Source organism: Trichomycterus rosablanca, chromosome 1, assembly GCF_030014385.1.
Source record: "Trichomycterus rosablanca isolate fTriRos1 chromosome 1, fTriRos1.hap1, whole genome shotgun sequence".
Lineage (NCBI taxonomy): Eukaryota > Metazoa > Chordata > Actinopteri > Siluriformes > Trichomycteridae > Trichomycterus > Trichomycterus rosablanca.
The window spans coordinates 60,238,678-60,354,740 of record NC_085988.1 but is presented as its reverse complement, the minus strand read 5'-3'; the positions used below and the strand labels follow the sequence as shown (position 1 = coordinate 60,354,740).

Sequence of the window (116,063 nt, the reverse complement as noted above, 5' to 3'; positions counted from 1 at the left end):
AGGTAAACTGGTATATTGCAATACATGGACCAAAAATTACATTAGTTACAAATAATTGTCATGGTGTACCATGGTTTATCAAAACACTACCTTATCTAAAATGTTTGAGTGTTTGTGAAAATTTGTGCCCATTCAGTTAAAAAAGCATTTGTGAGGTCAATTTGACTGGCCAATTCATTCTAAAGGTTCAACTGGGTTAAGTTCAGAGCTCAAATCATGCCTTTCAGCTTTTTGCTTTGTACATAAGTGTACTTTGTACACAGTCATGCAGAAACAGAAGTGGAACTATTATCACAGTTTAATATTTTAGGATGCAAATGATTTTGTACACCTGTTAGAAATGGGTGTGGATAAAGCACCTGAACTCAATAATTAGGAGGAGTTGCCACATACATTTGGCCCATGCACATTAAATATACACAAAACAAAACACAAATAAATTAACATAAAAGTCCTTCAGGGCAGCTGTAGCCTAGTGGTTAAGGTAATAGATTTGTAATCAGAAGCATGCTGGTTCAAGCTCCTCCACTGCCTGGTTGCCACTGTTGGGCCCTTGAGCAAGGCCCTTAATTACTATACTGTAAGTCGGTTTGGTTTAAAAGGTCTGCTAAATGCCGAAAATGTGTAACTATGTTTTTTTTCCCTTTCAACATGATAAGTTGCTTATATCATGAAAACCAGTAATAATGTGGGTCACACCTCGCAAGTGACGTGCAGCACCTGCAAAAATCAAGTGCAAGATGCTGAATCAAGGTAGAACAACATTGCAGCTAAAAAAAAGCGCTGGGAACTGGTTGTCATAATATAATTGATGCTGTACTGTTCATGTCACTGCTATACTGTTTATTTTATTTTGTATATTTTATTTTTTATTTTATACTGTTTCATTTATTTTATGTTTATATATAATATACCCTTTTCTATTTTTTTACTTAAAGTCTGTCAGTGTACTGTACTGCACATCTTCATTGCACAATGCCTGATGCTGTACTGTTCATGTCACTGCTATATTTTTTATTCTATGTTTATATATAGTGTTTCTTTTCTATTATTTAACTTGATGTATGTACAGTGTATCACAAAAGTGAGTACAACCATTACATTTCTGCAAATATTTTATTATATATTTTCATGGGACAACACTATAGAAATGAAACTTGGATATAACTTAGAGTAGTCAGTGTACAGCTTGTATAGCAGTGTAGATTTACTGTCTTCTGAAAATAACTCAACACACAGCCATTAATGTCTAAATGGCTGGCAACATAAGTGAGTACACCCCACAGTGAACATGTCCAAATTGTGCCCAAAGTGTCAATATTTTGTGTGACCACCATTATTATCCAGCACTGCCTTAACCCTCCTGGGCATGGAATTCACCAGAGCTGCACAGGTTGCTACTGGAATCCTCTTCCACTCCTCCATGATGACATCACGGAGCTGGTGGATGTTAGACACCTTGAACTCCTCCACCTTCCACTTGAGGATGCGCCACAGGTGCTCAATTGGGTTTAGTCCATCACCTTTACCTTCAGCTTCCTCAGCAAGGCAGTTGTCATCTTGGAGGTTGTGTTTGGGGTCGTTATCCTGTTGGAAAACTGCCATGAGGCCCAGTTTTCGAAGGGAGGGGATCATGCTCTGTTTCAGAATGTCACAGTACATGTTGGAATTCATGTTTCCCTCAATGAACTGCAGCTCCCCAGTGCCAGCAACACTCATGCAGCCCAAGACCATGATGCTACCACCACCATGCTTGACTGTAGGCAAGATACAGTTGTCTTGGTACTTCTCACCAGGGCGCCGCCACACATGCTGGACACCATCTGAGCCAAACAAGTTTATCTTGGTCTCGTCAGACCACAGGGCATTCCAGTAATCCCTGTTCTTGGACTGCTTGTCTTCAGCAAACTGTTTGCGGGCTTTCTTGTGCGTCAGCTTCCTTCTGGGATGACGACCATGCAGACCGAGTTGATGCAGTGTGCGGCGTATGGTCTGAGCACTGACAGGCTGACCTCCCACGTCTTCAACCTCTGCAGCAATGCTGGCAGCACTCATGTGTCTATTTTTTAAAGCCAACCTCTGGATATGACGCCGAACACGTGGACTCAACTTCTTTGATCGACCCTGGCGAAGCCTGTTCCGAGTGGAACCTGTCCTGGAAAACCGCTGTATGACCTTGGCCACCATGCTGTAGCTCAGTTTCAGGGTGTTAGCAATCTTCTTATAGCCCAGGCCATCTTTGTGGAGAGCAACAATTCTATTTCTCACATCCTCAGAGAGTTCTTTGCCATGAGGTGCCATGTTGAATATCCAGTGGCCAGTATGAGAGAATTGTACCCAAAACACCAAATTTAACAGCCCTGCTCCCCATTTACACCTGGGACCTTGACACATGACACCAGGGAGGGACAACGACACATTTGGGCACAATTTGGACATGTTCACTGTGGGATGTACTCACTTATGTTGCCAGCTATTTAGACATTAATGGCTGTGTGTTGAGTTATTTTCAGAAGACAGTAAATCTACACTGCTATACAAGCTGTACACTGACTACTCTAAGTTATATCCAAGTTTCATGTCTATAGTGTTGTCCCATGAAAAGATATAATGAAATATTTGCAGAAATGTGAGGGGTGTACTCACTTTTGTGATTCACTGTATGTTGACACCTGCACCACAAGAAATTCCTTGTACATCTGGTACTAGGCAAACAATAAAGATTCTGATTCTGATTCTAATATCCTTTCATTTTTTGCTTGTACCTTCCATTCCTTTTATTTTGTGCTTTCTAAACAGAATAAATCCAATGATACAATTCACAGCATTTGTTTTTGTGGAGCAGTGCAATAGTAAAATGTAAAAATAGTAAAATGTTATTATGTTATAATGATTGCACTCTAATTATGTTTGGTCAGTCGCATTGGTTTAGAACTGTGAAGAATTTCTAATAATTACAGCTGTCTGATTATAAGAAATAAATTCACACCTACCATGGTCATAGTATAATGGTTATAGTACAGGCAGTGTGCAGTCTGATCGAAAAAAGTTGGTTAAAACTGCAATTTGGTCAGACTTTTAAAAGAAGAATATGACATTATAGGGTAAATCTGGCACCTGTTATTGCTTCTTGTCCAACATTTTTAGAATCTACTGCGGAAAATGTGTTTATACACTCTACTAAAGAGAGTTCTGGGGGCTAAAGAGAGTCCTGTTTAATGAATACACTCATCCTTCAAAATCTACAATCTGTATTCAATGCACAATAATAATAATACGTTTTAGAAAATTAAAGAAAAGATTAAAATAAAAACACTATTAGTTACACACTAGCAACAAGCACTGTATCAAAGTAGATATACAGTGTGTCCCTAAAGTGTGGACACATATTTTGAATAACATTTTATTTCATTAGAATATAATCAGTCATCAACATCTTACATTTTCAGCATTTAGCAGATGCCTTTATCCAAAGCGACTTACATTACAGTTACAGTATACAGTCTGTCCCAACAGCAGCAACCTGCCAGTGGTGGGACTTGAACCAGTGACCTTCCGATTGTTGGTCCAGTACCTTATCCACTAGGCTATGGCTTGCCCACATCTTCAATGTGTTTTGCACTATTTATGATGCAATATGTATGTGTGTGTATGTGTGTAATCAAACCCTGCTCTGTACCGTGCAACCTCCGAGCCACCAGTCTCGCTCGACTTGATCCTCCACCCAGGACTAAAGGAAGACAAGCATCAAGGCTCTTCTCTGTACTGGCACCCAAGTGGTGGAATGAACTTCCTCTGTCTGTCCGAACGTCTCTTGCTGTCTTTAAAAGATGATTAAAAACCCACCTTTTTACTAAGCACTTAAGCTGACTTGTACTTATTTACAAAAAAAAATTTTCCATTTCCAAAAAAAACCAACAAAAAAACACTTTGGTTCTAACAGGTTTCAGCAGATTTGTGTTCTTCGACTGTTGTTTACTTAAACTAGAGAAATGAAATGTTTACTATGGAAGCACTTCTGTAAGTCGCTCTGGATAAGAGCGTCTGCTAAATGCAGAAAATGTAAATTTAAATGTAAATGTGTGTGTATTTTAGTAATCATATAGTTAGTTATAGTGATATTTCCTATGTGTCCAGACTTTAGGGACACCCTGTATAAAGGAAGACTTTTTTTTTTTAATGAAATAGAAATAATTTAAACAATATAAGGATTTCTTTCTTTCTCTCATTTTTACTTTACAAACCTGCTGTTTTAATCTTAACAGCTGCACTGATCTTAACAGCCGTGATGTTGATTAAAACACGCTTCATCTGGTGCTCAATTGCTTCATTACCAAACGACGCATGACGCTCTAGTTACGGCGCTTGGGTGCGTATTGACCCTTATGGCTTTCCATAAGCGCTCGCCGTACAGGTCACAGCACAAGACGTTAGATACGAGCCATCGGTGATTTTTGTGTAATTTGTGACGGACAGTGGGCACTTGGAGAACGAATAAGGTAAGTGTGGATTTATAAAATAACGTGAGGGTATTTCAAATCACTGTGGATATTTGGAATACCTGTAAAGATTAATGTTAGCATTCCCAGCTGCTCTAACGGCTTTCAGTTAAGGTTATTACCGTTTTTTTGAACATGTCTTATATTAATGGAGTGGCTTCAGCACCTCTATTATTATTTATTATGTGGTGTAGAAGCTAGCTTACACTGAAATTCATGTAATAAATAAAAACATACATCATAACTGTGTTATGTGGTTGTATTTACAAAACAATGTCAACGGTTAGACGCTTGGCGTGGCTGTTCGTTTCAGCATTGTATATATACAGACCGATATCACCTCACCGTCAGTGTGTAGAATTATTTGTTATATTTCGATTAAATAATTCGTCAGTATTCATTTTATACCACTAATGATAATATCGTTTCTAGACAGCTTAAAGTGCAGAATAATAAATCTACAAATACAATTAAATGTATTTAAATCAATTAGTTCCACCAAATTACAGCGAACTAGCCTACAGAAAACTGGCACTGGGTCCAGGAGAGACCACAAGACTCAGGTTGGACCCCTGATGTTTGTTTGTTTGTTTGTTTATTAGGATTTTAACGTCATGTTTTACACTTTGGTTACATTTATGACAGGAACGGTAGTTACTCATTACACAAGGTTCATCACTTCACAAGGTTGTATCATGGACAATTCAGCATCTCCAACTCACCTCACCATGTCTTTGGACTGTGGGAGGAAACCGGAGAACCCAGAGTAAACCCACACGGACACGGGGAGAACATGCAAACTCCACACACAAAGGACCCGGACCGCCCCACCTGGGGATCGAACCCAGGACCGACCCCTGATGTAAAACACATCTAGTATTATTCACGTTACCTCATTTACAGCAGGCACTGGGACCTGATATTACAAGGGAGAAACGAAAAATACTATTATTGACCCTTACAAACCATTACAAGGACACTGTGAAGCAATGTGAACCAGTAATGTGTTCTTTGTTTTACACAGGATTGTCTTATATAGCCTTGAATAAATGTGCAATAACATCTTTCTTTCTTTGTTTTGTTTGTTGTGTCCAATTCCAGATTGTTGGTGGTCTTCTGCTCCCAGTTCGCCTGGTCCAGTAGAGAAACCTGAGAGGAGGGAGCTGTACGAGTGGACTATGGGCAGCTGAAGAGTTCTGGCTAAAAATAATCCTCTAGAGTTATTTTATCTGCGATTACTCTCCTGCCTTCAAATAACTTCAGCTCCGGGGATGAAAACCTGCTAATACAGGACATTTTCCCTGTAAGTAATGGTTTGTTTGTCTGTTTTATTTGCGTATTTCTGTTCAAAACCTAGTTGGTCTGAATCAGTTTATTACATTACATCAGTTTATTATATATACATAATTATATATACCATTATACTACAGCCAGTATGCAGTCTGGTTGAAAAAAGTTGGTTGAAAAATTTGTAATTGTACTGGTCAGATAAAAAAAAAAAAAAATGTTACAGTAGTAGGGTAAATTCGGAACCTGTTATTGCTTCTTGTCCAACATTTAAGGACAAGACATGAACTCAACCCTCCATCACGCTGTATGTATGTAAACATATATATGTATATATATATACAGTGTATCACAAAAGTGAGTACACCCCTCACATTTCTGCAGATATTTAAGTATATCTTTTCATGGGACAACACTGACAAAATGACACTTTGACACAATGAAAAGTAGTCTGTGTGCAGCTTATATAACAGTGTAAATTTATTCTTCCCTCAAAATAACTCAATATACAGCCATTAATGTCTAAACCACCGGCAACAAAAGTGAGTACACCCCTTAGTGAAAGTTCCTGAAGTGTCAATATTTTGTGTGGCCACCATTATTTCCCAGAACTGCCTTAACTCTCCTGGGCATGGAGTTTACCAGAGCTTCACAGGTTGCCACTTGAATGCTTTTCCACTCCTCCATGACGACATCACGGAGCTGGCGGATATTCGAGACTTTGCGCTCCTCCACCTTCCGCTTGAGGATGCCCCAAAGATGTTCTATTGGGTTTAGGTCTGGAGACATGCTTGGCCAGTCCATCACCTTTACCCTCAGCCTCTTCAATAAAGCAGTGGTCGTCTTAGAGGTGTGTTTGGGGTCATTATCATGCTGGAACACTGCCCTGCGACCCAGTTTCCGGAGGGAGGGGATCATGCTCTGCTTCAGTATTTCACAGTACATATTGGAGTTCATGTGTCCCTCAATGAAATGTAACTCCTTAACACCTGCTGCACTCATGCAGCCCCAGACCATAGCATTCCCACCACCATGCTTGACTGTAGGCATGACACACTTATCTTTGTACTCCTCACCTGATTGCCGCCACACATGCTTGAGACCATCTGAACCAAACAAATTAATCTTGGTCTCATCAGACCATAGGACATGGTTCCAGTAATCCATGTCCTTTGTTGACATGTCTTCAGCAAACTGTTTGCGGGCTTTCTTGTGTAGAGACTTCAGAAGAGGCTTCCTTCTGGGGTGACAGCCATGCAGACCAATTTGATGTAGTGTGCGGCGTATGGTCTGAGCACTGACAGGCTGACCCCCCACCTTTTCAATCTCTGCAGCAATGCTGACAGCACTCCTGCGCCTATCTTTCAAAGACAGCAGTTGGATGTGACGCTGAGCACGTGCACTCAGCTTCTTTGGACGACCAACGCGAGGTCTGTTCTGAGTGGACCCTGCTCTTTTAAAACGCTGGATGATCTTGGCCACTGTGCTGCAGCTCAGTTTCAGGGTGTTGGCAATCTTCTTGTAGCCTTGGCCATCTTCATGTAGCGCAACAATTCGTCTTTTAAGATCCTCAGAGAGTTCTTTGCCATGAGGTGCCATGTTGGAACTTTCAGTGACCAGTATGAGAGAGTGTGAGAGCTGTACTACTAAATTGAACACAACTGCTCCCTATGCACACCTGAGACCTAGTAACACTAACAAATCACATGACATTTTGGAGGGAAAATGACAAGCAGTGCTCAATTTGGACATTTAGGGGTGTAGTCTCTTAGGGGTGTACTCACTTTTGTTGCCGGTGGTTTAGACATTAATGGCTGTATATTGAGTTATTTTGAGGGAAGAATAAATTTACACTGTTATATAAGCTGCACACAGACTACTTTTCATTGTGTCAAAGTGTCATTTTGTCAGTGTTGTCCCATGAAAAGATATACTTAAATATCTGCAGAAATGTGAGGGGTGTACTCACTTTTGTGATACACTGTATATATACTGTATATATATATATATATATATATACAGGGGTTGGACAAAATAACTGAAACACCTGGTTTTAGACCACAATAATTTATTAGTATGGTGTAGGGCCTCCTTTTGTGGCCAATACAGCGTCAATTCGTCTTGGAAATGACATATACAAGTCCTGCACAGTGGTCAGAGGGATTTTAAGCCATTCTTCTTGCAGGATAGTGGCCAGGTCACTACGTGATGCTGGTGGAGGAAAACGTTTCCTGACTCGCTTCTCCAAAACACCCCAAAGTGGCTCAATAATATTTAGATCTGGTGACTGTGCAGGCCATGGGAGATGTTCAACTTCACTTTCATGTTCATCAAACCAATCTTTCACCAGTCTTGCTGTGTGTATTGGTGCATTGTCATCCTGATACATGGCACCGCCATTGGATGCACATGGTCCTCCAGAATGGTTCGGTAGTCCTTGGCAGTGACGCGCCCATCTAGCACAAGTATTGGGCCAAGGGAATGCCATGATATGGCAGCCCAAACCATCACTGATCCACCCCATGCTTCACTCTGGGCATGCAACAGTCTGGGTGGTACGCTTCTTTGGGGCTTCTCCACACCGTAACTCTCCCGGATGTGGGGAAAACAGTAAAGGTGGACTCATCAGAGAACAATACATGTTTCACATTGTCCACAGCCCAAGATTTGCGCTCCTTGCACCATTGAAACCGACGTTTGGCATTGGCACGAGTGACCAAAGGTTTGGCTATAGCAGCCCGGCCGTGTATATCGACCCTGTGGAGCTCCCGACGGACAGTTCTGGTGGAAACAGGAGAGTTGAGGTGCACATTTAATTCTGCCGTGATTTGGGCAGCCGTGGTTTTATGTTTTTTGGATACAATCCGGGTTAGCACCCGAACATCCCTTTCAGACAGCTTCCTCTTGCGTCCACAGTTAATCCTGTTGGATGTGGTTTGTCCTTCTTGGTGGTATGCTGACATTACCCTGGATACCGTGGCTCTTGATACATCACAAAGACTTGCTGTCTTGGTCACAGATGCGCCAGCAAGACGTGCACCAACAATTTGTCCTCTTTTGAACTCTGGTATGTCACCCATAATGTTGTGTGCATTGCAATATTTTGAGCAAAACTGTGCTCTTACCCTGCTAATTGAACCTTCACACTCTGCTCTTACTGGTGCAGTGTGCAATTAATGAAGATTGGCCACCAGACTGGTCCAATTTAGCCATGAAACCTACCACACTAAAATGACAGGTGTTTCAGTTATTTTGTCCAACCCCTGTATATATATATATATATATATATATATATACACACACACGTACATATACAGTGTATCACAAAAGTGAGTACACCCCTCACATCTCTGCAAATATTTTATTATATCTTTTCATGGGACAACACTATAGACATAAAACTTGGATATAACTTAGAGTAGTCAGTGTACAACTTCTATAGCAGTGTAGATTTACTGTCTTCTGAAAATAACTCAACACACAGCCATTAATGTCTAAATGGCTGGCAACATAAGTGAGTACACCCCACAGTGAACATGTCCAAATTGTGCCCAAAGTGTCAATATTTTGTGTGACCACCATAATTATCCAGCACTGCCTTAACCCCCCTGGGCATGGAATTCACCAGAGCTGCACAGGTTGCTACTGGAATCCTCTTCCACTCCTCCATGATGACATCACGGAGCTGGTGGATGTTAGACACCTTGAACTCCTCCACCTTCCACTTGAGGATGCCCCACAGTGCTCAATTGGGTTTAGTCCATCACCTTTACCTTCAGCTTCCTCAGCAAGGCAGTTGTCATCTTGGAGGTTGTGTTTGGGGTCGTTATCCTGTTGGAAAACTGCCATGAGGCCCAGTTTTCGAAGGGAGGGGATCATGCTCTGTTTCAGAATGTCACAGTACATGTTGGAATTCATGTTTCCCTCAATGAACTGCAGCTCCCCAGTGCCAGCAACACTCATGCAGCCCAAGACCATGATGCTACCACCACCATGCTTGACTGTAGGCAAGATACAGTTGTCTTGGTACTTCTCACCAGGGTGCCGCCACACATGCTGGACACCATCTGAGCCAAACAAGTTTATCTTGGTCTCGTCAGACCACAGGGCATTCCAGTAATCCATGTTCTTGGACTGCTTGTCTTCAGCAAACTGTTTGCGGGCTTTCTTGTGCGTCAGCTTCCTTCTGGCATGACTACCATGCAGACCGAGTTGATGCAGTGTGCGGCGTATGGTCTGAGCACTGACAGGCTGACCTCCCACGTCTTCAACCTCTGCAGCAATGCTGGCAGCACTCATGTGTCTATTTTTTAAAGCCAACCTCTGGATATGACGCCGAACACGTGGACTCAACTTCTTTGGTCGAACCTGGCGAAGCCTGTTCCGAGTGGAACCTGTCCTGGAAAACCGCTGTATGACCTTGGCCACCATGCTGTAGCTCAGTTTCAGGGTGTTAGCAATCTTCTTATAGCCCAGGCCATCTTTGTGGAGAGCAACAATTCTATTTCTCACATCCTCAGAGAGTTCTTTGCCATGAGGTGCCATGAGGTGCCATGTTGAATATCCAGTGGCCAGTATGAGAGAATTGTACCCAAAACACCAAATTTAACAGCCCTGCTCCCCATTTACACCTGGGACCTTGACACATGACACCAGGGAGGGACAACGACACATTTTGGCACAATTTGGACATGTTCACTGTGGGGTGTACTCACTTATGTTGCCAGCCATTTAGACATTAATGGCTGTGTGTTGAGTTATTTTCAGAAGACAGTAAATCTACACTGCTATACAAGCTGTACACTGACTACTCTAAGTTATATCCAAGTTTCATGTCTATAGTGTTGTCCCATGAAAAGATATAATGAAAAATTTGCAGAAATGTGAGGGGTGTACTCACTTTTGTGATACACTGTATATATATACATATACAGTATATATTATGTACACACACACACACACACACACACACACACACACACACACACACATATATATATACATAATCGTGTACATAATTTTATGGAATTTTGTGGAATTAAAATTTTTGCAGCTTCTGTGATTATTGGAGAAAGAAACACACATTTTCAACAGTTTATTGAATGTTTATTAATAGGGATGCATCGATACCATTTTTTCCCAACCGAGTACGAGTACAAGTACATGTATTTTTGTACTCGCCGATACCGATACCTATTTAGAATGATGCAATCTGGAGCATTATGGAATAGTGTAGTTTTTAGTGTAAAATAGTGCAGTGGAACAGTTGCTTGGGTTGCCATCACTAATTGTAAAAAAAAAAAAACACCGCACAGACATCATTGAGAAAGCTTCTGACAAGCTAACGTTAACGTTCATTAATAAACGCACGTAATTAACGTTGTGCACATCATACATGCGATGCGATTCTGCTGATTGAAATATTTACTTTAAAAGGATAATACATTCCGATCCCATCTGAGCCGATTCTATCAGCACATACATTCGTGGTTCACTTCGGTAAATCGTAAACGACTCTGAGTCGGCTCCCGCTCTGTGGTAATAACCAGTATAATTAAGCCTGAGCTTTATAATGTAAGCGAGTCACACAGAATGTTCTGTAGTAGTTGGTGTTCATTTACAACTGCATCATTCATTATAACAGTAAACACGGAGAGATAACTGAGAAAAGAAACTTACGCTGCACTTAAAATGAGTCGACTCCTGAATCACTTGTATCGACACTGTGAACAGAGTATTAAAGACACTCACACGTCCTATAACAGCGGTCGCTGCTTTTGTAACCGGTTATCTTCGCTGTTAGCTCTATTTTGAAGTTTTTTTTTTTTTTCAAACGGAACTAAATAACATTAAACGTGCGTGTGAGCGTGGTCAGTGAGAATAATTCAATCTGTCTCCCGTGGGTGAAAAATGAATTGCTTTAGTTTTAGAAGTAAAAAAATCTCGCAATGTCACGCCCGACGGTCAGGCACTCGCGCCCCCCCAGACAAGCACTGCCGCCCCACAGGTTGAAAATCCCTGCGTTAACGCAGCAACGTGCACTAGGCACGCGGTATCGGATGTTTAGTATCGGAGCCTCGTTTGCGAGTACGAGTACGAGTTAATGAGCGTGGTATCGGGCTAATACCCGATACTAGTATCGGTACTCATGCATCTCTATTTATGAAAGTAAGCTGAGTTATGAATGTACATACAGCAACTAAGAGCTATTATTTGGTGGTGTACTCCTTTATAATGTCTGCTTAGTTCTGAGTTTTCTGTGTCTGAATAAACACGGCTAGCATCCATTGAAAATTGGATGGTGGTTTTATTGGGTTGCTCATACAATCCAGGAAGCACCAAAAACCAAATCTGCCATGACCACAGGCAAGAGATGTTGACATCAACATGGGCTTAAATGGTGCTGCTCCACCTGCTTCTGCTTTTTTATGTTCTGCAGCAACTTTAGTTAAGCTTTAAGGTGTGGATTTTTAGATTTGTGACCAATCTGACAAACTAGTTGTCTTTCCAAATCTGACAAGGCCATTGTTGCATACACTGATCAGCAATAACATTAAAACCACCTTTTTGTTACTACACTCACTGTCCATTTTATCAGCTCCACTTACCATACAGGAGCACTTTGTAGTCCCACAATTACTGACTGTAGTCCATCTGTTTCTCTACATACTTTTTTAGCCTGCTTTCACCCTGTTCTTCAATAGTCAGGACCACCACAGAGCAGGTATTATTTGGGTGTTGGATCATTCTCAACCCTGCAGTGACACTGACATGGTGGTGGTGTGTTAGTGTGTGTTGTGCTGGTATGAGTGGATCAGACACAGCAGTGCTGCTGGAGTTTGTAAATACACTGTCCACTCTATTAGACACTCCTACCTAGTTGGTCCACCTTGTAGATGTAAATTCAGAAACGATCACTCATCTGTTGCTGCTGTTTGAGTTGGTTGTCTTTGAGATCTTCATCAGTGGTCACAGGACGCTGCCCACAGGATGCTGTTGGCTGGATATATTTTTAGTTGGTGGACCTTTCTCAGTCACTGCAGTGCTGAGAATGACCCACCACCCAAACAACACTCTGTAGTGGTCCTGGGAGAGTCCTGACCATTGAAGAACAGCATGAAAGGGGGCTAACAAAGCATGCAGAGAAACAGATGGACTACAGTCAGTAATCGTGGGACTACACAGTGCTCCTATATGGTAAGTGGAGATGATAAAAGGGACAGTGAGTGTAGAAACAAGTAGGTGGTTTTAATGTTATGGCTAGTTTGGTGAAGTCAAATTAGCCCTATTTATATGGGCATAGAGAAGTCACCACACTGTAGTCAGTACTCATCACTAACAATAATATAGCAAGCCATGCCACAAAGTTAATTTGTTTTAGTTTCTACCATCAAATAAATCATTTGAAATGATGTATGCATATTTCAACCCAGCATCTTTTCAGTTTATACTCAGTAATCAAGTGGCATCTGGAGAAATAAATATGTGTTCCAATAATTTAATCACAGAAAAAAACACTAGATGGAATGAGTTAAATCCCAATACTGTCATGACATACCTGTGCCCTACCAGTATATGTAAATTTTTGTGATGTCAATAAGAATAGGAACTATAGGAATAGGAACTTTCTCAGGCACTATTATTATTATTTTTTATTATTAATCATTATTATTATTTTCTCCCACTGCTGGGGGATCCCTGATTGCAGGGAACCCTTTTTCACCTATGCACTTTGCACAGGCACCTCTAGGTCATCCCGCCCTAGCAGAACCATGTCTGCTGCAGGCACTGCCAATTATGCCCGCTAGATGGTGCCCAGCCAACCGTTGGCAACGCCAAGTTTCGAACTGAGGAGTTCAGAATTTCGGCGCTGGTATGCTAATGGCATATCCCGCTGCGCCACCTGGCACTATTAATCATTATTAATTAAATAATACTAATAATATTAGGGCCCCACATAGGATGGTGTCCTGTTTAGGGTGCTGCCATGATGTTGATCTCTCTTCTCATTTCTGCCATTGCATTGTTTTCTGCTGCTTCGCGCTTGCTGGCATCACATTTGCTGTACCCCTTAGCCCGCCATGACTGCAGAGACAAGCTGTTGGCTGTAGCATGCTTCAAGCCCACTCCGTGAACCATATCAAACCGGAAGGGCTGCAGCGATGTAAGCTATCTCGCCAGCAGGCCCTTCGGCTATTTAAAGCTTAGTAGCTAGTGGAGCCAGGAGTGGTCAGCCTGGAGGGCCAAACTACTGCCAGCAACTCGCGGTGTGTTACGCCATAGGTGCGTTCTGGCCGGCTCAGCCCCATACTAAATTAGGTGACTACTTTCTTTCCCCTTCTTACATCTGAATAAGCATGCTTTAATACCTTGGTTGCTGCCATCAATGTCTAAAATTAATTTTTAGCCAGATTTAGGAGGGCTAGTACTGGTGCTTTCTTTGTCTTTCTTTGAGCTAATCAAAAACCCCTTGGCAGTCCATTGACCAGCTGAAAGTGTTTCTATTTCTGTGAGAATGTAGAGCGGCCTGGTGACATTGGCAAAGTTTTTGTTGAACTGACAGTAAAACGACACAAGCCCCAGAAAGCTCCATACCTGGTGGCTAGTGGTGGTGGGCCAGTCTGGGTTTTTTTCTGAATCAGTGGTCAGAACATATGGATCAGAAATGCTACCTTCAGAGATTCAAGGAAAATTAGCCCGTTCAATTCTATGAAACACGACCTCAAGTCTCTGGAGGGCTATGGGAAAACTGGAGGCACTGAGCGGTTGGAATGCCATTCAGGATCTATTGCATCAGCCAATAAAAGGTTGCTATACTATTACATAGACTGAATGGGAGGACAGTAAACTCCAACAGTCCTTTTCTTAATAAAAAGTGATTCTGGCGCAACATCAGGGGAACAGTTACAAGGTGAAATACACTGCTTATCAAGAAGTGTGTCAAGTGTGTAGTGATTGCTTTTTTAGGGGTGCAAAAGGTGACCCGAAGTGTTGCAGGTCAATTTCCGTCTTACCTTACACTCCTATTATTATTATAGCTGTAAAGTGCTGTTAATTCTGTCCGTATTCCTGGCTACCATGTGGAAAAATGGCATGATACGAAACCAAATGGACCAAATATATGAGTTATTTGCTTACCTGTTTTGACAATGGCATTTAAAATATTCCACTAGTTCACAATTTTGTAGCACTATACCATAACATCTGTTCATAACTGTACAATACTAATTATAATAATAACAATAAGCCTTATTTATTATTATTATTATTATTATTATTATTATTGCATGGGTAAGTCTTATTCTTTTACAGATACAATGTTTGTGATTAATTGTTTCTGATCATTCTTTCAGATTATCGGCCGGGCCAGTCAGGCATCATGTCCTTGTCATTCTGTGGGAACGATCTTAATAACTCCTACAGCGTTGACAAGGGAGTCCTGAATAATGGTTGCTTTGTGGATGCACTCAATCTCGTTCCACATGTCTTCCTACTCTTCATCACCTTCCCTATCCTCTTCATTGGTAAGAAAACATCATTTGTTTGCTGGCAGTCTACTTAATTGACTTATGCCAAGTTCACACTACACGACTCTCTTAGTCACCAGGTCGCTGTACAGTTCACACTACACAACACACTACACGGATCTCTTGTAATCGGGAGTCTTTCAAGTCGGTGTGGCTTTCACACTACACGACTGATCGGCGATAGGGGGTCACACACTACACGATCTATCACTAACTGGAATCGCAGGCGAGCTTCTCTGGTCTCCCAAACTACGTTTTGTCTTGAAAACAAACGCGAGAAGTGACGAGAGGTTTAATGATACCACGTCAAAAATGCACGTCAACAATAAGAGCGATCAAAGTTTGTGCGCCGATGTGCAGCGTAAAATCATTTGACTATGCGAGAAGCATTGATTGTTCTACAGTGAGTTGGAGGTTAATAAATATTTTTGCAATGCAACGTTGGTGTTATGTTTTGTAGAGAACGATAAGGTCAGAAATACTGTAAAACTTGTGTGTGTGCCGATGTATTGTATTCTGATATAAACTATATTATACCCCTGTCCCACCTTATTACAACTCCTTACCTGCGTTTCCACTCAACCTGTATCTTGCGTTCTCATTGGCTGTTCGACATAGCACTCATTGCCAGTTGTGTGACTCAGATCCAGATATTTGACAAGCTAGATATATTTCTTCAGTCACCGAGCACTGGGCGAGCACTCGCGAGCCGCTCGGATCGAGTTGTTGAGTAGTTCACACATAGCGATTGAGAGCCCAGTTTCGATTAAATCTAGCACGGACCAGTCGGTGAGCAAAAATCAGGACAAAAATCATGTAGTATGAACTAGGCATTAGGTGGATTGTTTTAGATTGTTAGTCATAAATCATGTCCCTTATATATTATAGTAAACACTAAATGTCCTAAAGTATTTGGACACCTGACCATAAGCTTATTGGACTTATTTTAAAAACCAAATGGTATTAAAATAGAGTGACTTCTATGTGATCTTTTCAGATATAACAACAGCCACTCTTTTAAGAAGGCTTCTCACATGGCTTTTAAGTATGTCTATGAGAATTTGTGACCATTCAATCAAAAGAGCATTTGTATGGCTGGGTACTGATGTTGTTCAAGAAAAACTCGACTGATGTTCTAGTTCATTTCAAAGCTGTTTAGCAGAGCTGAGGTCAGGACTCTGTGCAGGCTACTGGAGTTTCTTTAAATAAAGATTCTCTTCATGTCTTTATGGCCCTTGCTTTGTGCACAGGGGCACAGGCATGTTGGGACAGGAAAGGACCTAAACCCTTTTTGCAAAGTAACAAGCATTTCAATTCATAATCCTTTATACTGTTGTTGTAGCTAAAACACATGTACCTGAAAGTTCTAAGAAGTGTTAATGCTCAGCCCGTGACAGATGAGGTCATTACTGGGGCATTGGTAGATATCTTTTTACTAAGGTTTCTCATGACGCACTTTTTAGCAGCTATGAGAGCATTCCCTACATTAAAATCCCATATTGGTTACACGTGGTGATGATAACTTGTTTTTGGCTGCTTGGCTGGAAACCAAATCCATTAATCTCTACTTGCTTCCAGAAGTAATTTGAAACTCTGTACTGGGTGTGAATCAAAATAGAATGGAGATTTTTTAATGCAGTCTGCACACTAAGTTGTTGGAAAGGCGACTTCCGTTGACAGTGCCACACTGAATTGTACTGAGTTCTTTAGCACAGTCCATTCATGTCTGCACGCTTTGTACAGGGAATGGTTGAAATAGTCAAAAGCAGCTAGTTATAGGGAGGGCTATGGGAGAGCTATAAAGGTTGTGTATATTTTTTAAATCTATGAGTTCATGGGTTATCCAAATCAGTGGTTCCCAAACGTTTTGAAGTCAAATGTAGCAGAGTGGATGCTGAATGCATATCCTTATTATATACTTTCTTTGTGATCTGTTTTGGCTTGTCGAGGGAGCATGGCACCACAGTGAACTGCCAATTGTCACTAGACCAGTGGATGCATTGTTGATTGCTTTGCGCCATTTGTCCTTGTAAAACGTTTGTTTAAAAATTATTACAAAGCCCATTTTCAGAAAAATTGGAACATTTTTTAAAATGCAATAAAAACAAGAATCTGTCATTTAATTTAACTGTTAATTTTGTCAAACTTTTATTTAAATGACCAAAGTACATGATTGAAAGAAATTGGTGCCTACAGCACACTCAAAAAATTGGGAAATAAGTGAAAAGTAAAAAGCTCAAATAAAAAAAAAATATCCAGAAAACACACATGTTCCACAATAAGCAGGTAAATTGGTAACAAATGAGAGTATCATTAATGGGGTAAAAAGAAGGATCCACCAAAGGATTCATCTTTGCAAGCAAAGATAGGCCGTAGATCACCACTCTGTGCCAAACTTTGTGAGAGAAATGTCAAATAGTTGAAATTAACATTTCCTGAAGCAAGATTGCGATAATAATTGAGTTTTTTACCATCTACTGTACATAATATTGTGAAAAGATCAAAGGAATCCAGATAATTATCAATCCATGTAGGGCAAGGTATGGAAACTACTGTTGGATGTGCGTCAGCTTAGAGCTCTAAGACAGCATTACATGTGATAAATATAGCCACATGGGCTTGGTAGTACTTCACACTGTGTTTTGCTATGTCAAGAAATGCAACCTGAAACTCTATTACCTCTCTAGTTAAGCAAAGAGAAAGCCATACATGAATTCTTTTAAGCAGCACTACCAAGCTCTTCTCAAATTCATCGAAAGAATGAAATGCCGTATATTGGGATTTTTCAGAGACTTATGCTGCCATCAAGGCGATGTCTTTTCCCTGAAAGTCCATGGTCCATGGCCTCATTCTGTACATGCTACAACAGTGGGGTTTTATGAACACAGTGCTTGGCCTGTTGAGCAGCTGCAGTCTTGATACGGCAAGAATGGGCAAAAATTCTACTTGCAAAACTGTGACAATTAGTATAAAAAAATATATATATATTAAAGATAGTGTAACACAGTAGAAAACATGCCTCTGTTCAAACTTAAGTGTGTAGCAGGCATCAAATTCAAAATTTGTTTGTTTACAAAATATAATTAAATTGGTCATTAAAACTGATTTTTTTTAGCTCCCAGGTGGTGCAGCGGGATATTCCGCTAGCACACCAGCACCGAGATTCTGAACTCCTCGGTTCGAAACTCGGCATTGCCACCGGTCGACTGACCGCCATCTAGCGGGCATAATTGGCGGTGCCTGCAGCAGACACGTCTCTGCTAGGGCGGGATGACCGGACCATGTGGGTGGGGTCTTCAAACGCTGTGTAAGGACCCTGATTGGCAGATAGAGAGGTGCCTGTGCAGAGTGCATGGGGGAAAAAGGATTCCGCTAAGTGCTGCACACGGGTCAGAGAAGGCGTGATCAGCAATATACCCACCCCTGCAGTCAAAGATCTCTCAGCAGCAGAAGACAAATTGACTATGCTAAATTGGGAGAAAATGGGAGAAAATTCATCATGCATTTTGTTTCTTTGTACTTTTGTCAATTCAGTAAAAGCTCAATACTGCTTTTTACAAAATGTCCCAAATTCTCTGGAAATTGGGTTTGAAAATGACAAATAATTAAGGCACCATTAGCGTCATTACCAGCAATGTGAAAAATGTGAGTTTTCCTGTCAATTCAAGGAACATGATTGCAGAACAAAAGGCTCAATATTTGTACACATGCTCACACGTGTCTGTCACATTAATTACTAAGCCTACGTTTAAGTTATTACATGGAAAATTTAAAAGGCAAAATAATATTAGTCAGATTTTAACTAACTGTCTTTTTCTGTGTGCACATTCAGGCTGGGGCAGTCAGAGCTCGAAGGTGCAGATCCACCACAACACCTGGCTGCACTTCCCTGGCCATAATATGCGCTGGATCCTCACCTTTATATTGCTCTTTGTGCACGTGTGTGAAATCGCCGAGGGAATCGTCTCCAACACGTAATCTTTATCACACATACAAAACATACTCTTTTTTTAGACTGTATACAACATTAAATAATTTGCCTAGTTCCAGTGAGCATTCTTATTTTGTGTAATTTGTGTAAATATTTTCTTTTTTTAGAGAGATGAAGTCCAATCACTTACACCTTTTTCTGCCGGCATTTATGGGATTCATAGCAGCCACTACATCAGTGGTCTATTACCACAATATTGAAACTGCAAACTTTCCAAAATTACTTCTTGGTAAGTGGATACATACACCGATCAGCCATAACATTAAAACCACCTCCTTGTTTTTACACTCACTGTCCACTCACAGCTCCACTTACCATATAGAAGCACTTTGTAGTTCTACAATTACTGACTGTAGAGTAGGTATTATTTGGGTGGTGGGTCATTCTCAGCACTGCAGTGACACTGACATGGTGGTGGTGTGTTAGTGTGTGTTGTGATGAGTGGATAAGACACAGCATCGCTGATAGAGTTTTTAAACACCTCAGTGTCACTGCTTGACTAAGAATAGTCCACCAACCAAAAATATCCAGCCATTGGGCAGCGTCCTGTGAGCACTGATGAAGGTCTAGAAGATGACCAACTCAAACAGCAGCAATAGATGAGCGATCGTCTCTGACTTTACATCTACAGTGTATCACAAAAGTGAGTACACCCCTCACATTTCTGCAGATATTTAAGTATATCTTTTCATGGGACAACACTGACAAAATGACACTTTGACACAATGAAAAGTAGTCTGTGTGCAGCTTATATAACAGTGTAAATTTATTCTTCCCTCAAAATAACTCAATATACAGCCATTAATGTCTAAACCACCGGCAACAAAAGTGAGTACACCCCTTAGTGAAAGTTCCTGAAGTGTCAATATTTTGTGTGGCCACCATTATTTCCCAGAACTGCCTTAACTCTCCTGGGCATGGAGTTTACCAGAGCTTCACAGGTTGCCACTGGAATGCTTTTCCACTCCTCCATGACGACATCACGGAGCTGGCGGATATTCGAGACTTTGCGCTCCTCCACCTTCCGCTTGAGGATGCCCCAAAGATGTTCTGTTGGGTTTAGGTCTGGAGACATGCTTGGCCAGTCCATCACCTTTACCCTCAGCCTCTTCAATAAAGCAGTGGTCGTCTTAGAGGTGTGTTTGGGGTCATTATCATGCTGGAACACTGCCCTGCGACCCAGTTTCCGGAGGGAGGGGATCATGCTCTGCTTCAGTATTTCACAGTACATATTGGAGTTCATGTGTCCCTCAATGAAATGTAACTCCCCAACACCTGCTGCACTCATGCAGCCCCAGACCATGGCATTCCCACCACCATGCTTGACTGTAGGCATGACACACTTATCTTTGTACTCCTCACCTGATTGCCGCCACACATGCTTGAGACCATCTGAACCAAACAAATTAATCTTGGTCTCATCAGACCATAGGACATGGTTCCAGTAATCCATGTCCTTTGTTGACATGTCTTCAGCAAACTGTTTGCGGGCTTTCTTGTGTAGAGACTTCAGAAGAGGCTTCCTTCTGGGGTGACAGCCATGCAGACCAATTTGATGTAGTGTGCGGCGTATGGTCTGAGCACTGACAGGCTGACCCCCCACCTTTTCAATCTCTGCAGCAATGCTGACAGCACTCCTGCGCCTATCTTTCAAAGACAGCAGTTGGATGTGACGCTGAGCACGTGCACTCAGCTTCTTTGGACGACCAACGCGAGGTCTGTTCTGAGTGGACCCTGCTCTTTTAAAACACTGGATGATCTTGGCCACTGTGCTGCAGCTCAGTTTCAGGGTGTTGGCAATCTTCTTGTAGCCTTGGCCATCTTCATGTAGCGCAACAATTCGTCTTTTAAGATCCTCGGAGAGTTCTTTGCCATGAGGTGCCATGTTGGAACTTTCAGTGACCAGTATGAGAGAGTGTGAGAGCTGTACTACTAAATTGAACACACCTGCTCCCTATGCACACCTGAGACCTAGTAACACTAACAAATTACATGACATTTTGGAGGGAAAATGACAAGCAGTGCTCAATTTGGACATTTAGGGGTGTAGTCTCTTAGGGGTGTACTCACTTTTGTTGCCGGTGGTTTAGACATTAATGGCTGTATATTGAGTTATTTTGAGGGAAGAATAAATTTACACTGTTATATAAGCTGCACACAGACTACTTTTCATTGTGTCAAAGTGTCATTTTGTCAGTGTTGTCCCATGAAAAGATATACTTAAATATCTGCAGAAATGTGAGGGGTGTACTCACTTTTGTGATACACTGTACAAGGTGGACCAACTAGGTAGGAGTGTCTGATAGAGTGGACAGTGAGTGGACACAGTATTTAAAAACTCCATCAGCACTGCTGTTTCTGATCCACTCAAACCAGCACAACACACACTAACACACCACCACCATGTCATTGTCACTGCAGTGCTGAGAATCATCCACCACCTAAATAATACCTGCTCTGTGGTGGTCCTGTGGGGGTCCTGACCATTGAAGAACAGGGTGAAAGCAGGCTAAAAAAGTATGTAGAGAAACAGATGGACTACAGTCAGTAATTGTAGAACTACAAAGTGCTTCTATATGGTAAGTGGAGCTGATAAAATGGACAGTGAGTGTAGAAACAAGTAGGTGGTTTTAATGTTATGGCTGATCGGTGTATGGAACGTGTCGTATGCATGTTCTAATATGAACCACACACAAACAGTCTTCACAAAACAAGGAATGTGTGCTCTTTTAAGTGTGAGAGGTCAGATTTGGGCAGTGATTTTATTAGCTTTAAGAGGAGTTATATGTTACCCTTGGTAAACCTGCTGTGATGTGCTGAGCTTCTTCATTAAAGAGGTAATAGCATCTGGCAAATCAATTATATTATAATTAGAAGCACGATCACTATCAGTGTGATTCAGTGATATTTATTTAAAATATCCAGTAAAACAACATGATGGTTTATTGTAGATTTAGAGATACTACACTGTTTTTTTTTGCCTGTGTTGCTTGTTAGTTAGTTGTTAATGCTGATGCTGTGAATCATGAAAGAGTAGGGAATAAGTGTGAAACAAATACCACGATGTCACCAGTATTGGCTTTATTCTTTCTGGCATTACTCAACATTTTTAGGCTGTGTTTATACTTGTAGTCTGGCTCCCTTGGTCCAGACCAACCCAGAAAATAAAACATTGTTACATTTTAGTCCTGGTTTTCATAACATTCCCCATCACAAATTTACAATGAAACCAAAATAAGTAAAATAAAAAAAATAAAAAAATAAAAAAATTACGTATGACACACATATGACATGTTTTTTTAAAGTGCATGTAAACATAGTGTTTTAATGTTTTTTATTTAATATGTAGCACTGTTCATCTACTGGGTGCTGGCATTTATCACCAAAATCATCAAGCTGTGGAAGTTTGCAGAAGAGGGTGTGGGTGTAGACCATCTTCGCTTCTGTATCACAGCTCTGCTGGTGGTGCTGTATGGCCTGCTCATGGCTGTTGAGATCAATGTCATCCGTGTCAGGGTAAGTTCTTTCTAGGTCTTGGGTAAAGATTGCAAATGAGGCAAGGAAACAGTCATTTATAAAATTCATATACAGTGGATTCAGAAACGAACTTTTGGCACACTGTTTTTGAATGAATATAATTGCCATTTTACCCATCAGTCTACATGTAATCACTCATAATTAGGGCCCTACTAAATTCACTAAAATACTAGTCACAGATTTCACGAATTTTTAAAGAAAAGTGCCACATTTCACGACCCTCATACAGTCTGTGTACAGTCTGTGTTTTGACACCCCCTCTGCGTCCACATAATCTGTTGGGAGTTTTCCAAACTCAGTTACACGTTTTCACCCGATGTTAGAATGTGACAATCATGATTGTTTACATACTTTATATTTTAATTAAAATACCAACATGTCACGAGGCAGAAACTGACCAGACGCTCGCGGAATATAAATCAGGGACAGTTTAATATCAAAAGGGCAAAAACAGTAAACGGAAGACAACAAGCATTATACACGGTAACAGTTAGATTTAGAAATAAGGAGCGCAAACATGATCGGCAAAACGAGACACAAACAGAAGAGTTTAATTAAGATTCACTGAATTAAACACAGCCGAACTGAATCAAATCTCCGGAGACGGTGAGCCCGATCAGGATTGGCTGACCGGGACATGTGACAGTCACGTGACAGTCCGTGAGAGCTTGGGATTTGTAGTCCATATTGTTAGAAGCAGAACTGGCCCCGCCCTTCATCCACCCCCCAATCACAAGAGGACAAAATCAAAGCTGAGCTGAGTGATTACTTGATGCCCCCCCATGTAGATACTGATACAGACTCACTTAGTGGTGAAAACAGCACAGTACAGGCTCGTGTTCCTTTTAAGAAACCTGTAAAGGACTTTTTGTAAGGTGGCTCTGCTGCACAATATTTAAAACAAGAGTTGTTTGTGAGCTATTCTTATAAAGCATATAGATAATTTAGATTTCTATTTTGTTTTCATTATTGTGATATCGTTATTGTTATAGAGTCCCTTACAAGGATAATTATAGGTGGTGCTGTTACTATTTTTGCACTTCTGCAGTCTTTGAAATTACAATGCAAAAAAAAAGAAATTTAAGTCTTATTTCAATTGCATTATACAAAAAAAAAAAAAAAAAAAATCGAAATCGTAATCGGCAATCGGTTATAATTTTAAAATAATCGAGATTTTTTTTTTGTGCAAAATCGCCCAGCCCTAGCTAGGACTGCCTCATATTTCATATTGCGCCTCATATTTCATATGCTACACAAACAACAAATGTTAAATAGGTAAACACAAACCTTAAATTTTAAATTTCCCAGCAAATTGCATATTACACGGGAAACAGCTCATTTTATGGTCCGTGACGCGAATTAAGTAGGGCCTTACCTATAATAAAGTGAGTTTTTTAAAAATATAAAAATCAACAACTGAAATCTGTTATTCAACGAAGTATTCAGACCCTTTACTCTATACTTGGAAGAATTGTCCTGTATTTGACAGTTTCACTATCTTTATGTCAGATGCAACAGGAGGACTGCAACGGAGTTCTAGACACATCTTAATAATTAGAGCAAGCAGGTTGCATCTGATCACAATTTGAAGTGCTACTGCAATTAATACCTTGGTGAAAAATAGATTTGTTTTCACTTTCACAGGAGCTGAATGCTGAAAACTAAAACTGTATCTTAAAAATATAAGCATTTTTTAAATCAGTCTTGCAGAGAACAGCTGAAGACTTTATACTTCATACTATTAAGATTTTGTGCTGTGTGTGCACTCAGAATGACACTAAATGTACAGTAAATGCTCACTACCAAACATTGCATTTTTCCTTGTTAAACTGTAACTATCATGTACTAAATAAATACATTGTAAATAAACAAATTGATGAATAAATTAACACATGTTTCTTATTTCATGTTTAGAAATGCTGATAACTAACTGCAACTGAAATGTATGTAAATAAGTATGCGTTCGATCTTCCCCTGCAGAAGTATGTGTTCTTCACCAACCCTCAGCGAGTAAAACCTCCGGAGGACCTGCAGGATCTGGGTGTGCGCTTTCTGCAGCCTTTTGTTAACCTGCTCTCCAAGGCCACATATTGGTGGATGAACCCACTCATCATAGGAGCTCACAAGAGACCCATTGAACTGAAGAAGATCGGGAAGTTACCCATTGCCATGAGATCCCTGACCAACTATCTGCGCCTGAAAGACGCCTATGAAGAACAGAGGGTGAGTCAATCAACAGATTTCTTAATCAACAGATAGGGATTCTAGTGCGAGCGTGATGTCTGAGTTAGATAACCAAGATTAAACAAGAGTAGGTGTGTGTTTTTCTTTTAAAATGTTTTTCCACTTACCTCAGTCTAGTCTACTTTCCAATTTCCTATTGCAGTTGCCTTTAGCACTCCCATGCTGGTCGAGGAGACCCACAGACTTTCATGCTTCCCCCACCAACATTTGCCCATTGTTTTTTTTCACCTGCCAGCATCAGCTCCTTACAGATTAAGGGCTTTCCTCAAGGGTCTGCAATGGAAGCTTGGTGATAAAGGGGCTTAAACCCTCAAATATTTAACCACTAGTCCAGTATTTAAACCCCTAAGCCACATTTGCCCATTGTCATTCTTTTCTGAAACTAGGCTCACCATGGACATTTTTAAATGGTTACTAATTATTACTAGTTTAACCACGTTAGTCTTTTTGGTTTAATGAGCAGTGAGTGAAAGACAGTTACTATTTCAGAACAGTTTAGGTACCAATTCTTTAGGTTATTATAAACAATTTTTAAGCTAGCCATTCTGTGTGTTTGTCTACAGCAAAATGCAGAGAACCTGGAGAAGTCTCCATCTATCTGGAGGTCCATGTACCGTGCATTTGGTCGACCCATCCTGCTCAGCAGCACCCTCCGCTACCTGGCAGACTTACTGGGGTTTGCTGGACCTCTCTGCATCTCTGGAATTGTAGAAAACCTGGACAACAAAACTGAAATTATCAGCATGAACAAGGTGTGTTGGCTTGGTAAAAATACAGAGATTTATAATAATTTCTAAACGCAATTAGCTTTCTCAAATGTTATTCAAGAGTAAACTTTTTAGGGGTGCTAACCGACTCATTTGTATTGATCCCATCCTGTAATGTGAATCCCTAGGTAGACATGCATGTTTATTAAAGAGCCCCAAAAGGTTAAAAAAAAAAACCCAACTCATTCTCTACTCTGATGACTGTGATTATATGGGTTTTTGGTCAAATTAGTCATCACAGTGCAGAAGTCACATTTTTTCCATTTAATCAGGCACTGATTAAGTGCATTCATCAAAACCAATTTCACGTAGGTCATTTTCAGTGCTGATGACACAATCATGAGCAATGCAAATCAGTAGTAGTTCAAGTTTGCAGATATTTTGCTGCTTTCTATCTATGAATAAGCAGAATCAGAGTATTTTGCAAGCTTGCTAGCTGTATTGTTTCCTGTATTGTACATGTGTCCTTTTTTTAAAATTAGTAGGTATACACTGATGCAAATTGAGACTCTGAAACTAAAACTTTACTTGTTTCCCTGATGCCTATTACAGACTTCGGCTGGGACTCAGGGTAGTTAGCTAATCCACCAAGCTAGCCAGCCTGTTAATTGTGTGCTATGTTCATAAACAAAAATAGGTTTTTTTATCACCGATACGATCACGATCATTCAAGATTTTTTTACGACCACATTCCTTCCTCGAAGATGATGTTTCCCCACTGTCCTTCCACTTTTTAATAATGCGTTGGACAGTTCTTAACCCGATTTTAGTCGTTTCAGCATCTCCTTAGATGTTTTCTCTGCTTGATGCATGCCAATAATTTGACCCTTCTGAAACAGATTAACATTTTTTCCACGACCACAGGATGTGTCTTTCCACATGGTTGTTTAACAAATGAGAAGCTACTCACTGCATCAGTTAGGGTTAAATAACTTGTTGCCAGCTGAAACATAATCACACATGCAGTAATTATCTAATGGCCAGGCAGTGTATATAAATTGGTGACCTTTTTTTTGGCCAGGCATATACAGTGTATATACAGTATATCACTGTTCATTTTATCAGCTCCACTTATCATATAGAAGCACTTTGTAGTTCTACAATTACTGACTGTACTCCATCTGTTTCTCTGCATACCTTTTTAGCCTGCTTTCACACCACCACCACCCAACACACTAACACACCACCAAAATGTCAGTGTCACTGCAGTGCTAAGAATGATCCACCACCCAAATAATACCTACTCTGTGGTGGCCCTGTGTGGGTCCTGACCATTGAAGAACAACATGAAAGGAGAAACAGATGGACTACAAAGAACCAAATTAATTGCAATTAATCGCAAACTAATGACTAAGCAAAATGTGAGCAGTAATGCACATTTTTATTGCAAGAACATGTTTACCAATAAAAACATTCATAAAATTAGGATAAAATTATTAAATCTAAATTATTTTTAGAAAGCCAGACAATGCCTATATACAGTTAACAGCTACCCATCTTTCAGCCAGTTATTTAAAATGAGTCTTTTCACATTATCTGGTAAAAGTGAGGATCTTGTTCTGTTCATAACCCTGCCACTGAAAACAGGCGCTCAGGGTACTAATATGAACCATTTCTAGATGCAACACCAGTGGCGTAACTAGGAGCTCATGGGCCCCAGTGCAAAAAAAAATTTGGGCCCCCTCAACAAATTGCATATGCTGATAGCTGATCAGAATGAATTAAAAGTACTCACTCAGAAGTTAGACTTTAAGTCCAAATTCCTGCCTCTGGTATTTTTAATGCATAGTTTTAGTTCTTTTAATTTTCTCGAGTCATTTGTTACTCACGACCGCAAACTGAAAAACGACAGGTGTTATCATACAGTATAAACACAATGTTTGCTGTGTTAAAGCAGCGCAAATTACCACAGAGACACATATTTGCATGGCACAAACACAGCCCAATAAAAATAGTTTGATAGTCATGTTTCTAGAGCTGGCTTGGTGGGTATATAAGGTGTGCGATAGGCTGTCTGCTCATATATCCCTCATTGCTGTCATGGGTAAAAGTACCATGGGTAAAATTGTCTTCAATGGGGCAGATGGGATCTTCCAGCAAGACAATGTGACATGTCACACAGCTAGAAATGTCCGACATTGGTTGGAGGAGCATGACCAAGACTTCCAAGTACTACCTTGGCCCCCTAATTCCCCAGACTTGAACTTGAATTGAGCATCTGTGGGACCACCTCAATCGCTGTGCTGGCAGATCACTCTATGGATCCTCTCCCACACACCCCCAGCAGCTGTGGGATGCACTGCAGTCAGCATGGCTCCAGATACCGGTGACAACCTACCAGGACCTTACTGAGTCCTTCCCAGCCCGTCTAGCTGCTGTCTGCGCTGCTCACGGCGGTTACTCTGGATATTAGCTGGTGGTCATAATAATGTGACTTCATAACTTAATAACATGCTTAATAACATGATGTTTAATTAACCAAGGTCACACAGAAACTCTATTTCATTTGCTTGTGCCATTAAGTTATGTCATTGTAATAACACAATCAGGTGTATCTTTCTGGATCTGTGAGCTTGTTATTGCTCACTAAAATTCACAATTTATTCTCAGTTTGCCAAGCATGTGACCTCATTGACATGGCTGATATCACAAATCTCTCTATTTCTCCAGTGTCATCTGCCATGATTCACCTCTGACATCACGTCAACAGTGCTATAACAGTCCAAGTTACAGTGCCAAAAACATGAAGCTAGGCGTGTTATTTTTATTTAAAAAGTGATGTAGGGTGATAAGCAGCCTTATTAGGTTAATTAGATTATTGGGTTAATGTAAAACCAACAGACATGAGGGAGGACCACCATGCTCGCAGACAAAATGACCTAATAGGCATTTAATAAGAAGGTAATGTTAAGGTTATTTTAGTCTTTATGGCTATCAGAACAGTCATGTTTGGCTATATCATAATAAAATGCTTTGTAAAAGCAAGGTGTCTAAGGTCGATTACATAAAATAAATGATGCTTCCTTCTTTGTGGCAACTGTAATGAACCCACCTGCCGTGTAGATCGGCAACGTGGCTCGGGGTAAATGTTGGCAGCAGAGGGAGCATGAGGCGCAGATGATTGACATATCAGTTCCTCCTAACTGACAGTCAATTTCACATTGTTTACCGTTACTGCGCTCCAGGTGGAGTTGTTTCTTTTTATCACTGTTTCTTCCTCACAGAGTTTTAGGCTTCTCTGTTAGCTTTGGCTTTGCAGCAGGAAAACTGTGACTCTTGCTGATGTATGGTGCAAGCATATTTGGTCAGAGTGTGTTTTTCTGGGAGCTTTTCAGGCGTCATAAGGGAACCGCCCTGGATGAGCGAACTGCCCCAGAGACAGTGTGATAACCCTTTTTCAGAGGGGGCCCAACATTTGGACGCACATTGGGCGTAGGTTGTACTAGTTGGTGGGGTGGGGTGCATTTCTATACTTGGCTTGTTCTGTGTTTCCTTTTTTTCTCTTTTTATGAGAATTGAGTTGTCACAGACGCTCTGAGCAGCTTGCCATATCAGTTTTCTGCTCTATCCCTTTTCTATCCACTTTCTCCGTTGGGGGCTGTTTCTGTTATTTTGCCCACTGCTGTTTTATTCTCATTACCCTTATTATTCTTGGCTTTTTAGCCAGAATATTGTTCTACCTTGGTTGAGCATGCTGCAAAATGGGTTCATTTCCAATCACCGCCTGTTTGGAGTAGGCTTTTTTCTGTTTCTTTTGCTTCTTGTGCTAGGTAGTTAATCCCCAGTCCCAGTTAAAGTCCCAGCACAAATAAAGACATGCATGTGACTAGCATGGTGTAATTATTTATACATTAATAATATACTTTTAAGATACCCCATCTTAGTATGCAGTCAATGCATTATTAATGTGTTACACATTTTATGTTTTGATCTAGCAGATCTAGCTCTGAAGTGTCTTTCATGTGTTATTAGTCTGTATAAATATAACGTTTTATTCATATTGCTACTGAAAATGATATATGAAACATTTTTATTTTAATAATATAGAACTTTTTTATTTTATTAACAATTCCATTATTCATAACACCAGTTTTTTGTTTTGTCTTGCAAGACAGAGGATCTGCCATATGGCGTCTACTTTATGTCCACCACGGAGCTGTTGGAGAAGACTTATGTACTGGCCGTGCTTCTCTTCTTGGCTCTGGTGCTTCAGCGCACTTTTCTTCAAGCATCCTACTATGTTACTATAGAAACCGGAATCAACCTACGAGGAGCGCTGTTGGTAAGTTGAAGGCAGATGAGTTTTGGTTTTGTTCTCCCCCACATTAAAATGTATGTATAAATGATTGAAAGTACAGAAGTACATACATGTAAAAAAAAAATTCATTTACACTTTAAAACTAAACTGTTTTTGTTGAATAATATTTTGATAATGAACAACACAGGATCAAAACTCAATGTGGTTTAGAATACTATTCAACTATAAATCTGCAGAAAATAACTTTTTTGAGATTTTGTTCAGTTTTTAATGGTCAGTAAGTGAACATAAGAAACAGTAAGAAACATGAAGGTGAACATTAGTACACTATGTATTCCCTTATTACATTCATGACACCCTAATAAAATTGTATAATCAAAGAAAATCTCAAGTGAACCTGTATGAGATCTGTACGTACATCTGACTTAGACACATAGTTATAATAGAGTGTACAGTCTCTAATTGAGAGGTGACATCTCAACATAGCATTGCACAATGTCAAGAAAAAGACATGTATACCATGTCTTACTTGTGCATTTACATCTTTTGCTTGTTCTTGGTATCCTTTTTTCCTCTTTTTATGACAAGTGAGTTGTCACAGGCGCTCTTAGCAGCTTGCCATATTGTGACAATCAGTTTTCTGTTCTATCCCTTTTTTATCCACTTTCTCCATTGTGGGCTGTTTTATACCATGTCCTTAAGTGAAATTATGTAAATTTCTATTAGTTAACAAAATTAATAATCTACGTTTTTGTATGTATATTTTTGACCCACAACATTTTCAGACAAACAGTTTTTTTGTTATTCAGTCACAGAAAAAAATTTAAGGAAGTATTACATTTCAAAACTGCTATGACATACAGTAGTGGTACGTTATGCAGTGTTGGTACTCAGTATACTATTGTAACTGGCAACCACCCTGGCGGTGTGGAGATCAGCAAGGTTGGACTGGTTCATGATTACAGAATCATGCTGTTCTGTCTTTGTGGCTTTTTAGCCACAGTATAGTTCTACCTTGGTTAAGCATCCTGAGGGCAGCACTGTGGTGTTGTGGGTAGCACCATCTCTTCACAGCAAAAAGATCCTGGGTTTGATTCCCAGATGGAGCGGTCCGGGTCCTTTGTGGAATTTGAAAGTTCTCCCTGAGTCGGAGTGGGTTTTCTCCGGGAGCTCTGGTTTCCTTTCACAGTCGAAAGACATGCAAGTGAGGTGAATTGAAGATACAAAATTGTCCATGACTGTGTTTGACATTAAACTTGTTAACAGATGAACCTTGTGTAACCAGTAACTATCAGGCCTGTCATGAATGTACAGTGTATAAAACATGACGTTAAAATCCTAATAAATAAATTAATAAGTACCTTGCAAATTGGGTTTATTTACACCTGCCGTCTTTGTGGCAAGGCGCAATCTGTCCCATTTCAACAACATTATGTGTTCAAAATAGTAATGTACACCGACAAGGCAAAACATTATGACCACCTTTCTAATATTGTGTTGGTCCCCCTTTTTTGCTGCCAAAACAGCCCTGCAACTGTGATGCTCTGTGTATTCTGACACCTTTTTATCAGAATCAGTATTAACTTCTTCAGCAATTTAAGCTACAGTAGCTCGTCTGTTGGATCAGACCACACGGGCCAGCCTTCGCTCCCCACGTGCATCAATGAGCTTTGGCCACCCATGACCCTGTCGCTGGTTTGCCACTGTTTTTTCCTTGGACCACTTTCGATAGATATTGACCACTGCACACCGGGAACACCCCACAAGAGCTGCAGTTTTGGAGATGCTCGGACCCAGTCGTCTAGCCATCACAATTTGCCCCTTGTCAAACTCGCACAAATTCTTACGCTTGTCCATTTTTCCTGCTTCTAACATCAACTTTGAGGATAAAATGTTCACTTGCTGCCTAATATATCCCACCCACTAACAGGTGCAGTGATGAAGAGATAATCAGTGTTATTCACTTCACCTGCCAATGGTCATAATGTTATGTCGGTGTATGTGTGTAGTATTTATCTTTAGTAATACAGAGTAGGAATGTCCCTATTTTCTTTTATGTAGAAAATACATTCACAAACCAGTTAACACACATTAAAACTTTGCCCTCACATCATTTCTTTACAGTACTTGCACACTTGATACATTAGAGTTGGCTGCATTTTACTTTAATCATGAAGGAAAAAATAACTGAATAAAACATGATGAAACTCTCTAACAACAGTCATTGTTGTTTTCTAGGCAATGATCTACAACAAGATCTTGCGTCTGTCCACCTCCAACATGTCTATGGGAGATATGACCCTTGGTCAGATCAACAACCTAGTGGCCATAGAGACCAACCAGCTAATGTGGTTCCTGTTCCTGTGTCCTAACTTGTGGGCAATGCCTGTGCAGGTGAGTAAAGAGGTTTTGTCTACAAGATATTCATTTCAAAGTAAGGAAGATTAAACACATTTAAGATATAACAGTGGCAGATGCTTATAAAAATCATTTCAAGTTTGGATTTGGTCATATTTGTGCTGTGGCAGGTATTGCTTTAAATACGTTATATATGCAGCTCCACAATGTCATATTGTTTTGTTTTTGTTTTAAATTTTTGATGTGCTTTAATTATATAAAATGCTTTTCAGCCCTACCTGGCCCTATGAGACAAAGTAATTGCTCCCGTAGCTACTTATCAACCAGTTAACTAGACCTGTTGCATCTAAACATCACTTAAATAGAACATGTCTTGCAATGTGAAGAAGGCTACAAGGTCTCAAAAACAGCACTTGATGTCACATGAGATTGAAATACAGATGCGAAACAAAGTCATTAAGATCTACTGTCTGGAAAGGGTTACAAAGCCATTGCTAAGGCCTGATAAACCTTATCAGAAGTGGCCAACTTAGCAAAATTTCACCAAGAATGCATTAATGACTCCAAGAAGTCAAAAGAACCCAGATGAATGTCTAAAGAATTGCAGGCCACTTGCTATAAAAAGAAAGACACTGGCAAAAAAGTTAATCTGTGGGTTGCAAGACACAAATGAACACAAAAACACGTTACCACAATACCAGCAGCCAACCATGGTGGTAGTGTGATGGTATGGGGCTGCTTTGCTTCTGCAGGACCTGGATGACTTCTCATAACTGATGGAACCATGAATTCTGCTCTCTACCAGAAAATCCTGAAGCAGAATGTTTGCCTTGAGTTGTAACCTAAAGCTCAAGTGCTGTTGAGTTTTGCAGCAGGACAATGATCTGAAAGGCTTAAAAGTAACAAAATTAAGGTTTTGGAGTGGCTGAGTTAAAGTTATGGCTTGAATCCCATTGAGATGCTGGTTCATGCTCAAATACCCTCCAACGTCACCAAACTAAACCAATTTTGCAAAGAAGCATGGATCAAAGTTCTTCCACAACTGCAAGTTATCACAAGTGTTTAATTGCAGTTGTAAATTCCAAGGGTGGCAGAACCAGTTATGAGGTTTAGGGGCCAAATACTTGAGTAATATAGGTTTTGAATAAATCTTTATGTACACTAAATGAAATAATCATTTAAAGCTGCATTTTGTGTGTACTTGTGTTGTCTTTATCCTCTAAAAGAGGAAAATGGGTGAAGGGAAAATAATTTTTACAGCACTGTACTTGTTTTACATTATATAATAATAATATGTTCTAGGGATGTAACGATGCACCACAAGACAGTTAATAACCGATTCAAAAATTCCACAATTCAAATCGATTTGACATGTAAAATGAATCGATATTTACTTTAAACAGCAGAGGGCACTGGTGCTATTCACCTTGCCTGGTTGACGGCACTGGGCTATACGCCTGGTTGCCAGATTCGGGATTTTTCAGCCTACCTCAGAAGTAAAAAAGCATTAATTATTTAGATAAATAAAAGATAAGCACAAATACAGTATTTTATTTTCCTTTTAAAAGAGAAATAATACAGTGGGGCCAAAAAGTATTTAGTCAGCCACTGATTGTGCAGGTTCTCCTACTTAGAAAGATGAGAGAGGTCTGTAATTTTCATCATAGGTACACTTCAACTATGAGAGACAAAATGGGAAAAAAAATCCAGGAAATCACATTGTAGGATTTTTAAAGAATTTATTTGTAAATTATGGTGGAAAATAAGTATTTGGTCAATAAGAAAAGTTCAACTCAATACTTTGTAACATAACCTTTGTTGGCAATGACAGAGGTCAAATGTTTCCTGTAAGTCTTCACCAGGTTTGCACACACTGTAGCTGGTATTTTGGCCCATTCCTCCATGCAGATCTCCTCTAGAGCAGTGATGTTTTGGGGCTGTCGCTTGGCCATGGTTGGTCTTGGCCATGGTTGAGTTTGGAGTCTGACTGTTTGAGGCTGTGGACAGGTGTCTTTTATACAGATAACGAGGTCAAACAGGTGCCATTAATACAGGTAACGAGTGGAGGACAGAAGAGCTTCTTAAAGAAGAAGTTACAGGTCTGTGAGAGCCAGAAATCTTGCTTGTTTGTGGGTGACCAAATACTTATTTTCCACCATAATTTACAAATAAATTCTTAAAAAATCCTACAATGTGATTTCCTGGATTTTTTTTCTCATTTTGTTTCTCATAATTGAAGTGTACCTATGATGAAAATTACAGACCTCTCTCATCTTTCTAAGTAGGAGAACCTGCACAATCAGTGGCTGACTAAATACTTTTTGGCCCCACTGTACAAGGAAACTGTATTCAAAAAAAAAATCGGGAAAGAATCGTATCGTGAACCCAGTATCGTGAATCGCATCGTTACATCCCTAATTTGTTCTGATTCTGATTTAGATCATTATGGGCGTGATCCTGCTATATTACTTGTTGGGGTCCAGTGCTCTCATAGGTGCGCTGGTCATCGTGCTGCTGGCCCCCATTCAGTATCTCATCGCCACCAAACTGGCTGACACACAAAAAAACACACTGGTAAATCTTCTTATTTGTTCACTACATGTTTGTAATTGTTGAGCATGTTGTTCCTCCATAAACTTCACCTAGTAATTTGAGTGGAATTATTTTAATAAATAAATATTTTAATAAATAAATGTATACTTTGTCTACGGACATTCACATTACTACTATTTACGCAAGAGCAGGTCAGAAAATTAGAAGCATAACTTAACTGAACTTCTTTTTATTGATTTAAAATAAACTGTTCAGGGGTAATTAAAGTTGTTTTTTTTCTAAAATACATAATTTTCTATCTTTAAGGACTACTCAACAGATCGTCTGAAAAAAACTACAGAGATCTTGAAAGGCATAAAGCTGCTGAAGCTGTATGCCTGGGAGAACATCTTCTGTGATAGTGTGCTGGAAACCAGGGGCAAGGAGTTGACCAGTCTCAAGACCTTTGCTTTCTACACCTCTATGTCTAGTAAGCAAACATGCCTCAAATCCCATGCTTTATTCATCAGAATTTAGAGGAGTCATATGCTTAACATGTATTTGTTCTTCTCTCTTTTAGTATTCATGAATGCAGCCATTCCCATAGCTGCTGTGTTAGTGGTAAGACATCAGATCACAAGACATCATCTTGGCAGCTTGTGGTACATGAATCACTTTCATGCTTTCAAGTCTTTGAATTTGTTTCTTTCAGACTTTTGTTACTCATGCGTACATAAGCGATACCATGCTTAGTCCTGCCAAAGCATTCGCCTCCCTGGCACTTTTCCACATCCTGGTGACGCCACTCTTCCTTCTGTCCACTGTGGTTCGATTTGCAGTCAAGGCCCTGATCAGGTACATAATCTGCTGCAAAGCCACACACAAATAAAATGTAACTATATACACACAGGTATTTTTATGAGGAAAACTTGTACTTCTTGATTGTGTAATTTTTTAACCAGGCAGTCGTGTTGCAGCTGCACAGCTCATACAAATTATACAGACACAAGTTTCAAACTTCTGCTTATATAATTGTATTTGATTTTCATCAAACGCTTTATACTGTAATGACTATTCTGGTTCCACCAGGAAACACTGGGAGCAAGGCAGGAATGCCCTGGACAAGGCACTAATCCATTGCTTCACGCATAGTCTATAATAACTGTTTAGATGATGGCCAGCTGATAGAGCTGCTGAGATTCATGCCTTTATGTGTCATAAATACACTGATCAGCCATAACATTAAAACACCTCCTTGTTTCTACACTCACTGTCTATTTTATCAGCTCTACTTACCATATAGAAGCACTTTGTAGTTCTACAATTACTGACTGTAGTCCATCTGTTTCTCTACATACTTTTTTTGCCTGCTTTCACCCTGTTCTTCAATGGTCAGGACCACCACAAGACCACCACAGAGCAGGTATTATTTGGGTGGTGGGTCATTCTCAGCACTGCGGTGACACTGACATGGTGGGGTGTGTTAGTGTGTGTTGTGCTGGTATGAGTGGATCAGACACAGCAGCGCTGCTGGAGTTTTTAAACACCTCACTGTCACTGCTGGACTGAGAATAGTCCACCTACTAAAAATATCTAGCCAACAGCGCCCCGTAGGCAACGTCCTGTGACCACTGATGAAGGTCTAGATGATGACCAACTCAAACAGCAGCAATAGATGAGTGATCATCTCTGACTTTACATCTACAAGGTGGACCAACTAGGTAGGAGTGTCTAATAGAGTGGACAGTGAGTGGACACTATTTAAAAACTTAAGCAGCGCTGCTGTGTCTTGTCCACTCATACCAGCACAACACACACTAACACACCACCACCATGTCAGTGTCACTGCAACGCTGAGAATGACCCACCTCCCAAATAATACCTACTCTTTAGTGGTCCTGGGAGAGTCCTGACCATTAAAGACCAGCATTAAATGGGGCTAACAAAGCATGCAGAGAAACAGATGGACTACAGTCAGTAATTGTAGAACTACAAAGTGCTTCTATATGGTAAGTGGAGCTGATAAAATGGACAGTGAGTGTGAAAACAAGGAGATGGTTTGGTACATTGGTGTATTTATATACAGTGTATCACAAAAGTGAGTACACCCCTCACATTTCTGCAAATATAATATAAAATATTATATTCTTTTCATGGGATAACACTATAGAAATAAAACTTGGATATAACTTAGAGTAGTCAGTGTACAACTTGTATAGCAGTGTAGATTTACTGTCTTCTGAAAATAACTCAACACACAGCCATTAATGTCTAAATAGCTGGCAACATAAGTGAGTACACCCCACAGTGAACATGTCCAAATTGTGCCCAAAGTGTCAATATTTTGTGTGACCACCATTATTATCCAGCACTGCCTTAACCCTCCTGGGCATGGAATTTACCAGAGCTGCACAGGTTGCTACTGGAATCCTCTTCCACTCCTCCATGATGACATCACGGAGCTGGTGGATGTTAGACACCTTGAACTCCTCCACCTTCCACTTGAGGATGCGCCACAGGTGCTCAATTGGGTTTAGTCCATCACCTTTACCTTCAGCTTCCTCAGCAAGGCAGTTGTCATCTTGGAGGTTGTGTTTGGGGTCGTTATCCTGTTGGAAAACTGCCATGAGTTGGGAGTGCCAGTTTTCGAAGGGAGGGGATCATGCTCTGTTTCAGAATGTCACAGTACATGTTGGAATTCATGTTTCCCTCAATGAACTGCAGCTGCCCAGTGCCAGCAACACTCATGCAGCCCAAGACCATGATGCTACCACCACCATGCTTGACTGTAGGCAAGATACAGTTGTCTTGGTACTTCTCACCAGGGCGCCGCCACACATGCTGGACACCATCTGAGCCAAACAAGTTTATCTTGGTCTCGTCAGACCACAGGGCATTCCAGTAATCCATGTTCTTGGACTGCTTGTCTTCAGCAAACTGTTTGCGGGCTTTCTTGTGCGTCAGCTTCCTTCTGGGATGACGACCATGCAGACCGAGTTGATGCAGTGTGCGGCGTATGGTCTGAGCACTGACAGGCTGACCTCCCACGTCTTCAACCTCTGCAGCAATGCTGGCAGCACTCATGTGTCTATTTTTTAAAGCCAACCTCTGGATATGACGCCGAACACGTGGACTCAACTTCTTTGGTCGACCCTGGCGAAGCCTGTTCCGAGTGGAACCTGTCCTGGAAAACCGCTGTATGACCTTGGCCACCATGCTGTAGCAGTTTCAGGGTGTTAGCAATCTTCTTATAGCCCAGGCCATCTTTGTGGAGAGCAACAATTCTATTTCTCACATCCTCAGATGAGAGTTCTTTGCCATGAGGTGCCATGTTGAATATCCAGTGGCCAGTATGAGAGAATTGTACCCAAAACACCAAATTTAACAGCCCTGCTCCCCATTTACACCTGGGACCTTGACACATGACACCAGGGATGGACAACGACACATTTGGGCACAATTTGGACATGTTCACTGTGGGGTGTACTCACTTATATTGCCAGCTATTTAGACATTAATGGCTGTGTGTTGAGTTATTTTCAGAAGACAGTAAATCTACACTGCTATACAAGCTGTACACTGACTACTCTAAGTTATATCCAAGTTTCATGTCTATAGTGTTGTCCCATGAAAAGATATAATGAAATATTTGCAGAAATGTGAGGGGTGTACTCACTTTTGTGATACACTGTATATATACATATATATATATATATATATATATATATATATATATATATATATATATGTGTATATATATATATATATATAGTAGGGACCCATCTTTTTTGGGACGCCTAGAGAATATTTTGAATACATTTATTTAGATTAAATATACAAATGCACATGCAAGAAGTACATTATTTCCAGTGAAAGTTAGAGGAAGTGAAAAGCATTAAGAATTTGAGGTTATCATCTTTTAGTACACTGTGCCACCCAAGCATCTGCTTCAGTTGATGTTCATGATAAACATCTGATGAGTCTGTCATAAACTAGATGAGTCTGTCATAAACCACTGATTTTCTCTGTTTTTTAATGCACAGCAACTTTTGAAGTGTGTAAAAAAACAGACAACATCTAGTAGGTGGCAGGTCAGATGGCCTAGTTTATGAGATAGGTCAAAAGAAAATGACCAGGCTGATTCAAGTTTACAGGAATGGGCTACAACCGCCAAAGGGCACATTAGGTTTTACTTATGTCAGTCAATTGGAATTTGATTCTGGAAGGGGACAGACTCATTGAAAATGAAGAGCTGAATAACAGAAAGATTGTACTGTATTTCTGCTGCATTATGGCAAATAGGCAGCATTTCGTCTAAACAACATGAATTTATAGACCCATCTTGCCTCTTTTCAACAGGTGAGGGTTATACAGTGATGTAGAGAATCTTGGAACCCAATGGGACCAGAGTTTCTACATGCTTGGCTCATATGTTTACCACCTTGGATTGTGAATGTTTAAGCGGTATATTTAGTAGTGATAGTTTGGATATTAACAGCTGATAAAGATTTAACAGTTCTTAGCAGTGTGCTGTGCATTAGGAAGACTTCGTATAGTCATGTTTCTCAGTTATGTCTTCTGGCTTGTTTCTTAAAGTGTTCAAAAGCTTGGCGAGTTCCTTCAAAGTGAAGAGATTGGCGATGACAGCTGGAGGAATGGGGACCTGGCTGTAACATTGGAGTCCTACAAGAAATCTTCCGGGGAGGCAAGTATACGGATATACACACTCTGACACAACCCATACACATATAACGGATTTAAAAAGAATTTACACCCCTTATCTGTTTTCAAGGCAACCACTTGCTCACCCATGATGATTATGTGAAAACAGGTTGGAGCTTTTTTTTAAAAAGGGATTGAAAAGAGATTCAGTGGAAATTTTAGAATGGACTAAGCTTGGCACAACCCTGAACCTTCCTAGAGTTAGACGTCCAGCCAAATTGGAATTCCAAGGGGGTCGGGCTGTGGTCACAAGGGTAAGAGAGAACCCAACAGTCATTTTAAAAGAGCTCCAAAAGGCCTCTGAAGAGAAGGGAGAACCTGTCAGCCATCCACAATGCAAAAAGTGTCTGAATACTTTTAAAATCCACTGTAGAGTAGTGATTTTTGGTGGCCTTTAGAAAATCTTCATAACCTATCATAACCATAAAATAAAAATAAATTCTCATAAAGTTAAATTTTTCCAGCTGTATTTACACATTATAACAATCATCATCAAAGTGAATATTACCCTTTAAATAAATTGAATACATTATTATAATTTAATTTGTAAAATAACCGGTTTACATAAATAAGCAGCCCTTTATAACCATTATAATAACCTTTATATAACCATTATAAACTTAGATACAACCAATCACTTTCGCAGATCACAGATTTTTTATACATTTTCAGAGCTGTTTCCTTTTTTCTTAATACTTGAATGTTGTAAAGCAAAATGTATAAATAAAGCTGGAGAAAAATATATATTTTTGTGGGTTTGTACTTCAGGCTATAAGACAAAAAGTGACTATTTCAGGGGTGAAGGGGCAATAAAGATTTTCTGTAGCCTCTCTCTCTCTCTCTCGCTCTCTCTCTCTATATATATATATATTATGGCAAGCCAAACAGGAAATATATAGCAAACACTGATGTATATGGAATGAAACTCGATATATATGTAATAAAACTCTCTCTCTCTCTCTCTATCTATCTATATATATATATATACAGTATATACGGTATATATATACTTCATATATATGAAATGAAAACTTTATATATATATAATATATATACTCCATATATATGAAATGAAAACTGATATATATGGAATGAAAATGATATATATGAAATGAAAATTATATATATGGAATGAAACTAATATATATAGAATGAAAACTGATATATATAAAATGAAACTATATATACGGAATGAAACTCGATATATATGGAATGAAAACTGATATATAAAAAGAAACTTGATATATATGAAATGAATCTCAATATATATGGAATGAAACTCGATATATATAAAATGAACCTCAATATACAGTGTATCACAAAAGTGAGTACACCCCTCACATTTCTGCAAATATTTCATTATATCTTTTCATGGGACAACACTATAGACATGAAACTTGGATATAACTTAGAGTAGTCAGTGTACAGCTTGTATAGCAGTGTAGATTTACTGTCTTCTGAAAATAACTCAACACACAGCCATTAATGTCTAAATGGCTGCAACATAAGTGAGTACACCCCACAGTGAACATGTCCAAATTGTGCCCAAAGTGTCAATATTTTGTGTGACCACCATTATTATCCAGCACTGCCTTAACCCTCCTGGGCATGGAATTCACCAGAGCTGCACAGGTAGCTACTGGAATCCTCTTCCACTCCTCCATGATGACATCACGGAGCTGGTGGATGTTAGACACCTTGAACTCCTCCACCTTCCACTTGAGGATGCGCCACAGGTGCTCAATTGGGTTTAGTCCATCACCTTTACCTTCAGCTTCCTCAGCAAGGCAGTTGTCATCTTGGAGGTTGTGTTTGGGGTCGTTATCCTGTTGGAAAACTGCCATGAGTTGGGAGTGCCAGTTTTCGAAGGGAGGGGATCATGCTCTGTTTCAGAATGTCACAGTACATGTTGGAATTCATGTTTCCCTCAATGAACTGCAGCTCCCCAGTTTATCTTGGTCTCGTCAGACCACAGGGCATTCCAGTAATCCATGTTCTTGGACTGCTTGTCTTCAGCAAACTGTTTGCGGGCTTTCTTGTGCGTCAGCTTCCTTCTGGGATGACGACCATGCAGACTGATGAGTTGATGCAGTGTGCGGTGTATGGTCTGGACTCAACTTCTTTGGTCGACCCTGGCGAAGCCTTTTCCGAGTGGAACCTGTCCTGGAAAACCGCTGTATGACCTTGGCCACCATGCTGTAGCTCAGTTTCAGGGTGTTAGCAATCTTCTTATAGCCCAGGCCATCTTTGTGGAGAGCAACAATTCTATTTCTCACATCCTCAGAGAGTTCTTTGCCATGAGGTGCCATGTTGAATATCCAGTGGCCAGTATGAGAGAATTGTACCCAAAACACCAAATTTAACAGCCCTGCTCCCCATTTACACCTGGGACCTTGACACATGACACCAGGGAGGGACAACGACACATTTGGGCACAATTTGGACATGTTCACTGTGTGGTGTACTCACTTATGTTGCCAGCTATTTAGACATTAATGGCTGTGTGTTGAGTTATTTTCAGAAGACAGTAAATCTACACTGCTATACAAGCTGTACACTGACTACTCTAAGTTATATCCAAGTTTTATGTCTATAGTGTTGTCCCATGAAAAGATATAATGAAATATTTGCAGAAATGTGAGGGGTGTACTCACTTTTGTGATACACTGTATATATAAAATGAAACTCGATATATATGGAATGAAAACTGATATATATATATAAAATGAAACCCAATATATATAAAATGAAACTCGATATATATGGAATGAAAACTGATGTATATATAAAATGAAACTCGATATATATGGAATGAAACCAGGGCCGGCACTAGGGCCCCCCGATTTTCTCACCAAAAACCCCAAGTCCTCCCCCCCCAAGCGCAGCGCAAGCAAAGGTACCTTTGGTCATTAGTTTTTCACTTAAAATCCTAACATTTAAAAGACTTATATGAGATATATGTATATTATTAGTTATTTGAACGCACATGCATTTTGTGCTCCGAAGTTTGTTGTTATATTAGATATACAAAATATGACCTGTAGCCAGGAACATATTTGCTAGCAGGTGGATACAATCAATTATAAAAAATTATTTAAGCAAATCCCATTCTTGTTTTATTATGAAGCCAGTAAGCTAGTATTAATTAATTATGATTGTCTTCAACATTGATACCTATGTTTTTTGAGTAGGATGTCCAACAAGCTCAAGGTCAGGTGTCTATATACTTTTTGGCCATATAGTTTGTTTTTCTATCCTTTTATCTATACAAAATCATGCTATCAAATGAAGTTGTCATACTGTATAAATGTTCATACTGATCATACTGAATATTTTACGCACATTGTCAAAATTAGATTTAATGGCTAACCTCTCACAATCTCTTTCTCTGGCTGTCTCTGAAGACTAAGGTGATAAATAGAAAGCAGCCGCTACGCTATCAGATGGATAACTACGATCAGCCCGTACGCAGGCTGCTGCGCCCCACCGAGACTGAGGACGTCGCCGTGAAGGTCAGGGATCACCGGCCTCCATTCAACCCCATAAGTTCTTATTCTCAGGCCCATGTCACTTTAACCAGAGTACATCCTGCTACTGAAATCAGAAAGCACTCGGCAGGGTCTTCTTGTTCTCATCCCCGCTGCTTTTAACCTCTAACCTACGTACGTGTCTCATCCAACACGTACTGTGGGTTGCGTTGCAGTGTGCGCACAAACATTGACACGTGTGCATAATGATAATATTCTGTTGTGTAATGAGACTTATGTAAATATTACATAATACATGAAATAACACGCACATCATGTTGGTGCTGCCTTTATTTTTACTCTCTTCAGAAAAATGTGTGGGGTTCTCATGAGAAACGAACGCATAAATAATCTGGACATTTGTTTTATAGTTTGTTTTGTTGTTTTTCTGGTTTGGGATCCCTGTAGGGTCTGCTTCCTTGAAGCCTCCCTCTGGACCAAACTTACCCCCAAACTAATGAACCCAATGGCAAACTCTGCAAGACAATGCACTGGAGCTGACTCAGTGACCCATGTTACTTCCGCTTACTTGTCTTCTTTCTCTCTTATTCTTTCATGTCTTTCCCATCTGCTTTTGATTGACTGCTCTGCTTTTTTTCTTTCCCACTGGATCTAACTCATGCTTTTTTTTTAATAGACGCTTTATTATCATTATAAATTAGCAATAACTGACCCTATAAATATAAAGTAATTCAGTTCACATTTATAAACAGAAAGGGCCAAGCTTTATTTGTGAATTTGTGTATATATCTTTTGCAAATAGCTAATGAGTGTTGTTTGGTCTTTGTTTAGGTCATCAGTGGATGCTTCACATGGGGTAGCAATATGTCGACATTATTAGACATCAACATTAGCATCCCCACAGGTAATCTGACCCCTGGCTTAGTTTTCTTTTCTATCCTGGGTATATTTTAATTATACATTGATGAACCAAAACATTAGGACCACCTATTCCTATGCCTGTTTTGTAACAGTTGTGCACGTGACAGTCAGTGATATATTACATTTCAGGATGATGGTAGTTTTTTTTATTTATATATTTTTTTATAAATAAAGCCTCTCAACTGACATACGCCCCCTCCGGTACGCACAGTCAGTACAGATAGTGCATTTTTCACCTGCACAAGTCGAGTTCATATACTTGACAGACACTGTGTACGGAGGGCCACACCCCCATCAGCATTATTCCTCAACCCTGTGCAGGCGCCATCAGTCAGCCAGCAGGGGCCGCAGTCGCACCAGTTATGAGGACCTGACTATGATCCGACCTTCTTACCCTCTAACCCTGAACAACAGGCCAATCGTTGTTCATACAGCCGCCCAGCCTAGTCGGAAAGGCAAAGCTGAGATTCGATACGATGTATTCGAAACCCCAACTCTGGTGAGCTACCGTACTTTACCGCTGTGCCACCTGAGTGGCATATGATGGTAGTTAAACTTAAAACACGTCTTGAATGCAGCAACTTTGGTCAGACTCAAAGACTTGAGTGACACTGATAGTTATGACCAGACGATGAATTACATGGCCAATTGCTTACATGGTATTTAGTATTCGGTCATATTTGCTGTAATGCTGTAAATGTAGTGTCTCATATGGGTTAAAAGAAGGGCTACTGTGACATTCTCAGCATTTAGCAGACACTTTTGTCCATAACAACTTACAATTATAACTGAATAAATTTTTTGAGCAATTGAGAGTTAAGGACCTTGCTCATGGACCCAACAGTGGCGACCTGGCGGTGGTGGGGCTTCAACCAACAACCTTCGGATTACTAGTCCAGTACCTTAACCACTGAGCTACCACTGTCCTGTCACAACACACAGTGCATTAAACCTGGCTGTGTAATTCCAGACCAGTCAAAGTGCCCATCCTAAACTGCAATAAAGGTGCTAAAGGTATCAAACCTTGGCGTCGGTGCAATGATAGAAGGTTGACTGGTCAGACACATCCGGTTTTCTCCAAGGCCTTTATTTGTGGAAGTTATGGCATCATGTTGTACTGTATGACAATACACCTTGTAATGTTGGTACCAGATATTATAGAACCCCTTTAGAGTCTATATCTTGGTTGGACAGAGCTGTTTTGAAACATATTAAGATGGTGGTCCTAACGTTTTGGCTTGTCTGTGTACTGCACTAAGTTAAGCTTTTATAGTCCCTGACTCACCAGTTGCAGCATGTATTATTTGGAATTTGGTTACTTAGGAGATGGCGTATGGGCTGATCGTAGCTAGTTATTTGATAGTGCTGTGGCAGCTGCTTAGAATGGCATGTTGGTGGGCACGATGCAGAAATCGGTGTCTCCTACCCTTGTATACAGCAGTAGGTCTAGAGTCTTGAGGTCCCATTGGACAGGGTGCTATCTATCACAGGGCTTCAGCCACCCCCTCTCCACAAATATAGCCAATCATATCTGTGTATACGCCTGGCTGGCTGATAGCACTGCTGAGATTCGAACCATGAGCTTAGCACCGGTGGACTAATGTAAAAGATCCCTGCACCAGCTGAGCTCCTGTACAAGAATAATTCCATGACATGTTATAATGCCAAAATCGCCATAACACACATGTCCTTTATAAGTCTTTGTACATTTTGTACTACATTAAGTAAGTAATGCTTTGGATCTCTACAGGTCAGCTGACTATGATTGTGGGCCAGGTGGGTTGTGGGAAATCTTCACTGTTGTTAGCAATGCTGGGAGAGATGCAGAACCTCAGCGGGAAAGTCAACTGGAGCAAGTAAGAGAGTTTTTTTTGCTTGAATTATATATGTGATAGTTTATTCCCATTGCATTTCATTTTAGAAAGTTAGTGCGGGTATGAATCTAATGCTAATATACACAGATCAAACATAACATTAAAACCATTTGTTTAATACAGCTTTGACTCACAGACATGGACTTTACAAAACATCTGAAGGAGTTCTGTGTTGTGTGGTACCAGGACATTACCAGCAGGTCCTTAAATTTGTGTACATTACTAGATCGGTCGTCATACAGTGCATCCTGTTCTCCCCGTGTCCGCGTGGGTTTCCTCCGTGTGCTCCGGTTTCCTCCCACTGTCCAAAAAACATGCAGGTGAGGTGAATTGGAGACACTAAATTGTCTGTGACTGTGTTTGATATAACCTTGTGAACTGATAAACCTTGTGTGGTGAGTGGCTACCATTCCTGTCATGAATGTAGCCAAGGTGTGGAACATGACGTTAAAATCCTAATAAACATAAACAACATACAGTGCATCCTGGAACAGCACTAAACATAATCTTGAAGAAAACAGAATTTATCTGATCTGTCAGTCTTCTTCCATTGCTCTGATGTCCAGTTCTGATACCTGTGTGTTTGTTGTAAATGCTTTTGATGGTGGACAGAAGTTAGCAAGGGCACTGTTACATACATTCCCCTTATAACCAGTATTACATTTATTAACAATTTGAGCCACAGTAGCCCTTCTGTTGGTTCATGCCAGATGGCATGAGTCTTGGTCGCCCAACTACCTGTCAGCAGTTCAAGGCTGCCTATGAGCATCCCTTACTGTTTACTGAGTTATTTCAACCTAGTTGTCTGGCAATATTGATTTGTCCCTTATCAAAGATACTCAGATCTGCTACATTTAAAACATCTACTCTAATAACTGCCATCAGCCCAACATTTAATCAGTCCTTGACCGTTACATGCACGACTGTTGTGAAATAAACATTGTTATGCAGGGTGGTTTTAATGTTTTGGCTCATCAGTGTAGATTTATATGTGCAAATCGCCATTTTAGGCATTAATATTTGCACCATGTATGTATTTGTATTTGTGTTTATATGTGCTACATTTTCTTCAACACCTCGCAGTGCTAATGAAAACAGACAGCTTTTTAATTGCATGTACAGTATGGGTTTATCTTTGTATTTTAGTGCTAATCATGCATCTCAGTGCTTTCCAACATGTCTGTCTGATTCCATGTATAACCACTAACATGGTCAGTGGTTTCTTTTGTTTCCTGTCACTGGTAAGAATGTGGAAATGCTCATGCTTTCATCTTTTAGTCCTTACTGGAGATGTTCACTGATTAGCATTTGTCCATCAGGCCAACACAACGTCTGTAAGTTTCCTTGTGCTTTGCTTTTCTTGTGCTGATTTACTCCTTTTCCAATAAGCAAACACAATGTTGACAAAATATGTACAAACCCCATTTCTGGAAAAGTTGGGACGTTTTGTAAAATGCAATGAAAAGAAGAATCTCTGATTTGTTGATTGTTTTGCATCTTTATTTAACTGAGCAAAAATTCCAATGTTCATTGATCAACTTTATTGAATACATTTAGAATTTGGTGCCTGCAACACACTCCAAAAAAGTTGGGGCAGGGGCAAAATAAGAGTGAAAAAATTCTAGAATATTCTAGTTACAGCATTCCACAGTAGCAGGTGTACTGGTAACGGGTGAGGAAATCATGACTTGGAGGATCCACCAAAGGCTTAGTCTTTACAAGCAATGATGGGTCGAGGCTCACAACCTTGTGCCAAACTTTGTGAGAGAATTGCCTGTCTGCAGTCTCCTATTGAAAATGTATGACCTTGGTGACCCGGGACTGTCGAGCAGCTGAAGTTTTGTGTCCAGCAAAAATGGACAGAAATCCCACTTGCAAAACTGCAACAATTAGTGTCCTCAGTTCCCAAACCATTTAAAGTCTCATTTATAGGAAAGCTGATGGAACACAGTGCTAAACACACCTCTGTCCCAACTTTTGAAGTGTGTTGCAGTAATTAAATTCTAAATGGGTATTTTACAAAATTCAATGATGTTGATCAGGTGAATAAAGATCATTAGAAAATAACTCAAGAGAATGAACAAATTCTCACACAGATTCTTCTTTTATTGTGTCTTACAAAATATCCTTTTTTTCTGGAAATAGGATTATATTTGTTTCTATGTTTTCTGCTTGCGCTGAGTTCATTATAATAAAGCCCCAATCATGAATTTCTGCACCAACTGGCATGTTGAAGTGGCAAGCATGTTCTACACTTTATGACCAAAAGTATTTGGACACCTGACCATGAGCTTGTTGGATATTGCATTTCATTTAAAAAACAAATGGTATTAAAATACAGTCATCTGTATGTGATCTTTTCAGCTATAACAACAGAAGGCTTCTCACAAGAAATTTGTGCATTTTTAGACGAAAAGTTTATTTGTATGGCTGCGCACCACTTTGGTCAAGAAAGCATCATTTTATTTTCCAGTCCATTCCAAAGTTGTTCAGTGGTGCTGAGGTCAGGGTTCTAGGCCACTAGGGTTTCTTTAATTGTCTTTATCTCTTGTAAAGATATATACTGTATATATATACCGGGTGAGTCAAAATGATGTTAACACTAATGGATCTATATGGTGGAAATGTGTGTCCGGGCTTTAAATGGTACTGTTACTCGCTGTTTTTTGTGTGTTGAACATGATGGCGAACAGGTTGAGACTGTCCTGTAAATCATCTTACACATATGAAGTATGTTTTGTGAATAAATGGTTTCTGCCATTCAAGTGTTAACATCATTTTGATTCACCCTGTATTATATATACAGTCATGTACCCTGAACTGTTGCTGCAAAGTTGGAAGGATATAATTTTCTTTATATAACTGATTTATTATACCTGCAATTGTGGCTAAAACATTCAGTAATCAGAAAGGGTGTCTCAATACTTTTGTCAATTTAATGTATTCCTGCATCTAAACTAAGCAAGGCTGCTGTTTTTGGCATTCCCTGGTTTGGGCTTTTAAGAAGTGGTACATTTGAGCATTCAGGCAGTTGCATGTTTTATTTTAAGTCAAGTTTTGCTAAATGTCTCTGTTTGTTAGGCTCTGACCTTACAAACACAGAACATTAAAGTTCTCCTGAACAGTTGTTATTTAAAAAAAGGTTATTTAAGTAAAATTATAAATTGTTTAAACCCAGGACAAAAAGACTACAATACATAAAAGCATCTATACACTTTCATTCTACAGTAGAACAGCAATTAAATACTCATTAACATACTATTTAAAAATAGTAAAATAGTAAAAATTCAATCAGGGGCAAGGGTTAGCACCAGTAGAGAGGAAGCATAACGCAATAGTGTAAAAATTGGACGCACTAAAAATGGGGAGAAAAGGGAGAAAATGCATAAAAAACAAAAATTTAAAGTAAATAAAAGCTGAAAGTCTTTGACGACCCTACTTTCAATAGCTAATATTTAGACATGTCACATGGGAACTACTACATAGTACGTATTCATTCATCTTAACGATTTTTAATAGTAGCACAAAAAACTGTTAGAAATAATAATTCCACTTTTTATTTAGATAATATTAGCACATAGGTAACAGGCTGGTAAACTGCAGGTTTAAGGACCTTTATTTAAAATAACCTTACTAAAAGTACCAATTGGTGATACAGTTTTTTTTGTAAGGAATGGTCTATTTACACCCAATTTAAAAGAGTCCTTTTGTACTCTGGCAACCTCTGCCTGCAAAATGTCCTTGCTGACCTAAGAGGATTGAAGGCTATAACACAATCCCCAACACATAGGTAGCGACCAGCCGTGTCATTACACTGGCCAGCTGCAGAATCCAGCACATATAAAAATTCTGACCAAACAGCTGGAGACATTGTTGCAGCAACAAGGAGGTGAACCCTCATCAAACCTTCTCTTACTTAGACACAGCCAACTGTGTCTGTTAAGTCCAGAAAGCACTGCTGAATGTGTGTGACCTTCAAAACCTCAGACAGCATTGTGATATACAGTATGTAGCCACATGGGCTCGGGAGAACCGTTTCTCTTGGCCTATGCTCATCTCAGATGGACTGAAATACTATGGAAACGTGTGCTGGGGTTAGATGAGTCCATGTTTTAGCTTGTTTTAGGGAAAAATGGACATTGAGTTCTCCATGCCAACAACATAAAGAACCATCCAGACTGTTATCAATAAAAGGCAGAAAAACACAGCATTTGATCTGTCATAGTATGAGGGTGCATCAGTGTCTATGATATGGGTGACCTGGGTATGTGTGAAGCTGCAATTGATGCATAGGGATTTTAGAGGGACACATGTCGCCATCAAGATGACATCTTTTGCTAGGAAGTCCATGGTTATTTTGGCAAGACAATGCCAGGCTTCATTCTGCACGCTACAAGATGGATTTTAAGAAACAGAGTGCCTGTGCTTGAATGACCTGAAGAATGGATACAAATTTCATTTACAAAACAATTAGCAAAATGCTAATGATTGCAATTAATAATAAAGCGAATGTAACATGCATTAGAATGCATTTTATGAAATGTCCCAACTCTTCTGAAAATGGCCTCTGTTTTAAATAGGAAACAACTTTGACCAGTATATAAATGTGCAAAAGGTCATCCAAGAGTTAACATGTAAAGGTGGTTTTGAGTTCAGGAGTACTTCAATATATAAAGGATTTCTTCTCTCTGGAGACAATGAATGCACTCTCCATTTTCAAGTACAAAATTACTGTGGTTATATGGTAACAGAATAAAAAGGAAAGTGCCATTGTCCCTGCAGAGTGCTCTGTGTATGCCAGTGGGCTGTCCACTAACCCTGGTCACACGTGTGTTCTGTCTTTGTGTGTTCTTCCCTTTGCCACACTCAATCAGGCTTCCTGATTGTGAGATGCTCCACGATGGCTGCTTAAGGTATTTTATAGAGGTGTTTACACACACACAAGTGAGCACACACACACACACACACTTTTCAAACCAATAATGACTGCTTCTACCAATCTATCGCCAAGCAAAACTGCTTTATTCTTTGGTGTAGGTAGGTGTGAAGACTGGTGTGGCTTTTAAAGTGTGGGGATTATAAATGATTGCAAAAAAAAAATCAGTAAAGCATGGAGTGTGAGCTGAGTGTTCTGTTTATTTTTTTAAATAATACTGGCCTGATTTACATGACTTACAAATGAATGTTTTGAACCCTGTCGACAGAGAATATGGCACAGCTTTGTCTCATGAAGAACGGAGGTACTTGTTTGCACTCTTATGTATAACAGAAGTGCAGTGGTCCATCAGTCCATCCTTATTTCTACTGAGCCATTCATCCATCATCTCCATGCGTTTTTTTAAATCGTGGTGTGAGAAATGTGTCAGTGTTAAAATGTTGGGAGTCTGGAGCAGAAATCAATTTTTAGGTGAAATGAACAAGGGTTCTTGAACAAGTTTCAATTTATATTTAAAAGTCAATTTATTAAGAATTTCAAAAACACATTACATCACTTTTCTACACAGTCATCTTCCAATGCATTTTTTCCAGCGTCGTACCAACTTTTTAATGTCATCAGCAAAAAATTTATTTAGTTGAGCACGTAGCCACTGATGTACCGCTGCTTTCACATCATCATCGCATAAAAATCTTCTTCCCCTTAAAGCTTCTTTGAGCGTCCAAAAAGGTGGAAATCAGATGGCGCTAAATCCAGACTATAAGCTCTCTCTCCGTCTCTCAGACACGACCAATTACTACTCCTCCCACCTTCACCGTTTCCAACCAAAATATAAAAGTGCGGAAACTTTTTGAAGATTCCTCGTACAGTAAAATTTATACTGTTACAAAAAACTTATTAAGTTTACCTAGTTGGTTGTTTAGGGATGCAACCAAATGCTGCTTCATGTTGGATTCTTTAATATTTTTTGAAGAATGTACACTTGCATACAGTGTATCACAAAAGTGAGTACACCCCTCACATTTCTGCAAATATTTCATTATATCTTTTCATGGGACAACACTATAGACATGAAACTTGGATATAAGTTAGAGTAGTCAGTGTACAGCTTGTATAGCAGTGTAGATTTACTGTCTTCTGAAAATAACTCAACACACAGCCATTAATGTCTAAATAGCTGGCAACATAAGTGAGTACACCCCACAGTGAACATGTCCAAATTGTGCCCAAAGTGTCAATATTTTGTGTGACCACCATTATTATCCAGCACTGCCTTAACCCTCCTGGGCATGGAATTCACCAGAGCTGCACAGGTTGCTACTGGAATCCTCTTCCACTCCTCCATGATGACATCACGGAGCTGGTGGATGTTAGACACCTTGAACTCCTCCACCTTCCACTTGAGGATGCGCCACAGGTGCTCAATTGGGTTTAGTCCATCACCTTTACCTTCAGCTTCCTCAGCAAGGCAGTTGTCATCTTGGAGGTTGTGTTTGGGGTCGTTATCCTGTTGGAAAACTGCCATGAGGCCCAGTTTTCGAAGGGAGGGGATCATGCTCTGTTTCAGAATGTCACAGTACATGTTGGAATTCATGTTTCCCTCAATGAACTGCAGCTCCCCAGTGCCAGCAACACTCATGCAGCCCAAGACCATGATGCTACCACCACCATGCTTGACTGTAGGCAAGATACAGTTGTCTTGGTACTTCTCACCAGGGCGCCGCCACACATGCTGGACACCATCTGAGCCAAACAAGTTTATCTTGGTCTCGTCAGACCACAGGGCATTCCAGTAATCCATGTTCTTGGACTGCTTGTCTTCAGCAAACTGTTTGCGGGCTTTCTTGTGCGTCAGCTTCCTTCTGGGATGATGACCATGCAGACCGAGTTGATGCAGTGTGCGGCGTATGGTCTGAGCACTGACAGGCTGACCTCCCACGTCTTCAACCTCTGCAGCAATGCTGGCAGCACTCATGTGTCTATTTTTTAAAGCCAACCTCTGGATATGACGCCGAACACGTGGACTCAACTTCTTTGGTCGACCCTGGCGAAGCCTGTTCCGAGTGGAACCTGTCCTGGAAAACCGCTGTATGACCTTGGCCACCATGCTGTAGCTTAGTTTCAGGGTGTTAGCAATCTTCTTATAGCCCAGGCCATCTTTGTGGAGAGCAACAATTCTATTTCTCACATCCTCAGAGAGTTCTTTGCCATGAGGTGCCATGTTGAATATCCAGTGGCCAGTATGAGAGAATTGTACCCAAAACACCAAATTTAACAGCCCTGCTCCCCATTTACACCTGGGACCTCGACACATGACACCAGGGAGGGACAACGACACATTTGGGCACAATTTGGACATGTTCACTGTGGGGTGTACTCACTTATGTTGCCAGCTATTTAGACATTAATGGCTGTGTGTTGAGTTATTTTCAGAAGACAGTAAATCTACACTGCTATACAAGTTGTACACTGACTACTCTAAGTTATATCCAAGTTTCATGTCTATAGTGTTGTCCCATGAAAAGATATAATGAAATATTTGCAGAAATGTGAGGGGTGTACTCACTTTTGTGATACACTGTACATTACTCACAATCTGAAGCTTTGCGGCCTGGGCTTTACCCTTATGTGAAGTTCATGTACTTGAGCTGACTCAAACTTTTTTAATGTGCTGCTGTTTAAACCTTTAAACTGTAGTGGAAAATAAATTGGTTGATTAATCAATTAAAAAGGACAAATACCTTTTTAACAGAGAGCCAAATGAAATAAGAACATGTTTTTCCTTAAATAAAAATTATTATTGTATAAATTAAAGATGTTTTTCTGTCTACTACAGTTGTAAATTTGATTTAAATTCATTTTATTTACCTCAGCCACTTTGTCCTGGTCAGGGTTGCGGCTGGTTTGTTTCCTTTAGGAGACACTGTAGAACAGATGTAGAAGCAGTAACATATACTTTCATGTGCTTATGGTTATTTAATTTAGATTGTAGATTAGACTTAAAATCAGGTAAAAGTACTTTTTGTCATTTTTGTCATTTCTGATGGGTTAATCTGCTTTCACTTTGGCCTGTAAGTAAACTGATTCATAGACCCCAAAATTTATAATTTAGCACTTGCAGTTACAATGCTACTTAGAATATAATGTATTTTGGCCAAAAAAAAAAAAAAAAAAAACCTTTATAGTCCAATTCTTTTAAAAGAAGAAAGACTTTGGTGCAGCGGGATATTCCGCTAGCACAAGAGCGCCGAGATTCTGAACTCCTCGGTTCGAAACTCGACGTTGACACCGGTCGGCTGGGTGCCATCTAGCGGGCATAATTGGCCGTGCCTGCAGCAGACACGGTTCTGCTAGGGCAGAATAACCGGACTATGTGGGTGGGGTCTTCAAACGCTGTGTAAAGCCCCTGATTGGCAGATAGAGAGGCGCCTGTGCAGAAAACATGGGTGAAAAAGGGTTCCGCTAAAGGCTGCGTGTGGGTTGGAGGAGGCGTGAGCAGCACTATACCCACCTCGACTGCAATCAGGGATCCCCCAGCAGTGGAAGACAAATTGACCATGCTAAAATTGGGAGAAAATAGGAGAAAATGCATAAATAAAATATATATAAAAAAAGTAGAAAGGCTTTTTCTTCCTCTACTGACTTCTGTGCACCACATGTTATTTTGTTTGCAGTTTTTATACATGTGTCCTTAGTGATTGTTTGTTGTATACCAGGTAGAAATATAACCTATTTTGCTTTGTTCTCTTTATCCACAATACATTTCATACTGCCTTGCACACTGATACTGGCGCATTTAATCTTTTTCATGAGGGTGGTGTGCTGTAAATAATATAATTAATTAATTAATATGCAGGTAGACGTATGTTAGGTATTAACATTTGTTAGGTAGTTTCTTAAATTCACTCAAAGTCCTGCCCCTTAAACTAGACTAGAACTTAACCAGGAGAAGAATCATTCGTTGAATCTCGTACGAGGAAAGCACCCAGACCAGACACCAAGTCAAAGTATGAATGCCTTAGTTTATTAAAATAAAACTGAGTTTTTATAAAGACCAGAAAAGTGTGTGTGTGAGAGAGAGAGAGAGAGAGAGAGAGAGAGAGTGTGTGTGATAATTGAGTCTAAATAATGTGATGGCTGAGTTAAGGATTTTCATAGATTTAACCAGTTTCTGTAAAACACACAGACTAGCAATAACCTGCAGTGATAAACTTTTTTGATCATGAGTTTTGACTCCCTGCATTTTTTCCTATTTTTAAATCATCACTAACATTGTGGCTTTGTCAGTTTTTTGAATGCTTGGTGGTTTTGAATGTTTTGTTAATGGTTATAAATGAGGCTTTTATTAATTGAATCTCTGTGTCTCATTTGCAGTAAGAACAGGTACTCTGTGGCCTATGCAGCTCAGAAGTCATGGCTGCTAAATGCTACCGTGGAGGAAAACATCACATTTGGAATTCCTTTTAGCAAGCAGAGGTAAGAGGTTCATCTTAGTTTTTATCTACAAATATATTCATCATGGGCAACAACTGAGAAATCTTAGCACAAACTGGCCATGTTCCTTCAAGGTCTCTATAAAAAAGAGCAGAGCAGCCACTCGACTTACTCACACAGTCTGCATCCAGCATGCATCCATGTGTGGGGCCCGCTCATAAGAGTGTTGTCACATGCTTGGTTGCAATAGCCGGTAAGTTCCCTGAAAAGAAAATGTCCACATTAGCGCCAGCATAAAACCAGACTGGACTGAGCCTGGTTGTGGGAAGTAAATTAATGCTTAATGAGTCATTAACAGCACGACAAGTGGACATGACGCTGTATGACACGTGGGCCTCTTACAATTCTTAGGAAAACCTTAGCCTGTTTGTACAGTTTTAACCTTCTTTTTTACTTTTAACCTACCAAAAAGTACACTATGTCTTATGTCTTATAATTAGGGCTCTACTAAATAAAAGTGCCACATTTCACGACACATAAATTAAATGATAGAATAAATGGAAACTACAACACACAGCACAGCCTACCCTAATGGTGGAATGTAAACCTCCAGCGACAGTCTCAAACACGAAAATACTTGTCTGTGTTTTGACACTCGTTGCATTCACAAAATTGGTTGGGAGTTTTCCCTGAGTAGTGTTTTTAGCTGCTTTACATTTCGACATCTTGGACATTTTGACTAACCGATTGCTAACTGAATTGCCGTAGGATTCCTAGGACCACCTCATAGTGCAAATTAACCAGTAAATGTGAAATACTTGAATGATATGCAAATGAAGTTAAATCACTAAACGCAAACCTTACATTTTGAATTTCACAGCAAATAACATATTACACGGGAAGCAGCTCATTTCACGGTCTGTGATACGATTTTTATAGCCGTGATTTAGGTAGGGCCTTACTTAAAATAAAGTGCTTTATCAAATTTATATTAATAATTCATTTAATAACCAGTAAAACAATGTCAGAATTTCCTCTTTATCTTATTGTTTTATATATCAGTTGTTTTTGTAAATTTTTTTGTGCTATGCTGTCAAACGATTGAATTTACATAAAACTTTAAAGCACATGAATAGACAACGATCTACAGTGTAATGATTGACCATCCAAAACCAGTATCAACTGTTAAACAATCTAGACAATGATTGATTAAATATATATTGTAAATATAATTAATAGCACACAGTATAAATTATGAACTGTATCACAATCTAAAATCCAGGATATAACATCTAATCCTTGCTAATGACATGCTGTATGTTGCTGTCTTCAGGCAGGGTGTAAGAAGTCTGAAGTCTGCAAAAAGTACTTTAAGCATTAATGTGACTTGCCCTTTCTTGCATCTACTCCAACCATAGTGGGAACAGGACTTGAACCTTTGTTGAGTCCTTTGTTCAAAAGTTCAATATCCTGACTGCTGAGGCACCCCTAAGACCTTTCAGTACTGCCAAATTGAACGCATTATATAAACATTTAATATTAACAATTATTAGGTTTGTTTTAACATCATTATTTTTTCCACATTGCAAATTACAAAAAGACAAAATTGTCCATGACTGTGTTCGATATAACCTTGTGTGACCTGATGAACCTTGTGTAATGAGTAACTACCATTTCCGTCATGAATGTAACCAAAGTGTAAAAAAAGAAATGTCTTAAATGTAGTTAAAATGTCTTGTGTAGTTAAATTTGTGTAATGTGCTCTACTGCTCTATTACTGTATTATACCTTTTGCAATTGTTGTTTTATAAATGTAAACATTGTCTAAAATTCAAAGATTAATGTGAGTGTACTTGATCATGTCCCAATGTGCCCCCAAAAATGTCATCTATGACAGCGGTCCCCAACTTTTTTTGCACCACGGCCTGGTTTCATACAGGGTGTCCCAAAATGAACTGACATTTTATTTTTTTAATAAAAGACATTTTTTATTTGAACATTAATAATGTTTTGCTTTATTTAAAAGTAAAGACGTGGAAGTTATGTATGAAAGAAAACATCTGACAAATGACCCCCTTGACCGTGGCAGCACATGTTCACTCTTTTGATGAAATTTTCCATGACACGTTGACATAATTGCTGAGAAATTTCAGCAATGTTGTGTCGAATTTCTTCTTTGAGGTCCTCAATGGATTGTTGTTTGTTGGTGTACACTTTATCCTTAAGATAACCCCAAAGAAAGAAGTCTAACGGCGCCAAATCACATGATCTTGGCGGCCAATTCACATCACCATTTGTAATGTGAATTTTTACAATTACAAATTTTTACAAAGTTGTTCGATTGTGTACCTTTTCATGATTTAACCTCAACATTTACTAATGACAGCAATTTAAAAATCTCTAACTCTGGTTTTGCTGCGAAAAAATTGCTGCAAATTTTAAATGTCAGTTTATTTTGGGACACCCAGTATAAGGTATAATTTCACAGACTGGCAGAATTGGGTGAATTTAAAATAAAATTATATGATGAGCATAATAAAAAAAAACTCAAAGTGCATAACGATACTAGTCACCAGTTATGGAAAATCAGTGGGAACCCTGAGCGTTTTTTGACTGCAACGAGACGCTCCAACCTATGGGTGATACAAGACAATAACACCGAAACTGTTACTCCATAACTTTGTTTTGGTTGGCGTCACTGCAGAAAATCCCTTTTAACAAAGATAGGACATTGGAAATGTAAGCAGTGTTTTCATTGCTTTAGTAGCGATCTATAATTATTTATTATAAATCACCCACAGACCGGTGGCCCGGTGGTTGGGGACCACTGATCTATGATATCTATTAATGAATTTTTGATTGAGAAAACTTTTTTGTTAAAAACTGTGTGGTCATTAGTAATAGAATGTATTAGTAATGGGACTTCCTTTGTCTTAATCATCCAGATACAAGGCTGTAATTGATGCTTGCTCGCTGCAGCCAGATATTGACCTCCTTCCTTTCGGGGACCAGACTGAAATTGGAGAAAGGGTGAGAGCCAAGCCTTTTATTTCCAGTCTCTGTCCACTATTTACATGTTCTCTGTAGACATTAGATCACTGATGTAACCAGATTAAGCATTATTAATAAACACCAAGCTAAGACTACTATTTCAGAAATGAAGAATGGAAACTCAGTCATTGTTCATCATAATTGTATCTATGTGCTATGTCATTCAGGGAATAAACCTAAGTGGAGGTCAGAGGCAGAGGATCTGTGTGGCCAGAGCTCTCTATCAGAACACCAACATTGTTTTTCTGGTGAGAAATCTAATTTAGGAATGTTATCCATGGCCAAGTATTATGTATGGCATTATGTATGGCAGTGTGATACAGTATAACATTTTCTTTTCAGACCACCCTTGTATGACCACAGTCCTTTAATTCAATATCTTAATTACACCCAGATGACACATCTCTATGACGCATAACAAACAATACAGACTTTGGTGTTCAATAAGGTTTACTGTCTATTGTCCACCCATAGGATGACCCATTCTCTGCTCTGGACATTCATCTGAGTGACCACCTGATGCAGGAAGGCATTCTCAAGTTCCTGCAGGATGATAAGCGCACTGTGGTCTTGGTTACGCACAAACTGCAGTACCTTATTCACGCTGACTGGGTTGGTATCAGCAACAGTTGAAAAATAATCAGAATTTAAAGTGTTTTAAATGACATCATATTTAACCCTTTATGTTTTGTTCTTTAATATACTGCCATTGCAAATATTCACAACAAATGTATGTATGTCTTTGAACTTGCTATATAGCAATGTACACACTGTGAAAAAGTATTTACCCCCTTCCGATTTTCTTGTCACATTTAAATGTTTAGGATCTTCCAAGTAATTTCAACATAAGATAAAGAAAGCATGAGTAAAATGCACAAAACACAGCTTTTAAATGATCATTCCATTTATTGACAAGGCCTATTTTCAGAAAAGTTGGAACACTTTTTAAAAATGCAATAAAAACTAAATATTTGTAATTTGTTAAATCACTTGACCCTTTATTTAACTGACAAAAGAACATAGAAAAGATTATCAGTGTTTTCAATGATAATTCATTCCTCTGTTCCACTCAAAAAAGCTGGAGTAGAGGCATGTTTACCACTGGATTATGTTACCTTTTCTTTTAATCATACTTTTTATCAATTGTAATCTTCTCTTCATGATGCGCCATTCAATTCCATAAGTCCAATGAGCTGGACTACAGGCAAGCCAATCAAGCACACACACTCTGTGTGTACAAAGATATAAAAAATGCAGTGTTTCTTGCATTTACTTTGACTTTTTTATTTGTTTACATCCATTCTTGCCTTTAGGCCTGCAACACATTCCAAAAAAGTTATTTAGGCAGTTACTTTTTTATGGCACTATATGTACAAAACCCATTTTCAAAAAAGTTGGGACATTTTGTAGCATGCAGTAAATACAGGCTGTTGTGATTTACATTTTATTGTTTGATAATTTAGTTTGTACCTTTATAACTTACTGTTTTTTTTATTGTATATCAGATAATAGCAATGAAGGATGGATCTGTGCTGAGAGAGGGGACTCTAAAGGACATTCAGACTCATGATGTAGAGTTATATGAACACTGGAAAACACTGATGAATAGGCAGGACCAGGAGCTGGAGAAGGTCAGGTTTGCTTTACTCATATTAGGGATGGGCATTTAGGGCAAACTTACTATTCAACATTTTCAGTGCATGAAAGAATATATTATGAAGCATTGGGAATGGTTTGTTACTCTATTTTATTTTATTTTATCTGAATCACACCTAACTCTATAACGCAAGACTCATAAAGCCATCCATTGCAAATTTTTGAACAAAGATTATGTGACATCATAGGCTTAGAATTTTGGACTTATAAACAACAGCAGTTTTACATTTTAGCAACTACACGGGAAGTAACATTAAAACAATAATAATATATTTAATACATTCAAATATTTACAAAAAGTATTTATATTAAAAATATTTATAATATTTTACACACACACACACACACACACACACACACACACACACACACACACACACACACATATTTAAATATCTCCAAATTGTTATTCTGAGCTGGTAGTGTCCTTTCTGCTCAAATCTGTAATATATGTAAATGTACAATTGCTTTATTTCAGGATCCAGAGACCGAAAGTCAGACTACCCTTGAGAGGAAGACCCTGAGAAGAGCTTTCTACTCTAGAGAAGCCAAGAATCAAATTGATGACGAAGATGAAGGTAGGTCTTATTCCCTACATTTTATTTTACATTCAGTCTTATCAGAGAGGCTGGAGGATTTTAATCTTTTGTTGTTGTTTTCAATGGTAATTGACAGAGGAGCAAGAGGAGGAGGACGAGGAGGACAACATGTCCACTACCACCAGCCGTCGTTCAAAGATCCCATGGAGGGTATGCTGGTGTTATATGTCATCCTGCGGCTTTCTCTTGGTCTTCTTGATGGTTGCCTCCAAGCTGGCCAAGCACTCTGTCATGGTGGCTATAGATTACTGGCTAGCAGCATGGACCTCTTCAAGCCCAAATGATATCGGCAATGACATCAGTGGCTTTGGTGTCAATGGCACGAATTACACTCAGGTGTACGAAGCATTGCGAAATGCTGAGGTATGTTTTTTTTTCTCTCTCTCTTTTTGGCCTTTGACTAAGAAATCTGACAAATACAGATGTAAGACAAACTTTGTGAACCCTTAGGAATTTCCTGCATCTTACCTGGATGTGTGCATGACTTATTACAAAGTGCAATCTGATCCTCATTCACAGCAAGGTTTTACAGGATAAACACGTGCTGAATAAAATAAATAACACACAAACAATCATAATTGTTATGAGGGATCTTCAAAAAGTGTCCGCACTTTTATATTTTGATTGGAAGCAGTGAGGGTGGGAGGAGTAGTAATTGGTCGTGTCTGAAGGACTGAGAGAGAGCTTATAGTCCGGATTTAACGCCATCTGATTTCCACCTTTTTGACCGCTCAAAGAAGCTTTAAGGGGAAAAAGATTTTCATGTGATGATGTGAAAGCAGCGGTGCATCAGTGGCTACGCGCTCAACCACAAACATTTTTTGGTACGATGCTAGGAAAAATGCATCGGAAGGTGACTATGTTTAATGTTTTAAAAAGTGTGGAAACTTTTTGAAGAACCCTCATATTATCTGTTTAATGCATTAATCAATGACTCATAGTCCAGGATGGAAAATGGATGTAAACTCTTATATTTAGAGTAGATTATTTATTCACTTATAAGCAATAGTAAATGTCTTGTTGCATCCAGCATCTTGGGTAACCAAGTTTTGGGTAATATTCTTGTACTATTTCTTATGGCACTTTTCTTAATAATTGTAAACTGTCCAAACTATGGCAAAATAGCATGGTGGCCCAAAGCATGGTTCTCCCTCCACCATACCTTATAGTTTGGACGGATTTGGTGTGAGCCAGGTTCCACTGAGGTTCCACTGTGAAACACTGTGTGCAAGACAGGAATATTCTGAACAGGGTGCCAATTCATTGCATGGATTTGGCCATGGCAAAACCAGTTGCCATAACCAGTCATGTCTGTGTAGATGCCCAGCCAGCCGATTGAGATTTAAATCTGGATCTCAGCAGTGGTGGGCTAATGTAATAACCCACTGTGCAAGTGCAGAATAACAATGTTGTCCTTTGTAAACTTGATAAATGCATTTTGTGGCGTATTTCCATTAACAACATTTGTATTTGGTGTTTTCTTATAGTAAACACATGAACAGAGACTGTAGAGAGTTGAGAAGATTTCAGCAGGTGTTTTGCTTTTACCCTTGGCTTTTTTCACCTTTGATAGTGTTGGTGTAATTAGTACAGGACACCTGCTCTTATAGCAAGTACAGTTCTCAGTTGCCGACAGCTTGTCTAATTGTGGACTGATGAGTAAACAAATGCATTTATAGACTTTTTTTAGCTTCAGAGATAAGGAACAGGTGCCAACCGAGGAGCCAGCAACACTGCGAAAAAAACAAAACATGATTAATTACACCTCACTTTACCTAGAGCAAATTAAGGCTCAACAAGGTGCAGGTGACTGTCAGTTAAGCATGCCAATCATCTGCGTTGTCATTTCCCCCCTGCTGGCCATGGCAGATGGGCATGATTCTGCGAATCTTCACAGCAGGTGGGCCTGTTACAGTTCTTCTGCAAAAAATCCTTGAAATGTGTTTTGGTTGGGGCATGGTTTCCATTAGTAAATATTCCTGGGACAAAATATAGATTCACATGATCTCTTCTCAATAGTTGAAACTCTTGACTTGAAATTGAAAGCAATCATTCTATAATTTCACATAACTTGACTGTGAATGACTAATCAATGTTCATTGGTGGCATGTCTCTGTTACAAAATCCGGTCTTGCCAAATATAGCTGGCTGAGGGGTTCCTATTAACTGTCAGTCACCTGCGCTTGACTGAGCATTAATTGTTTCTATTTATCATGGTTTCTCCCTCACAGATTTGCCAGCTCCTCTGTTGGGAAACCTGTGGTTTTCTTAAAACTATTATGCTGGGCTTGGATTTTTTCTGTGAACTTATTCACGTTTACATTAGAAAAACCAACACGGATGAGTAAGGTGGCATTACGGGCCTTTTTTAGAGTGGGCCCCACGTTTGGACCGCCTATAAGCATTGGCTACACTACTTTGAGGGAGGGGGGTTGGGTGCCGCTTGTTCATTTAGCTCCGGGTTTTCTTTCTTTCCAAGAGCTTGGTTATTGCAGGCACATTGAGCAGCTTGCCATATTATGACAGCTCTATCCCTTTTCAATCCCCTTTCTCCTCTGTGGGCTGTGGATAATTTTCTGTCTTTAATTTGTTACTTTCTTTCGTTGCTTTGCCTGCTTTTTATTTTCCTGTTATCTTTTTTTGTTTATGTTTACTTAGCCACAGTATCGTTCTACCTGAGTAACGCATCTTAAATATAGGGGTTAATTTTAAATTCTTGCAGGTGTGAGGGTATACCTGCCATGGCGTGAATGGTGAGACCCTGTTACAGAGACCTAGAATTGTCATTTTGTTATTGCTGTTTTGTTATTATACTGTATGTGTAGGCAAACATGACTTGTTGATTTAATGTGTACATTTGTGTGTGTGTTTTTTTTTTGCTTGACAGCATAGATCCTATGTACCGGTGTTTATTATCCTCTGTGGTGCAGGAATAGTTCTGTGTCTTGTCACATCTTTGACTGTAGAGTTTTTGGGCCTTACTGCTGCCAGTAATCTGCACCATAACTTACTGAACAAGATCATTCATGCACCCCTTAGGTAAACACACATCCACATACACACACACGGTAATAAGACTGTGTATAAATGTACTGTACTTGTTTTTTTTTTTTTAGCCTCTTAGTCTACATGACTACAATTGCTTTTTTATTAATGTTAAACTTTAATAGTGCAAGCCTGCTTGTTTACATTTCCTTTGCAACTGACTTCATGGACTTTCCTTAATTAAAACAGTGATAAGAATAGCTTTAACCAAGACTAGAGGGAGATTAAAAACCACATTGTGCATAAATGAAACACCCTCTGTAGGTCAACTAGTGCTAACAGGTGTAAGTGCACTTAATAAAGAAGAGTACATTCTAACAGTATTTAAGATGCCAAAAACACTGCTGCACCTGCTACAATTGTATTAGTACAGCACACACTACAGTGTCATTCCAGGGCTTAGAATGATCCAGCACACATATAATGGTTAGTGGGGGTCCTGTGGAGGTTCTTTTTGATTGATAAATTGGTACAAAGTGTACAGGGCAACGGATAGTAGATGTAGCTTATAAAACCATTAATAAATGTATGTACCATATACACCGATCAGCCATAACATTAAAACCACCTACTTGTTTCTACACTCACTGTCCATTTTGTCAGCTCCACTTACCATACAGAAGTCGTAGTTCTACAATTACTGACACAGCAATGCTGATGGAGTTTTTAAACACCTCACTGTCACTGCTGTACTGAGAATAGTCCACCAACCAAAAATGTATCCAGCCAACAGCACCCGGTGGGCAGCGTCCTGTGACCACTGATGAAGGTCTAGAAGATGACCAACTCAAACAGCAGCAATAGACGAGCGATCGTCTCTGACTTTACATCTACAAGGTGGACCAACTAGGTAGGAGTGTCTAATAGAGTGGACAGTGAGTGGACACGGTATTTAAAAACTCCAGCAGTGCTGCTGTGTCTGATCCACTCATACCAGCACAACACATACTAACACACCACCACCATGTCATTGTCACTGCAGTGCTGAGAATGATCCACCACCTAAATAATACCTACTCTGTTGTGGTCCTTTGGGGGTCCTGACCATTGAAGAACAGCATGAAAGGGGGCTATCAAAGTATGCAGAGAAACAGATGGACTACAGTCAGTAATTGTAGAACCATAAAGTGCTTCTATATGGTAAGTGGAGCTGATAAAATGGACAGTGAGTGTAGAATCAAGGAGGTGGTTTTAATGTTATGGCTGATCAGTGTATGTGTACCTACTAACGTCTTGTTATTATACATATAATGTTAAGTTTCCACACATTTTCTTTTCTTGAATTGCATTTGAGATTGCATAAAATTTCATTTTATTTTCATATAATGATGGAATATTGCTCACATTTTTAGGAATAATGCTCACATTTTCTTTTGTGTATATAAACTCGTTTCAGATTCTTTGACATCACCCCACTTGGTCAAATCCTCAACCGTTTTTCTGCAGACACCAACATTATCGACCAGGTAAGAAATAACAGCTTTTGAATCTTTTACTGTGGAATGTTTCTGCTGCGATAATGCGAGTTTTCCTGTCACACACAGTTGTTGTAACAGGCTAGCAGTATGCTGTGATGTTCAGAAATGCAACATGATCATGCTAATCTTTTAACATGTCCCGCACTTTCACTTCTCTCATTCCATACAGCACATTCCTCCGACACTGGAGTCCCTCACACGCTCCACTCTCCTCTGTCTTTCGGCGATCGGCGTCATTGCTTTTGTCACACCAGCCTTCCTCATCGCTCTGGTGCCTCTTGCAGTGGCATTCTACTTCATTCAGAAGTATTTTCGAGTCGCCTCCAGGTAGGTTCTGATCTAAGTTCTTTATTGGAAGGAGTTCACAATGTGGTACATTTTAACCTTCCACTCTTCCACCCAGAGATCTGCAGGATCTGGATGACTCCACTCAACTTCCTTTGCTCTGCCATTTCTCAGAGACAGCTGAAGGCCTTACTACCATTCGAGCATTCAGGTCAGCTAAACATACAGCCCTCTTTATCCTTAAAATTTTACTTGATGAGACCCCCAAGCATGATGCAGTCCTTCACTTTTATCTCGTTTAAGCAGCAAGCTACCAGTGCTAGTCAGTGCTTTATTTCTTAGAATGCCAGCCCAGAAGAAATGGTCCTTAGTTTGTTTTAAGCTGCAGATTTCATTGGCTTTTACTGCCGACGTCTAACAAATCTATAATCTATGAATCTGTCTAATAAACTGTCACATATGGTTGGACATCTTTTAGACAGATGGATGGATGGATGGATTGATGGACAGATAGACAGAAAGATGGATTGATGGATGGATAGACAGAAGGATGGATGGATGGACAGATAGACAGAAAGATGGATTGATGGGTGGTTGGATGGATGGATGGACAGATAGACAAAGATGGATGGATGGATAGTTGGATGGATGGATGGACAGATAGAAAGATGGATGGATGGATGGATAGACAGACAGATAGATAGAAAGATGGATGGATGGATGGATGGATGGATAGATAGACAGAAAGATGGATGGACAGATAGACAGATGGATGGATGGATGGACAGATAGACATAAAGATGGATGGATGGATGGATAGACATATGGATGGACAGATAGACAGAAAGATGGATGGATGGATGGATGGACAGATAGACAGAAAGATGGATGGATGGATGGACAGATAGACAGAAAGATGGATGGATGGATGGATAGACAGATAGACAGAAAGATGGATGGATGGATGGACAGATAGACATAAAGATGGATGGATGGATGGACAGATAGACAGAAAGATGGATGGATGGACAGATAGACAGAAAGATGGATGGATGGATGGACAGATAGACAGAAAGATTGAAGGATGGATGGATGGATGGACAGATAGACAGAAAGATGGATGGATGGATGGATGGATGGACAGATAGACAGAAAGATGGATGGATGGATGGATGGACAGATAGACAGAAAGATGGATGGATGGATGGATAGACAGAAAGATGGATGGATGGATGGATGGACAGATAGACATAAAGATGGATGGACAGATAGACAGAAAGAAGGATGGATGGATGGACAGATAGACATAAAGATGGATGGATGGATGGATGGACAGATAGACAGAAGGATGGATGGATGGACAGATAGACAGAAAGATGGATGGATGGATAGATGGATGGACAGAAAGATGGATGGATGGACAGATAGACAGAAAGATGGATGGATGGACAGATAGACAGAAAGATGGATGGGTGGACAGATAGACAGAAAGATGGATAGATGGATGGACAGATAGACAGAAAGATGGATGGATGGATGGATGGATGGACGGATAGATAGGTAGGTAGGTAGGTAGGTAGGTAGGTAGGTAGGTAGGTAGGTAGTTTAGGCCTCTTTTCCATGGCACATTACTCTACAGCACAATACGGCTCCCATCCAAATCCTGAACTATCCGTACTGTAATGGCATTCTCATGGGTACTAAGGTATACTGCTCACAGATTTCAAATCTTACCGTACCATAGAGTGCCATGTGGATATGGAGCATTAGGTTCCAGGACCAGTTTCTCTAGATAAGCAAACAAGAGCTCAAATTGCCTCTGTGTGAGCTAATTTAAGAAAGAAATTCAGCCATGAAAGGAAACGTGTTATAATTCAAACCCCTTTGTTGAGGCTGTTATAAACATTACAGCCAGACATCTAATTATACTAATTCAAGTTTAATAAAGATCATCTGCATGTCAGTTATTTTCCCTAGATGAGCAGTAATCCAGAATTAAACAGCTGTCCAGGTTCACCTTTGATGTCCTTTCACAATGTTTAGAATTTTAAAAGCTAACTATTTACATACAGTACAAACTTAAATAAAGAGCTTCTCATCCCAGCTTTTAGCCAAAGTAAACTGTGGTGGTGAGTCATGTAGCTAATCATTGTTTAAAAAGCTACTGCCTCTTTCCTCAGACATGAGGCACGTTTCAAGCAGCGGATGCTGGATCTGACTGATACCAACAATACGGCATACCTCTTCCTCTCTGCTGCCAACAGGTGGCTGGAGGTTCGAACTGTAAGTACATTGGGAGGAAGCAGTGGTTATTGTTGCAAACTTTGGTCCTTTAGTTCTCTCTGTATACAGGTATACTGTTTTCTTTTAGGATTATTTGGGTGCTGTGATCGTCCTCACAGCAGCAGTGGCTGCCATCTGGATGTCGTCCTACGGACTTGCGCCTGGACTGGTTGGACTGGGCTTGACATATGCCCTTACTGTGAGTCACAAACTTTTTCCTACAAGTCTTACTTGAAACCTTCTGAAAAAAGTATTGGGACACCCCTTCAAAATTTTTAATTAATGTGTTTTAGCCACAACAGTTGGTATCAGGTATTATAAATCAGTTATACACTGATCAAGCACCTCCTTGTTTCTACACTCACTGTCCTTTTTATCAGCTCCACTTATAGGAGCACTTTGTAGTTCTACAATCACTGACTGTAGTCCATCTGTTTCTCTGCATGCTTTGTTAGCCCCCTTTCATGCTGTTCTTCAATGGTCAGGACTCTCACAGGACCACTACAGAGTAGGTATTATTTAGGTGGTGGATCATTCTCAGCACTGCAGTGACACTGACATGGTGGTGGTGTGTTAGTGTGTGTTGTGCTGGTATGAGTGGATCAGACACAGCAATGCTGATGGAGTTTTTAAACACCTCACTGTAACTGCTGGACTAAAAATAGTCCACCAACCAAAAATATCCAGCCAACAGCGCCCCGTGGGCAGCGTCCTGTGACTACTGATGAAGGTCTAGAAGATGACCAACTCAAACAGCAGCAATAGATGAGTGATCGTCTCTGACTTTGCATCTACAAGGTGGACCAACTAGGTAGGAGTGTCTAATAGAGTGGACACGGTATTTAAAAACTCCAGCAGCGCAGTGTCTTATCCACTCATACCAGCACAACACACTCATCCACCACCTAAATAATACCTGCTCTGTGGTGGTCCTGTGGGGGTCCTGACCACTGAAGAACAGGGTGAAAGCAGGCTAAAAAGGTATGTAGAGAAATAGATGGACTACAGTCAGTAATTGTAGAACCTCAAAGTGCTTCTATATGGTAAGTGAAGCTGATAAAATGGACAGTGTGTGTAGAAACCAGGAGGTGGTTTTAATGTTATGGCTGATTGGCGTATATAATCATCCCATTCCAAAACAATGGGCATAAGCGTACTCAGTTATGGGAAGACTTTTTACAACATTTTGATGCATGTCTGTAGGAATGTATGCCCATGATGAAAGAGCATCTGTGAGGTCAGGCATTGATGCTGGACATCCCACAAAAGATCCTCTGATTTCTCCCTAGGGTGTTTAGTAGGATTGAGGTCAGGGTTTTATGCAAACTTATTATCTTTATTAACATTGCTTTTGTGTACATGGGGAACAATCAAAGTGGAGCAGGAAAGGGCCTTTTGCATACTGTTGGCATAAAGTTGAAAGCATAGAATACATTTTCTGTCAATAATTTTAAACACCTATTAGTAAGGAGTGTGCATAGTGTTGAAACTGAATCGCCTTGACCCTTACCAGTGTAAAGCGGTGATAAAAATAAAATTAAATGGATTAAATGAAAAACTACATACAAAACTGCATACAAGAGCGCTTGTGTGGTGCAGTGGTAAAACACGCTAGCCTGCCAGTGCTGACATAAAAATTAACAAAGTTACCATAATATATCAGAGCAAATCATAACACCAACCTTAAGGTCTGCTCAGGCATTTTCATGTGCTTATTTTTTATTTAATGTAATTTTTTATGAATTATTTATTTAATCCTATTTTTTTATTATTCATTTACCTCGATTTAACCTCGATTTTTTTTGTGTTATTATGTATTAAAATGAAGAATAATTGTTGCTTCTTCAGTCAAAACTGCATTTAACTAATATAACAGGAATTATTTATTTAATCTAATTTTTTATTATTTATTTATTTGAGCAGGTGACCAATTATCTAAACTGGGTGGTGAGGAACCTGGCAGATCTAGAGGTTCAGATGGCTGCAGTGAAGAAGGTTAACAGCTTCCTGAGCACAGAGTCAGAGAACTACGAGGGATCCATAGGTAATAAGCTCTGTGTTAAAGTGATTATATTCATGTAATGTGAAGAGGGGGGCCACATACTTTTGAACACTGGACACCCAAAAATGACATTTTAACATCTTGAAAAGACTTTTGTACTAGGAATATGATTACAAGAGCTTTAGTGGGGTCAGGCACTTATGTTAAGTATAAAGAACTGTATGCGGTCTGCATTCCTATTAATCCAACTGGAATGAGCTAAGAGGTCTGTGCTGGTAGAACATGCTCCTCCAGACCAAACTATGCGATCCGTTTCTGCTTGGAATTCACTTTGTGCATCGCTGTGTTAGCACTCAAACTGTTGCTCAAAAAGTTGGAAGCACACAATTCGCTAGAATGTCAACGCTTCCTATAGCTATATCATGATGTCTCTACACAGGAATTAAGACGCACAACCAAAAAACCTTTTGACCGGATTGGAGTCATGTTGCAGTGTGCTTTATAATGCTCTGTCTGACACTTGACACGTGGTCTTTGCATTGTGCTCGGCACACTTGGGGTGTGTTCGAAAACCTAGGGAGCTCTCTACATAGTCATCCTACGTGCGCTCCCGAGAAGGAGGCTGTTCGAAAACCTAGATGCCTTAATATGCTCACTAGTAAGGTATCTTAAAATTGTTAAAAAACTGTATTTTAAAACAAGTACGAGGAAGCATCCGATGCTGCCTTAGCAGTGAAGGCAATTCCAGCATTCAATGCGGCACAACTTTTCTCACAGAAAAATAAAAAACATGGTGGACGGTATGGAGAAACGAACGAGTTATTTTCAATTGTAAATAAATTATTATTGATTTTTAATTTGTATAAATGTGTACAAGTGTATTTATTCGCAAATTCGGGCTTGTCAGCGAATTTAACCATTTTTGGTACAAGAAGGGAGATGTTAGTTGACATGCTAGCGCGTTGTGCCACCCCATCCCATTGGTTTGAATGGCATGATGCTAACTGTGTTGGCTTAGTTAGCAAAAACGGACGGAATCGCTGAGTAGCGTGTTTGAATAATCTGCCTTGTAAGTCGATGACTTAGGCTGCTGCCTATGTAGGCAGTAAGACAGCAAGGCAGCTCACTAGGTTTTCGAACACACCCTTAGTGTGCTGACATTGCTTAAGGAGGCAATTGTGAATTCAGTTGAGACTTTTGCAGCTAAGAATAAACACTTTTACTTCACAATTTTGTATATTCTGTGAGCATGTGTGGTTTACCACTTTGTTGCTGAGCTATTGATGCTCTTAGATCTTTAATTTTCAGTGTTATTATACAATAACACTTTGTAATGGGGTGGGTCGTACCTCAACACTGAGGCACCAGATTTGGCCCAGCACCTGAATTAATTGAAAATGAACCCAGTTTGCAGGATGCTCAGCCAAGGTAGAACTATTTTTGTCTAAAAACGACAAACAGAAACAATAATAAGAAAATAAAAAAACATATTTCCAGTAGAGTTGGGACATTTGGTAATTACAGTGGAACCTCGATTTAACAGACTAAAAGGGGGGTGCACTGGTCCGTAAAATGCGATTATCCAAAACAGGTTTTTTTCCCCAGGGGGTGTGAAAATATACGAAAACACAGCACTAAGGTCCACAAAAGTGCTAAACATGCACATAGGATAAACAGTAAATTAAACAATGTAAATAGATATGTAAATATGTAATGTAAAACCTGTAAATAAATATTAAAATTGGTGTACTTGGGGACTCAGAGTATCTGTTATTCTGAGTCTGAAGCACTGCTGGTGGCTACTGGAGCAGCGCTGGTGCGTAACTAAGCACTAGAACTTTCAAATATTAAGCAGAAAACAGAGAAAAAGGCGAGAACAAAGCGAGCCTCCTGACAAAATAAAGCCTATCACTCATGTAAACAGAGACGTGCGCCGGCTAGCGGACAATTACTGAACTACTGGTCTTGCTACGCTTCTCATGAGAATTGTAAACAATCGGAACGGACATTTGGTTTTCCAGATTTTGTCCGTTAAATCCGAAATCCGTTAAATGGAGGTCAGTTAAATTGAGGTTCCACTGTATTAAGTATTTATTATTTTATGCATTTTCTCCAATTTTCTCCCAATTTAATGTAGTAAATTTTTCTTTCGCTGCTAGGGAACCCCGATTTCTTGCAGTTGAGGAGGGTATATTGCTGCTCACGCCTCCGACGACCCGCACACAGCCCTTAAGGGAACCCTTTTCCACCCATGCACTCTGCACAGACGCCTCTATCTGCCAATCAGGGTCCTTACACAGTGTTTGAAGGCCCCCCCACATATTCCGGCGCTGAATCTCTGCGCTGGTGTGCTACTGGAATATCCCGCTGCGCCACCTGGGCGCCCCGTATTTTTTTGTATTAGTATTATTTAGTATTTTAGTATATTTTTATTATTTTTAGGGTTACTATGCACTAAAAAGAACAATCATTTTTGCATCTTCAGTCAAAACTGCATTTAAGGTCAGTGGCGTCAGAGTCACAGACATTCTGATTCAGCCCAAATTTGTTCAGTGGGGTTTAGGTCTGTGTTCTACGCAGGCCATTGTATTTCCTTCATGCCACACTCAAACTACGTCTTTATGGACATTACTTTACATACAGAAGAACCTTCTTCAAACTTCTGCCACTATGTTGGACTCAGAGAACTTGTAGTATGTCATTAGTCTTAATTTGTCTAATAGCAGTGGATGTCAATAATTAGGAGGGGTGTCTAGATACTCTCAGCCACATGGTGTACTTTTTCAAATGAGGTGTATCATACACTGCAGAGCATTTAAGAATGAACTACCTCAGCATATCTGTCCGTATTTACTGGACTCAGATAGCTTCAAGCAGAAGGTGCCAATTGCGGATCAGTTTCTCACAAGCGCATGCAGAGCCGAACTCTTGACCTGAGAAGCCTGGTTTTGTGGAACGATGCAGTTTGACCCCAACCTCAGAAAACCCCCAATTTCCTGTTTATTGTTCTAGCATCTGCATGTGGGAATGTGTGAAACTCCAACATGTCCCAATCAGACAACTGCCAATTTATATACGCCATTCGTGGCATGATAGGAAACACAGTCTTCCCTGCAAATGTAAACATTCATCTCTGGGGAGGGACAAAGGGTTGAAAGGGGAGGACTGGAGCAAGAGGAGTGAAGCGGGAGAGAGATACATTCCAGGAAGTACATGACTGAATCTTTGGTGAGATCTTATTAAGTGGCCAAGGAAAAACCTTTGCTTCTCCATCTGCGACCTCCTCCTTCTCAATGACGCAATGGAAAAATGACCGAACAGATGAGAGCGAGAGACTAAACTGGAATCTGGACCTGGAGATAGTCGTGATGGTGGCAGTTTGTAAAAGCTTGTCATGTGCTGTATTTTCTCTCTCTACGCTGCCATGATTCATTACTCTTTGTTGCCTTCTGTCAAAGCTCCTTGGCTCAGGAAAGCAACTGTTAAATGTACTTTAGTCTAGAGAGCTTTAAGTACGCACAGAAAGCTCCTTCTTTGTGTTCAAGTAGTCTAAACACTTCTTGAAGCTTTTATCTATGTCCTCTGCTCAGCTGCTCCTCTAGACTTGCACCCTGGTCTCTGTCTAGACTTTTTTTTTTTTTTTTCATTTAATTGTTTACCCAACATTACACTGTCTCGAAGTCAGAGCTCAATCTTTGGTTAAATTAGCCATCTACACTAATATTGTGTTGGTCCCCCTTTTGCTGCCAAAACATCGCTGACCTGGACATGAAGGTGTCCTGTGGTATCTGGCACCAAGATGTTAGCAGCAGATCCTTTAACTCCTGTAAGTTGCGAGGTGGGGCCTCCATGGATCGGACTCAGCATGGGCACACTGACTGGTCTGCGGCTATTCAGCCCTATGCACAACAAACTGTGATGCACTGTGTATCCTGACATCTATGTATTAGAACCAGGATTAACTTTCTCAGCGATCTGAGCTACAGTAGCTTGTCTGTTGGATCGAACCACACGGGCCAGCCTTCGCTCCCCACGTGCATCAATGAGCCTTGGCCGCCCATGACCCTGTCGCCGGTTTACCACTGTTCCTTCCTTGGACCACTTTTGATAGATACTGACCCAGTCATCTAGCCATCACAATCTGTCCCTTGTCAAACTCGCTTAAATCCTTACGCTTGTCCATTTTTCCTGCTTCTAACACACCAACTTTAAGGATAAAATGTTCACTTGCTGCTTAATATATCCCACCCACTAACAGGTGCTGTGATGAAGAGGTAATCAGTGTTATTCACTTCACCTGTCAGAGGTCATAATGTTATGCCTAGTCGGTGTATATAAATTTGAGGGACCTGACCTAAATTTGATTGAACATCTCAGAAATAAATCGGACCATTAATTGTAAGCCAGGCATTTTTTTGTCCAGCATCAGTATACCAGTCTGTATATGTACACTCTCTGAGCACTTTATTACGTACATTTATCTGGTACATACATTTTGTCACCCCCTGTACTCCATTTATCAATAAAAAAGGGACTTCTATATGACCCCCCTGCCCTTCACACACACACACATTGACCAGATGTTATTTGGTGGTCGGATCATTCTTAGCAATGCAGTGACACTACAGTTGTAATGCCATTATAGTGTTAATGTACTGGTATGCAGGTATCAGCTGAAGCAGTGTTTTTGGGATTTTTAAACACCTTATTGCTCCAATAAAAAAAATTGAAATTTACAGTGGCCTGTGATCAAACTACAACATCAACACACACTGTGGAAAAAAGAACACAGCCTCAAACTCTACACTGTATATCAGTGAGTTCTAATACTCTTTCTTAATAAAGACGCTGGTAAGTTTCTGCACTAAAGACCTATGCAAAAGCCAGGCGCAAATGCTGATTGTCTCTGCTGCCTAGCTCTGATTTCCCTCAGACAGAGCCATATAATTACCTAAAAAAAATCTCTCCCTTTGTTCTGTGTCTTTGGTGGCCACAGATGTGTCCCAAGTTCCAGAAGACTGGCCTCAGCATGGAGAGATTAAGATCCAGGACCTGTGTGTAAGATACGACCTTATGCTAAAACCTGTTCTTAAGCATGTTCATGCCTTCATCAACCCTGGAGAGAAGGTAGGTTTAATTGGATTAAGGGTTTAAAGCCATTGTCAGGATAGTTTATTTAAGTTATTTTGTATTATACTTGTATCTTTTAACACCAAACTTTTGCTTTTCAGGTAGTTTGCATTCACCAATAATGGCAGTTACACAATTAAGTAAATACTTGCTTAAACAGCAGACCAGAATACCTTAAATCTGAACAAGGCCTTTACCAGTGTGTGTGTGTGTGTGTGTATATGTGTGCGTGTATTATAGATGGATGGATGGATGGATGGATGGATGGGTGTGAGGTGCTATTGGTGGTCATGCATGCACAGACCTGATTGTAATGATCGACTGTGTCTGAGGGGGGAAATAGCCAAAGCCCTGCTCTGCGCTTAGTGTTTCCCAGAGGAACCGAATTTGCTGTCACTTTGACGTTGATGCAAATGAAACATTTTCATTTTCATGATTGACTCACCTCCTAATTTACTCACCCATTAACGCGGCCATGAAAAAAATTAGCTAATCAGCTGCTTTGATATATATTAATACATCAAAGACTAAGTGATAAAGTTGCAAATTTTATTCAGCGTTTGATTAACTGTTTATCTTGCATTCAGTGAGCCCTGCATAAATAAATTATCTCTGTATTATCAGTCCTGATTCAATTTAGAAATATCAACATGCTTCTTGTCTATAACATGACATGCTCAAACTACAAAAACATTTAATCGTTTCATTAGAAAGAGAATTCAATTATCTTAGCTCTACTACTATTCTGATCGACATATCATGGTTTTAATCACCTTTTAATTTCTCATTACATGACAAAAACAAAAATACAAATGTTGGGACAGTATAGAAAATGCAAATTAGAAATCTCAATTTATTTTTTTTAATCCACATCCATTACTGCATTTAGGCCTGTAACCCATTAAAACAAATAGGACGGTAATGCATTTACCACTTCGTAATGTTGCCATTTCTTCTCTCAACACAAAACATTTTGACACGAAGAAAGCGTCAAAAGGCTTTAGGTGGTATTTTGCTGTTGTCGCCTTTTTTAGTTTCAAAATTAGACGTTTTTTCTTGCTGAATGTAGCCAATATTTAAAAACAGCTGAGTACATGTAACTGTAATGCACTGTGTATTCTGACACCTTACTATCAGAACCAGCATTAACTTTAGCAATTTGAGCTACAGTAGCTCGTCTGTTGGATCGGACCACACGGGCCCGCCTTCACTCCCCACGTGCATCAGTGAGCCTTGGCCGCCCATGAGCCTGTCGCCGGTTTACCACTGTTCCTTTCTTGGACCACTTTTGATAGATACTGACCACTGCAGACCGAGAACACCCCACAAGAGCTGCAGTTTTGGAGATGCTCTGACCCAGTCGCCTAGCCATCACAATTTGGCTGTGTCAAACTCGCTCAAATCCTTACAGTTGCCCATTTTTCCTGCTTCTAACACATCAATTTTAAGGATGAAAAGTTCACTTGCTGTATATATGGCTTGCTAATATATCCCACCCACTAACAGGTGCCGTGATGATGAGATAATCAGTGTTATTCACTTCACCTGTCGGTGCTCATAATGTTATGCCTAGTCGGTGTACACTTATAAGACCAAAAGAACATCCGATTTTCAACAGCACACAGTGCAAAACAAAACAATGCAAAATATAAATAAGTATAAATATATACAGCAGACAAACTTCATTTTATTTAATGTAGCAGCTTCAAACGAACTTCAGCATTCAACGAGAAAAGGCAGTATTTTTAAATCAGCAAAATACATCCCAGACAGGATGCCAATCCAGTGCATGTCTCAGACATAGCCAATCATATCTGTATGTAGACACCCAACTGGCCGATAGCACTGCTGGGGATTCAGACCCTGTATCCCAGCAGTAGTGAGCTAGCATGATTTACTGCTGCAGCTTTAATTATACCTTAATTATAATCAGTGTTCCATTTTCTTTTATTTTTTTCTTTTTTTTTTCTTTTTTTTCTTTTTGGCATTTAGCAGACGCCTTTATCCAAAGCGACTTACATTACAGTTACAGTATACAGTCTGAGCAATTGAGGGTTAAGGGCCTTGCTCAAGGGCCCAACAGCAGCAACCTGGCCTGGTGGGGCTTTGAACCAGCAACCCTCTGATCACTGGTCCAGTACCTTAACCACTAGGCTACAGCTGGCCCATTTCCATCAATTGCTTTGTTCTGGTCAGGGTTGTAGCAGGTCTGGATTCACTGGAAAACACTGACCAAAAGGCATCAATCTACTGTCTGACTTTGGTCACCCTGCTTCCTCAGACCTAGCCAGTCATGTCTGGACTAGCATAATAGACCGCTGCACCACCCATGCACTTTAATCACCTTTAGTTTACCTTCGAGGTCTAATCAAACCCCGCTCTGTACCACACAACCTCTGAGCCACTAGTCTCGCTTGACTTGATTCTCCACCCAGGACTCAAGGAAGACGAGCATCAAGGCTCTTTTCAAAAACCCACCTCTTTCCTAAGCACTTAAGCTGACTTGTACTTACTTACTCACTTACTTATTAACGCTCTCATTCATTTCTTTTAAAAAAAAAACTAACTTTGGTTCTAACAGAGTTTCAGCAGGTTTGTGTTCCTGGACTGTTGTCTACTTAAACTAGAGTAAGGTAATGTTTACTGTGGAAGCACTTCTGTAAGTCGCTCTGGATAAAAGCGTCTGCTGAATGCTGACAATGTAATGTAAATGTAGTTTTGTAAATTATTGCTATAGTATCATAGACTTTTCTGGTTTTAATATTGTTGGACTATAAGCTGCCTCATGTAGAGCCAGAGTTTTCCTCTGACCATCAGCTGACCTAATTGTACTTAAACCCAGCCATCTAATTATTCACGTGGCAAGGGTTCATATTGTCATACAAGTGTCAAAACACAGGAACCATCATCAAGCACATTCTGTACAATTACAGTGACACCTGGTAATAAAACAGGCCCTTTCATCACCCAGCTGATGGTTTTGTCACAGTTGTGTTTATTTTCTCATGTGTTTGCTATCCCGAGCTTCTCTGTTTCTTGTCCTTACAAATCTATGGTACAGACAGTATTTGAGTTATTATATAGCCCATTTCCAGAAAGTTGGGCCACATGCAATAAAACTTAAACCATCTACAAATGTAGAAATTAATGCCTGCATCACACAAAAATGCTGGTACAGAGATATGTAACTACTTTTAAAGCTACTTTTTAATCGTTTGGGAATTGAAGATTCAAATTTTTGTATTTTAAAGTGGATTTTTGCCCATTCTTGCTGTATACATAACTCAAGCTGCTCAACAGATTGTGGTCGCCGCTGTCTGATTCTACTCGTCATGATGTGCCATACATTTTTAATAGGAGACTAATTTGGACTGCAGGCAGGCCAGTCAAGCACACTCACTCTATGTCTACAAAGCCAAGCTGTTGTAACTTGTGCAGAATTCGTCCTGACATTGTCCTGCTGTAATAGACATAGCGAGCCTGGGAAAAGACATTGTCTTGATGGATGAACATGTCTTTCCAAAATGCCAATATAAGCCTCTGCATTAGTGGTACCTTCACATACTGTATATGCAAATCATCCATGTTGGTAACAGTCTAGATGGTCTTTTTCCATCTTTGGCATGTAGAATCCGACAACCATTTTCCCAAAAGCAAGCTAAAATGAGGATTTGTCTGACTATAGAACTCGTTTCCACTGTCTTTTGGTCCATCTCAGATCATTTCGGGCCAGAGAACTCAGTGTTTCTGCGGAAAATTAATATATGACTTTGTAAAATACAGTTTTCAGGTTGCATTTCTTGATGCACCAATAGACTGTATTAAGTAACAATAATTTTCCAGAGTACTACTGAGCCCATGTGGCTATGTCCATCATGGTAGCATGTTTTTTTTACATTACTGTCTTTGCACGAGATTTATTTCGACTCCCTGAATCTTTTCATGATATTATGAACTGTAAATGGTGAAAGACCTAAATTCTGTGCAGTATTGCATTGAGAAACATTGTCTTTGAACTGACTGACAATTCTCTCAGAAGTTTTGGCAGAAAGTGGTGAACCACGACCCGACCTAAGCATTTGGTGGACGCTCCTTTTATATTCAATCTTGATGATCTCACCTGTTACCAGTTAAACTGCTAATTGTGGAACCTTCAAAACAGTGTTACTTGTGTAACTTAATCTTATTTCACCACTGTCCCAACTTTGTTTAATGTTTTGCAGACGTTACATTGTTTTTATATCTACAAAATTAGGTTTGTCAGTGAAAACACTGAAAACTTGTATCAGTTAAATAAAAAAAAAACTCAAGCAATTTAACAAATTATAATTTGTAGTTTATGTTGCATTTTTAAAAAGTGTCCCAACTTTTCTGGAAATGGAGTTTGTATATCCCATCACACCTTTGAGTTTGCAGTTGCTTATGTGGTGTGCACATTGTTGATGTTATGATGTGCAGGCATATTACTTACAGACAAAACCAAAGCCAGCAGTAATTATCTGGTTTACCACAGATGTCTGGTAATAGAAAGATTATGGTTGTGTAAAGATCCCACAGTTTACCCCACCACTAAGTCTCTGCTTCTCTTTCCAACCCCAGGTGGGCATTTGTGGGAGAACAGGCAGTGGAAAGTCTTCATTGTCTCTGGCCTTCTTCAACATGGTTGATGTCTTTGATGGTAAAGTTTCCTTGTTTATCTTCTTTACTGTCTGACATTAATTGTGCTAATGTGTCAGTTCTATTATTGAAAAGGATTTTTACATTTTATTTCATGGTCAGGGTCATGGCGGGTCTGGAACTGTCCAGGGGCACAGATCCATTGCAGGGCCACCCCCATCCTCAGACATAGCCAATCATTTCTGTGTAGACGCTCAGCTGACCTGTAGTACTGCTGAGTGTGGGCTAGCATAATGGACTCATAGGTTACCTCAATTAAAAGCGTATATGGCGATAATAAATAACACATAATTCTTTGTAGGCATCATGGTAACAGCAGTGAACTACGCTAGCCCACTACCACTAGGATCCAGGGTTTGGATCCCCAACTGCGCTATTGGCTGGTTGGGTATTTATAAACAGTCATGATTGTCAATATCTGAGGAGTGGAATATGGCTGAGGCCCCGCAATGGATTGGCATCCTGTCCAGAGGGACAGCTGTGTTAAAGTCTTGTGCCCAGTGATTCCAGGGAAGCCGGAACACTGTGACCCTGACCAGGATGAGGCAGTGGTAAAAGATAACAGTAAATGAATGAATGAATTAATAACTCTTTCTATAAGTGGATATTACTTTAGGGATAAAGTGCTTTCAGTAAACAAACCCTGGCCAACTTGCCTATCATTTTAAATAAATATAAAACCAAAAAAAGATTGTGTTTACATTGTTGTTACTTTAGTGGTGATAGAGGTGACTCTGTTTGGTTCCAGAAACATTTTAGCTAATTCTTTGTTTTCTTTGTTTATACTGCACTGCTTATGGTTTCTGTCCCTTTGACAGGCAACTATGATGCCATGTAGAGCCATTATTTTATTAGAGCACTCCAGCACTTTGGTCAAGTCAAGCTGAAATTTGGTTATTTTCAACATCACCTCTAGTTCATGTCATATGTGTTTTTGGGTAATGTTTAACTAGAAAACAGCTGCACTAGGATCACTAATGTGGAACTTCAATAAGGTGACTATATCTGTTTAAAAAGCAGTGCATTGTCCAATAAAAGGTTTACTCATTAAATGAGATCAGAATTAGCATTGCACATAGGACACTTTTCTCTGTACTAGTGAGTAGGGACTGACAATGACCAAATCCAAAAATAGACATTTCTATGCCTGACTAATGCAGAATAAAATGCCTCAGACTTGGCTATAATTAAATGTACCCTAATAGTAAATCTTAAAGCTTTATTTATCTGACAAAAGTAAAAAGAAACAATTTCACTGAGTAACTTATTTATTAATTTAGTTTCATTTTGATGTTTTACCACCTCCTCATCCCGGTCAGGGTTGTTGTGGGTTCAGCTACTTTGGAATCACTGGGCACAATGAAGTAACACACCCCGAACAGGATGCCTCTTCATTGCAGGACCTTAGGCATTCCCCTTAGACATAACCAATCATATTTGTATATACACGCCTAATCAGCCAGTAGTACAGCTGGGGATTCAAACCCTAAATCTTAGTGGTAGTTGGCTGGTATAATTTACTGCTGCGCCACCTGAGCACCTCCCAGCTTTATTGTATTTTGTAAATATAAACAAATTTAGTTTATATGTACAAAAATGAATTTAGAAAATAACAGAATCTAAGTTAAATAATACACACTTAAAATAAGTAGTTTTTGCTTCACCAGATTAAGGCAAACAGCGAATAACAGACGTTTCAGTGGCATAAATAATTGTCCTAACCACATTATTAAACTGATGTCCATATTTCACCGTTGATGTAAACAAATGACTGTACTGCACTATTAGTATAAACAAATGTCCATAGTTTACTGCTCATGTAAACAGATGACTGCACTGCACTATTAGTGTAAACAGATGTCCATAGTATAGGACTGATGTAAACAGATGTCCATAGTATAGGACTGATGTAAACAGATGACTGCACTGCACTATTAGTGTAAACAGATGTCCATAGTATAGGACTGATGTAAACAGATGACTGCACTGCACTATTAGTGTAAACAGATGTCCATAGTATAGGACTGATGTAAACAGATGACTGCACTGCACTATTAGTGTAAACAGATGTCCATAGTATAGGACTGATGTAAACAGATGTTTGCATTGCACTATTAGTGTAAACAGATGTCCATAGTATAGGACTGATGTAAACAGATGTTTGCATTGCACTATTAGTGTAAACAGATGTCCATAGTATAGGACTGATGTAAACAGATGACCGCACTGCACTATTAGTGTAAACAGATGTCCATAGTATAGGACTGATGTAAACAGATTTTTGCATTGCACTATTAGTGTAAACAGATGTCCATAGTATAGGACTGATGTAAACAGATGTTTGCATTGCACTATTAGTGTAAACAGATGTCCATAGTATAGGACTGATGTAAACAGATGACCGCACTGCACTATTAGTGTAAACAGATGTCCATAGTATAGCACTGATGTAAACAGATTTTTGCATTGCACTATTAGTGTAAACAGATGTTCATAGTATAGCACTGATGTAAACAGATGTTTGCATTGCACTATTAGTGTAAACAGATGTCCATAGTATAGGACTGATGTAAACAGATGACCGCACTGCACTATTAGTGTAAACAGATGTCCATAGTATAGCACTGATGTAAACAGATGTTTGCATTGCACTATTAGTGTAAACAGATGTTCATAGTATAGGACTGATGTAAACAGATGACTGCACTGCACTATTAGTGTGAACAGATGTTCATAGTATAGCACTGATGTAAACAGATGACTGCACTGCAGTGTAAACAGATGTTTATAGTAAGGCACTGATGTAAACAGATGACTGCACTGCACTATTAGTGTAAACAGATGGTTATACAGATACCTACACTAATGTAATCTTATGTGTGGTTTGACTTAAATATACAGTATATGGGTGATTCTTCAATTGGGGGAACTTTTACGTCACTAGGTTATAAATTTGTGTTAAAAATACATTATTACAAAACAAATATTTTAGGTATTAAAAAGATCATTTATTGCATCACTAAAAAAAATTACATACCAAAATAATTATGATTTCCATTTTTTATGATGATTTAAACATCAATATTTTGCTACTTTGGCCTTGTCCCCAACCCAGATTTTAAAACTTCTCTGCTCTAATAAAATGCTAAAAAGTGATCAATTCATTATAAAAAATCACAATCTGTATTTTATAATAATTTAAAAAGAAACAATATTTTTTTTCATATTTGTACAACCTATGCATATTTTTGAGCAATATATTACTGTCCCCAGCATTATCGTCATTACTGCAACAGTGTATGGTTTATCATTAGGGAATCATTTGAAGGTAACACTTGTTAATGTTGTAACCATGGAAACAAAGACTTGCAAGGAAGCACATGCCAGCCATGTCTGGAAATGTGAGTAATTTAATCATGTATTCCTCCTGATCATAGAGTATATTTATTCAGCGTCATTACCATTTACATCAGTATGGCAGTACTTTACCAAAAAAAAAAGAAATTTACACATTATTTATATGTATTTAAAGTGCATCTTGTACTAGCTGTTGACTAGCTTTAGCAAATTCATGGCCTAGCTAGTTTTTTTCTTTAAAAAAGTTAAAATTGTCAATACCGCAACACGTCATTACCAACACATAATGACATTTTGCTATGCCACTTCTCAAATAAATATGGAATATTAAAATTCAATTGTGGTCATTATTAAGTCTTTGCTCTAAAGCATGTAAGCATTATCTTGACATAATTAAAACTAAATTATTACTAATTCTATTTTTCAAAAGTTAAGATGGTAAAAAAGAATCACCCATATACAGTATATATATCAGTGGCGATTTCTCTAAGACTGCAAGGGAAGCTCAGCTTTCCTTAAAATGTCCAAAATTAAATGGTCAAATATGTACAGTTGTGTTAACATTTCACTGACTACAAATGCGTTAGAACACGTTCCTCTCGAAGACGAGTTTGTTCAGAATCAGCTACTTATCACAAATCGACTGACTCGAACTTTTCATACATTCCCGGAGCGTCAATGCATTTGCCTGTAGAAGCTGAGCGTCTCTTCACTTCAATGGGACTGCATGGAAGGTTTTTTTTTCACTGCTTCGAAACTCGTCGGTCATTGGATAAATGCCATGATTTTGTCCCGCCCCCGGACACTGAGCGTCTCTGGGGGTGAATGGAGCTGTGGGCAGGTCTGGACGCTGAGCTTCTGCAAGATGATTGGAGGATCAGTCGAAAGGCTGAATCCCGTTTTGATTGACAGCTATCACTTAAAGCTTCAGTCCCATCGCGGATTTTGCGAGTGAAGTCTAAAGACAAACTGTAACCCATTTCAGGCCATTTTCTTGAAAAGGAACAGAGGGCACAATTTATATATAAATAAATTGACAAATTTTATGATGTAAGCCGACAATGAGCTTCCCCTGTTTGAAAGACCAGCAGCCGCCACTGACATATATATATATATATACAGTGTATCACAAAAGTGAGTACACCCCTCACATTTCTGCAAATATTTTATTATATCTTTTAATGGGACAACACGACACATTTGGGCACAATTTGGACATGTTCACTGTGGGGTGTACTCACTTATGTTGCCAGCTATTTAGACATTAATGGCTGTGTGTTGAGTTATTTTCAGAAGACAGTAAATCTACACTGCTATACAAGCTGTACACTGACTACTCTAAGTTATATCCAAGTTTCATGTCTATATTGTTGTCCCATGAAAAGATATAATGAAATATTTGCAGAAATGTGAGGGGTGTACTCACTTTTGTGATACACTGTATATATACAATTGTTTTATTGTTTCACTGTTGTGTTATTTTGTCTGAACAGGGAAGATAATCATTGATGGAATCGACATATGCAAGCTGCCTTTGCAGACTTTGAGATCCCGGCTATCCATTATTCTTCAGGATCCAATTCTTTTTAGTGGCTCCATCCGGTAAACAGACACTCACATAAATACATACATGAACACAAACACACAGCACACACATACAGTGTATCACAAAAGTGAGTACACCCCTCACATTTCTGCAAATATTTTATTATATCTTTTAATGGGACAACACTATAGAAATAAAACTTGGATATAACTTAGAGTAGTCAGTGTACAACTTGTATAGCAGTGTAGATTTACTGTCTTCTGAAAATAACTCAACACACAGCCATTAATGTCTAAATGGCTGGCAACATAAGTGAGTACACCCCACAGTGAACATGTCCAAATTGTGCCCAAAGTGTCAATATTTTGTGTGACCACCATTATTATCCAGCACTGCCTTAACCCTCCTGGGCATGGAATTCACCAGAGCTGCACAGGTTGCTACTGGAATCCTCTTCCACTCCTCCATGATGACATCACGGAGCTGGTGGATGTTAGACACCTTGAACTCCTCCACCTTCCACTTGAGGATGCGCCACAGGTGCTCAATTGGGTTTAGTCCATCACCTTTACCTTCAGCTTCCTCAGCAAGGCAGTTGTCATCTTGGAGGTTGTGTTTGGGGTCGTTATCCTGTTGGAAAACTGCCATGAGGCCCAGTTTTCGAAGGGAGGGGATCATGCTCTGTTTCAGAATGTCACAGTACATGTTGGAATTCATGTTTCCCTCAATGAACTGCAGCTCCCCAGTGCCAGCAACACTCATGCAGCCCAAGACCATGATGCTACCACCACCATGCTTGACTGTAGGCAAGATAGAGTTGTCTTGGTACTTCTCACCAGGGCGCCGCCACACATGCTGGACACCATCTGAGCCAAACAAGTTTATCTTGGTCTCGTCAGACCACAGGGCATTCCAGTAATCCATGTTCTTGGACTGCTTGTCTTCAGCAAACTGTTTGCGGGCTTTCTTGTGCGTCAGCTTCCTTCTGGGATGACGACCATGCAGACCGAGTTGATGCAGTGTGCGGCGTATGGTCTGAGCACTGACAGGCTGACCTCCCACGTCTTCAACCTCTGCAGCAATGCTGGCAGCACTCATGTGTCTATTTTTTAAAGCCAACCTCTGGATATGACGCCGAACACGTGGACTCAACTTCTTTGGTCGACCCTGGCGAAGCCTGTTCCGAGTAGAACCTGTCCTGGAAAACCGCTGTATGACCTTGGCCACCATGCTGTAGCTCAGTTTCAGGGTGTTAGCAATCTTCTTATAGCCCAGGCCATCTTTGTGGAGAGCAACAATTCTATTTCTCACATCCTCAGAGAGTTCTTTGCCATGAGGTGCCATGTTGAATATCCAGTGGCCAGTATGAGAGAATTGTACCCAAAACACCAAATTTAACAGCCCTGCTCCCCATTTACACCTGGGACCTTGACACATGACACCAGGGAGGGACAATGACACATTTGGGCACAATTTGGACATGTTCACTGTGGGGTGTACTCACTTATGTTGCCAGCTATTTACACATTAATGGCTGTGTGTTGAGTTATTTTCAGAAGACAGTAAATCTACACTGCTATACACGCTGTACACTGACTACTCTAAGTTATATCCAAGTTTCATGTCTATAGTGTTGTCCCATGAAAAGATATAATGAAATATTTGCAGAAATGTGAGGGGTGTACTCACTTTTGTGATACACTGTATATACACACACATACAAACACAACAAAAAATTGTGGTTAGAGTTACTGATTTTTGAGTTACTGAGTTTATACATTGCCCTAAAAGTATTCACTCCTTTTGTAATTATTATTTTTATGACTTTCTCCGAGCAAACTGCCTTTATTTTCTAAAGTTACAAGATTCTGTCTGATAGATTTGCAATTTAAAAACGTTTATACTGTACATTTTTAATATGATTTAAGTGAGGAGAAACATGGACTCACCATTGCCTTTTTTAGAAACCAATCTATGCTTATTTTAACTGCATGTTTGGGGTTTGGTTTGTCCTGTCTTCTTTTTAGGTTTAGTTTCATGGCCAAGTCAATTAAAATCTCGTCAATCGTATTGCCAAGTGGTTTGGAGACACAGGTGGGAAAATACTCCAGTGACGAACCCATGAGGACACAATGGCAAACTTTTAGAAAGGCATTCAGTGGGAATGCAGTTCAGAGATAAAAAGAGTTATTGTGGATGGGTAGTGAGTTTTCCCAAGTGCTTTTGGGGAACAGTAGGTCAGGGGAATAAAGCCAAACTCATTGCAATTGCCTCTTATGGTCATGAACTCTTTAGCATTGTTGGCAAATGCTTTCTTTTGCAATGGCATTTGTGTTCTAATCATTGCATTTTTGTGTGTGCATCTTTTAGGTTTAATCTGGACCCAGAATGCACCTGCACTGATGACAGGCTTTGGGAGGCTCTGGAAATTGCCCAGCTGAAGAATATGGTGAAAGCTCTTCCAGGAGGATTGGGTATGGGATTTTTAAAGCTATATAAGAAAGTTGTTTTTTTTGTTACTGCTTTTGTGGATGCCCAACCACATAGCCCTGAAATGTAGTGATGCCAGGTCCAGGATATACCTGCCGTGTGCCCAGTGTTACCTGGTGGAACTGGACCTGCTGCAATCCTAACCAGGATAAAGGAGCTGATTAAATTAAATGAAAATGGAGTGACATCAAATAGTCATAGGAAGTCAATAGTTTTTATTTTATTAATTAGTAATCTTTCTTTGACAGCTACTGTGTCTTGTTTTTGTTACAATGATGCTACAATAACTTAATAATGCACCTGGGACAGTGGTAGCCTAGTGGGTAGAGCTTTGGGCTATCAACCGGAAGATTGGTGGTTCAAATCCAGGCTCTGCTATGCAGCCACCGTTGGGACCTTGAGCAAGGCCCTTAACCCTGTCTGCTCCAGGGGCGCCGACCCTGCGCTCTGACCCCAGCTTCCAAACAAGCTGGTATATGCGAAGAAAGAATTCATTGTACTGTACATCTGTATATGTATGTATATATGACAAAGTATAAAGTATATGTTCTATAAACATTCACAGATGCGGTGGTAACTGAAGGAGGGGAGAATTTCAGCGTGGGTCAGCGGCAGCTCTTCTGCCTTGCTCGAGCCTTTGTCCGCAAGAGCAGCATCCTCATTATGGATGAGGCTACAGCCTCCATTGACATGGCAACGGTAAAAATCCTTCCACTCTGTTTGTAATCCAAGCCTTTATTTAAACAAGACTTCGACTAGACATACACCACACTCTGTTTTCTTCTTGCTTTTTATAGGTCCAATTAAAAGAAGTGTCTGTTTGTTTTTCGTGCTTTGGATTTATTAGACCTTAAATTTCTCACTGAGTGTTCTTTGCCAGATAGTTTGTGCTGAGCCATAACATTCCATCTGGCTTTCTTTGTACCTTCACAGGAGAACATTTTACAGAAGGTGGTAATGACAGCATTTGCTGATCGCACCGTGGTCACCATAGCAGTAAGTTTGCCTTACATTAAACACAGACTATACATTAATCCATACAATCCAAATTCAAATCACCTTCTTCAATGTGATGTTTACAGAGCTCACCAAGCTTTGTGATTTACTTTCTTGCCTGCTGCTGCACTTTTCTTCTTTGTTGTATTAAACACATCAGCTTGGAATGCTCTTTAAATGGTTTATTTACATACGATGTGTTTATATTAATATCACTCCTATTTCTCTTCCCAGACTAGAATCTAATTATATTGAGATAGTTTAGACTTGACCTAGACCAGTATCAATAAACATGATGGAAATAAACCACAAGAACAAGAATCACTGACATATTGTTACACTAAACCTAGTAGGCAGTGGGCAAATCACAGTGCACGAATTACAGTGTAGTGTCTTTATACCCTATATAGGGTGAGGATTTAGATTTTGAGCATTTTGATATGACCAACACTGCAAGCCATACAAACTGAAAAATATAGTAGTGTTAAGACACCCACTGACAGACATACAGGCAGACAGACAGACAGTAAGTAAAAGTAAAGTATTAGGAACCTGACCATAAGCTTGTTTGGCATCCTGTTTCAAAAACAGTATTAAAATAGAGTAACCTCTATGTGATCTTTTTAGGTTTTCCAGTTCATTCCAAAACTGTTCAGTGGAATTGAGGTCAGGGCTCTGTGTAGGCCACTGGAGTTTCTTTAAAACAATTTTCTTCATGTCTTTCTAGACCTTGCTTTGTTCACAGGGGCACAGTCATGCTGAAACAGGAAAGGGTCTGTCCTTAACTCTTGCTGCAAAGTTGGAAGCATTTAATGTCCTTTATATAATTGATTTATTACACCTGTTAGCAAATGATTAAACAAGGTAGAACAATAACAAACATTAACAGCAACAATGTCACAAACGAAAGACACAAAAACATCTGCCACCTGCAACAGAGAAGTAGATAGAAAAGGTATAGACCTGAAAACCGAAATGCACAAATGACTACTAACTGGCACAACCCACACCTAACTCTTCTCCAAACATGGGGCCCTCTCCAGAAAAGGTCAAAAAGTGCTGTAACAGATAAATTATGCTGGCATCATGCACCAGCAGAAAACTGTACCGGACTGAGTCTGGCATCACGGTTTCAAGAAAAAAGCAGGTTTTCCAACAGAGGAGCTGGCAAATCTGTGAGAAAGAAACCATAATAAATAAACACTTCTACCTGGAGTAAATTAACAGCCATTAAGGGACAGGTGACTGTCAGGAATTGACATGTCAATCTTCTGCGCTTCCATGCCCCCTCTGCTGACTATATTTGACAAAGCAGAAGGACATGATTTCGTAATCGCAACTCACCAACAGTCTCCATGGCAGGTTGGCCCATTTCAGTTATTGGTCTTTATTAATTTGAAAGAATGAAGTCTGGTCTTATAGGAGTGTTAATCACTGCCTGGGATCCTATTAAAATGATTTTACAGACTCTTCTTATAATGCTAGCCTACCAGACTAACAATTCACTTAAAGCATGATAATTATGGTATATACAGTACATCGGTGTAAACATGTTTACTACAATAATGGTGTCCTTTGTAAATGGTGTATTAGGTGTGTTAAAAATGTGGGTGCTAGGCCACCACTGCTGTGACCCAGGCTCTATTTGTAGTGGTGCCACTGGCCTGGGCTCAACAGACCATGTCATGTACTTTTATCAGTTAAATAAAAGTTTAAACAATTTAACAGTTTTAATGAAGTATATATACACTGATCAGCCATAACATTAAAACCACCTCCTTGTTTCTACACTCACTGTCCATTTTATCAGCTCCACTTACCATATAGAAGCACTTTGTAGTTCTACAATTACTAACTGTAGTCCATCTGTTTCTCTACATACTGTTTTAGCCTGCTTTCACCCTGTTCTTCAATGGTCAAGACCCCCACAGAGCAGGTATTATTTAGGTGGTGGATCATTTTCAGCACTGCAGTGACACTGACATGGTGGTGGTGTGTTAGTGTGTTTTGTCCTGGTATGAGTGGATCAGACACAGCAGCGCTGCTGGAGTTTTTAAATACAGTGTCCACTCACTGTCCACTCTATAAGACAGTCCTACCTAGTTGGTCCACCCTGTAGATGTAAAGTCAGAGGCGATCGCTCATCTATTGCTGCTGTTTGAGTTGGTCATCTTCTAGACTTTTATCAGTGGGCACAGGACGCTGCCCACGGGGCGCTGTTGTCTGGATATTTTTTTGGTTGGTAGACTATTCTCAGTCCAGCAGTGACAGTGAGGTGTTTAAAAACTCCATCAGCATTGCTGTGTCTGATCCACTCATACCAGCACAACACACACTAACACACCACCACCATGTCAGTGTCACTGCAGTACTGAGAATGATCCACCACCTAAATAATACCTGCTCTGTAGTGGTCCTGGGAGAGTCCTGACCATTGAAGAACAGCATGAAAGGGGGCTGACAAAGCATCCAGAGAAACAGATGGACTACAGTCAGTAATTGTAGAACTACAAAGTGCTTCTATATGGTAAGAGGAGCTGATAAAATGGACATTGTGTGTAGAAACAAGGAGGTGGTTTTAATGTTATGGCTGATCGGTGTAAAGTATAATAGGGGCACAATGAGTCTGTCCAAAAACTGACAAATCACAGACAAAAGTTGCTGATGCAAGCCTTATCTGTAAAGTGGTTTAAAAATAGTGTCTTTTACTAAGCATTTATTGAACTATTTTAAAGAACTATGGCTTTGCCTTTTCACTTTCCTTCCTTTCATCCACTTTTCCTTCTCTTTTTAACTGTACGTCTGTCTCTGTCTTCTTTCTGTTGTTCCACCTGTCTCTGTTTCTGTGGCACAGCATCTGGTCTCCTCCATCCTGGAGGCGGAACAGGTGCTGGTCTTTTCCTCTGGAATTCTGGTCGAGTGTGACAGCGCTGCTAACCTATTAGCGCAGGAGAACAGCCTCTTCAGTACCCTAGTGCGCACGCACAAGTAACTGCCCAGGTCACACTCACAGCCTCAACAAGCATCCTGGTTGGTAAACATACGCCTTTTTGTCCCTTTTTAAAATCCAGCAGAACTGCATGCTCCGTTGGATTAATAGAAGTGGGGTATTTATGTATGAGTGTTTATGGTTCGGAGGCCAGCGGTCATGTGGTGTAATTTGTGTAGTTTGGCAGCATGCAGAACTGAGCTGGCTGCACCTGCTACTGTTTGTCTTGGCTACCTCAGGAGAGTTTATAAAAGGAAAGAAGTAATGCTTTCTTGTTTCCATAAACATCATGTTTTACGTCCTCACCAGCTACCAGTATTTAAATGGACATTAGTTTACATGTTCATAATAATTTTAATTATAATAGCAATACAGTTTAAAGGCTGCAAGTGTGAATGAGGCAAAGCCAGAACATAGCCGGTTCTGCCTTGTGTTCTAAATGTGTCATCTGACCTTCAACCAACAAATAATAATAGACGAATACAATCTGCCAAAACTCATAACAAACATTTCTGTCTTATTTGACCCCAGTAATTAGTCAAACACCATCAATGCTGAAAAAGTACTTTTTGAAGACCTAGGCTAATTACTTTAGATAAAAAAAAAAAAAAAAAAAATGATGTGTGGGTTAAAGAGGTGATCTGACCTACAAAAATGCCTGCTTAAAAATTGTCAACAAAATCATGTGTGCCATGCACATTGAACTGTAGATTAATGAGGTTCTTAGGTGACACAGTGTACTATTACACTAACCCACCACTGCCAAGATTCGGGTTTGAATCTCAGCAATGCTATCGGCCCACTGAGTGTCTACACAAACCTGATTAGGTATGTCTACCTCAATAGATTGCCTCTCTGTCCAGGATATTCTTGCCTTTTGCTGCGTGTTTGGTGGAACTGGGCCTGTCGCAGCCCTAATCAGGGTGTTACCTAAACATGTCAAATTTCTCTAAAATAGCACTAGTATACACTGATCAGCCATAACATTAACACCACCTCCTTGTTTCTACACTCACTGTCCATTTTATCAGCTCCACTTACCGAAGCACTTTAAAGTTCTACAATTACTGACTGTAGTCCATCTATTTTTCTACATACTTTTTCAACCTGATTTCACCCTGTTCTTCAATGGTCAGGACCCTCACAGGACCACCACAGAGCAGGTATTATTTAGGCGGTGGATCATTCTCAGCACTGCAGTGACACTGACATGGTGGTGGTGTGTTAGTGTGTGTTGTGCTGGTATGAGTGGATCAGACACAGCAGCGCTGCTGGAGTTTTTAAATACCGTGTCCACTCACTGTTCACTCTATTAGACACTCCTACCTAGTTGCTCCACCTTGTAGATGTAAAGTCAGAGACGATCGCTCATCTATTGATGCTGTTTGAGTTGGTCATCTTCTAGACCTTCATCAGTGGTCACAGGACGCTGCCTACGGGGCGCTGTTGGCTGGATACATTTTTAGTTGGTGGACTATTTTCAGTCCAGCAGTGACAGCGAGGTGTTTAAAAACGCCATCAGCATTGCTGTGTGTTATCCACTCATACCAGCACAACACACACTAACACACCACCACCATGTCAGTGTCACCGCAGTGCTAAGAATGATTCACCACCCAAATAATACCTGCTCTTTAATGGTCCTAATGGTCCAGTAATTGTAGAACTACAAAGTGCTTCTATATGGTAAGTGGAGCTGATAAAATGGACAGTGAGTGTAGAAACATGGAGGTGGTTTTAATGTTATGGCTGATCAGCGCAGCAGTCTATTGTGTGCTTGGCCATGGTTGGTTGGGGACTCAAGGAGAAGGTTGGATAGCGTTTCTCTTTATTGCTGCTGCATTAGAAACCCTATGTGGTCTGGTTTGGGCATCAGCACGGGTAGTGGAGGAACATATAGGGAAAATTGTGACTCTGGGTATTGCTATGTTTAGAGAAAAAATAAACAAAACCACAAAACTTCAATCTGGCTGTGAAGCATGGTGGAGGGAGTATCAAATTTGGGGCTGGACAGCTTGCAGAAAACAAGTAATTCATCAGTACAGGAGCATGTCAGGGTTGTGATTTATTACTTGAAGACATTTTAAAATGGTTATTAAATAGAAGTGTCTATGTACTATTTTTAACCCAGACTGCTATTGATTAGTCAGTGTGCATCTATTACTATGACTTTAGTTTAAGCAGATATCCTGTTATTTTAAAGGGTCAAAGGGTTCCCTAATCTTTTCTTGCAGCCATATACTGGAGGAACCTTATGGTAGTGTAAACTGTAAGCCTGGTTTTATATGCTCTGACTTTCTTTTCCCATTAAGGGCATGAGCTGTCACTTTTTAGAACTAGCAGAAGCTTACATTCGGAGACAGCGGGGCAGCCAGCCAAATGCATATTCGAATAGTTTAATCATGCTTATATTTATATCTGTGGGTGCATGTGGCTGCGCACTTATCTGCCTGCCTTTGTGCCTGTGTGTCTCCCACAGCACCGGGTTCATACTATCCTGACGGCTGATCTTGTGATTGTGATGAAGAGAGGGAACATCTTGGAGTATGGGAAACCAGAGGCACTTATGGAGCAGGAGGATAGCATGTTTGCCTCTTTTGTCAAAGCAGACATGTAAGGGATGTGTAACCAAAACGGCAGGATGGACTGTGTCAAGAGTACTTGTTTTTTTTTATCTTTTACCAATGTACATTAGATACTAATGCGGTATTTTTATTGCAATTATATATGTTTTTCATTTTATATGTTACTAAGTTCTTAAATGTATAAAATAAGCAGCTATATACAGTGTTTTCAGAAGGGTAAGATCCCTTGTGATTTGCTGCACACTGTATTGTGTTGAGAATTTTTTTTACTGAATTTACATTTGATATTACACCCGTAATGACTGAGTCATAAACAAGTCATAAGTCTATTATTTATAAAACTGTTCCCTTTATTCAATACTTTAAAGAAGTCTCTTTAGCAGCAGTCACAATTGAGTCTTAACTGAAGAGCTTTGCAAGCTATGCACATGTGAATTTGGGCAGTTTATCTCATTCTTCATGGCAGATCCTCACAATCTTAGTTATATGTTAATACGAGCATTTGTAAACTGCCATCTTCAGGTCTCCTCCAAGATGTTCTATAGCGTTTTTTAGGCCAGGGTCACTCAAGAGACTTGCCCCAAAGCCACTTTAGTGTTGTTACTGAGTCATTGGTGTGTCACACATGATGCCTCCACCACCATATTTTACAGTAGGAATGGTATAGGCCAGGTGATCTGCAGTGCCTGTATTTTGCCAGACGTGATGCCTGCTGGTCTGCCCAAGGAGTCTTCATTTTTGTCTTATCGGACTAGAGCATATTTTTTGTCCTTTAGTCGTAGGAGTTGGAGTCGCGAACTCTAAGCAGGCTGTGATATGCAAGACACCAACTGAGTTTTAGATGCACCTCAGGTATACTAAGCAATAATTATACTGGCCACAATTTGGAGTGCCATAGCAAATGGTCTGAATACCTTAAACAACACAGTAAAGTTAGCAAAAAGTCAAGGGATCTGAGTACTTTCTGAATCCTCTGTATACTGTTATAAAGGGTACCAACACTGTACAGAGATTGTCAGTACATTTCAAACCCGACACACTGTCTGTCTAACGTGCATTGCTGATTTTTTAGACTGCTATCACCAGAGGCACAAATGACTATGCAAAATATTTAGATTTAGGCTGAAACAGCCAGCACATGCATTGAGACCTGTTTGACTAACCTAAGAATAATAACTTGTGATTTCCTTTCCTTTTAGAATAGAAAGTATTAACAAAATGTTTATACACATTATACTTTTATATCTGTAAACATCTTTTTTATATTGTCTGATTGCTTAAACTATATTTTAATTTGTGCTTTCTAATTTGTGTTTTCATGTATGGCTTTTTATTTCTGGTGAGTTAGTTCATAGTCATATGTATGTTGTGTTTGTCCCCCTTCAGTAGCAGTAATATCAGTCCACCACAAGCAGATTATACATTTCAAGTCCAGTTTTCTTCATTCTGGCTGGGGAGCATAACAACATGTCTGTGCACTAAAAATATAAATTTACTTTGACCTGTATTCAGGATTTTTTACCTTAATAACTTTGTCACATTTTCCAAATTTGATATTAGTCTGTAACTTCAGAATGAAATGTTCTTTTATTGAGGTGCTCAGGAGGCACAGCGGTCTGTAATGCTAGCCCATCTCTGCTTAGATCTGTGTTCAAGGTGGTAGTGGGTGGGATGATGGCAAAATGCCACACTTTTTTGATGTCGGACAGGCAAGCCATTCTAGCACCTGCACTCTAATTGTGTGTCATGTTAAATAAGCTTAAATGTCCCTAAAAAATGCAGCATATATTGTGCCAAAATTTGTATACACTGATCAGCCATAACATTAAAACCACCTCTTTGTTTCTACACTCACTGTCCATTTTATCAGCTCCACTTACCATATAGAAGCACTTTGTAGTTCTACAATTACTGACTGTAGTCCATCTGTTTCTTTACATACTTTTTTGCCTGCTTTCACCCTGTTCTTCAATGCTCAGACAGGTATTATTTGGGTGGTGGATCATTCTCAGCACTGCAGTGACACTGACATGGTGGTGGTGTGTTAGTGTGTGTTGTGCTGGTATGAGTGGATCAGACACAGCAGCGCTGCTGGAGTTTTTAAATACCGTGTCCACTCACTGTCCACTCTAGTAGACATTCCTTCCTAGTTGGTCCACCTTGTAGATGTAAAGTCAGAGACGGTCGCTCATCTATTGCTGCTGTTTGAGTTGGTCATCTTCTAGACCTTCATCAGTGGTCACAAGATGCTGCCCACGGGGCGCTGTTGTCTGGATAATTTGGTTGGTGGACTATTCTCAGTCAAGCAGTGACAGTGAGGTGCTTAAAAACTCCATCAGCGCTGCTGTGTCTGATCCACTCATACCAGCACAACACACACTAACACACCACCACCATGTCAGTGTCACTGCAGTGCTGAGAATGATCCACCACCCAAATAATACCTGCACTGTAGCTCTGTCCTGTGGGGGTCCTGACCATTTAATAACATCAGGAAAGGGGGCTAACAAAGCATGCAGAGAAACAGATGGACTACAGTCAGTAATGGTAGAACTGCAAAGTGCTTCTATATGGTAAGTGGAGCTGATGAAATGGACAGTGAGTGTAGAAACAGGTGGTTTTAATGTTATGAGAGTAGGAGGTGGTTTTAATGTTATGGCATTAATTGCGCTTTCACAGACTTACAAGTTACCCATGCAATGGGCACTAATACACCCGACTGACACTGGCTATTAAACTTAATCTGAATGGTTATTTTTATATTTTTGTGGACAATCTAAAAGCATGATTAATTCAATAGTGCATTGGCCTGTTTCATATTTTGTATAATTACAAATAAAAATGAAGTTAATAAGGCACATTAATAAATGTCCTGAGGTGCTTGGGTGATGCAGTGGAAAACTGCACTAGCCCACTTGAATTCCCAGCAGTGCTATCAGCAGGTCAGGCGTCTACATACAGATATAATACAGATATTTATGAGGGCGTAATATAATTAAAGCCAATAAGACATCTTATAGACACACAGAAGTGATATTTGCCTAAAAATACATTTTTTACGAGGTGACCATGGTAATCTGATCTCTGTTATTTAAACAGCCTATGTGCCAGTGCTAGCTCTCACCCTTTTATACTGATAGACACTGTATTGAAAGAAGCTACTCAGCTGTGATACATAAGTGTATGTAAATACATTGATTAAATTATTACTTCAGGTTATTTCTAACAAATAGTGGTTATTATACTGATTATGAAATGTAAATGCACTCATTAGCAATCGGGCCACCATGGATTGTGGTGTAGTATTTAAAAAACGAGTAGCTTCATTAGTTCCACTTAGTGCTGGGAAATTTCAGACATTTATACTTTGCATAATTGGACATGGTGTGTTAAACTGGAACTGACCTGAACAGGGCAGAATATCTACGACATCTATTTACATTGCCATGCCAAGTGCGTCACATCCATTAACACCTCTTCAGGCCAGTAGCTGTCATGTGACCTTAAAGCACATGAGAGGATCACTCCAGTGATGTCAGAGTCAAATGTCAGAGAACTTCCCATCATTTACCATTCCAATACAGAGAACTGGTCTAATGTCTTTGAAATTCAAACACACAGTCAGTTGGTTTGATTTGCTTTCATTAAAGTCAAGATCTATTTAATAACATTACAGAGAAAACAGATTTAGAATTGGTTTGCAGTCAAGTGATCTACGCAACATGATCTCTTTGAGTACCACTATTACCCCCTATATCCAAATAAGGACCACACTACTGTCATGCAATACCAAGAGAACTTTTTCTCTTCTGGCTGAGGCATCAGTTACTGCCAGCAGTGGTTTTATATAAGCTGTAAGCAGCACTTCATTAAGCAACACACCAATCCTCTATTAGCTGGAAATTTAATCATACAATAGACTGCTAATGTATGCAACCCATTGAACTTAAGCTGCAATTACACTTCACACACTTAAGCGATTTACGTAAGCATAGCAATCCATAAAGATGTACCACAACACTACACACCAGACACACACCGCTTTTACCAGGAGCTTGCAGATACAGCAAGTCATTTCATAAGTTATTTAATTTGATGCACATTGTTGTGAAGAACAATGCAGTGTATTGTAATATCACATTCAGGAATTTTTTATGTATCCTAAATGTACATATGTAATTGCTTACGTTACACAGTGTGCCTATTTTTTACACTTGAATAAATTTTCAGTTGTATATTTGTGTCTGTTGTTGTTAAATCACTGAATTAAAATGTAGTAACAAAGAAGATGAAGTTGCTCTATCGCACTACAATGGAATGACATATTCAAACCAAATCAGTCAAACAGATTCAAAGGTCATTAACGGAACTGCAATGTCACTAACATGGTAATGTGTTTTGATATGAGTTATTAAGTCAGCAAAGCCGCCCCACAACATTATGGATCCTTCCCCATGTTTTACTGCATTTACCATTGTGATCAAAGAACAGGGAATAAAACTGGTCTTTTTAAGGATCAAAGCCACCATTTATAGATTAAGTAAAGTTATGTGAGTGCTGAGAAGGTGAGGACAGGTACGTCTAATCCCTAGTCACAGGTTAGACTGATTTTGTCAAGTTTTTATTTTGTTTTTGCGTTTACTTTATCAAACAAATGAGCATGATGTACAAACCCCTTTTCAGAAAAAAATTGGACACTTTTTAATTTAAATTAGAAATTGATGCATGCAGCACCATTAAAAAACTGGGACTGAAACATGTTTACCACCGGTCACATCAACTTTTGCCCATTCTTGGTGTGTACAAGACTTGAGCTGCCCAACAGTTTATGGGCACCATTGTCTGACTCTCCTCTTTATGATGCATTTTCAATAAGAGACCGATCTGGGCTACAGGCAGGCCAGTCAAGCAAACACATTCTTTTTTATGAAGCCACACTGTTGCAGCATGTATAGAATGAGGCCTGGCATTGTCTTGTTGAAATAACCATGAACTTCTCAAGAAAAGACGTTGCTTTAATGGCAGCATGAGTTTCTCTAAAATCCCAATGTCTCTCTTCTTTAATTTGTATCTTTACACATATGCAAGTCACCCATGCAGTGGGCACTGATGCAGCCCCATACCATGACAGCTGTTTAGCTCAAAGAAATGAGCCAAAACCCACCATTGTTCATGATTTCCTTAACTGTTACTAATTCACCTGCTTAATGTGGAAAGGTTTAGCTTGAATTTTCATTTTTATATTACCTTTGTCCCAACTTTTTTGAAGTGTAGTGCAGGCGTCAAATTGTAAATGTGTAAATCAGTAAGATTATTGGAAATTAATCCATCAATTTACACTTTATCACTAATAATTAAAAAAGTTAAAAATTAAAAAACATTCAGACCATTTGCTGTCACAAATTGTAGTCAAGTGGATTCTGTTTGTTTTAATTATCCTTGAGATGTGTCTAGAACTCAGTTGGACCTGTTGCAGTTTGAATTGATTGGACATAGTTTGGAAAGACACACACCTGGTTCTGTTAGGGCCCACAGTTAACACTTTGTTGTCAGGACGAAAACTAAGCCCTAACGTACAAGAAACTATGTGGCAATGAACCATCTGTGGCAAAGCATTTATCAGGGCAAGAAAGTAATCTGTACTCAGTAACTGAAGGGTGGGGATCTACATACTTTAAGCCATAAAATCTATTGCACATTCACCGATCAGGCATAACATTATGACCACCTTCCTAATATTGTGTTGGTCCCCCTTTTGCTGCCAAAACAGCCCTGCAAGTGCAATGCACTGTGTATTCTGACACCTTTCTATCAGAACCAGCATTAACTTCTTCAGCAATTTAAGCTACAGTAGCTCGTCTGTTGGATCGGACCACACGGGCCAGCCTTCCCTCCACACATGCATCAATGAGCCTTGGCCACCCATGTCCCTGTCGCCGGTTTACCACTGTTCCTTCCTTGAACCACTCGATAGATATTGACCACTGCACACCGGGAACACCCCACAAGAGCTGCAGTTTTGGAGATGCTCTGACCCAGTTGTCTAGCCATCACAATTTGGCCCTTGTCAAACTTGCTCAAATCCTTACGCTTGTCCATTTTTCCTGCTTCTAACATCAACTTTGAGGATAAAATGTTCACTTGCTGCCTAATATATCTTACTCACTAACAGGTGCCGTGATAAAGAGATAATCAGTGTTATTTACTTCACCTGTCAGTGGTCATAATGTTATGCCTAGTCGGTGTACAGTCATTTGGGCAACTGCAGGCAAGCGGTGTGAAGGCCTGGACTTACAAGACAAGCAAAATTGCTACATTACGCCACCTGCTGGACAATGTCGGTTCCATTAGATCGCATCTCCCTTCCTTAATGAGCTTTTCTTTGGCTATTCGATTTTTATTTCAAAAACTGTTCTAATTGAAATTCAGTCCTGATGTATTAAAATACATTTTTATTTTATTACATTATCTATTAAAATTACACACACAGACATTGTCAAATGTTAATTTTCACAGTTCTTTGTACATTGTAACTTATCATTTCAAAAAAATTTAAGTAGTCGTGTACTGTCAATACGAAAATATAATTGTTTGTTAAAATTATCATTATCGTGTATATTATAATATAATACTCACTTTACTGCAAATTTAATTCTAAATGCAACAGTAAAAATAAATTGAAAAATCTTCCTTTTTTTGTTTTACATTTATGGGCAACATTAAATTTTTTTTACTCACAGTGTGTATGCACACACACTTTATACTTATATTTATGGAAACATTAAGCAAAAAATAAATAACAAACACGTATAACTGAATGTAAAGTAACATTAACACTTCAGTATAAAATACCTAAACAAAATAGTAAAGACAAATTGTTACACAAAAAAATTATTCTGACAAATGCATGCAAAATCGGTTTATAAGTTTAACTGTGGATTAATTTCATTGTTTTCCACTCCCTTGATCATTTACACACTTTATAGTGTTGTGAATTTTACTTTGAACATATACTGTATAGTTGCCATAATGATGAGTTTTTAGTTTTATGAAAATGAAAAAATAAAAATAAAAACATGAAATATCTTAAACAAAACATTACTCAGACTCTTTATTTAAGACCTTGTAAAAAGTTCCTTTGGTAGCAGTTAAAGCTGAAGCTGTTTTGAATATGCTACTACAAGCTTTGCGCACTTGGTAGATTCTTTAAATCTCTGTCAGATTGGATGGCGAGCATCTGTGAACTGCTGTCCTCAGGTTTTTTCATTAATGTTTGATAGTGTTTAATTCTGTGTTTTGGCTGGGCCACTTAAGGATATTTAGAAACTTGTCCACTAGACTTCAGTGCTGTTTTGGCTGTACATACAGTGTATCACAAAAGTGAGTACACCCCTCACATTTCTGCAAATATTTCATTATATCTTTTCATGGGACAACACTATAGAAATAAAACTTGGATATAACTTAGAGTAGTCAGTGTACAGCTTGTATAGCAGTGTAGATTTACTGTCTTCTGAAAATAACTCAACACACAGCCATTAATGTCTAAATGGCTGGCAACATAAGTGAGTACACCCCACAGTGAACATGTCCAAATTGTGCCCAAAGTGTCAATATTTTGTGTGACCACCATTATTATCCAGCACTGCCTTAACCCTCCTGGGCATGGAATTCACCAGAGCTGCACAGGTTGCTACTGGAATCCAATCCTCTTCCACTCCTCCATGATGACATCACGGAGCTGGTGGATGTTAGACACCTTGAACTCCTCCACCTTCCACTTGAGGATGCGCCACAGGTGCTCAATTGGGTTTAGTCCATCACCTTTACCTTCAGCTTCCTCAGCAAGGCAGCTGTCATCTTGGAGGTTGTGTTTGGGGTCGTTATCCTGTTGGAAAACTGCCATGAGGCCCAGTTTTCGAAGGGAGGGGATCATGCTCTGTTTCAGAATGTCACAGTACATGTTGGAATTCATGTTTCCCTCAATGAACTGCAGCTCCCCAGTGCCAGCAACACTCATGCAGCCCAAGACCATGATGCTACCACCACCATGCTTGACTGTAGGCAAGATACAGTTGTCTTGGTACTTCTCACCAGGGCGCAGCCACACATGCTGGACACCATCTGAGCCAAACAAGTTTATCTTGGTCTTGTCAGACCACAGGGCATTCCAGTAATCCATGTTCTTGGACTGCTTGTCTTCAGCAAACTGTTTGCGGGCTTTCTTGTGCATCAGCTTCCTTCTGGGATGACGACCATGCAGACCGAGTTGATGCAGTGTGCGGCGTATGGTCTGAGCACTGACAGGCTGACCTCCCACGTCTTCAACCTCTGCAGCAATGCTGGCAGCACTCATGTGTCTATTTTTTAAAGCCAACCTCTGGATATGACGCCGAACACGTGGACTCAACTTCTTTGGTCGACCCTGGCGAAGCCTGTTCCGAGTGGAACCTGTCCTGGAAAACCGCTGTATGACCTTGGCCACCATGCTGTAGCTCAGTTTCAGGGTGTTAGCAATCTTCTTATAGCCCAGGCCATCTTTGTGGAGAGCAACAATTCTATTTCTCACATCCTCAGAGAGTTCTTTGCCATGAGGTGCCATGTTGAATATCCAGTGGCCAGTATGAGAGAATTGTACCCAAAACACTAAATTTAACAGCCCTGCTCCCCATTTACACCTGGGACCTTGACACATGACACCAGGGAGGGACAACGACACATTTGGGCACAATTTGGACATGTTCACTGTGTGGTGTACTCACTTATGTTGCCAGCTATTTAGACATTAATGGCTGTGTGTTGAGTTATTTTCAGAAGACAGTAAATCTACACTGCTATACAAGCTGTACACTGACTACTCTAAGTTATATCCAAGTTTCATGTCTATAGTGTTGTCCCATGAAAAGATATAATGAAATATTTGCAGAAATGTGAGGGGTGTACTCACTTTTGTGATACACTGTATGTTTCAGGCCATTATCCTCTAAGCAGCTAAAATGATACCTCATTATTAGTTTGTGTGTGCTCTAGATGGGGTTTTCAAGTATGCTCTTGTATAAGTCTGCATTTATCCCTCCCTAATTCTTGCCAGTTGCTTACTACTGAGAAGCACCTTCATAGAATGATGCTGCCATCACCATGTTTCACTGTATTAACAAAGTGATGTGCAGTGCTTGTTTTTACCAGACAAAGTGTTTTTTTTTACTGACGATGCAGTGTATATCATGGGCCCTACAAACACTACAAAACACTACAAAAACATCCACTTTCATTATGGGTGATTAAGCTAAGACTAATGGGTAAAAGTGGCAATTATATCCATTTAAAATCAAATCCACAACACAATGAAGTGAAACCCATCAAAAATAATAATTATAATCATATAATTTAATAAGAATAAAATATTTCAAAATATTATTGAGCATATTTATTCAAAACAAACAAAAACACAATGTTCAAAGTAAAGTATAGAGGTGGAAGCATCATAATATGCAGCTAACGCTCTGCAAATAGGCACTGGTGCATAACATTATTAAAGAAAACCTCCTATTACCCACTTTTTGCAGATATGACAGATGAATACACTCCTGGCATTTTTTTTTTTTTACAAATTACATTTTGTTTTGAGAGTTTGTACTTCTGACATAGCCAGTAGGTACAGTATGTTTTGGGTTTTTGATTTGCTGTAAGATAAACCCCCAACTATCTAAATGTAAAGCTGGTGATAAAGCATGGTGCTGTAAAATGCATTTGTAGCATCTTTGGGTCAGGATTCCAATCACTCAAAAAAGCAAAAGAGCTTCTGACTATCATGCTTCCATTTCTATGTTTGACAGTTGGTGTCACAGGATCCATTTTTTCCTACTCTGAAGATTAATGCTGCAGGGACCAGGCAAGCATCTTCTTCTTAAGCTGCCATCTCAGCAAACGTTTTCTTACTGCCAGTGTTTCTTGCAGCTCAGAAGTTTTCTCTTCAAAGTTACTAAGACATGCGTACTTTTTGATCAGTGTTAAGCTGTGATGAAGTTTTTTGTCCTGTAAACCAGCTATTGCCCAAGCTGTCAGAATTTCTTTCTTCTGATGCTCTTGTCACTCTAACAGGCTTTTCTCATCTGAGTTTTTCTCAGTTTCCGAATGTCTTTTGATGATGTAGGAAACTGTTATCACTGACACACTGGCTTTGATGTGATTTCTCAGAGGAAAGACCTACACTTTTAAGGGTTAGAATAATCTGCCTCTATTCATTTGACATTACTTCAGTTTTTGAAATCTTTGTACGTTTTCAGATACACTGTAGTTGAACTATAAATATCATTAAAAAATTGAAACTTTGACGTGTTCTCATACTTTTGACGTAGTATTTTTTTTTTATAATTATTTTTTGTTAGTTTTCCATATTTTTATTAGCTTAAGTCATTTATTACATTTAAAGCTGAGAGTACTTATACCAAAACCCAATGCTCTCTTTCTTTCTTAGATATGTTAAATAAATATGATTTGTTGATCTATATGTGAATAATTCAATATGCACTAACAACAATAATAAAATTTAATATTTTTTTCATTATCATTTTCAACCCTTTGTTAAAAAAAAGGTCTTTGCTAATATTCTGTAGAGTATGCACTTCTAATTAGGCATGGCGGAGGGCTGTGTTGAGGTCCCTAAAATTTTGAGATTCTGAAATGAGGATACTGGCCAAAATATTAATTTCATTAGGCTAGATCTTTAAACTTATCTTTGTTTATGCTTATGTTTTTTTAATTCTTTTCAACCAAAAGCTTCAACTCTTGGAATGATATATTCGAAAAGTCAAAAGATTTGGGTTTGACTTGAAGCATGGTGTCTGCAGATTTGTGTGTGACTTGAGGTATGATGTCTCAGAGCCTACACAATATTTTTAAAGAAAGAGCATTAAAAATGAGGGGGAAACGAATCTATTATTATAGATTTGTTACATTTGTAACTAACATTAGGCCAACCAACCCCGTGCCCAACATGAATATATCCATAAATAAGCACATTATAAGAAATATATCCAATGTCATTGTTATAGTAAGGTTTTGTCAGTAATGCTTCCAGTTGCTGCCAGCTGTGGAATGTTATTTCTGTCTGCTGTGCCAACCAAACTCACTTTCCAAAACAGTACTGAAAAGAATTTTAAAAATGTATTATATAATTTAAGTCATCTATTATATATATATATACAGTGTATCACAAAAGTGAGTACACCCCTCACATTTCTGCAAATATTTCATTATATCTTTTCATGGGACAACACTATAGACATAAAACTTGGATATAACTTAGAGTAGTCAGTGTACAACTTGTATAGCAGTGTAGATTTACTGTCTTCTGAAAATAACTCAACACACAGCCATTAATGTCTAAATAGCTGGCAACGTAAGTGAGTACACCCCACAGTGAACATGTCCAAATTGTGCCCAAATGTGTCGTTGTCCCTCCCTGGTGTCATGTGTCAAGGTCCCAGGTGTAAATGGGGAGCAGGGCTGTTAAATTTGGTGTTTTGGGTACAATTCTCTCATACTGGCCACTGGATATTCAACATGGCACCTCATGGCAAAGAACTCTCTGAGGATGTGAGAAATAGAATTGTTGCTCTCCACAAAGATGGCCTGGGCTATAAGAAGATTGCTAACACCCTGAAACTGAGCTACAGCATGGTGGCCAAGGTCATACAGTGGTTTTTCAGGACAGGTTCCACTCGGAACAGGCTTCGCCAGGGTCGACCAAAGAAGTTGAGTCCACGTGTTCGGCGTCATATTCAGAGGTTGGCTTTAAAAAATAGACACATGAGTGCTGCCAGCATTGCTGCAGAGGTTGAAGACGTGGGAGGTCAGCCTGTCAGTGCTCAGACCATACGCCGCACACTGCATCAACTCGGTCTGCATGGTCGTCATCCCAGAAGGAAGCTGACGCACAAGAAAGCCAGCAAACGGTTTGCTGAAGACAAGCAGTCCAAGAACATGGATTACTGGAATGCCCTGTGGTCTGACGAGACCAAGATAAACTTGTTTGGCTCAGATGGTGTCCAGCATGTGTGGCGGCACCCTGGTGAGAAGTACCAAGACAACTGTATCTTGCCTACAGTCAAGCATGGTGGTGGTAGCATCATGGTCTTGGGCTGCATGAGTGTTGCTGGCACTGGGGAGCTGCAGTTCATTGAGGGAAACATGAATTCCAACATGTACTGTGACATTCTGAAACAGAGCATGATCCCCTCCCTTCGAAAACTGGGCCTCATGGCAGTTTTCCAACAGGATAACGACCCCAAACACAACCTCCAAGATGACAACTGCCTTGCTGAGGAAGCTGAAGGTAAAGGTGATGGACTAAACCCAATTGAGCACCTGTGGCGCATCCTCAAGTGGAAGGTGGAGGAGTTCAAGGTGTCTAACATCCACCAGCTCCGTGATGTCATCATGGAGGAGTGGAAGAGGATTCCAGTAGCAACCTGTGCAGCTCTGGTGAATTCCATGCCCAGGAGGGTTAAGGCAGTGCTGGATAATAATGGTGGTCACACAAAATATTGACACTTTGGGCACAATTTGGACATGTTCACTGTGGGGTGTACTCACTTATGTTGCCAGCTATTTAGACATTAATGGCTGTGTGTTGAGTTATTTTCAGAAGACAGTAAATCTACACTGCTATACAAGCTGTACACCGACTACTCTAAGTTATATCCAAGTTTTATTTCTATAGTGTTGTCCCATGAAAAGATATAATAAAATATTTGCAGAAATGTGAGGGGTGTACTCACTTTTGTGATACACTGTATATATACAGTGTATCACAAAAGTGAGTACACCCCTCACATTTCTGCAAATATTTCATTATATCTTTTCATGGGAAAACACTATAGACATGAAACTTGGATATAACTTAGAGTAGCCAGTGTACAGCTTGTATAGCAGTGTAGATTTACTGTCTTCTGAAAATAACTCAACACACAGCCATTAATGTCTAAATGGCTGGCAACATAAGTGAGTACACCCCACAGTGAACATGTCCAAATTGTGCCCAAAGTGTCAATATTTTGTGTGACCACCATTATTATCCAGCACTGCCTTAACCCTCCTGGGCATGGAGTTCACCAGAGCTGCACAGGTTGCTACTGGAATCCTCTTCCACTCCTCCATGATGACATCACGGAGCTGGTGGATGTTAGACACCTTGAACTCCTCCACCTTCCACTTGAGGATGCGCCACAGGTGCTCAATTGGGTTTAGTCCATCACCTTTACCTTCAGCTTCCTCAGCAAGGCAGTTGTCATCTTGGAGGTTGTGTTTGGGGTCGTTATCCTGTTGGAAAACTGCCATGAGGCCCAGTTTTCGAAGGGAGGGGATCATGCTCTGTTTCAGAATGTCACAGTACATGTTGAAATTCATGTTTCCCTCAATGAACTGCAGCTCCCCAGTGCCAGCAACACTCATGCAGCCCAAGACCATGATGCTACCACCACCATGCTTGACTGTAGGCAAGAAACAGTTGTCTTGGTACTTCTCACCAGGGCGCCGCCACACATGCTGGACACCATCTGAGCCAAACAAGTTTATCTTGGTCTCGTCAGACCACAGGGCATTCCAGTAATCCATGTTTTTGGACTGCTTGTTTTCAGCAAACTGTTTGCTGGCTTTCTTGTGCGTCAGCTTCCTTCTGGGATGACGACCATGCAGACCGAGTTGATGCAGTGTGCGGCGTATGGTCTGAGCACTGACAGGCTGACCTCCCACGTCTTCAACCTCTGCAGCAATGCTGGCAGCACTCATGTGTCTATTTTTTAAAGCCAACCTCTGGATATGATGCCGAACACGTGGACTCAACTTCTTTGGTCGACCCTGGCGAAGCCTGTTCCGAGTGGAACCTGTCCTGGAAAACCGCTGTATGACCTTGGCCACCATGCTGTAGCTCAGTTTCAGGGTGTTAGCAATCTTCTTATAGCCCAGGCCATCTTTGTGGAGAGCAACAATTCTATTTCTCACATCCTCAGAGAGTTCTTTGCCATGAGGTGCCATGTTGAATATCCAGTGGCCAGTATGAGAGAATTGTACCCAAAACACCAAATTTAACAGCCCTGCTCCCCATTTACACCTGGGACCTTGACACATGACACCAGGGAGGGACAACGACACATTTGGGCACAATTTGGACATGTTCACTGTGGGGTGTACTCACTTATGTTGCCAGCTATTTAGACATTAATGGCTGTGTGTTGAGTTATTTTCAGAAGACAGTAAATCTACACTGCTATACAAGCTGTACACTGACTACTCTAAATTATATCCAAGTTTCATGTCTATAGTGTTGTCCCATGAAAAGATATAATGAAATATTTGCAGAAATGTGAGGGGTGTACTCACTTTTGTGATACACTGTATATATATATATATATATATATATATATATATATATATATATATATATATATATATATATATATATATACATGCTGTATATAAGTAATGCACAGCAAGTATATTAACAATACAGTATATTAAGAGTACAGGAGTGAAACTGAGTGACTCCAGCAGTGGTGCAGTTTGCTGTATAGGGGTTGATGGTGTGGAGTTAACCGGGACAGTGACCGCCCATGAGCTGGAGTACGACTGGATCAGGACTTGGAGCAGCTTACTGAGGTCTGTAGTGAGAATAAAAAGTTCTGCACATCTGCTGGGGAAAGATTTTACTCAACTTGTTTCAGAAATGAGTTTTGTTGCCTAGCTTTTAATCAGATTTATAGTTAAAGTGGGTGGATTAAAAGTAAGTTTTTTAATGTATTAACTTATTGTTATAGATTTTATTTAGTTTTTTTATTATTATTATTTCATGGCTATTTCCTGATAATAAACGTGATGCTGGCGAGGAAAAGCATCATTCCGGAGGAGTTCGCGATGCCGGCTCTGGCATCCCGCGCCCCTAGGAAACCTGTCTTCAGAGACCGAGTCAACAAGGCGCGATTCATCGCCAAGAGCGGCTCGTGTAACCTAGCGCACAAGAACATCCGCGAGCAGGGCCGCTTCCTGCAGGATGTCTTTACCACTCTGGTAGACCTCAAATGGAGATTCACACTGGTCATCTTTACTATGACATTCCTGTGCAGCTGGTTGCTGTTCGGAATGGCGTGGTGGTTGGTGGCATTCGCGCACGGAGACCTGGATCCGATCCGCAAGTCTGGAATCGAGCAGTGCGTCACCAACGTCAAGTAAGTACACGTGTTTACAAGTTCTTTCGTGAGTAAACACAGCCGGCAAACACACCTACATGGTCATCATGCTGTTACAACCACTGACTTCATGTGCTGCGTTGTGGAGATGTGGTTCAAATCGACTCTTGTCAAATTCTGACAAGTGACTGTTTTCCACTATTTAACTGATAAAGATTCATGTTACCCACTGTCAACCCTCCTGCAAAATATAAACAAACTGGAAAGAAACAGTCCCAGATTTGTATATTAATACAATTATGCAAACATGCATGTTTTTTTCTTGATGCTTTACAGTATAACTTAACCAGCTTTAGATTTAGATAGATAGATAGATAGATAGATAGATAGATAGATAGATAGATAGATAGATAGATAGATACACAGTGCACTCAGATACTAAACAGAGAATATCAGTTAACATATATCTATGATTAATATGAATATAAAGTTATAACTATAGCTATTTACATATATGGAATTATATCTATATACATAGTACTATATACATAATAGCAATAATAACAACAGCATACGAATAAAAATGGGTATGTATTATAATAATAACAGTAATAATAATAAAATATTATTTAGGTGTACATTATAATAGTAATAATAATTAAGATTAGTTAGGTATACATTACAATAATAACAGTAATAATAATAAAAGATGTGTAAATAATAACTGTAACTACAACTATGTAAGGATGGTGAAAAATAACTATAACTACTGTATATGTATGATGGTTGTGTAAAGTGCATGTGCAACTGATAAATAATAATTATTAGGCAAGCCGTAGCCTAGTGGTTAGGGTACTGGACTAGTAATCAAAAGGTTGCTGGTTCAAGCCTCACCACTGCCAGGTTGCTGCTGTTGGGCCCTTGAGCAAGGCCCTTAACCCTCAAGTACAATGTAAGTCGCTTTGGATAAAGGCGTCTGCTAAATGCTGAAAATGTAAATGTAAATGTAATAATTATAACAGTCCAGTGAGTAGTCCAGGGTGTTGGTAAAGTGCAGGTGCAATAATAAATACTAATAACAGTCCAGTGTGTAATCCGGGGTGTTGATGGTATTAATGGTGCAAATGATAAAGGATAAATAATAGGTCCAGTGAGTAGTCCAGGGTGTTGCTGGAGTTACCGGTGTAGTGTGGTTGAAGTAAAGTGTTCAGAAAAGTGATTGAAGTGAGGAAAAAAACTGTTATTGAGCCGATCTGTCTTGCAACCCACCCATGCCCATGGCAAAATTCCTCAAGAAAAAGTTGTTAAATTGCAGTCTATATAACTAAAGTAAAGTTTTGCATTGCAATTCCTCCTAAATCAAGTGACCTGTCCAATGGAAATAGATTATATATATATTTTATATATATATATATACACATATATATATATATATATATATATATATATACATATATATATAATATAATATATTTAAATAAACTGCATACCCCCTATCGATACATTATAGTCCCTCCACACTAAAAGTAATAATGTTTTTCAATAAATATCTCAGGAAAATTTGCCCCATAATGACTCGTAAATACTTGTAAAAAGTTACATGATGGCTTTAACAATAGTTTAACAACATTAAAAAATGCAAAGAATCTTTATTTGGAATTTAGAAGAGAAAATAATAAAGTAATTCGTCAGACAAAAGTCTTTTACTCATCTGACGGGTAAATTGATTAGTCAAAATTAAACCCATTAAAACATTCAGGAAAAATGGTTCAGTAACCCAAAAAATTTGAAAATATGAAAGCTTTTGGGCTACTTGTCATTGCTCCACTATATTCAGTGCATCCACTGACTGACTCTATACATATTGTTTCAAACTGAATTTTACCTGCTAAATAGTCTGTGAAACACAGTAATGAAAGGGTAAGTAAGGAAAAGGAGTGAATGCAGTATTTTTTTTGTTTATACAAATGTAATCAATCTGTAATTAATATATATGAAATAATATAATTTATCGCTCCAATGATGTAACAATATACACATTTTCAAATAAAGGAATAAACAAACAATATATAGTTAATATTAACAAGATATGTTAATAGACATCTACTCAGGGGCCAGTCTGCAATAACCAAATGGCAGAAAAAAATCAAGGAGACAGCTTCTAATTACTGAGTTCAGGTGTTTCAGCCACACCCATTGCTAATATATTGTTTAAATTATTTATATGCTTCCAACTTTGTGGCAACACTTAGGTCATGGCTCTTATCTGTTCCAGCATTACTGTGCGCCTGTGCACAAAGTAAGGTCCATAAAGACAGTACATGGTTTGTTAAGGTTGGTGTCACAGAAACTGAACATAGGTCAGTTGTGAGCCAGGCTTTCTTGTCTAACATAAGTGCCTGATTTTACAAGCACGGTGTTTAACTGAAAAGGCACAAATTCACCCAGACACACATTATGTAAAGAGCCTTACCAAAAGAGTGGAGGCTATTATAGCTGCAAAATGGGGAATAGCTCCACTGCTCCAAAATTTAAGCTTTTGGAAAAAAACATAGTTCCACATAAAAGCACATAGATTTGGAAAAGAGATGTGCAACAAATAAGCAGTTGACCAGAGGTACTAATATAGTGTAGTTAGGGTACAACTTAACTTCAATCCAGCAGTAGTTATGGGGTTCCTGATGACTGTGAGACCTGTTTTAGGGAGCGGCATTTGTAATTTATCATGTTGAGTTCTATCATACAGCTTCTCAACTTTTCAGAAATGGGGTTTGTAGATTTGCAGTAAATAATTAAACAAACACACTGTATGACCATAAGCTTGTTGGACATTACATTTCTAAAACAAATGGTGTTAATATACAGTGACCTCTATGTGATCTTTTCAGATATAACAACATCCAGACTTTGAAGTGGTCTGTAGGAATTTGTGCCAATTCAGTCAAAAGACTATTTGTATGGCTGGGCACTGATGTTACTCAAGACAGCATAAACTGATGTTCCAGTTTATTCCACAGCTGTTCAGTGGGGCTGAGGTCAGGGTTCTGTGCAGGCCACTGAAGTTTTGTAAATCAAGCTTTTCTTCAGGACTTCTTCATAGACCTTTCTTTATGCACAGGGTCACAGTAATGCTAGAATAGGAAAGGGCCTTCTCTAAATGTTGCTGCAAAGTTGGAAGCATATAATTTCCTTTATTTAAGTGATTTACCACGTGTGTTAGCAATTGTGGTTGAAACAAATACATTTAAAAAAGTAGAGGGGGTGTCCCAATACTTTTGCCCATATGGTTTAATATATGAAATATAGCATAAAAATCGTAAGAACATACTGATTATTAGAAGTACCATAAAGGAAGAAATGCTAAGAATTCAAGATGCCCAGAGCTAGATGGTTTCCCCAGTGCATCTCTTTAAAAATAGCCTAATCTGAATCTAGTGGATATTTTATGTGTACTGTAGGCGAATAACACAAACATAATAAATCACATTCCTCTGTACTGGGAATATTAAAAATGATTAGAAAAGACAGTGATGACACAGTCATGACAACAGCATCTAGAATTGTCATTCTTTGCTTAGTTAGATTAGGTTAGAAACTATATAAGACCGATCTCTTAGATGTCCAAGGTTTGTAGTCACACTATGACTATTACTGATACAGTATACACCGATCAGCCATAACATTAAAACCACCTCCCTGTTTCCCTGTATCAGCTCCACTTACCAAATAGAAGAACTTTGTAGTTCTACAGTTACTGACTGTAGTCTATCTGTTTCTCTGCATGCTTTGTTAGCCCCCTTTCACCCTGTTCTTCAATGGTCAGGACCACTACAGAGTAGGTATTATTTAGGTGGTGGATCATTCTCAGCACTGCAGTGACAATGACATGGTGGTGGTGTGTTAGTGTGTGTTGTGCTGGTATGAGTGGATCAGACACAGCAGCACTGATGGAGTTTTTAAAAACCTCACTGCTGGACTGAGAATAGTCCACCAACCAAAAATATATCCAGCCAACAGCGCCCCGTAGGCAGCGTCCTGTGACCACTGATGAAGGTCTAGAAGATGACCAACTCAAACAGCAGCAATAGATGAGCGATCGTCTCTGACTTTACATCTACAAGGTGGACCAACTAGGTAGGAGTGTCTAATAGAGTGGACAGTGAGTGGACATGGTATTTAAAAACTCCAGCAGCTCTGCTGTGTCTGAACCACTCATACCAGCACAACACACACTAACACAGCACCACCATGTCATTGTCACTGCAGTGCTGAGAATGATCCACCACCTAAATAATACCTACTTTGTGGTGTTCCTATGGAGGTCCTGACCATTGAAGAACAGGGTGAAAGCAGGCTAAGAAAGTATGTAGAGAAACATATGGACTACAGTCAGTAATTGTAGAACTACAAAGTGCCTCTATATGGCAAGTGGAGCTGATAAAATAGACAGTGAGTGTAGAAACAAGGAGGTGGTTTTAATGTTATGGCTGATCAGTGTATAAATAAAACTTTCTGTACCCGAAATTCAACTAAATTAAATTTGTTCTTGACCATCTTTACCTTTTTTTTTTTTTACCTCCTCCAGGTCATTCACCTCAGCCTTCCTCTTCTCTATTGAAGTGCAGGTCACCATTGGCTTTGGTGGTCGCATGATCACTGAGCAATGCCAGACAGCCATTGTGGTCCTGATTTTGCAGAATATCGCTGGGCTCATCATCAATGCGGTCATGCTGGGTTGCATCTTCATGAAAACAGCACAGTCGCACCGGCGGGCTGAGACGCTCATTTTCAGCCGCCAAGCTTGCATCGCCGTGCGCAACAGCCGCCTGTGCTTCATGATCCGTGTGGGTGACCTGCGCAAGAGCATGATCATCAATGCTGTCGTGCGCCTTCAGGTGGTGCGCAAGACTGTCACACCTGAAGGTGAGGTCATCCCTATTCATCAGATTGACATTCAAAGTGAGAGTGCGACAGCCAGCAATAGCATCTTCCTTCTGGCACCGCTCATCATCTGCCATGTCATTGACAAGGACAGTCCACTTTATGACCTGTCAGCTATGGAGCTGCAGTGCAGCGATCTGGAGGTGATCGTCATCCTTGAGGGGGTTGTGGAAACTACGGGCATCACGACGCAGGCGCGCACCTCTTATGTGACTGAAGAGATCCAGTGGGGTCACCGTTTTGTTCCCATTGTCACTGAAGAGGAGGGTGTCTATTCAGTGGACTACTCCAAGTTTGGCAACACAGTGAAGGTGGCAACGCCACGCTGCAGCGCACGTGAGCTTGATGAAAAGCCATCGATTCTCATCCAGACACTGCAGAAGAGTGAGCTTTCACACCAGAACTCGCTACGCAAGAGGAACTCCATGCGCCGCAACAACTCCATGCGCAACAACACCATGCGCCGTAACAACTCGACACTAGCCGTACCCAAAGTTCAATTCTTTACACCCGAAGTGGGTCCCAATGTAGCCGTCACATGACACGAACAAGACAATGCACTTCATTTTAAAAGGTTCAGGGATGCACTGTTCCATTCCACCTTCACTTTGCCTCACTCCTTTTCCCTATGTAACATTACCATTTCTGTTGTAACAGAAAAGCACATTTGCTTTCCTACATGTCTGTTTATAAAATACACAGGATCAACTAAAATAAAAGCATACTTTTTAAGATGCAAAATATTGATAAAAAATAAGAAAAATCACTTTATTCTCTTCCATGATTGTACATCACAAGTTCTTTTTAATATAGCACTGTACTATATTTCTATAGTAGTAAATAGTTGTCTAGTACATATTCCATTTGAAAAATCTAAATTAAATGTAATTGTTTTGTAAAAAAGCTAAATAAAGTGTTTTCTTTTGCTTAATTTCATTTAATTCACTCTAGTTGAACTCTCTCCCATTAAAGGTAAGACCATACTCCCTAAAATTACACATATCTGTTAATCTACTAATAATGTTACTTTTATCACTTTGTCTTCTTCTGTCAAAATAACAACAGCATCCCCTACTGCAATTGAAAATTTTAGTAGGGAGGTTTGACCCCTTAAAAACATAAAAACTGCTTTCACAGCACAACAGTGCCAACTATATCCCCTAAAGCACGTGTGTCACAGAAATACACTGTAAAATCGTACATAAACTGCATCTCCCACACTTTGCCGATTCGTGACCCGCAAAGTCACCGCATCCTGCCACTAGATGGCAGTATTTCCACATCAGCGTTTAACTGAGGTGATTTTCCAACAAGTGATGTTGAGAAATATTTACAAATAATCCCAAAATGTACAAGAATAGAAAAGTGAAGCAGAAGGAGTTAGTTTAATGAAAGATGGAAAAGTGAATACAAATTTGTGCTTTTTAAAAAAACTGGTATGTCTCTTGTGTTATGAGGCCGTGTCTGTGGTAAAGGAGTACAATATAAATGTAGATATACATTTTACATATACAGTATAAATTTGGCATTGACACCAAACCAATTTAGCCTCCAAGAAAAACAACAAATTGTCCAAGACTGCAATCAGCAGGATATGTTACAGTCAGCCCTTTGAGGGTCACCATAATGCAGATGTGGCCCTCGGTGAAAATGAGTCCCCCCCCCCTGCCCTAAAGTCACCAGTAACAATGGTAGCAAGCTCTTATCAGTGATTGCTTACTGTGCTGCTGTAGTATTTGTATACGTTTTAGAGAATTAGCTCACTAGTTGTTGACCAAATCTCTTTACTGCTGCACTTAAATGTATCTGGGTTTTACATGCCAGCATATCCCCTCTTTAAATATGCCCCCCCCCCCCACCCAAATTCACCAAGCTTACCTTTTTTCTCCCCTACTTTTACAACCATCAGCCGCCACTGCAGTCTGCAGTACATAATACTATGGATATTCCATTTGTGCCATTACTAAAACTTACTTTTGTATTTTCAAAGTACAAATGATTGTATCTAATTTTGATTTATTTTGTAATATTTTGTAAGTTATTGTGATGTAATTACAGTAGGGTAATTTAATTACATATTAAAATACACTGATCGTATTTTGTCTGTTCCTGATTGTGTGGTCTTTTTCATACCATATGCTACATACACTGCTATGATACCCTTACTTGCATTAAGAAAGGGAAAATAAACTAAGCAAAAATGCCACCAAAGAGAGTCAGCAACATTGCTGAGGAAAAGATAAAAGGAGATCAAAAAATCTCTGATGACTGATGAGCTCAGTAAAATGTCTAAACAGCATAACAGGCTAAGCAGAATATACTGCTAGAACTAATGGCATGGATGCCACTGCTTGCCAGATCAAAGCCTACCATATTAATTTGCAAATCAAAAA

General features: G+C 39.6%; 2 protein-coding genes across 7 annotated transcripts; both read left to right on the top strand.

The window, feature by feature from the left end:
- The first annotated feature begins 4,414 nt into the window (after window positions 1-4,414).
- On the top strand, window positions 4,415-94,851 carry abcc9 (ATP-binding cassette, sub-family C (CFTR/MRP), member 9). Of its 6 annotated transcripts, XM_062994709.1 has the most exons (41): window positions 4,415-4,499; window positions 5,601-5,802; window positions 15,140-15,310; window positions 19,146-19,287; window positions 19,412-19,533; window positions 22,654-22,820; window positions 24,822-25,064; window positions 25,649-25,837; window positions 29,964-30,134; window positions 32,349-32,504; window positions 34,908-35,042; window positions 35,328-35,490; window positions 35,581-35,621; window positions 35,713-35,855; window positions 39,597-39,705; window positions 43,127-43,234; window positions 44,042-44,114; window positions 45,882-45,987; window positions 50,880-50,918; window positions 51,210-51,245; window positions 55,316-55,417; window positions 58,321-58,405; window positions 58,594-58,674; window positions 58,901-59,038; window positions 59,932-60,057; window positions 60,561-60,660; window positions 60,758-61,044; window positions 63,569-63,720; window positions 65,123-65,192; window positions 65,374-65,531; window positions 65,608-65,700; window positions 67,670-67,772; window positions 67,861-67,971; window positions 69,696-69,816; window positions 74,771-74,901; window positions 79,504-79,582; window positions 84,432-84,540; window positions 86,855-86,958; window positions 87,540-87,673; window positions 87,908-87,970; window positions 93,439-94,851. In XM_062994709.1, the coding sequence occupies exons 3-41, from the start codon at window positions 15,166-15,168 to the stop codon at window positions 93,574-93,576; spliced, it is 4,773 nt and encodes a 1,590-aa protein (XP_062850779.1). In that variant the 5' UTR covers window positions 4,415-4,499; window positions 5,601-5,802; window positions 15,140-15,165; the 3' UTR covers window positions 93,577-94,851. The 6 variants fall into 6 exon arrangements, with proteins under 6 accessions (XP_062850779.1, XP_062850774.1, XP_062850776.1 ...); XM_062994704.1 differs by lacking the exons at window positions 50,880-50,918; window positions 51,210-51,245 and adding an exon at window positions 90,825-91,000 and having other exon boundaries at window positions 93,439-93,524; XM_062994706.1 differs by lacking the exons at window positions 50,880-50,918; window positions 51,210-51,245 and adding an exon at window positions 90,825-91,004 and having other exon boundaries at window positions 93,439-93,516.
- Window positions 94,852-108,414: 13,563 nt separating this feature from the next.
- kcnj8 (potassium inwardly rectifying channel subfamily J member 8) lies at window positions 108,415-114,363 on the top strand. Its single transcript, XM_063004977.1, has 2 exons — window positions 108,415-108,768; window positions 113,315-114,363. Exons 1-2 carry the CDS (start codon window positions 108,419-108,421, stop codon window positions 114,210-114,212), a joined length of 1,248 nt encoding a protein of 415 aa, XP_062861047.1. The 5' UTR covers window positions 108,415-108,418; the 3' UTR covers window positions 114,213-114,363.
- The last annotated feature ends 1,700 nt before the right edge of the window (window positions 114,364-116,063 follow it).

What these genes read in the sequence shown, in the direction of transcription:
- abcc9 (XM_062994709.1), top strand. Translation starts at nt 15,166, where the DNA reads ATGTCCTTGTCATTCTGTGGGAACGATCTTAATAACTCCTACAGCGTT. An exon ending in CTCCACGATGGCTGCTTAAG is followed by an intron (nt 50,919 to 51,209) that starts GTATTTTATAGA and finishes CCCTGTCGACAG; the next exon opens with AGAATATGGCACAGCTTTGT. An exon ending in TCATCAACCCTGGAGAGAAG is followed by an intron (nt 74,902 to 79,503) that starts GTAGGTTTAATT and finishes TTCCAACCCCAG; the next exon opens with GTGGGCATTTGTGGGAGAAC.
- kcnj8 (XM_063004977.1), top strand. Translation starts at nt 108,419, where the DNA reads ATGCTGGCGAGGAAAAGCATCATTCCGGAGGAGTTCGCGATGCCGGCT. An exon ending in CAGTGCGTCACCAACGTCAA is followed by an intron (nt 108,769 to 113,314) that starts GTAAGTACACGT and finishes TACCTCCTCCAG; the next exon opens with GTCATTCACCTCAGCCTTCC.